The sequence below is a fragment of the Phalacrocorax carbo genome, chromosome 6 (assembly GCF_963921805.1).
Source record: "Phalacrocorax carbo chromosome 6, bPhaCar2.1, whole genome shotgun sequence".
NCBI lineage: Eukaryota > Metazoa > Chordata > Aves > Suliformes > Phalacrocoracidae > Phalacrocorax > Phalacrocorax carbo.
Window position 1 is genome coordinate 42,562,100 of NC_087518.1, and position 119,248 is coordinate 42,681,347.

A 119,248-nucleotide genomic window follows, 5' to 3' on the forward strand; every position below is an offset into this window, starting at 1 on the left:
TAACACTACCATGATAAAATTTTAAAAATCCTGAAGCATGGTTACATGTAGTTACTGGTCCTTTTCAAAACTGAAAAGGAGAGCTGATACACAGAAAGTGGCACATGCATTATATATGTCTTTATATTCCAAGCAAAGATAAAGATTTAAAAATAAAAACCATGTTGCTGTTTGTACTAAACTCATGAAAGACTGTGGCCCCACAATAGTGGGTAATCTGTCAGTGCAGAAGGAAACAGACCTTCTGCCTGCAGAATTTTATGACCTGTTTTAGGAATAATAGTTCTTTAAAGTTTCATCTTTGCTTTTATTCTGAAAGACAAAGATGAATGTGCTTGTCTGTTTGCGTATGGTCTTGAATATTGAGAGCTGAGTAGCTTACGTGGCTTGGATTTGGCTAAATGTTGAACAAAGAATTATTCAGTTGATCAAATGAAATGGCTGTTCCCTTGCCTGAAATTAGTTGCCTGCACCTTCCTGCTCTGAAATTTAATAACCATGCCCTGATTTGATAGGCCACACAATATGCCATCTGGATATACATTGTAAATCCCTCAGGCAATCAGGTTATGAGAATGAAGATATTTATTTTCTGCTTTTCGCATCAGTCAGATCATGCAAAACAAAGCTTTGACTGCAGAATAATTACCATAAATAACTATCTGTAATGAGAGAGTATTCTTCGCATTTACTAATTCCTATTTCTGTAGAAAACATTTGCAGAGGGAGTGGGAGAGAACGTATTGCATTCAACAAACTTGTAACAAATGCCACAGAGTTTATACTTTGAACATCTGAATGGCATAAAGGCCATGCAAACCATCTTTGAGCTCCATTTGTGCTAAATTAATATAGTACTAGTAAGGAAATATTTAAAATCTGTGTTCATGGAAAATATAATTTCTCTCTGCCTTTTTTAATAGGTAAACCAAGCAGGTAACACCAAGAGGCAATGTCAGGAAGATTAAAAATTAGGGAATATTCTCTCAGCTTTATGGATCTTAGAGATAGCATGGTTACACAACATTTACCCACCAAATACTGCAGAAAGCTAACACTGAATTGCTGGGCAGTCACGGGAATGAAGCTTCTACTCCTGTATCTGCCACCAGCCTACGAGATTGCCTCTGGGAAGTCATCTAAGCGTTCATCAATAATCTGCAATATATTTAGAAAAGCCGGTTAAACATTTGGCCGACAGTATGTACTTTCCAAAACACCCGTTTTTTCTGTTGTCTAAATAGAGTAGACCTTGGGTCAAGGAGCTATAGAGAAGGGAATTTTTCCTCATTTATTTTTAGTTTGATTTCCTAGGGAAGTAAGCCATCTGTGATCTGTTTCCCTCTGGAAAGTTTTGAAACTGCTGTGCAATTTAATCAAGTTTGCAGAGCCTCAGAGCTGCTAAATACCTCCAGTTTTTGAGGAAATAGCTGCTGAGGTAAAAAGACACCCTGGAATAGGATAAAGGGAGAACACTGGCTTCCAGGCTGGGTTAATTCTGCTGCTCACAGAACTACTTGTTAAAATAGGTTATGACAATGTTGCTCCCAGCCATTTAAGAACAGAAAACCTCAGACGTGCTTGTGGAAGGGTTGCTTGTGCATAGCAACACTACTGGAAATAGAATGGTTATATAAATGATACAGAGCTTTCTAAAGATGAGAACCATTATTGCTTAAAAACTAAAAGCTATGACAACTATTTTGTCTCTGAAGCAAACCCATTACTCTAAAACATCACGGGTTTCACAAAGAAGTGGGGATCTTCAGGGTTAATAGTCAATGCATGTGCACTGTAAAGCAACTGAGAAGCATGTATGCTTGAGGGATCCTTTCAGGGAACAAAGGATTCTCCCAGGTTGCTTCCTGAGATGTTCCCACCAGCATGCACAGACGCTGACTCTGCTGTCTGCTGAGGGTGGCCCCAAGGTCCTTCTCCAGACTAGACTCACCTATCTACCCAAGTGTGAATCTGCTCACATGTGCCTGGCATGTCAATCTGCCTGTGGAAGCCATTGGGGCAGTAATTTGTGCACCATCCTTTCAGGCAGTAATGCAGGATGAGAGGGACACTCTGAGCATACCCCCCTCCTGGACTGCTGATTGCTTTTGAGGCATTCTGCTTGTACCAGTTGCTCCATCCAAAACCAGGTTTTCTTACTCTATCCCAGGATTAGGCTAGGGAAGAGGAGGCTCCAGTAGGATACCTGTAAGAATCTGTGCCAAGGCTACCCTTAATTTAAGATTGTAGTTAAGTATCTGGAAGAGAAAATAAAGAGCATATTAGTGGCATTTACAGAGTATTAAACTGGGAGAGATTGAAAGCTGCGTTCAGAGTAGAAACATAAACTACCTGAAAATTATAAACATGAGCAGAAATTAATGGAAGCTCAGTTGGGAAGACTGCAAGTACGTATCTGAGGAGACTGACGTTCATGAACACATCTATTAAAATGAAGAAATCTGAAAGCAATAATACCATGAGTCAAAGAAAAAAGGCAAAACTGAAGCAGACATCAAATACTGCCATATGAAGAAGGGTGCAGAAAGGCAAGTGCAGTTGAGGATTCAAATTTCTATTTCTCCCTCAAAACTAACTCTTCCTGCTGTAGGAGTCTGGCCACCATTCCTCCTGCACCGTCTGCTGGTCTCCCCAGCTGCTCCACCTAAAATGGTGGAGGTACATCCAAGGGAAAGGGAGGAACCAGGCGCTGCTACTGCCTCCCCCATCTTCAAATAGCACTGGTGCCTAAGAACTGCTGTGCTCCTCCCTGGGAGAGGAATCACGATCCTTCTGTGGGTCAGGCTCACAGGCTGGGAAATTTTGCTCCAGGTAGAATGTTTTACACACAGCTGTTTTGCTTCATGTGGTACTTGATATCATTTGATTTGGTATCCAGAACTACAAAGTAGCTCCTTTCCTTGCTGTGAGGATCCCTTGTGATCTGCTGATGTCTGGGATGAAGAACACCATAAAAATGGCCTTTGAAACACTGTACTTCGGGCACCTTGGCTTTACTTCCAGCTTAACTGTCATTAGCTTTTGCTACACCTGGCTTAAGCCATCTATAAAAGAAATAACATGGATGTGAGGGATGAAGTGAAGGCTGCAAGCACTTGGAGGGTCATAGTCCCTTCTTTACTCTCTTAGTTTCTCATTCGCCCTGCAGAATCTGGGCACTGGGCAAACAAGGCTGCTCCTTCTTGCTCTGAGAACACCAGCATCTTCACTCCTGCCATACGTGTCTTGAGAAGATAATTGTGCTTTTAGTTTATGTTACCCATGTGTAGTTCCTTATCTTTAAATACATGATTTGCAAAGAGAGGCAGAGAAGATTTGGCCCTTAAAGAATTTGTTTCGCTTAGCTGCCAGCAGATGGCTCTCTGAATTTGCAGTCCTTTATTTACTACCTTGTTTATTCAATTATGTTGGACACATTTTCAGTGGAAAATGTTTTCAGTGTGTTTGCTTTGAGGAAATTTACATAAGAACAAGGAAGCAATGGACTGAGTAAACAGACCACTAACAAGCAAGACACAGGATTGGTTCACTTTTTGCAAAATGTTTTGTGGCTACAATCCAAAAGATTTTTCTTGTGCAGGACCTAATCCTATAATTATCAGGCTCAATGAGTTAAATCTGTGTTCACAAGATGCATTTACCAAATTTGATTATAACTGAGTAAAACTCATTCTCAATAAAAAAGCATTTTAGTTATGTATTTTAAAGGATGCGTGTGGTTTATGGACAGGTACCCTGGTGAATTGATTGAAATGCTTCTTCATTCACATGCCTTCAGTGTGAGAGACGTTTCATGTATACACGTGGGTGAATAGAGTACTGTGTCTAGGCCATGAACTTTAGATGGGTGTTTAGCCCAAATACAGCTCGCAGAGGTAGACTCCGCTGTTCATTCATCACCTTTTTGTTACATTTATCGGAGAAGACTAAAAGGTGACTTTCAACATGACAGTCCATGTTTTGATAAATTGCTGGGCTTCTCCCCCAGCCCCCAAATTAGCAAGCTAACTAGAAGGGAAATGCAGCAGCTGCAGTGGAGACCATCACCTTTCACAGTGTCCCTCAACTCCCAGCGTAGTCTGTGCTCAGTCTTTGTCGTGATGGAGTACTAATGCGCCCAGGACAAGTGAGGATCATTCCCCAGCTTCTCAGAGACTACTTACCCAGAGCAGCAGATGCTTACTGATGGTGGCTGTGTACATAGGATAACTCCTTTTTGGAGGCAGTGATGTCTTTCAAAGGCTGATGCATTCTGTCGGAATAGGTGTAGAACAAGCTGGGTTTCATCTTTGCTTTCTAAAACATGATGAAGAATGTGTTAAGGCAGATTAACTATTCAGTATCCTCATAGTGCTGATAAAGTTGCAGCTTTTGAATTGGTTACTAGAAACATGTAACCTCTATCCAAACATTAATTTAAATTAAGTTGGGCTGTGTGGAGGTATTAATTGCAGTGTACACAGTCCCTCCACTGAAATTAGTTTTGATTTGTCTTCACCCTCATTCTGAAATACCAGTCACCCTTGAAGGCAATACATATGCACAAATAGCTTCATGAAAAATAAGCAGCCTAACACTCCAAATATAGCATACTATATACTATTGCTATACAAATATAGCAAATATAGCATACTATTTCACCCTAACTTAAAAGAAAGTAGCTCTGTTTTCTACTGCAGGTAAAATTGCCACACAACAGTTGTTTTTGAATCAGAGGAAACTGCTAGCTTCTAAAGAGATGCCTGGAGAAATTTTTTTGGCAGACTGAAATTCTGTGTAGCAGGTCTCTGCGTCTGATAGGTCCCATTCTGCTCTTTGCAAAGCATGAGTTTGTTTCTTCAGACAAAACGTTTCCTTCAATTCTCTTCACTTTTAAGATAAGAAAACAAGAGGCAGAAAGGTTATGTGACTTCAATGCCTGTCAGTGGCAACACTCACCTTAGTACTCAAAATAATACAGCAATGCCACAACATCAATCATACTGACTTGCTAGTGACATGGAGGCAGGGTTTGTTGTTACCATGAATTTTAGTGTTTGGCATTATAATGGTAAAGGACTGCATTTTTTCCCCTTATATTTCTTCACTTCTTCCTTGACTTCTTTTAGTTAATGCTCCACACAGACTGCAAAATTTAGTCAGTCTACAGAAGCTCTTGGTTCTCTTTACAAGGTCACGGGCACATTACTACCACCCTCAGTGATCTCTTACTAGTTAAAGTCACTGGCGCCAACTTTGCAGACTTTTGTTGGGTTGTTACTACATGTAATGAGGAATCTTTCTGTTAGTTTTTCTGAATTTCACTTGTTGATGTTGACTTTTAAATGAATTGAGGGGATTTGTTCATATTTAGACCAATTATATGGAGCAAGCCTATTTATCTGCAAAGCAATACCCTCCCATTGAGAACACATAATACATACTGCAGTTGATAGAGATCTATTTTATATATTTTGTATCTTTGCAATGAAAATACATATTTTGTTTTTATTTTTGAACATAGATATTCCACATGAGATAGGATGGAGTTAGGGTTTTTTTTTCATCTTTGTTGATACTTTTTTACACTTATATGCTTCAACAAGACAAATTTTAAAAATCATTCATAAAGAGGTGGGCTCCTGTCCCCTGTTGCATTTGAACTTTGTAGCCAACTGCAGTGATGATCTGCAATTAGTGCAAAGGCCCTTCACTGTCAAGAAGATACTATTGCCTTAATTTAGAGCTTGATTGCTCCCAGTTTTGTCCTGTTCTTCCAGCGAGGCTGTGGCCTCTGTGGCAGAGCAGGACGTGTCCCCCACCTCAGCCAGCAGTTTCAATCTCTGGTACCCATGCACAGTCTTTCCTTCCTCACAGTTTCACATGTCAGAGCACATCTGTCAGGCGCAGCTGAGGTGCAGGCACGTCTCATCCAACGGCTCTTTGTCGGTCACCTGCAGCGCAGAGGTGGGTGGATGGCTGGAATCAAGCCTGACAGAGCTCATCTGGCTAAGCTGTAAGCTGCAGAAAAAGTCAGTGAAATGCAGGGCACTGACGGATGGGCAAAGGTGACATCAAAACTCAGCAACTAGTTACCTCAAGCCCTTGTGCTATAGACTTTGGAGATGCAGGAAGCAGCTGATGTACAGCTTGGATGCCTGTGCTGAGTGAGGCAGGCAGTATGGGTGGCAGTATGGGTGGCTGTTTCAAGCTAAGCCATTCCTGCTCATCAGACCGAGACCTAAAGTCACCCGTGTCATTACTGCATTTTGAAGTGTACCCTTGGTCTTTAAACAGCCCATGCTAACAAACCAGTCGTAGAAGGCTTTTAAATAAGCTATATGTAGCTTTGGGGGATTATACTGAGCCGACTTTGTGTGTCCTACAAATTAATCAAGTTCTTCTGTCAGTTACTAACTGACAGGAGGGGAAATGAAACCTAAAATCCGAGAGGTCTCTTGATCGACCTTAGATACTTTGTGCTCTGTATAGCAGGGTATCTGGCGCTGGACTGCTCTTTGCACCTTCTGGCAACGATAAGGATTTCCCTTTTCAGGAATGCAGGATTCCAGGTTTCGGTATAAAAGAGTTAGGCGGTGATGTTTTCCCTTAAGGCAGGACTAAATTAGCCCTCCAGCATCTCAAACTGATGACAGTTTGGAAAGGAACCTCCATATGGGATGGGGGTTGGGAAAGAGGAAACATTTCTCGTGGTCCCTCATGCTTAGGTCTGTTCTTGTAAGCACACACATGATGTACAAGAATTTATTCAGATCATAGAATTGTAGAATGGTTTGGGTTGGAGGGGACCTTTTAAGGATCACCCAGTCCAACCCCCCTGCCGTGGGCAGGGTCACCTTCCACTAGACCAGGTTGCTCAAAGCCCCATCCAGCCTGGCCTTGAACCCTTCCAGGGATGGGGCAGCCACAACTCACGAGGATGTAGGAAGGTAACTAGCTCATTGGCTTCTCTTGTCCGCTCTGCATGATGGTCTTATCCTATGTGCAATTCTACACGCAGGCAGTAGTTCAAGAGCAAAATTGTCTTTGCGTGTTTGCGGGATATTTTCCCTCCTCCCCTTCGAGAAAAGCAGCCCTTTCTCAGTGGTATACAATAGGTCTTTGCTTTGCAGTATCTCCATCTGTGCGCACGTGTGTGCGTGCATCTGTGTAACGCATGACAGCACATTTCTGTAGTAGGCCACAATCTTACCCACATGGGATTGGCTTTATATATGCACAGAGTCTGATTAACTCCAGTGGGATTACTTACATATGTATATATTTGCAGATTTTGGGGCCTGACATTCCCTGTGTAAACACATACAAACAGAAATCCAGAATAATTATATGCAGCTGGGAATCAGTGGCTTCTGCTAGTGGAAAAATTGGTATACTCAGATTGCAGTCGCAATGTGCTGGAAACATTCACACAATGCAAACAGATGGAATCGGGTGAATTAACACTCGCTACTTTTGGACACTTCCTGGATTACTATTAATAGTTCCCTGGTTTAGATTAATGCACAGCATATGTCGTGTAACATTGACTTTGAATTATCTGCTAGAATGTGTCCTGGGCTCAATCTTTGTTTGAAGTCCCAAAATAGTTTCTGGGTTTTTTTTTTACTCCCCAGCCTCTCTACCTTTTCTTCCCGGTAGGATGACCACCTCAAAGACAACACATTTATGGAGGGACTGGTAGTAATGACCTGTTGGGATGGAAAGATGGTTGTTACACTATTCCAGCCATCTTCTAAACCACCATTAGGGAGGATTTTTAGCCCTTCTGAAGGAAAAGTTGGTACCATAGCAGGTACGATAGAGCCGAGAGCCCAGTCCCGTCCATGCAAGCAGACGCAGCGGACGGGAGCATGGCGATCAGTGGTGTCCGTCAGTGCCATGCTGGGTGGGGGTACGGGTGGCCAGGGGACCCGGCCACACCACGCAGACCCGTGACAGCTCAGAGCTGCGGGTCAGCCCCAGCCAAGGGTTAGCGTGTACCAGACCCTGGCAGCGGTTCTGCGCCGTGGCCTCTGCCGCCCACACTCTCCAGCTGGACTCTGCAGGTCTTGCGTGACACCGGGGTGAGATGCCGGGTGAGGAGCCATTTTCCCTAACCATGAGTGGATCTTCATTATTGCAACTGAAAACCCCAACCCACTGCGTTTCTAAAACGGAATAAAGCGCCACGGCGGGAGGGAGGGCGAGCTGAACCGGAGGCGTCTTCTCTGCTCCACGGCAGTGAGAGGTCTGTCCGAGCCCTGGGAACGGAGGCCGAATCGCTGCCGGCGGCCGGTGCGGGTCCCGGCCCGGCCGCCTCGGCCCGCCCCGAGGGCCCGGCACCGGGGGCGGGCAGGGGAGCGGCGAGGGCCGCTCCCCGCCGTATGTCTGCGAGGAGCCTCCCCTCCCCGGGAAAGGGGAGGAGGCGGGCGGGCGCGGCCAGCGCCGAGGGTGGGAGCGGGGCTGGCTGCGCCGCGCGGGTGCGCGCCTCCGCGGAGCATTACGGCGCCCGTCCCCGGCTCCCCGGCTCCGCCAGCGCTGAGGAGCGGCCGCGCGGAGCCCCGCAGCGCGGCCATGGCCGAGCGCCGCGCCTTCGCCCAGAAGATCAGCAGGTAGCGCTGCCGCGGGGCTCAGCGGCGCGGGGGGAAGCGGCCAGTCCCGGCCCCCGGCGTGGGGAGGGGCGGCTGCCGGGCCCGGCCGGCGCGGAGGAGGGGGCCCGCCGCCGCGCCCCGGGGGGCGAACGGGCCCGGCGCGGCCTTCGGACTGTTGACAGGGCGGCCGCGCGGCTGCGGGCCGGGCCGAGCCGGGCCGGGCCGTCGCGCTGGGCCTGCGGCCAGCAGCCCCCGGCCCGGCAGGGTCCGCCCAGGCCGGCGCCGCGGGGCTGCGGCTCCCCCCGTCCGCAACAAAGGGGCGGGGGACGCGGCCGTGGCCGTGCGCGCGCGGGGACCGCCTCGCGCCGCGCCGCTTCCCCGGGGACGGGGGTGGGGGGAAGGAAAATAAAGGAGGATAAGGGCCGTTTAATTCGCCTCCCTGCGAACAAAGGTCGGCCGGGCGCGTCGTGCAGCCCCCTCTCGCCGCACAATGGGCGGCCCAGCGCGCCCGGCGGCGCGGCGGGGGTTTTGCTGCTGGTGTGGGGGTGCCGGAGCCGGCCGCGGCCCCGCGCCGAGCTCGCCTTCCCTGTGCCCGCGGCCGGGAGCGCCCGGGGCCGTACCTGGGAGCAGCCAACCTGCCTGCTCGCTTCCTTGCTGCCCGCAAGATGGAGAGAATAGTTCCCTTCCTTTTGTGCGTGATAAACTGCTGTTTCGTGTTAGCACTGCTCCTTCGGCATGCAAAGCTATTTGATGTTTGAAGAGTTAAACGCCCCTGTATTTTTCGAAGTTTTTTTGTTGGTTTGGTTTTTTTTAAAGAGGAATGTTTATAGGAAATTACCTGCTCATACCAAATTTCTTCAGATTTGTATTCCAAGTTAGGCATGCGGTTCCAGGTGGGAACCAGTTTTTTTTGTTTGCAGGTCTGATGGGATAGCCTTTGGTGTCCATGGTACCTCTCCTAGCTGTAACTAGCAGCAGAGTGAAAGTGGGGAACCATCAGTTTCACTGGTGCTATTCAAGAGGCTGAGAAAAGTAGCGTTAGTTTCATACCACAGAATGAGAAAAGTGTAGGTACAAATAGTTGTTGTTATGGAAGCTATGACTGAGAAGGGTCACGGACAAAGAACAAGGAGGTCAAAGGATAAGGCTAGGTAGGAGGTAGACAAGTGGCATCAATCCTACCCTACTCAGAATATGAAGACAGGGTGAAAACTTTGCTCCCCTCTCTTGGTTCTCTGTAGACTTTGGTGGGTACCAGCCAGGGGTTAATGTGACAGATCAGGGTTTTGGGAAAAGAGAGAGCTGGATTTGCTGCCAGACCATTTTTCCTGGTTCTTGAGTGTAGTCATAGAAATAGTCACATGCGAGACAAGTACTAGAAGTAAGAGCATTAGAGTTCTGCAGCCCTGGCAGGAAGTTAAATTAAATGGCCCTGGGGTGACCACTGTGGGTGCTTGTGTTTCTGCCTGCGTCAAGCACTAGCTCAGTGCAATAAGTTCATCAGGCAGCAGCACGGATGTGCCACCTTTGCGTACCTTTTGATCTAATATGCCCGATGTGTTTTCAAACCAGCCAAATGGCAGCAGTGTATGTGTGTGCAGGCCAAGGTGGTCTTTTCGACATGTCACATTCATTTGTGGAATTTACTATTCGTGCAGCCTGTGCCAGCAGAAGGACCCAGGTGGTCTGCAGTGAGCAGGGCTGTTGCCTCTCCAGCTCTTTCTTTCATGCTTGTTTGTAAGACTGCTCTGTTTCTCTCTGGGATTTCCTGTATTGTAGTGTTGGCTTGGAGAAATCTAAAGTTCCTGGTTCATGGCCTGCACATCCAGTGCCTGTGAAGGCAAAAACTTGTGGGCAGAAGAGATGTTGTTCCCAGAGGTGCCCAGACTGAGCTGTAGCCCTTCTTGTGCCGACACAGAATATGCGGCTGGGAATGTTACTATTGCAGAGGATGAGAGATTGAAGCAAGCAGCATACGGAAGTCCCACAAGCTGTGTTGGTGGCTGCTGGAAGCCCTCCCCAGTTCCATTGTTTAAAGAAGAATAGATCCATCACATTTTCACACTCTGCCCTCCGGTTTGGCTTACTGGTTGAGGTAGACGTAGCATTTGTCTTACTCACAGGAAATAGCCATGCTGCGCTTGGTTTGCCTGATAGCGTGCAATTCGAATGGGATGTAATTCAGATTCACGAAGGTAAATTACTTTAAGAGCTACCTACCAAACAGGTGCATGCTTCTGAGTTTGTTATTATAGTAGTGGTAGACAAAGAAATGTGAGAACGGCTGTTCTGTTTCTTAGAAAGACCACAGATGTGGTCTGCACAGCCCTGATTTACTGCCTGTGCTTTCTTCAACCAGTGCGGTGCACCTCAAGGGTATACGCAGAACTTCAGTGGCATGCGGTGTCTATTTATTACTGCTGGACACTTTAAATATTGGGAGTAGCAGCTATCAGTGACTGCTACAGCAGTTTCAAAATAGCATTTTAAGACTGTCTGTTACAAGGTATCTTTCTGACCAGGTCATGGGGCATTTTTGTTGGAAGGCTTCAAACTAGAACAGATTTTTGACCTGAACTTCAGACATTGCGTGTACTTACTAATTCTTCTTGACTCCATCAGAAGAAATTCCTGAGTTAAACTTGTGATAGTGGGTTAATAATACCTGAAATCTTGCCTGCAATTGTTAATTTTTAATTGGAAATATATTGGTAATAAATTTTTACTCAAACTGTATTGGAACATGTCCTTCTGCAGCATCCTAATACTTCTGTAACTGCTTGTATGCTATTGTTTCCACCTCAGTGTAAGAACAGATGTACTTCTATTTAGTACCCCATTCAGCTCGTACGGTGGTTGGGGGACTAAAGGAGAGTTAGCAGAAGGCAGGATCCACACCGGCAGAGATGAAGTTCAGACATTAAGATGTCTCAATAAAAACTAGTCAATACGTTATTCTGGAGGAACCAGCTAAGCTGCCTGTTCACTCTCAGCAGGGCTGGGTGTTCAGTACGGACCAAGCTGAGTGCTGCGCCTGGCCCCTCTGGGGTTGTGATGCACCCTCCCCACCAAGCACTCGCCCCCTCACCTGTGTGCGCCTCAGATTCCCAGTTGCATTATCCCAGTACGTTTTTTGGGTATGGGGCTGCTCGGCAAAAAAAATGGGATGTGGAAGCTCCATCACCAAAAGGGTCGGTTCTGAGTTCCCAAATATCCCAGTAATTGAAGCATATTGTATCCCAGCACTCCAGTCTTTCCAGGGGCAGGCAGAAGAAAAAGTGCAAGTTTTGTAGAGTTCAAATACTGAAAAAGAAAAAAAAAAACACCCTTTAAACATCACACAACATACATGCTTCAGGTAAACTCATACAGTCTTTCACAAGAGCCCCTGTCTCAGTGCCTTGCCATTGCTCTTGGACCATCCTGAGATTAGGTTATCTAGGGAATCCAGAACTGCTTCTTTGGTCAGGCCATGACCATTTTGAAAGTGCCTTTCCTTGGAAAGATTTTTGCTCTTCCTTTACTACTCCCACAGTTAAAGAGGATCCTTCTGACTTGGAATAACGTACCTGCCTTACCCTCCATTTTGCCATGCCTTTCAGCCTCACACAAAACCCAGAGTGATTTTTACCACTGGTCTTTACTTGTGTGCCAAGAATTTTAGGTTTCCCCTCTTGAAGGAGTCTTGAAGCTCTTGAAGGAGTCTGGGGAAAATTGTTTTCACCCTTGTGGGTCCAGCCCCTTCTTCTGGTGTGTTTCCTTGTGAATGGGAACCTCACAGTGCCATGTGGCACTGGTGGCTGGGGCGGTCTTCAGCAGAGCCCTGGCCGAGGGGGAGTGACCTTGCTCTTGGACATTCAGTGATTTGGAAATTCCCCATCATCCAGGACTCTTACGTTGTATATGGACAACTTTCTGGAGTAATCACAGCTTGTTGTCTTTATGGTTTTGAATCCAGGGAAAAACACTTCTGTTAACTACATTCAGAACTAGCATCTTATTTCTGCTGAAGCTCCCTTTACACTGATGGGGGACTGTAAATGGTGACTTGGGAAGACTAAATTTGCATTTGTGTTCATTTAGAGCCTTTTTACATTTCCTGAATGATGTGTCAGGGAGACTGACAGCCGCCTTTGCCCTGCCTCAGGGTAAACAGGGATGGTGCGAAGCCTGCACCCACAGAAACCAATAGCAAAGCTGTCACTGGCTTCCACCAGCACTGAATCAGGCCAGAAATGTAGTGGTCACAGCAGGGTATTCATTGCCCTTTATTCTCTTCCCACATCCAGATGCCATTTGCATCGTCAAAACTATCACGGATAATTGAAAGTATTTTTAACAGAAGCTTCAGAGCTGCCTTTTTTGTTCTCCAAAAGTCACATCGTCTGCCCCTGTTCAGTCGTTGTGGATGTCTCGTGCAGGAGTTGGCGCGGCGCTCTGGGAAGCATAAAAAAAACTCTGCTTAAAGCAAGTGAGGAGGCAGGGAGAACAGTTCATCTCTAGGGCTCTGCTACAAAGCTGCTTCTTTGTACAGGGCTTCCTTGTTTGGTTGGGTTTTTTAATGTGAGATTTGACTTTGATCTCTCCTGAAGAATCCAGTCCTGTGGTGATTTTCACAGTAAGGTATCTTGGGAGCTCATTCCCTTTGCTGCAGCCTAGGGGTGATGCTTCAGCCTTAATAATCAAATGTTATCAGAAGAACACCACAGGTAGCATTGTGTGGTGTTTTCTGTTTTAATCAATGTAAGGAAAAAGGGAACATGTTGCTCATCTTCTGTGTTAATTTAAGAACGCACATTTACCCCACAGCAGTCAGGATCAGGCTGGGTATTTCCTCAGCTTCAGGCTGTAACTGAAACCCCTTGCTCTCAAAGGGGAAGGAGTTCACTCCAAAGCAAACAGTACCTCAGGTTTAGGAGGAAGGCTGCGTCCAGGGCACGGTTGAACTGGCAGGGTAGTTCAAGGCCAGAGCTCCCCCTCCAGCTGTTTCCCTCATCCACTGCGACGCATACCTGGTGACTCACGCGGTGGTTCAAGCCTGGATGGAGCCGTCTGTTCTGCAGGCAGAAGAGCCCAGGCAGAGCACACAGGCACAGAGCGACAGGTCACCTCAACTGCAGGAGCAAGATGGATGCGACTGGCCAGTGCCATTCGGCTTTGGGAATTCAAACCCAAACGTGGTGACTAAAGTAGGATAGATGCCTCCAGCCATATGTAGAGTTGTACGCAAGTGAACAAAGAAGGATGCTTTCACTTTAAAAAGTAAACTATGTAAATACAATTTTCTCTGCTGCAGAGGGAGAACAAGCAGCTTTGCTATGGATTGGCGCAGATGCCTCACTGTACTAGGCTGTCTTTCTCAAGAGGCAAAGGCTCGCTGAACATAGAGTCACGGCATGTGACACACAAGATGAAGAACAGGCAGGAGTAACTGTTTTGTAATTAGTGGGATGGCGAGAAACAATTTGCATTGCTCTTGCAAAATGGGGAGGGCTATGGAAAAGAGGGACTTCCTCAAATCACTGCAGCAGAGGATCTAGGTGTATCCTGACCCACCTTTTCTGTGAAAGGGAAGAGTCCTTAACCTTGCTTGGCATAACTGGGGACAGGTCTTGGTGAGCCTTTTCTTGGGAAGACGAAAAGAAGAACTGATATTTCCAGTATGCTACTGAAGCTTAAAAAAAAAAAAAAAAAGAAGAAAAAAGGAACAATTTTTGGTTTTGACCGGGTGGGCTGCATAGAGACAGGAATGATTTCTGTGTGTAGTAGAGCAACGTGGAAGTGCAAACAAATGGTTTCATTTTGTTATTTACAGCTCAGAATGCTCTGAGAATGACCTGTCTTGTTTTGCTTTAGAAGCCAGTTCCAAGGGGATTTTTTTTCCTCTCCTTTGTCTTTTTTTTTTCCCCTGTGTGAACCACATGCACACACAATAATTAACCAGTGTAGAAGGTCAGAAAGGAAGTGACTAGGGAAGATGTACTTTAAATGTAGACATGAGGCCGTGGGTTGTAATTAACTGGAATGTTTGTCTAAGGATCCCAGGTTACATGTTGAATATAAGATAGTTGTTAAAGAGGCAGTTTTTAATTTGCCCTTTTAATTATCAAGAGTTTTAATGGCTCTTCTGTTCTACCAATGGTGGGTTTTGTTTTGTTGTGGTTTTTTGCGGTGTGTTTTTTTTTTCCCTCCATTTGAAGACTATTTTGAGATTTATTTCTCTTTTCTGGTTGGGTTTGGTGTAATACACTTTTTAACCTAAGTTGGTTTAGGAAGCATAGTTTCTCATTAGAAATAGTGTTCACGGTTATAATGAAACATGAACTTGCTAGTCATGAATGGATGGCGTTTGCCATGGACAAAGAGCTTTTGGAAATGGAGGAAGACAAGGCAAGTGTATTATCAGTTTTAGGGAAACTCTGAACCTCTGTGATGGAGCAGTGAGAAAGCAGACCAACAAGTAGTCAGCTGAGGTGTTTTCTTGATAGGAAAATACTAATTTGGCTCTACATAGCCCTGGTCATGCCTTATCTGGCACCATTAGGGCGATCAAGGGAGCAGAAAGCCTGTTGCGGGATCTGACCTTGCTTGGCCTTGCAGAAGGAAGGCTGGGAGGGGATACAACTAATTTTTGTGAATACCCTGCAAGTAGGAAGGAGTGGGAGGAGGGCTGTTGAACCTAACTGATGATGTTGGCACAAAACCAGATGGGTATAGATTACCCATAAATACACTTGGTGATCAGATTACATTAGAAGATTGTTTCTAAATGTCAGACGCATGATGCTTTCCAGTAGGGGGAATGGTGTTCGATACATTTGTGAATGCAGTGCTACCAAAAGGTAGCCAACAAAAGCTATGGATTAGACTGTAGGTTTGAAGTAGTAAGTCCTGTAGACTCCACTCAGGAATTCTGAGGTCTAGACAGCAGCAAACTACTTCATGTGGGGAGAGGTTTGATAGGTAACTGTGAAAACTAGAGAGGTAGGACCACTTAAGACTTGAAAGTAATGATGGTGTCTTGGTCAAACCAACTGGGGGTTGTTCACTTCTGACTTCTGTGATCCTACTTCAGGGGAATTTTTAATATCCATTGAGGTTATTAATGGGGCAGCAACATGGAGTGCCATCAATGTACAGCACATAGTCAGAAGCCATTCTGATCAGTACCACCCTCTGTTTACAATGTTTCTTCCCCAGATGACCTTTTCAGCGGCAATGATGTTGGGCAGTGTGACGGCATCCGTGCAAACTCATAGTGCCCCTAAGTAATGCTGTAATTGCAGCCAAGCTTCCTTTTGCTTCAAGTTGGGGTAAAGTGCAATTGTAGCTGGAGTTCAGGGTGTATTGACAGGCTGTGGTCCAAATACAGCCCAGCTCCCAGCCGCTGCAGAGCCGCCCAGCTAAGGCCAACACGCAGAAGAAGAAAGGACTGAGAACCCATCTGGAGTCTATCACAAAGCATGGCTCAGTTTCATAAGGAGCCACTGCACGCCGGAGGAGCAGCACTGAGTAACGTGGCTAGGCACTGGCTATGGTTTCATAGTTAAGGATGGATTTCCTTCTCTGGCTATACTTTCCATCTGGAAACAATGTATGTCGCTTGAAAATGGGGAAGGATTTTTAGTTTTTCCTGCGTTGTGCTGCATGGCGAAATGTGGATTCTGATTTTTCCTGCCAGCCATGCAAAGGACTCTCTTCTGCGTATTGTCAGGAATTACACAAAACACACACTGAGTAAAAATTGGTATTAAAGCAGAGATTGTCTGCAACCTGGGGACAAGCTCTTAAATCTCATCAGCCACAGGCGCATAGTGTTTTCTGGGCCAAGCAGCCATTTTAACACATTCCAAATTTTCCTATAAATGCTAGCAGCGTGCATGGTTTGTTCTCATGTGTGCGTGTCTGTGAGTGTATGCATGTGCATGGTGGGAGCAGGGAAGATGGTTCTTCTGAGGACAATCAGACAGCCTGAATGTTGTCCATCCCCAGTGGGAGCTGTTTGGTCTGCTTTCAGAAGCCACGCTCCAGAAGTGAAAGCATAGTCTTCTGTGGATAAAGGCAAACATGATGCAAATGACTTCTTGCAGCCAGAATACATAAAACTTTTTTTTTTTTCCTTCTGCAGTCCACTTTGTAAAAAGACAAAATAATGCTTCCCCTAGCTAATCTTACTCTCATCCTCTGGACTGAGGAAACATCTGCTCTCCATGGTAGGCTTGGTTGTCCCAGCTAGTTCCCTTTTAGAGTTCCCTTCTTTTCCATTGACATCAGTTGCCTCCACCTGCCCCCATTCCTGCCCACCAGTGTTCCCTTCCACAGCAGTAGCAAAGCTAGGAGCACACCCTGATGTCAAGGGTTTGCTCAGGGGAGGTTTAACCATCTTTATTTGGTAGGGTTTTAGCAGCCTGTGCACCATGCTGATACACAGCATGTTCCCCTGCGTGAGATCCGGAGGGAGTCTGTTAGCCAGGATGCTGTTCCCACAAAGATTGCTGATACAGCTTCTTCATCTGTCTAGTGTGCTGGTTAGCATCTCTTTGGAGCTGGGACTTTGTTCTGGGAGGCAGAGTGGACTGCAGTGCTTTGGTGCAGTGAATGACAGCTGGGCGTGGGTTTGTCCATAATAAAATGGTCATTGACTCCTGGAGAAGAGTACTCTCATGTTGGTGAGGTCCTGTAGACCAGGGCTAGTCAGCAGCTTTTCAGAAAAATGTTATTTTTGTAGGAAGAATCTGGGCTTTGGGTTTGCTTTTGAAACAAAACCATTTCCACCACACTTGAAAACTTGGCTATCCCAGCTCTTCTGCTGAGGTGAGCTGCAGCTTACTGCTGGGTTACAGAATGGAGCACTGTGGATGGTTGTGTTAGGGCTTGACCCGTGGCTGTTTGTTAAGACAGTCTTTGACTATTGGTATTTCCCTCTCTGTTCCTTCCCTTCCTTTGCTGAGGTGTTCCCGTGGTGGGTTTACCAACTGTTGTGTTTTCAGGCTTACCAGTCACAACGTGGCTTATTGGTGAAAATAGAAAACCCCAGAGGGGCACAGCATGTATTTTACCCTCCAAGCACGGAAGGATTGATCTGTGTTTTCCTTTCCTGTGAGAAAAGTTGTCCAGTGGCGGGATTTCTCTCTGACAGAGACAATGAGGCATTGTGCCCTGCTAGCTAATATGTCATATGTCCCCTCTACTAGTCACCATATTCCCACCGCAACCTTTCCTACGTGAAAGGGGAAATAGTTTTTTGTTCTGACCCAGTCAGTTGTTTCCTGTGTGCCGTTCCCTAAACATTTCAACCCGTCCTGAATGGGACTGCTTTTCTGCCACTGAGCTGCGTGTTGAAGGGGTTGGATATTGGGTGGAAAGTGGCTGCTGGTCTTCATCTCTGTGACTGAAAAAACCAAAAATAGGCAAGAGATGAAAATGAGAGAGCAGAGCAGAGGAGCGGGTGTGTGACCAGGCTTGGAACTGCTGAGAGGTGCGGAGGGCACTGGAAGAGAGCTTTCCTTGGTAGGAACTGGAAAGATCCTGCCGGAAACAAGTTTATTTGTGCCTAGTGTCACATGCATTTTATTGCCATAGATGTACACAAAAGAGCAGTTCACAAAAGGAAAAAAATTGTAATTGCTGTTAAGAATGCAAGAATTTTGTGATTCTCCAGGAATTTGATATACAAAGTTTGTTCTCACCAGGCAGTAATGCTTTTATTCCAACCAGCGTACTAAGTATTTGGTTTCATTCCAACAGCAGGGTAAAGTGTATTTGGTGTATCATCTTCATTGTAATTGTCTCGTTTCAGAACTGTGGCTGCCGAAGTCAGGAAGCAGATCTCAGGGCAGTATGGAGGGTCTCCCCAGCTTCTCAAAAACCTCAATATTGGAGGCAGCGTCTCTCATCATACAACTGTAAGTAATGCTTGGAACATGGAAGACTGAAGGTGGTGTGCCGTTATGTTGATTACCCATTGGAAAGAAATAGCAGTGCTGACAGATTGTTGACCTAAGCGGCCCTGATAACACTGAGGAAAATAATTCCATGCAAAACCCGCTAATTTTGGAGGTGTCTATCTTGTAAACCAGTTGGTGTGGCTGGGAATTTGTGTTTCTGCAGTATCTTTGTAGGACAAGGGGCTCCCTTGACCAGATGTTAGTTTTTTAATCCCAGAACTGCCTGGACTGGGCACTAAATTCCATGCGCACATGTGGTTCTCTCCATGCAGAGCTCTTTGCAAGCTCATGCACTTCAACTAGCAGTTTCCTTGTGTTTTTTGTCACTCTTGAGAGTGGGACCACAGTGGCTCATCTACTCTTCAAAGGTATTTTTAAATGTTATTGTGGAATTTGAATATGGTTATTCTTCAGGAATGTGTGTTTACTTACAAGTTTAAAGTGCACCTCTAAGAGTGGCTGAAATGTAGGCCACGTTGTCAGAATCACCCTTTCTGAAGTTAGATTTTCTTGCATGGCCTACAAGTAACCTTCAGAATTTATTCAGTGTGGTGGTAAATATTTTGAGAGTTCAGCAGACTTTTTCAGGCTAGAACTGTATTTTTGGAAGTGTTCCTTTGATTTGGGTTGTTGCTTTGGGTCATATCAGTTTCTTTTGCAGCAGTCAACTCTTAGAAAACAAATATTATAGAATCATCTTTTCTTCACAGAGGGTTGACTAGGTCAGGCAGTACTGGAAATATGCCCTGAATTTGATAGTCTGTACAAGTGTTCTGAGTTTAGAAGAGTTCTTCTCGTGTTCTGGAGTAGGGTCCTGTAGAGTTTCCTCAGGTCATGTACTGCTCTGTGTCCAATATAATGCATTAAAGCTTTCTCATACAGAGCACAAATGCGTTCTTGGAGCTACTATCATCTCAAAAGGGATCTCTAAGGCAAAGTTGACCCCTAGCTTAGAAGAATGACTTTGCTGCAGGATGAAAGTTCATTTTTAAGGAGACCTGGCAGTGCCACTGTCACTGGGGATTGAAGAGGGCTGGAATTCCTGTCATTTCCCTCTGCATCAGCTGTGTGAGTACCAGGAGACCAGAAGGCTGGCTTTGTCAGATGTGTGCCCAGCCTTAATGGTGAGTGAGCATGAAGGAGGAGGGGTTAATGAGAGTGGTGTGTCCAGGGCTGATGCTTTATCACAGCAATCTCTGTAGGGGTGTGGAATGATAATGCAAAGCCCTGACTTGGCAGTTCTGTATGGTCTTTTGCATAATCCTATGTTAGGCAATAGGGAGGGACCCCTGCTATTAGTGGCGCACAGTGGATGGAACACTCAGGGTTATTTAATCTAATTCCCTGCAGCAATGGATAGCTGAGGAATAGACACCTACTTTTGAAGGACCCATTGGATGTCCATCTCACAAGCTTCTGTGCCTCACTTGTCTCACATGTGGCTTCATCTTGGAACAAGTTGGCTAAATTGCCTTTCTACTCCCCATTGCTGTGTTAAGCAAGATCTCTTCTGCGTACCTCTCCAAGCTGTTCCTCAGCCAGCCATATTTTTGATAATTGTTTTTCCTTGTATCACCTCCTTTTGCTCTGAGTTGTCTCTTCCACTTTTTCTTCCTGTTTCTGAAGTTTTTCCATTCTGCCGTCATCAAAGTGTGCATGCTCAAAGCTTCAGTCCTGTTGATCTTCACATGTAATTCTTAAATGCAGGATCATATTTGTTGGTCACAGTATTGCCAGCCCTGTCTTCAGTTCTGGTACCTCATTATCCTGTTGCTGTTCTGTTTTCTAGTAAATATATGCAAGAGTATAAAAATCCTGGAAAAGATCATGCTAACTGGAAGCAGGCTCTAAGCCTTTCCTATCAAACTGGATTGCATGATGGTTGATGTGATAAGCTCCTAGCTTGTCATATTAAATTCTGTGCTAAGCAGAGATGCTCTTCAGAAGCATGATTAACATGGAGCAATAGTTTGTAGGAAAAGTATATTTAGTTAAGTCATGAGTCTATATCCTGAGGCTGCATAATAGGACAGAGGTTCGCTTGTACTGAATTTTGGGTTAATTTCTCTCCCTTAGGCATCCGTCAGAATCTTCTGTACCTGCCTGTCCCAGTTTGATAAAAAATCTTATGCTGGGAGAAAGCATTACTGCTGTGAAGCTGAAAGAGCTATTTGCTCTGGAAAAGTTCAGAAGTTTGTGTGTTGTTACACTTTTACAGAAGAAATAGAAGGCCCTGAATCTGCATGGCAGTTTTGAGTAGCCATACTGATTTGAAAGCCTAGTGTAGGGCGCATAGTGTGGGTTTAAATATTAAATCTGTGCTAAAATGTATGGATATTTTAATAATGCTGTGTGATTGAATTTCATGTGGGTGTCTCCACACTGGCAGCAAGTTGCGCTGTTGAGTGTACAGCATGGAACTGGAGGTCTTTCAATGTAATGCAGATGTGGTCTCTCCTTCCCAGTGCATCTTGCTCATCATGTTGAGCACTTCCATAGATAGTTATGATCTAGATAAGGTCAGCACTGATTCTCTGTTGGCAGTTGCCAACAATAGCTGCTTATGGTAATTCATCTGAGAGTCTTATCACACACAGTCGAATGGAGATGTTTCTTTGAGAAGTGTTTGCTTTCGGGAATGAAGGGCCCTCAGCACCGTGCTTGGTTGGGCATTTTGCTTCTAGCTGACTGAAGCAGTGCAGGGACTTCTCACACTCAGCAGACTTGTATGTGGTTGAACCTAGGACAAATGCAAAAACCTGTCAGCTGAATTTTAGCAAACCTCTTCCCTTTTCCTTCATGAGCAGCAGGCAAAATGCTGCCAGAATTGTTTCTAATTTAGTATCTGGTAGAGCTGGGGAGAAGACACTGCTTTCAAATGACTGTACAGGAGCTTGTGGTTTATTATTTTCATCCTCCACCCTTCTGCCACTTTAAGAGCAGCTGATTTTAACTGCACATTCCTCAAACCACAGATACAGGTCCAAAGCTTTGAGAGGCTTTTCCTGTATAACCTAATGGGCTGGACTGGGACTCCTTGTGGGATGCAGTCCTTGCAGCATAGAGCTTTTATTTTTTAAATCCAGAACAGAAGGCACTGGCAGTATGTTACTGAGAAATGGGAGCTGGTGAGGTCTTAGAGTTAGATGAAGGAGATTTTATTTTTTGAAGTTTCTTTTGCAAGTCTCTCTGGTAAACCGAGTGTGTGTTTGCACCTTGCAGTTCATGTTCTGGGTTGTAAGCCATGTGCTGTGCTCATCTTCAGTGCATTGAGAGGTTCAGTATTCCCTCGTGATAGCTGGGGCTTATCACCACCAAACTCACTGACTGCATGCACTGAAAGCAGAAAGCTTGCACTTCCTTTCAAAGAATTCCTCAGCATCTTGCAGGATGGGGTATTTGCTTTGTTTATTTGATGAACCGGACTGTTTACTATGGGCTATTATGATCCCTCATGACTAACCACTTTCTTTTCTTTCCAAGTTTATTTTTCTCTTGAGCAACTCCTTGTGCTATGGTTCTTGTTAACTCTGTCTGCTCACCCTCTGTTGCACTGGTCATTTCTTCTCGTTCACTCACATGCTGCAATGTGGCAGAGGCCTGATTCCTCGCTCTGGATTTCTGTGGTAGTTTTACCTGGATGAAGCTGGATTGTGGATTGTCAGAGATTAGCACAAGTTACTGTTGAAGTGAACCAAAGCTTTCTCTGAATCTTGGTGTACATGCTTCGGTTTAGTGCTCAGTGGCTTCTTGTTATGCTGCTTTGATGTAGGAAGAGTAGAGTTTTGGTTTGCATTTGCAAATGGACTCGAGGTCTGGTTTATTTCCCCAAGTGTGCTGTCCTTTTATGAGGGCAGATAATGGTACCAAAGGACAGAAAATAATCACTATGTATCTGGATCTCTCTTCAGTTGTAGCCCAGCTGTTTTGGTGTCTTGTTCTACCTTCAGCAACCTTTGTTGCTTAATGATATTTATATTTTTCAAATCAGATAAAGACTTATAAAATCTTGGATTTCTGAATACTTCACTTTTGAATGCCAAATATAGTTGTTGAAATATTTTTGGTTGTTGTCCAAAACTTTTTTTTTCCCCTAAGAAAATAAAATTTTTAAAATTTTTTTTTTAATCTTTAGAGGTATATTTTAATTAGAAGAGCCGCATTTCACAGAACTTGCAAATAGCAGAATGAATGTATACTTAGTTGTTTTACAGAAAAATCACAGCTGTTTCCAAAGGATTAGGGTTAATATCTCCTGTCTGTTGGTGTATGTTATGGCATAATTGAATGTTAATATGAGGAGGAACACTGTTTAAGAAATGCTAATTAGTCTGGGAATAAAGGGGTCTGGATTGTTGGATGTGATGTGATCTGGCCATGTCTGCTCTCAGTGCTCCATTTTCTCCATGTAAAATAAAGGTGCTGACATTTACTATCTTTGTAAAGCACTGCCAGGTTTATGCACGTTATCTGGGCTAACTGAAGCTTTGTCTTGGATTTATTGGATGTAAGACTGGTTGTGTATTCAAAGATAGTATCTAATTATTCAATACGAGAATATAGGTTCTTTTGTATATTTTCATTGTTTGTTTTAGGATCATTTAAAATAAAAGATAATTTGTGCAAATTAATGGAAAACACTGCAAGGGAAAACATGACAGTATCCTATGTGGCATAGAAAAGGATGTTTTGAAGTGTGCAGAGCCAAGTAATTTTATCACCAAAATCACAAAAAGGAAAGTGAGCCAAGTTTTAATGCTCTCTCAAAGCTGATTAGGGCTTAATAGTGATTCCCATTATATGTATTTCCTGGAGGTTTTGCCCTGCCTTGCTGAATGGTCTATCCTCATCAGACAGGGGAGGATGGGAGAGGCATCCACATCCTCTTCCCTGACTCCTCCCATTGGGGATTACTCACAGTTAACTCTGCTCTGGTGCAGGTGCTTTCTTTAGTAAATTAGAACTGTTACATACTATTTTTAAAATCAATAGTGAGTCCTGTTGCAGAAGTCATGAAAATTTTATATGTTAAGTTGGTGAGTCTCATTTATCTGCAATAACTTAAGCAGTTTATATGTTAGCAGAGATAACTAATCTTAACTAAATGTTATTATACCAAGTAAATTCAGTTACTTAAATGAAGCATTCATGACAGGCCTGTTAATAAATACTCAGAATCTAAAAATGCCATTAAATCCTAGTCTTTGTTTATTAAAGTTAGTTGTAACACATTCTTTTCAGGAATAATATGCATAAACAAACTGATGTTTAGTGGAAATACGCTAATACCCTAACCTGCAAAAAAATTTCTTAATATTGGATTCAAATTGCAATATAAAAACTTTCAGGTTAAGTCACTGTTGGTCTGCTTGCAGTCTTTCATGCTAATGCTGCCATGGTCCCAGCAAGCAGCAGTGGATTGGAAGACCACTGCTTCATGATGCTAAATTACAGCTGCTTTCTCCTCAGCTGCCTTGCTCCTGCTTGGCTGTGAAGGCTCAGGAGAGCAGGTGGAGCATGCTTTAGTACTGGCTGTGAGAGTGCATGAAAGAGTAAGTCTATGTCAGAGGATATGTGAGCATGTAAGGTGTAGATGCGCTACTGCAACAGTTCCTTTGTGTATACGCACTTGCAGTCTTTTGCAGTCATAAGGCAGCTTAAATGCATTCTTAGCCTTTTTAGCGTTAAGCTGATTTGAATGAGACCAATCTTTATGATCCGGGCTAGCAGGGTTGGGTGGATGCACTCAGGTTTTGCACATACCTGGCCAATGCTGTCATTGTACAGGGACACTGGTGGCTCTTCAGAGCCAGCTCTGAACAGCAGGCAAGGGGATTCAAAGCTGGGGGTCCACTGTGGTTCCCAGAGCTTTGGTTGGTGGGCTGAGCCTTACTCTGTGATGTCTCTGCTGCTGTTAGCTGGGTGCTGGGGCTTATTGCTGGCATCTCCAGGCAGGGCTGCTTAGGTGCACAGAGCTGAGACATTGGGACTGTCTGTGCCCAAAGCTGCCTCAGACTTGCGTGGTTTGTTAGGTGAAGCATTGCTCCCTGTGAATGTGGCAGACACAGTAATTTTTTCAGCTGGGCACGTACATAAACTACTTCAGCAGTACTCTAGTGCTGCTCCTGAGCTAATAGCATAGGCAGCTCCACATGGCGCCAGCTCTGGTGTCTTTGTGTGTCTCCTGGTTAATCCATACCCTGAATAAATTGCCTACTGATAATTGAGACGTGACTCTGCCAAGTATTTTCCACTCAGAAGAGCATGCACTTTGTGGTTACCACGGTTCAGCTTGCACAGTTCAGAGCTACCATGGTTTGCCTGTGTGAACCCGAAGGGTCCAGAGGGATCCATCTCAGCTAGCTGATGTAGTGTTTCTGCCAAAAGTGGGAAGTCTGTGATTTTTCTAGAGTCTGTGGTCAAACTGCTTTGCTTTTTCATTTCTTTAATAATGAAGTTTTGATGTTTTCTTTGTCTTAGTCTCTGCGCTCTTGGTTTTGGCACAGTTTACCAGAGAGTAGCTCTTTCAGATTGGTCTCGGCACTTATGTTTTCCATATCGAAGTCTTTGTGTTCTTGAAATATTCTCTTGGTGAAATTACATGATTCTTAGTCATCAAAGATGACACTGTCATTCTTCCTACCCATCCTTGGCGGCATAACTCTCACCTTTCTGGGTTTGGTAAGATATTGCTTTAGTATTCCCAGATAACTAATTAATCTCTGATTAACATTAGTATTTCTATACCCAAATGGCTTCTTAACATTACCAACCAGTTATTTGCTATTATAACTTAGCAATATTTGTACATAAAACATCTCACTGTTTTTGTGACTGGCTGTTCCTTGTTATATATAAGAACCTTCTTTAGGTAGGTATATTTACAAACATTTCCTTTCCTTAGAGGCTTTTTCTATCTCAAGCATTGTGATATTACATGAATTTGACACAATCATTGGGCTTGTCTGTAAAAAGAATCCAGAACTTAATACTAAATATTCTCAGATCTTACAAATGGAGGCCTCAGACTATTTCTAAAACATTTTCTGTCTGAACAGAGAATGCTTATAGAAATTTTTGAGGCACATTTACAATTTGAAATGAAGGACTTTTATCAGCTTTTCTCTATAGTAGCTACATCTTTCAAAACGCTCCGCAAAAGAAATAATAAGAGCTAGAGCAAAGCAGGAGATACAGAGCTACATTCCAGAGGCAATATGCATATATGTGGAGATAATGACTGCACTTTATGGCTGGGGAGGTGTCATCCTAGTTGAGGGTTGGTAGCTGCCAGTGGTTGATGAAAAGCAGAGATTGCCTAGGAATCTCCTCGATTCATTTAAATATTTCCATGTATTATAAATGCAGCCAGAAAATTAAATGGAGGAGTTCTCTGTGCTCACCAGTCATTAGACGTATGAAATTAGGGGTATGGGTTTTCTGGTATGCAGTAGTGGTAGTATAGGAATATGTGATTCTTAGAATTTGGATCCAGTGATGACTGTTTCTGGAGTAAGTGTTGAAGTGAAAGAAAATGTAATTTATGTGAGTAAAATATTTTTTAATAGTTGAGCATTGTCAGTGATCAATATTGCACTGCTCATGTTTCAAAACGTCTTAGAATGACTATGGCCTGTAGTTCACACTTCAAAATAAATGTGCTGCCTCTGTTTAGCAAATATATTTCTTTAAACTATTACCTTCTTTAACTTGCCTGCAGATTTTTTTTTTTTTTAGTGTGTTACATTTCCTGTAGTCTCAGATTACGGTGAGTCCGTCCTACGGTACATCAGATTTGACTCCTTTTGCTGTTCCCTCAGATACTGGTATCCCTTTAAGGGTGACGGGATTTTGCCAGAACAAGAACACGCCATCTGCATTCCTGAACGCTCAACAAGGGAAGTGACTGTTTGCCCTGGAGACCTAGCGATAGCTAAGAGAAGGCTAAGGCTCAGCTTTGAAATGTTAATCTGCTTCTTCTGTCCTTCCAAGATTTTGCCCAGGGAGGCAGTGGGTGGGAAGTTGGTATTAATTTAGAATTTGAAGCTTTGGTGCAATCTGTTACAATTTTAGCACATTATAAATTGTTTAATATTTAAGGAGGTATTGAAGTTAAGATGGAACTTTGTCCTACTTTCAAAATTGGCAAGAAATAGCACCCTGATTTTGAAGAAGTGCCTAGCTGCCAAGTAAAAATAGTAGTCAGGATCCTCCCTGTGATGAGGTGCTCTGCAAGGTTAATTTTTCAAGGTCCCTTATCATATCCTCGCAGGGAATTTTACTCCCACACAGGAGGCAGGAAGTATAACCTTCTAGTCTTTGCCACTGTCATTTTTACAGGGCCCCAAATTGTACTGTGATCCTCTCAGAGACTGGGTCTCAGCCTTTGGGAATTATGTATTTAATTTTAGATAACAGGAAAATTGGCCTTGGGTTGGGCCACAGGCAACTTGGGTTCAAATCCCTGTTCTGCCAGATGCATCCTGCTAAACCATCACATGATAACCATTCAAAATGCCATTGTGTGTGTCCTCCTCCCCACATGAGAGTGTCTTGGGTGGCAGAGGTGAGGGAGGGAGAAGGAAATGCAAGGGTGCTTTTCATGGCTGTGCTGACATAAACTGGCTGGAAGGGTCTGCAAAACCATAGCTGGGATCAGTGTATGGCTTATGGCACATCTCACAAGACTACTTGTGATGGTCAGTACAACACGTGTGAGTTAGGCAACAAAATTCTGGAACGGGATCTAGAAATATCCCCTCTGCCCTGCGGTTTGTGTAGTGAAAGCATAGGTTAAAGTCCTTCAGGCAAAAATCTGAATGCCTGTAGACACCAGAGCACACAGCAATGATCTACACAGGATTTCTGTGCTTCAACCAGTATCTGTGAGATAGATATAATAATTGTCCCTTTTTCTTTCCTAGTTGCTACTGTGATCCCTTAATGACCTTCTGTGCAGTGCCCAGGAGAGCAGGCCTTTAGTCTTTAGGTATTAGTATAGGTGTAATTCGTTCAGTAAGGCAGCAGACTGGATGGGGAGGCTGTTCTGGCAAAGGCACATAATGATGGCTAATTAAATGGCATGCTAGTTAAGCATTTATCCTTTGGTCATTTCTTAAGCATAATGGAAAAGTGCATCTATGGCAAGTATCCCCATTGCCTTTGTTAGTGAGGCATCCCTGATGCTTTTTGAATCACCTTGCCTTGCGCACTTCTGCTTGCTGAGCTCCCTCTGAGCATGTTGGCTGCTGCCTTCCCTGTCAGTGGTACACAGCCAATGCCACCGGTCGCTGGGGCACGTGGCAAGTCCTGCTTGTGAGAGGGGTCTGCTCTGTGCACAAGGGAGCTGATTGCAGTCATCTGTTCTCAGGAATGCCACAACAGAGCAGATCTAATAAAAATCTGCCCATTGCGTTTTGTTTTTTGCTTCCTTGGTGGGGTGGAATAAGACATGAGGTCTGCAGTGTGGTGCCCTGGGTTTAGCTTTCCCCCCATGTTAGCCCTCTGCTCCTGTAGTCCTTGGGTGAGATGCTTGGCTGAAGTAAATGGAGGTTTGTGTTACCCTCCATGGGGTTATGCCACATCCCCTGCCAGAGGCTTCTGCCCCTGTTGCCAGATTTGTGCAGATGCTTCTTTTGTAACTGATGATGATGATACAGGTTAGGTGCTCAAAAGAAGGAAATAAATAGGAGAGAGACATGTTTTGGCTAGCGGTGCACTAAAACTACAGCAAAATACAATGTTTGCTGTCTAGAGAAGGACAAAGTCGATAGGAAACGAAATTTTATTTTCAAGCTTTTAAGGGGATATAACAGTGAAGAATAACACAGCCTTAAAGAAGAAAGCTTGACTGTCCCTGCTGCAGGAGAGTTGTAAACCTCTGAAACAGAGTTTCGTAATGCAACTGCTGAGAGCTATAACTGCAACAACACAGATGCACCTATGGAATGTGTGTGTTAAACAGTTTATATCAACCAAATCAATCAGGCTGCTGTCTTAGTTAAGCTGACAGAGCATGTGTCTATGGTCAGGTTAAGGACATATACATGCAGAATTGTTACTTGCAAGTGATGTGTTTGATTCAGGGTAACTGGGCTGTGTGAGTCTGAAAAGAGAGTCCCGATTGATTTCTTCTGTACTTTCAGTTTATCAGTACATTGTATTTGGTGTTTACGTTGGCAGGGAGTAGGTTATGCCCCTCTTACCGCACCAAGCAGCCCCTTTCCCCCTGCATAGTCCTATTCATTTTAATAGCACCAGAATAGCGCTTACCCTGAGTGATGTGGCAGTGTCTGATCCTGGGATAAAGACTGAGTGAAAACTGTGTTAAGGAATTGTTTGACAGGTTGTCCAAAATTTGATCTGTAATTACAGCTCGCACAAAATCAAAGAGTATTTTTAAAAAGAGCAGCAATCATGATTCTGGGAGCAGGCTTTCCTTTGCATATTATTAGCACGTATTTGCCATTAATTTAGACTATTCCATAGCCCCGGTTGGGGAGATGGTCAGAGCCTCTGTACAGCTTCGGTTTCTGGAGGGCCTTAATAAACTCTCCTTGGAAGAAACGGATGCTCTGTCAATGATTTCTTACAGTAACATTCCAGTATTCCCCCATTAGGTTTATTAGCCAGTTGGTAGAAGGACTGCACATTTGGTCATACTTGACTGAAATTGTCGCTCTGCCTTTGGAAGTCAGATGAAGAAAAATCAGCTGCATTTCATGGAGGAGGCACCTACTGTTGCTTCCTAGGAGCTGTCGGGAGGAATCAGAAAGGCTTTTCCTGTAAGCGGGATGAAGATTGTGTTGAAGATTGCTGCCTGCAGCCTGTCAGCAAGCAGGGCTGTGCGAGAAGACAGCTTTATAGCTCCTCAGCTGTTCCCCCATTTCTGCCGCAACAGATTTCAAAACCTTTTAATACGCAGCTCAAAGCGGGACTTGCTATTCTTGTGATAATCTGGAGATCAGCCTTATGCTAGAGTGGTGCACAAGGATAAGGGTGAAACTTCTGTAAACTGTGAAAGTATCACAATCCTAATGGGCCGGGGGAGTCAGCTGTTGGGTGCCGTGTTATTTTTCGTGGTGCCAGGAAGAGGTAAACTGGGCCTGGACATTCGGAGGTGAGATGATTGAGCAGGTTCTGCTTCTCAGTCAGCGGTGAGGCTGGGATGATGAGGTTGGATAACCTGGTCTTTATGTGAACTCGTTCAATTCTTTCGCTGTGCACGTTCGATCTGATGGGTTCGTATGACAATTTCAGGCGACTTTAGCTTAGCCACATTGCAGATAGCACAGGAATAGCCCCTTGTGTACTGTCTGTTCTTGGTCTCATCCACAACTTCAAAGAAATGCAGGATGGAGGAAAAGTTAAAGCATCAGCAGTGAGAGCCATGAGAGGAGCTGTCATGGCTCAGTTCAGACACTGAGATACCATTTGGGTTCATTTTCCTTTTGGTGCATTTATTCATCCTTATTTCTTCCTCCTCCTCTTTCATCACTTCTTCCCCCACAAATATCTAGAGCTTAAAATAATGTGCTTGCCTTTTATCTGCCAATAGTCTGACACGAAGTAGTTCCTCTTCATAACCATGAATTTATGTTTGGCCTGTTTACTCAGGTGCTAGACAGTATTTCTGGCTTCACAGATGGTGAGTCTAATACAAGCTTCTGGGTTTGACTTTTATGTTTGTTTACATCTTCATGGTACAATAGTTATCTGAAGACAAACTGGAAGATTGTGAAGTGCAACCTTGGGCCTAGTCTGAGATATACAAAGGGTTTGGAAACCTCCGGAGCACAGATGCCAGACCTGGTGTTGGATAGCCTGCTAAGCACTGCCTGCCTTTCTGGATTAGGTGTTTTTTGACTAGCATAGCCAGTTTATTCATCTTTTGTCCAATATGTTACAATGCTCTTGTTGGACAAGTGAAATTTGAGATATAAAATGCCAGGAATGGGGAAACATGATGTGTTTGGAGAAGTGACAATGTCTGCCCTGTGTCTGGTTTATCTTGCATGTCCCCATCAACTGTTTTTTCCGTGTCTGTTTGTAGTTTTCTTCTTTATGAGGATGAGTGGATTAGAAAGATTGGAGGGAATGAGGAGAAGGTTTGTCTTTGTTAGCCTGGGGAGATGCATAGGTAAATGAGTTTGTGCAGATTGAAACACAAGACTCGCATGGTCAGCTCAGTTTTGCTGAGCCAGTGCACTGGAAGGTGCCTCAGCTTTGAAGCTGCCAGTGTGGAAGGGAGATCAACAGGAGGAGTAAAAGTCAAGTCTTAAAATGTTGGGGCTTAAAAACAGGGTGAGTTAAGCAGCTGTAAGTCACCCTCCAAGGCTATCTTAACCCTCTTGCCTTCTTCCCACGGCAGTGCTTTCAGTGTCCAGCACAGAGCTGCATCAGTGCATGGATGGGGCTCTGGACTGGCAACAAGAGGACCTGAGGGAAGGCCTTTTCCCAGTGTCTGTGGCTTTTGCCCAGTGATTTTGGTATTTTTATCTTCATTTGCAAGGAGTCTCCATTTCTGGGTTCTTACTCTTCTTTGGGTTTGAGGTTTATCAGTGGAAAGCATTATATGCACACGAAGTAACAGTACTATTACACAGCAGCTCTTCTGAAAAAACATGTACTTTTAGCAATTCCTCAACAATAAACTGTCACACTTCACTGCTGTATGTTTTGTCAGTTATCTAGTGCCAAATGGAGCTGGTCTATCTGTATGTAAGAAACTGATAGAGTGAGGTGATGACATGTTAACTGTAATGTGGGAAAGAGCAATGACAAGTTCTGCTCATTGTGAGTTTGGCCGTGAGGAGAGCACTGAAAAGTATCTGTTTTTTATTTTCAGAAGTTCTCCAAATCACATACTTTAAGTTTATTTCCAGAGTTCAAGATTAGAAGGGGAAAAAAAGTAGTGGGGTGAGAGATAAATATATGATGATGATGGTACATGACTTTACACAGAAATTAATGTCTTTTACCTAAATGGCAAAACTTAACACTGAGTTTCTAGACACCATATTTTTTGTGGACTAGATTCTTATCTGGCAATGAAGTCATCTGGTCCAACTCACCTGACTTTATTGGAGTCATGCCATTTTTCTGCTGAAGGGTTTGCCTTCTGTATTTTAAGAAAATTACAGTATTCATTGAAGTTGGCTGGGTAGAAGAGATTCTTTCAATACCCTCTGTGTTAGCCAGCTCTTTTTCCTTGAATAAAAAGTGGATTAATTTCACAACTTTTTGGAAATAAAAGTTAAAAAACTGGAATTTGAGATTGGTATAGCAGTTTTTCTGAGAAGCACATTTAAAACTTAAGTACTAAGTGTTCTTTTTGAAGTCACCCCCAACAGAAGACAAGCTACAGGATAGTTCCCTGTCCCACAGAAATTGTCTGGATGACAGGAAAGAGGAAGTACTAGAGAAAAATTGCTGAATTTTGTATGTTTTTGTGACTCTCATTAAACCACTCAGCCTCACTGGGATGTGCCAGGGAATTCCAGGAAAACTGGCAATGGCTGTAGAAACAAGTTCCTTAAAACTTGTTTTCAGTGTTTCATTTTCTTAATGAATGTCTGTGTTTATGTACAGCCTCATAGGACAATGATCTCATATCAGAATATATATATGTATTAATATAATATACATATGTAAAAATACACAATGCAGTGTATCTATCCAGTTTATGCAATTTTTTTTATGAACTGAAAAAAGCTCACTTTTTTCAGTATGTTAAGATCAGTACTGCCAGTGAAATCTACTGTTTTCCTGCATGTGTGTTTGTTCAGTCATTCTTTGTGCTTCAGGTGCAAGCTTTGTGTCCGGTAAAAATGCTTTTTAAGCATCCATTTTATTTAAAGCAGTGTCCCTCCCTGGCATGGGCAGAGTCATCATGGCTCCGAAGGTTCCAATATCAGGGAGAAAAGGTGGTTAAACTGGTACCTGTGGTGGACAAACATTGTGTTTTGTGTTCACCAGAGAAGTGATTTAATTCAAGATAATGTTAGTCTTTAGAGTTCTGTGGCTTTGTGAATCCCTGGTAAATCGGCCCATGCTCTGGATTCCTGTCTGGGGGCGGTGCCTGAGGGTGAAAGTGCTCTTTGCATCTTGCATCAGGGTGAAGGTTCCCTTTGTGATGAGAGCAGCAGCATGGTAAAAAGAAAACCAAAGTCATATGCATGGGAAATAAATTGTAAATTTTTTTAAATGCAAACTGATTAATTTCTTGAAAGTAGATGAGAATGGCTCTTTTTTTTTTTTTTTTTTAGGTGATCTTGGTATGTATCATAGAAATATTCCGATAAATACCAGATAAAAGGCATGAAAAATTGCTCTAAGATGTGTGTGAGCTAAGGCTAACACCACTAGGGTTAATTCTCAGCTGATGTTAGATGAAGTTTCCTCAACAAGGCAGAAAAGCTGGTTTAAAAACCGAAGTGGAATATGTGCGTGTGATTTTTTTTTTTTTTCCTTTCTCTCTGTTCTAAGACCCTTCTGTCGCTTGTCTTTTCCCAGGTCCCACTTACAGAAGCAGTGGACCCGGTTGAATTGGAGGACTACCTTATTACACATCCGATTGTAGTGGAGTCCGGACCCCTGAGAGACTTGCTTGAGTTTCCTCCCGATGACATCGAGGTTGTGTACACTCCCCGAGAATGTCGAACGCTTGTGTCGGCTGTGCCTGAAGAGAGGTACGAGGTGACAGGGTGACACCTGCCTCAAGGGAATTAATTGTTCTGGATTAGAGTATTTGCAAGGCTGAAGCCTGGAATTTTTGTCTGTAAATGCCTGAAAAAGTAAATACAAACCTGTTTTTAAGAAGTCATTATCATGTCTGTGATTTTGAACATGTTTGTTTTTATTCTTTTAACAGTGAGATGGACCCTCACGTAAGGGACTGTGTAAGAAGTTACACGGAAGACTGGGCAATTGTGAACAGAAAGTGAGTTCCCCTGTGGTATTTGTCAGCTTGATTTCAATTTAAATTTTTGCAGGATGGCTAGCTGGTATGAGGAGGCTCAAAAGTTATTGTCCTGGCTACTGATTCCATGTGTCCTGCTTTTAGTTGCCCAGCTCAGCTGAACTGATGCTTTGTGTTTAGCTGAAATGATGCTTTGTGTTTTGAAAAGTACATCTCACACATCAAAACCCTTTGGGGCGTATGTTAGAATCTAGGGCATTTTAGTAAATAGTTGCTCCTTTAGAATGACAGAGAAATTAGAGAATGTGAACAAGTAAAATTACTTTCAGCATTTATTTCTTTCTTTGTTCCATATGTTTTTAGCTCTTTTTAGAGAGAAGTTGCATTAATTTTGTAATGATGTAAGATTTATGTGCCCGCACAACTACCTAATAGATAATCTGCTCTCTGCAGCATTCATTTGTTCCCAAAGGGACTTTGAGAAAGTACATAATTTAAACAAATAATTGTTAATATTTGAACTATCACAGTATTTATCTAATGAGCTAACAGTTTAGAGGATGTGCAAATGTGTGTGCATTGATTAATTTATGCAAATTAGCAGGAAGGTTTCTGAGTAGCTTTACTTGGAACATACACTCTCTTGGATGATTGAAAGTCTGATAACTTCAAGAGCTACTTTCAAGAAGTAAGTGATCCGTGTGATGTGCATCACCTACAAATGACGTGACTACAGCTGCAGCTCTGCCCTCATGGTGGTTGCTACAATCCACTGGTTTAATGTTGTCCAGAGAACCACTTTAGGGGTGCTGAAGGTATGCTTTGCAGTGCTTAGATGACCTAATGAAAATGTGGTTTGTAATCTCATACCAAAAAAACCAAAACCCCAGAAAGAAACCCGAGAGAGTGACACATGCTTTATTAACTCCCAGCCTTTGTGGGCAGGGTCTAGAAGGCACAGCGTGACCCACCCAGCCAGCACACCTCTTGGTTTCTCAGCAATTTTCACTGGTATCTGGAATACCTGGCTGTGGTTCCTGCACTGAGGAGGTTTAGTTGGCGGTCGTAGAACTTTTTGTCCTGTGCAGATCAGCTGAAGGTCGCATTCTGTGTCAGGGAAGGCATGAAGCTGAAGACATCAAAGTTGCCTAAGTGGGTTGAAGGTGTGCTGAGTGACTGTTGAACTACAGTCAAAGGTTTTCTTGCCCCTACAGAGGAGGACAGGCACTATCATAAACATTCATGGCAGTTTTTACTTGGATAAAATCATGGCAGTGGACTGGGTAGAAACAGAAGGGTTACTGCTGGTGCAGGAGAAGAGCTGGAAAGCCTGGCTGGGAAGGACTGGATTGTTTTTCAAGTAACGGTGGTAACAAGTTTCTCTCAATCCACCCTATTGGATGGTTACAAGTGCCTTGGCTAGCTCTGGGGGCACAAAATCCAGCTCTTTTGGCTTTAGAAGATCATGACTCTATGACATGTGCCATCCTTCTCTCTCCCCCATCCAAATGGAAATAATCTTTATTTCAGTCTCTGTCTACAGTTCTTTGTAACCAAAATGGTTTTGGCAGCAGACAAATCCATCCATTCAGTGATTATTTTAATGGTATTTTCTTCACTGGCCTGAAAAAAACCAATAGCATATTCTTATTTCAATTTTATGGCATAATTTCTGTATGCTAGACCGATGGTGGCAATGATCACAGACATCTCTGAAGTCAGTATAATTTAGAATGAATTTACACTTGTTGGTGGGGCTATGATTGAAATGCAGACATCCAGGTGAGGATTATCCAGATAGTTCAGCTCTTGGAAATTATAACCTAGTGAGGAAAATGCTTTCGTCCTTTTTCTCCTCCCTTTCATTATTCACTGCTAGCACATCCATGGTTTTCGCATGTCTGTACATCCTTCTGTGGTAACTTTAGTAACAGGGCAGGATAAGAACAATTAATTCTACGCATGGCCCCAGCACTACTTCAGGAACTGACTTAGAGGGCGTATTGTAAGAAGACTGTGGCTCTGGCCATATGTGTGTGTAAATGTAGACATAGTGCAGTTTGGTATCCAAAAATTTGTTAGTCAAAGAGATCTGATCTTGTCAGCAACAGCAGACAGACTGTTTATTAGCAAGCACTCTTACAGCCTGGAAAGCTCTGAAGGACCCAGTTCTGCTTATAAAGATGCCATGGGAAGAGGCTCATTTTAGCTGGGGTCAGAAAGTCATACGTTTTCCAGACGTGTTCAGGAGTTCTGCACTTCATGCAGTCCTGCCTGAAGTTGGTGTTTTGGTTTTAAAGGTATTAATATTGTCTGCTCTAAGTCAGTTCTTGCTCTAGCAGAACCGCTGGCCTTCCATCCCCATGTTCTTGGCCTGTTTTAAGCTTGGCATCACAATCACACATTTTATGATGACCTTAATAGGCCCTTGATAATACTTCTTTTGACATCACCCAGGGTTGCTTAATAGTTGAACAGAGTCACATTGTAGTACTGGAATACTGGTTGTTGTATTATTACCCAGCTACAGTGGAGGGTGACTGGAAATACTGTTTGCAGAGAGCAATTTATGTTTTGAGAGGACCCATAGTGATAATACTGGGTTTGTTCTGTAATTCTGCTTCTGGGTTTGGGGTCAAAAAGGATGCTAAAAATACATTTGAAATACTTTTGTTTTCAGATATCACAAGCTGGGAACTGGGTTTAATCCCAACACCTTAGACAAACAGAAGGAGAGGCAAAAGGGGCTCCCCAAACAGATCTTTGAGTCTGACGAAGCTCCAGATGGCAACAGTTACCAGGATGAACAAGTAACGTACCTTTAAAACCTTGCTGCATAAAACCTAATTTATAGTCACGTTTTAAAAGTGCAGTCCCTTTCCCATTGTAAGTTGCTTTTAATTTGTTGAATCTCAGGATGACCTTAAACGACGTTCAATGTCGATTGATGACACTCCACGGGGCAGCTGGGCATGCAGTATTTTTGATCTGAAGAACTCCCTTCCAGATGCCCTTCTCCCAAACCTACTGGACCGAACCCCAAATGAAGAGATTGACCATCACAATGAAGATCAGAGGAAGTCCAGTAGGCATAAGGAGCTTTTTGCGCTACATCCTGCACCAGATGAGGTATTTGTATATACCTGTGGGTGAGACAAAAAAAGTGAAGGATATAGGGAACATGAGAATTGTCAGTCTGCCGTGGATTTAAAGGATTTAAGATCACCTATGTTTAATATCCATGAGAACCTTAGGTATTTTGGGGGTCGCATGTATTTTAGCACATTGTCTTGCCATAGATATTACTTTCTGAAGATTGGCTTTCCTTTATGGTTATGCAATCTTCTATAATGTAGAAATATTAAAAGGATTTAATTTAGCATATTTATAGCTGCTGATGAATGCAACATACTGGTAAACGTTCGATTAAATTGGTGCTAGTGTCTTAGAAAAAGAAGTGATACATATGTTCACTTCGTAATGGTATTAGTGGTTTGTACAGTGTTGTGTCTCTAATTTGCTGTTCCTGTGACAAATTTCAGGAGGAGCCTATAGAACGACTTAGTGTTCCTGAAGTACCCAAAGAACACTTTGGCCAAAGACTCCTGGTGAAGTGTTTGTCTCTTAAGTAAGTATCACTCCACCAGACAGCTGCATGACAGAAATTGAGAATTTAAATCTGCTGTCGTATCCACATGCATCTGGAATAACTCTGCTGCCTTTATTACCCTTGAGGGGATGTAACATTGTTTGATTGGTTATAGGCTTAGAGGTTAGTTCTATAAAGGATAAGTTACGCAGTACTGTGCGTCAGACAGTTTTATCTTTAGTGGTGTGATACAGAAAGTATTCACCTTCCTTAGCTTTTCTCTGCATTGCTTTTCAGCCATTCTGTAGCTATACCTGTTCCATGTTACTAGCACGCATGCTTCATTGTGCTTGTTCAGGGCTCTGAAGTTGGCTAGTCATTGGTGTTCAGCTCTGTAACTAGGATGTTTAAGTGGGGGGAAAAAAAAATTTAAAATGCTTAAGCCTTAAAACATAAAGCAACCAAAGATTTGCTGAAGTTTAGGCTCAACAACCTTGACTGTGTCCCTTTAAGAGTGAAGACTTTATATACTTAGCAAGCATTAACTGGAGGAATAGAAACCTGTTAAACAAGTTTAATGAAGTGGAGCTCCTGAATATAGGGTTACCTGCAGCTGGTTCATTGCCTATAACTCTTCTCTAATAACACAAGGTAAAATTTTACTGTTATTCCCTTGGAGAAATAAAGTACAAAACTGATTTTCCACACTGCTGTATTCATCTTCTGTGTCCTCAGTTAGGTCAACCCTTCTTATTAGAGAGCTCCAGTTAGACTACATTGCCGCTCATAACTGAGATATATGTGTGGGACATATCTCCTCCTTGTAGGGTACTCCAGGACCTAATACAGCCATAGCGATGAACTGATTTTGCAGCCTTTTATGAGCTGGAACATCATAATATGCTGTAGCAGTGGAGCTTCCTCTCCAAAGGATGGTGTCTTTAGCATAAATAAGTTAGATGCTGGAAATTAACAATTTCTGCTATTTAAGCATCTCTTACTGACTGTAAATCTACAGCAAATCTGCCCAAGTACATGCTTATTTGTGTACCACAGTAATCTCTGAAGCTGTACTTACAGGTGTAATAGCAAGCATCCAAGATCATGGTATCTTAGTGGCACAAAAAGAAGTACATAGCCTCTTCTCCAGTGAGAATGCTAAGATGACCTAAGCACAGTCATTTTCAGGTTAAATCTCACCTTTGTGCAAAACTAGAGAAAATACCTGTTTGATGATGCAGCCCCGTATGTTATTTTCCCTGTTGGCAGAAAGAGTTCCAGGCTGAAAAGCTGAGAGCTCTGTGCAAGGACTGAGTGCATGGGGGTATCCCACCGTGGATTTGGCATTAATTTCATGGGGAGGCTGTACAGACATGAGGATGGCATTTCAGCCCCTGTTAATTTTGGTGTAGGGACAGGTTTTGAATGTTTTTTAATTTCTTTAACTTCCCAGGTGATTTAACTATAAGCTTAGCTTTATTTAGTAGGTTAGTGTTTTCGTTGGAAGTGTTTCAGTTAGCACAAATACTTGATAACAGTTACTCTGAAAAACTAACACCTTTCTGAGAGAGTATTTGAGATATTGGTATTTTCTGACAAAAGTTAAATGTTGTAAATTGCCAAAATAGCTGGGCCTGACACTCTCGAGCAAGGACCTTTCTGGTCAGTAATGTTCAGTAATGAGAGGAGCGGTTGGCAATTTAGCCATATCAACAGGTCAGCAGAATAAATTGCAGCTTCTCAAGGTAATCAGAGAAGCTTAGTGGTCCGGCTATCCCAATTAATAATTTCTCTGCCTTTAAGGAAGCTATTACGTTGCTTTGCTTAGCTTTCAAATGACATTTCAAGAAGCTAAAAGCATTTATAGAAGTATGCTTTATGTCCTGCCACCCTAGTCCTAACCTTTCCTTTGGGTCAATGAGTTGAAATGGTTTTTAGAAGGTCCAGGGAGTACCATGGTGTGTCCTGGTGGAAGGGAGCAGGGGTGATGCAGAGGAAGCAGGACAGGAGAGGAGTGGGGGGGAAATTGGGGAGCAATACCTCCCTTTCCAGCAGGAGCAAGCTCATAGGTTGGCTCAGCTGTTCCTGACATCTCAGCTTAAGAGTGCTCAACCATCGCCTTACCCAGGAAGGATTTGGGGAGGGGTAGATCAGTCTTTCTTAGAAAATGCAAGTCAACTGATTTTATGTGTTTCTTTCTTTCAAGATTTGAAATAGAAATTGAGCCCATATTTGCAAGTTTGGCTTTGTATGATGTTAAAGAAAAGAAAAAGGTAGGTTTTAATTACTTGAGTGATGACATTTCCACCGAAGCATTACAAACCTGTATTTAAAAAAAAATACATGGAGGAATTAATTCTGGAAACAAACCTTTATGCAGACAGTGACATAGTAGTGGTTGAAAGAATTATGAAAGCATTTCATGAACCATCTTGTGTTTTCTTCTGCTTAATAAAACAGTTGAGTATAACCACTTTTCTAAAAATATTATCTAATATGTGAGTGCCTGAAATCAGAATACGTATATTGTCCAATCTTGGCTTTCAAAAGTCTCTTCCCCAGAGAGAACTTAAGTAACTGAAACCTTTTATTTAGATTAAGTTTTTATGACTTTCTTAATCTCTTTCCGTGATTCAGCATGGTATGTGTCCAAGTAACACTTTAATAACGCACAAGAAAGCCATACATGCCAAAATTGCTAAAATCAAAACTGAGGAGTCATTTCAAGATTTAAGTTGTAGGAAATGCAAAATACATTTATTCCCCTATTTATGTTCTGTATTTAATATTTGAAGAGTCTCTCAGTTTTTCTAATTCAAGATATTAGCAGTAGTAGAGAGAAAAATGTTAAAAATATACATTTTGACATTTATCTCTTTAAGACTTGAATTTAATGCATTGAGTTTTAAGTTATGTAGATGAGAGTATGTGGAATATTATGTGAACTTTGTTTAATATTTAAATCACATTTCATAAGCCAATTTTATCATCTCATTACCTCATTTTTTTTCTCTAACGTAGTAAGTTCTTTAGTGACCTCTGGTGTTGATAACCAGTTCACATTCATTTTGGTGTTGAAGCCTTCATACAGTTGAGGATTTGGTGTTTCAGTGTAGGAAGATTACTCTCTGTCTTTCAAGACATGTTATTTTTTCTTTTTGTGTGAATGATCTTACAGATCATTTCCAATTTTGATACTTAGATATTTTCAGTTCAGATAGCAGTTGTAATTCCTTGTCCTGTGATGGAAGCCGGAGGAGCTGGAGGAAATTTTGTAGGTAGTGTGTATTGTTTGCTCCATTTCTTTTCTCCTTTCCCACTATCCTGCCTTGATTCTCTAATGAAGAAGCCTTTTTGTTTTTCTTTTTATACATGGTTTGAAAGGAGACACTGTTGGTATTTTTTTTACTTGTGTTTGAAATTGTATTTGTGTTTATGAAGAGTTCACCAAAAATAAAAAGTATAACTAATGCTTGAAGCCACCCAACTTTTTCCATAGATTTCAGAAAATTTCTACTTTGATTTAAACTCTGAACAAATGAAGGGAATGCTTCGTCCACATGTACCCCCTGCTGCTATATCCACGCTGGCCAGATCTGCCATCTTTTCTATCACTTATCCCTCTCAAGATGTCTTTCTGGTAATAAAGGTAAGAAACGCCAGAGAAATTTAAATTGTCTCTTGTTTTCTATTTGAAATAAAATATAAACAATTCTGTCTGACTAGTTGACTTTTTATTTACATTTGGAGAGCAGAATTCTGTTCTCAAAAGCATAAACACCAGCACCACAGAATTCTGTTTAATTTCAAATATTCTCACTTAGTATGTTAAGTTCCTATGTAAAAGAAACAGTTCAGTGGTGATATGCGTTGTATTATTGAAAAACTGAAAAGAGCACAAAGGTTTGCTTGATACAGAGCAGCTTTCTGGAGCTTGACCTTGGTTTTCATATAAAACAATGTGCTGACTCCTTAAGATGATAGGTGAGTGAGTGATTTAAAAATATATATTGATCTGAATCTCATTTCAAAAATGATATATGCCCTTAAGCCAGATTTTCAAATGTCTTTAAGAATTGAAACTGCTAAGAGAGTGAGATCCATAATTGACATAAAATGCCACATTGGTCACTCCTGGAATAAAGTACACAAAGATAAAAGTTACTTTCTGTTCTTTCATTTGATTCAATGAGTGCACAAATGTTACTAGTTCAGATTGGCATTTGAATCAGGATTTTTTTGGGCTGGTCTCTGCATAAAAATCATCCTGTTGTAAAAAGGGGAGTTCAATACATTCTTTCAGTTCACAGGCCGTGGTTACATTGCTTGCTAGCTAAGTGCTGTGCATTGAGAACCCTGTTGACTGAGGTTTGTGCAAGTTCTTCATGGACTGCTACTTACATGAGGAGTAAGCTTTCGAAAATGAATTAAGGCTTTGTGGCATGACAAAACAGCCCCAGGTGAGAATAAGGCTCTCAGTAGTGTTGGAGCATATTCTGATCTCCAGTTTTTTGTATGATTCTCTGAATTCCTTCTGAAAATCATATTCTGCCTGTGCAGTCATATTCACTCTTCTGATTTTTACAAGGTATGAGGAAGAGAGAACCCCATTTTTATGAGATGGAGTTCTGTCTGAAAGACCTGCACATTAGTGCCTGTAAAACCAGTGATCCAAGAGGACCTGGTGGCTTAGGTGCTTGTTTTGATTTGATGATGAAAAGGATATAGTCAGGGATAAATAAGACAGATGCATACCGTGTCTTACCAGGTGAATTTTCACATGGGTCTTATTCACTGGGAAACCGCTTTTCAGACAGCTGGTATTGTTAGCATAAACTCACCAGGGAGTGCAAGATTTGATGGAAAGTAGCTTTGGTCTTTATAGTGTGGTAGCCTTTTGGAGTTCTACTAATAGACAAGTATGAATGGCACTTTATAAGCATGGGAGAAGTTTAAAGATATTCTAACCTAGTAACAGCATGTGCACAGTAGCAGGCGTGGGAGGGAGGCCCGGGATGCTTCTGAAAGAAACAGTCTTCATGCACGTGATAGGGAAGATACTTCTGTTCCTGGAAACTGAGTGTTAAGCAGTTTTGTGTTCAAGAGGCATTGACTTACGTGGAGACTTCAGAAGCAAACACCTATTCTTTGGCTAATATTAATTATTTGATTATTTCATTCTTTGATTTGAAAACATTGATTTAAAATAGTGCTTGTTTTAGCTGAGTGCATCTGAGTCACCTTTTTGTGCTGCTGCAATAGGTCCTTAATATGGATAATAGAAATAAGAATAGAATTCTGAAAATGGTGATACTGAAGACAGTGTAAGTTGTCTTTAAGATCTTAAAAATGAGCTGAAAGTCACTGTAGAACAGATCAAACCAAAATGAAGTGTTGTGTGCTCCCTTTGAACCTATATTTTACATGTGTGATTCAGTTATAGCTGGAGATGTGGGAACTTAATGGCTCTAACAACTTGAGTGCAGTGCTTGTTCCCTGACTCACAAAGGAAAATCGAGCTTTAACTCTTTTGAAAGAATGTTTTTGCTTCCTAATGTTTGTTTAATTTAACAATCCTTACTGGGTACATGTCCTTATAATGGTTCATTTTCCCTTCTCAGCTGGAAAAAGTATTACAGCAGGGAGATATTGGGGAGTGTGCAGAACCTTATATGATTTTTAAAGAATCTGATGCAGCAAAGGTAAGAATTTTTTTGACGTTTAGATTGAATTTGACTATAAGCGCTTTAAGGCATTTTGTTATTAGCAAAATAAACATAGGTTATTTTCTTTTACCTTGGCCGTAACAGCCATTGATACTGTTCCTGTTGTTAAAAGGATTAATTTTTAATTAAGAATCTAGTCAACTTCTGAAGGCCAAAGAAGAGTCAAAGACCCTTGAATCTTGATGCCTTATTGGGGTAGTTAAAAGGTCATCAGGTTTTGTAGCTGACAGGGGAGATGTGTAGTTACCATCAAGCTCAGTCATCTGTGATTACCTGTCCCAAAGGATCAGCTGCATGCTTATAGCCAGGTCAAGTGAAGGCAGCCTTTGATGTGAATTTGGAGTAAAATTTCAACTTTTCCATTGCTTCTGCAGCTTAACCCCATCACAGTACCTCTGCCTTCCTCTAGAAGGGTTATAAAGTATATGAAGTGTGTTAACAGGAGATTTTCTACCAGGCCTGCTTTTGAATTGCAGTGCATTTCCGGTTCTTTCTTTCCGCTATTTTCTGCTGATTTTCCTTTTTCCTAATATTGTAAAGAAGGGCCACACTCAACAGCAGGATAAAGCTGTCCTTTTTACATAAAGGGTAGATTTAAAATTTTATACTGTAGTGTTTGGCTTTTCCATTAACAATGTCCTTTTTAATTCCTGCCTTCAATTTGGGCATTTTCCTGTAAAGTACAGTGGATGGCATGGACCTGCCCCAGTTTGACTGGTTCTTTGTCTTTGCCACACGTGTTTAAATGCAGCTTGTCTCCTTGCTGTGGAAGCCCTTTGCTCAGGACTAAAACCAGAGGTTTTCCCACAGAGAAGAATTGCAGGTTTGGTGGGCTGAAGAACAAACAAGGTTGCTGGTGGCACCGGCAGAATTCAGTGGCACCGGCAGAATTCAGTGGCACCTGGACTATGACCTTTCCTCAGTCTTTTCTCCCACAAGCTACTATTTGTTTTTCTCCAACACAACATGGCTATAGAATAGCACATCACAGATTTTATTGTTACTTGATCTAAGTATGTTATTTTACAGATCCAGTTTGTAAGATGTACAGGAGAGCTTGAAAAGGAAACCTTGTGTACGTAGAATGTGAAACAGCGCTTTTGAGCCTCAGAAATGTTTCTAATTTAATGTGCAATTGGGTTGAGCCAGATGAACGTTAGAGGGTAATAGTGAGGACTGAATGAAGGAAATAACCCAAGAGATGCTGGCCCTTCCTATGACTGAGAGGCTTTCCATGATGCGTTTTTCAAAGGAGCTGGGATGTTAATTTGTTAGTTTTGATCAAACTCTAACAAAGTTTTGCCTTCCTAAAATCTAATATATTTTTAGCTGAAGTAGTTCACATTTTTTGTCTACCTCTGTCTTTATATCACTGCACCACACTATGAAAAATGGATGTCTTTCACCTCAGGTATATAGATAACAAAAGCAAAAAACTACATTTCCTGTGATCAATAAGTTGACATGTGCCTAAGTGAAATTTTGGAATTGGATTTGCAGAATGCTTGGGAATGTAGGTGAATAGGTGATTTTTCAAGGTCTCCTTCCCAGCAAGGTGCATAAGCACGTCCTGAACTAGAAGAATGTGAGCAACAGTGTGCTCTCTGTTGTTATCCAGGCCCCTGGCCAGGGACTTCTTAAAGGCCTGTAGATAACAATCTTCTGAAAGCAAAAAATTGCTCTTTAATATGCAGATTTCTGGAAAAGTCCTCTCTTATTCATTTTTTTCCTCAATAAAATGGGTATGATACTGCTTATTTGAGGACTGTTTTCAGTTTCCCATGCAACTGCAGATGATCTGAGCACCTGCTGCATAAAATCACATTAAGAAAGGCCATTTCAGGCTTTATAGAGTAAAATTCAACTTTTCCTGGAAAGGCAGTGGGTCGATGAGCTCACTTGGATTTGACAGGGTATTCAGGAGGCTTAAGAGCACAAAGCCAGGTGTTCTGACTATCAGTCTGTCCTGTGTCTGGTACTTCTGGCCTGGTGGCAGTTTTGTGAAGCAGAAGTCTGATTGCCTAGCACTTAGTGATTCTCCTCTAGGAGGTGCTATTGAAGCACAAAGTCATTGAAAGTTAGAAAAGATACTGTTGTTAGTTACTGATTTTTTGAAATGAACCTGTCTTCCTGTTCTTCTTCTTTTAATCTCCTGGATTGAATATTTTCTTCACAGAATAAGGAAAAGTTGGAAAAACTGAAATGCCAGGCAGAACAGTTTTGCCAAAGACTAGGCAAGTATCGAATGCCTTTTGCCTGGACAGCCATTCATTTAATGAACATTGTGAGCAGCGCTGGAAGTTTGGAAAGAGATTCCACAGAAGTAGAAGTTGGCACAGGAGGTACAGTATCTGGCATCTGCATGATGGAAAGTGAACAAATCCAGAGTTTACTGAAGTCTTGATTCATGCCCTGTATCTGCCATTGCTCCTTTTATTGCTTTCCTCCCCTTGCCCTAGGCCTTCTGATAGTCTTGGGTCATGGTTGAAATAAAACAGAAAATTCCGTGATAACAAATGGATTTATCTTTCAAGGATTTTACAAGCAAACCATCTGTTATATTATTTAAAACCAGGCTTCTAAGACTGAGAGAGTGTTACAGGCTGGTGAACATTTTCCAAAGGAGTGGATTAATCTTTGTGAACCACACAGCTCATCTGAAACTGCTCTTCAGCATCCCCAAAACTGCCAGCTTCATCATCTTTCAGAGCAAGAGAAATACATAAATCTCCACACGATAAAGACTTCTGTAATAGCAGTAAGGCACTGGGGTGAGGTTCTGTGAGAGAAGCAGAAGTAGTCAGCTGTGCTTCATAGCCTCCTGATGCCTCAGGAGTGTGATTGTCTTAGCATAACCACCTCTTCTATCACACTTATTGCATAATTTCCAAAAGCAGCAGCTATCTTCTTGTGTAGAAAATCCTTGTTGGAACAAAAGTAGGCTCTTGGACAATTGTTTTTCTTCTTTTTTTTAATTCCCCCCCCTTGTTTTTTGTTTTTTTTTTTTTTTTTTTTGTTTTTTGTTTAGAACGTAAAGGATCATGGTCAGAGAGGCGGAATTCCAGTATTGTTGGGAGGCGTTCATTAGAGAGAACCACAAGTGGGGATGAGGCTTGCAATTTGACCAGTTTTAGACCAGCTACTCTGACAGTGACAAACTTCTTTAAACAGGTATTGTATGAAGCTATCTAAGGAATTGCTCCTTGGACAGAGTAATTTGGTCAGGTGAAGTTAGTTTATACTCCAGTGATTAATTTGTGATGCTTTCAATGCATGTAATGTCTGTTCCCTGATGACAGGATATCTTTGAGCAGCATGCAGTGGGTTTATTGTATCATGTGCTTAATTCTACCAGCAGTGGGTCCACAGTTGATTGGTGGATTCTTTCAATAAGTTTACTGTGAATAATTAAATTATGGAATTTTAGATTTTTAGCTGGTTTTGACTTGAATGATAACGTGTTGTTATGGCATAGTGACTTAACTATTCTAACTAATAGAGCTGGGTCTCCCCAAGAAAATATAAATTTATTTTGTTCCAGATTTTTCTAACATGCATTGGAAAAATCATGGGTCAACTTATTTAGAAAAATGCTCATTATAAGCAAGTTCACAAAAACTGATGATAACTTGTTTGGGTTAGTATGTGCCAAAAAGTATTTGAGATATTTGTCCTAGTCTAGAATTTGCATAGCCTTTATCATGATGATCAGTTGACTCCTTTGGTTTCATTGGGCGATAGAGAATCCTGTTGAAACATCAGCAGGCTCAAAAACAGGTTCATTGATGTGAGTTGAGGTTGGCGTTAGTTCCCTGGACGCAGCCAGGGATGCCTGAGAAAACAAAGCATTTAACTTCAGATGCTGCTTTACTGAGTGGCAGCTCTTTTAGGCAGAGCTTGGGATTTTCCTGAGAAGCAGTAGAAAACATAATTAAATGGAATAAAATTTTTAGTTAAGCTTAGAAAATGGTTTCAGTTCATTAGTTTTTGCTAAGATTTGCTTAATGTCACATCTGGCTCAGGGAAATTGTTACTTGAATATCACCTTTGTGTATAAAAAGGGATTTAATAGTGAGCAACCAGGTATTTTTTGAACTGATTTCTTGATTATTGGGAATAAAAAGATTTAGATACTATATGTATTGGAAGTTGGTTAAGCTCTTTATTTTTTTTCCTGGTTGTTTTGGTTGCATTCCACTTTCACTATGGGTTGCCATCCAAAGTCTGCTTTTAAATACAGTAGGGTAAATAGGAGAAATGTCATCAAGGACACGAAGTTACAGTGCAAACCATGTAAGTGGAGGGTGACTCATGCTGCTGGTGCTCTGTTCTGTTATGAAAACCAGTACAACTGTAACTGGGCTCTGAGAATAGTATCTCTGGGGTCCATGTGACACAGAGCAGCACAGGAAGTTCTTACTTGGGGTGTTAATAAAATCCAGTTCTGTAATGTATTCACACAAGATGTAGAAAGTAAGAAAAAAAATGTATTACAGCACCACTAATGCAGCCATTCCACTGGCCATGTTCTACAGCCCTTTTTGTAATGTACACCAGTTCACTGTTGGTAATGTTTACAAAAGCATATATTTATTTACTTTGTTGAGGTTGTTTTCACTTGACAACTTTGAAACAGCTTCTTTTATTAATTTATCCTTTAAAAATTGCCAAACATTGATTTAAGATTTTAAGTTTCTCATTCTCCTGGTCTTTCATTTTTTATCTTCCCTTCCTTTTCTCCCACTGAGTACAATTAATTGAATACTACCCAGCATTTTTGTCCTTCCACTTGCTTGTTCTTTCATATTGTGATGTATTACCTTTATTATCATGTATCTTCTGCTTTTGGTTAGTTAGAGGGTGGCAGAGTCACATTTTCTATAATGTTTCCAAAATGAAGAAATATCTGAGGTACTAGGATGTGGCACAAGGAAGACTGACAACAGACCCCTTCCACTTCCCACCGTTTCTTAACACTTCTGAAAAGTAAAACTCTTTTAGACTCAGACCAAAGAAAAGGCAGAGGAGAAGGAATGAGGATCACTACCTGAATGATGGATACTTTTTCAAACTATTATACTTGGTAAAGATTGGATATTTTTGGGAAATCTTTTAACAGCCATTCTCAGTTTTGAAAAAGATAATATTGATGGGGAGAGAAAAGGTTTTCAATGAGAAGTTCCTGCAGCTGTCATGATGATTAATAAGGAAAAAAGGAAGGAAAAAGGATGGAGGAATGAACTGTAATTTAGCATGTTAATCTTGATTAACACCTTGATCTGGGGAGGTACATTTGATACCAGAGGAAAGAGACTATGGTATTAGATGGTTTATTAATTCTCTTGCAATCTTGAAAGGGTGTGCAGATAACCATTTTCTTCAAAACATCCAACAGGAGGGTGATCGCCTCAGCGATGAAGATTTGTACAAGTTCCTTGCTGACATGAGACGGCCATCATCAGTGTTACGGAGATTGAGACCTATCACAGGTATTGAATGAGATCTTTTTGGCTTACATCTGTTAAAGAATTTGGTTAGTCCTTCCAAATTGCCACCCAGTTCTTACAAGCAAGCAGATGAAAAAACCCTAAGGAGTCATTGACAGCATTTCCCTGGTAGACCACGAGTGCTAAAAATGGCATTTTGGCAGGTTTTTCACTGGCACATGTGCACATGCAGCTCCTGTCACACTGTGAGAAGACGATGCAAATCCCAAAGCCCTAAACCCAGCAGGGGCTGAGGAACCTCTTTTCCTGAGTAAAATACCTCTCACTACCTAAAAGGAGATTGCTCTCCTGGCTCCACTTGGTTAATAGGAGCAGACTCCACCTCTGTTTGAGAAAGGGAAATAAAAATGCTGGCACACCAGCAGTGAAACATCAGTGGTCCCTGACCTGTGCTATTTCTGACAATATTTACTTAACCTGTTCCTAAAAATCTCCAGCAACAGCGATCTTAGTGCTTCCTTAGATGATCTCTGCTAGCACTCAGCTGTCTTTGTAGTGAGGTTAGGTATTAAGAAAACTTTGCAAAATTATCTTGCTGCAAATTAATCTGATTATGGTCTGTCATGCCCTCAGGGCAGTTATCATAACCTTTCAAGAACTTGAATACTGTTATTAGTTCACTCTCATTCACCTCTGTTCTGTAGCCTAACCTAAGGGTTTCTTTCAACCCTTCCTCAAAGGCTGTGATTTTAAAATTGCCTGTTACTCTCTGCTAGAGTTTCTTTAATCTGTCCATGCTTTTCTTCAAGCACTGTTCTCTAAACTGTGTATGCTGCTCCTCCTAAGACCATGAGGTGTTGCCAAGCAAAGCAGATGGATTTGTCTCCAGTGTTTTACACATGCACTGCCTGTCTTAGAATGGTTGTAGCTTTCTTCTGGACAGTGGCTTATTGTCACTGCTGTTACCCAGCCCTTTTCTACAGAATTGATCCATGCCAATTCTGTTTTTTTGATGTTTATATATTTGGCTTCTCCTTCTTAATGTAGGTCAGTCCTTTGCTCTTTCTTATGTTTCACTGTAGTCATTTGATGCCATTTCTCCAACTCTCCCCTTTTCCAGATATTTACAATCATTCCAGCCCCAGTGCCATCCACCAACAAGAATTGTGCTGTCAGTACCGTCAGCGGACTTGCTAAGGAAAATATTCAATAATCTTGGTGCAGATTAGCTTTCAGCAACTCTTGATGTGTCCTTCTGGTTTGATAGGCAAGATTCCTGATGAGACTTTGAAAATTGTTTTTTAACAGTAGTTGGGCCTCACAGTAGCATTATTATGGTATTTCCCCAACTTGCCTATAACAACAGCATTTGGGACTTGTTAAGATATATCTTTTCTGTTGGTGGTTCTTATCTGGTACCTCAGTTGTCCTAGATGTCAGTTTGATTCAGTCTTATTTGTTTTTAACAATTCCACGTTGGCAGTAATTTCTAATTTATTTATGAAATTACTATATAGGATATTAACCTGAAGAAACAAAGCGTGAATGCGTGTTTTAATTTATATTTAACTTCTATTTATTGTAATAAAACCATTGTCTTCTTACAGCTCAGTTGAAGATAGACATATCTCCAGCTCCAGAGAATCCCCATTACTGCCTAACTCCAGAGTTGCTGCAAGTCAAACTTTACCCAGACAGCAGAGTTAGACCTACAAGAGAAATCCTGGAGTTTCCTGCCAGGGATGTCTACGTTCCAAATACCACATACAGGTTAGAGTTTTGAAATACATTTCACATTTCAAGACCTGAGACTGGCAAATCTAGAAATTCCTACCTTATCATCTGGTTTGTTGCAAAACTTGCTGTATCAATAGATCTGGTGTGCCAGAGGCACAAAAAGGGTCCAGACTGACACAGCAGAAAATACACAGATGTGAATCGACAAACATATTTGCATAAAACTTGGCTGTGAACAGGAACATGAGAGAAGTTTCTCCATTCCCCAAAACTTTCAGTGAAATTTAGTTGAATTCTCTTCAGTTTTATGTAGGTTTTTTTCTTTGTCTGTGTGCTCAAGTCATCATTGTCTTACTGTTTCAACCACTTTGTGATGCTTTTAGTGTTCTTTTTTTCTTTAAAGTAGGGGATAAAAATGAAGAAAATACCTTCATTTCTGTTTCCATTTTTATTTAAAAGCAATTTCTTTGTTTACAATGCTTGAAAAAAATACTCTGAAAATCTGGAAAATAAGAAATTTTTCTAAAGTGTATTGGAAAACAATAACCTTTCTGTAAATAAGCCCAAGCAGGAAGCAGATTTCTTTTCATTGTGTACCTCTATTCATTTAAAGCTTTTTCACAATATCTTTAAAGACATTACACCTCTGAGTGGAATTGTTTTCTCCTGTTGAGTAATTTTGCCAACTTACTCATCAAACCAGTTACTTCTTGCTGTAAAAGTGAGATAAATACAAACCAGGTTTTTATAAAACAAAGCTTACAAGAAAGTTTAGTCAAGTTCCATATCTCATGCCTTTTCAAAAGATGTATTTATTTATTGATTCATTGATTTATTAATTTATTTTTAGAGGTTAGACAGGTAATTAAACATTACAATACATCAGTAGAAATAAGTAACACTCTGTGATCTCTTCTTTGTAATAAATCCATGAGGAACGAAAGTATTTTTGCAGTTTTTTTTGTAATTAGCACATTCTGTAATTTGTCAGAGTGAACCAACTATGAACAACTTAAAACCATTTTCTGAATGGTTGCAAATGTTGGGGTAAAAAATCCATACTGTACAAGGGTTAGGTAGCATATACAAGTCAATATGACTTAATGTAACTGCAGAAATGGGGTCCTTGGCAGTCAGCACTTCCACAGCTGGCCATCCACAAGCATATCAGTAGTCCTTCTGCCTTATAGTATTCTACAGCTGAAGTTAAACAAATGTATGTTCTCAGGAGCAGGACCAACACTGCATTCAGGTTGTTCCTACAGGGTTTGTTGGTTGGTACCATTGACTCTATTGGAGCTGCCCCCCCGCCCGCACCTATTTGAAAGGTGTTTTGTCATGTGCTCACTTATCTTTCATTTAATTTCTTATGTGTACTAAAAGGCTGCAAAGGGATCTCTTATTTCAGTAAGCTTTGAAGCTTAGCTTGTAACTTTCAGTAAGAAAGCATAGTTCTTAAGATATTCTTCAAAGTGTGGTATCTAAAAGATTAGGTTGGTGGTGTGGCTTTCTTGATGCATGTGTGCACATCTATAGCTGCTGAGTACAGTGCTTCAGCGAAGACTGGCCTGAGCTACACTGCTGAAAATTTGTCTGGAAATAGATAGAACCCTAAAATGGGGAATTACCCATCTTTCATTTGCTCATAGAAACGCTCCACAACAATAACATGAACCAAACATCAAATTAATTATTTTATGAAACAAAATTTCTTTTTTTCCCTATAGATTAATACCTAAATGTCTTCTGTAGCATTATGCCAGCCCTTTGTTTCAGTAGAAACACTTTCCGTGTTCCCTACTGCACAACCCAGAAAGAACGCAACAGCCTGAAAACCCATTCCCCCGGGCAATACTATCTAACACATGAGTAGGCATCTGATTCCTAGGCATTAGAGTTTCATCCTGGGGAGGTAAAAGCTCCACATAAGTTACAGCACACTGACATTGGGGCTGGGGCGAATGAGAATACTCACCAAACATACCGTAAGACCATCACAAATGCCTCAGGGTTTATGTGTTGGAGGATACACCATACAGTGTATGGATTTAGACATGCATCTGTATTAAACATAACACAAACTTCTGTGATGTATTAATGTTCAGTGTATACGTTCTGAATTAAAATGCATCAGGTTGAGCATTCAGTCAAAACTTTTTAAATCTGTTGGGTGAATCATTATTTTGGTTGACTTGAGCAAGTAGTATCTTCCTTTCTTAGGCTTCCAGTATAAGCCTTTTCTTCTGTCTAGTCTTCCTCTTGACCTTGGTGCGACGTATTTCCCATTAAGATTGGTTTCCTCACATTCACTGTGCCACCAGCCTCCTAAGGAACAATATTGTAATGTCAGTTGCTGTCAGTTGTACCCTAATATACTGTGCTTAGTTTCTGAGTAGACAGCTCCCGTTTGCAACCCAAGACTTCTTTAGACCAGTACCAGCAGAAGTGACAGTTACCCAGTATACCCAATGCAGGGAAGTTGTGCTTCCTGTTATTGCCTGCTTCACATAAAAGAAGTGGAGCACAGAAAATGGCACACAGGAATGCTGCCACTGAACTGGGACACTTACGAAGTCAGCTCCACACATTCATGTTTCCTGTGACCACCTGCAACTGACTTTCTGATTGGCTGATGTTTTTCTCAGGTACAAATACTTAAATCTCAGCATCTATGGGAGCCTGAAGAGCCTTTAGTAAACAAATTCTCTCTTTTAGTGGTTGGTGTCCTTAACCATGACCTTAAATTTTAAGCCCAGTTCTGCTGGCAAAGGACTGGCAGTGACTCTGTGCCAAAAATGAAAGTTTAGCACTTTGGAAGTCATTTGCCATCTGCTTTATGGTCACTAGAGCTGAGTAACACTCTCAGCATTGTTTCAGACATTAACGATTTTCAAGCCTAGAATGACGTACAAAATGCTTATTGCATAAAGCAGGTGTCTGGAGGGCAATTCTGTATCCTGTGGTTTAATCATTAATTGCTTTTTCAGTTGTTTGCTTTTTCGCTATAAACTGGCAAAACATAAAATCTTCATAAATCAAAGAATTTGGAATCCTTCAACCAGATTACCTTCAAGGAGAAATATGTATTCAGCCTCGCATCTCTCTTGTTCTTTTGCGAATGATTATAGCATGTATGCTTGACAAACAGCTAAAATCTCCCTTTCAATGGAAATGTATTGTCATTCTTAACTTTTGGTTTGTAGTCAAAATAGAGTTAAGAATCAGGTTGTCTTTTTTTTTTTTTTTTTTCTTCAAGGAGGGATTAAACAATCTGGCCTAGGGCTGCCACACCAGAGTAGGCATCAGAGGAAGAACTGTCCTTTACTTCGTAGCTCCGAATATCATCCAGGGGTTTTATTTCAACCTATGCTGTTAGCTCTGTTTCTGATGTTGGTGTTTGCACAGCCTCACTATGCTTTAGTTTTACCTATCTATAAAATAGAAAGGTGATACATCATTGTAGGACCCTGCCATCTGCCAACAGAAAATATCTTCTGCCCTTTCCTGCAAGTGGAAGGATGCTGCTACCCTCTCTTTTCTGTATCGAAAGCCAGGCTAATATCGGTAACTACCCACTAAAGCACACAACTATCCTTCATGTAACAAAGAAACTGCCATGGTAATACACCCAGCATACTGATACCTAGGTAGTTTTCTGGACAGTTGAAGTCATTTATTATGTCCATGTCATGGTCTGCAGTTGAGAACCTCAGTTCTGTCTGCTCTGGCAGTGCATTGGGGATGCTTCCAGAGATCCGTGAAAGCTGGAGAGTGTAGTCTGTTTCGGGGCCTCCCAAGATGAACGCGTACTCAATGTAACGTTTATTATGTTTCCAGTCCTGCAGCTCTATCCGTAAGATGTAGTCCCCTTGTTTAGTAATGGAATAGGTCTTATTCAGGCCTAGCCAGAATTCCTCTGCAAAGTCATAATAAATAGATGCTATTAACATGGAACTAGGCATGAAAACACATATTTTTCAGATCTCTAACCCATACCTCAAATAGTTCATTTACCTTTAAAATATCGGTATTTGAAAATAGGTGTTTAAATAAGCTGCGCAATGTCAGAATAAGAGATGTCAGAGGTGAGGATTAGGGGACAGAAGTCATCAGGCAGAGAGTTAGTGGGGAAGGGGTTATGTGACAAACTTTCCCCAAAACCAAACCGTCTGTTGCTCACCCTGCTACTGAATCTGTTACAGATAAGCTGTGGTAGCATGTGTGAAAATATAGTGTTTCAAAAGATTTATTCATTGCTCTAATTAAATCAATAATATGAGTCTTGGGGACTGTTGATCTTTTCAGAGGTCTCCTGCTACATTCTTTTTGTTTACCTCTTCTTAATTATACACCAGTGATCAATAACAGCAAGAGATATAAATGAACTGGAACTTCTCTCTTAACTTTGCCACCTCTTGTGAAACTCTGAGAGGGAGCTCAAGACATTTAAAACATGCATAATTGGGACTGTGTGACAAATGATGCAAATGACATACATAAAACTTAATTGGAATTGTTGTATTTTTTAAGGAAAGAGCTGCAGAACTAAACTGAGGTTTCGATACCCTTGTGTACAAAGTGAATTTAACTTGAGTGGGGTTTTTGCTAGAATTCTTGATAATTAGTTTAATTAGTTTCATAAATTATGTTCATTAAATAGCTTATTATCAGTGCTGCTGGTATCAGTGCACAATAGGTAATTGCCATATGTAGAAATAGTATAGCTGAATGCTAGTGCCACACATGCAGGTGGCGTTTTAAGCAATAGAAGGCAAGATGGTTGAGTAAAATACTTCTACAATTTACAGATAAGGAGCAGTAGCCTGTTATGTTTTATCATCTTAGAATATGCAGCACAGAACAGAGTAGGACATAGCTGAGAGTGATGCAATTTTCTGCAAAATGTTTCTGACACTGAAAAGATGTGGCTTCATGTTGGTTTAGTATATGGGAATTGGAGACCAATCACAGAACAACTGTAGCACTCAATATGATCAGACAAACTATACAGCTAAAAGTCTACCTCAGTTGTGAGCTACTGTCCCAAAATGCAGGAAGGGTTGAGATACAGCTCTTCATTGTAGAAGAGGTGGAAGTAAGTCAATATTGCTGCCCACATTGATGAGGTTTTGACCTGTGCTGTGCCTAGAAAGTTAAAATAGTTTCTAAACAGAAGTAGAGTCATCTCATTGTATGAGAAAAATAGGGAAAATCTTCTGGATGGGGAGACTGTTGGGCAGCACTGGGTGATACAAATTCTTTGGAGTTGATGATTAACAGGGCAATGTGGGTGTTTCCTCACCCTATCCAGCCATGGAGTGGATTGGCCTCTCTGTGGGGAAGCCAGAGGTGTTTGCGCAGGGGAGCACACGCAGCCTCAGGCTCTCTTGAGGTTGGAAAAATCGGTGTGGTGGTTTTAAGGGAAACATCACTGAGAAAGTTTGAGAGAAACTAGTGACAGCAACCTGGTGAGGGTTTACATTTATATGTAAAGGCTTTTGGGGAGTGCTTTTATGAATAGTAAAATCTCGATAATTAAAATAGCATTGAAAGCATTCTGGCCTTGATTCAGCTAAAGTTTTTAAACACACATTTGAAGGTGTGTCTTTAAGCATTTACTGAGTTACTGAGCACTTTTTGGTGTTCCACTAATTAGGTAAGCTGTTCAGATTTCATTGCAGGTTTTGTCTGCTCTAATGTGAACACCTTTAATTAAGAAGATTCAGCTTCTCAAAGCAGCTGATACAAAGAAAAGACACAACCCCCCCATTTTTTTTACCATTGAGTTCACCAAAACCATTTGCATAGGCATCCCAGGTTTGGTTGAAGTCTAGTGATCCATCCACTCTGTTCTGGATTACAGTCCAAGAACTGCCTGTTAATGCGAAGGAGAAATAAGTCACAAGCCTGGCTTAAGTGTTTAAAGCACTAGAGAGAAGATGGAAAGTAACTGAGACCATCAGCCTCTGACCTAGAGACTGCACTGCTGCCCTTATGTGAGCTCACTCTCCACTGCAGTGAAGAAGAAAATAGGTTTGCATTGAAGGTGGCTTCGTATGAATCCCACTTACTCTTCATTTTGCCACAGACCTGAGTACATGTGTACTAAGCTCGAAAGCCTCTCGGCTGCACAGAGAGCAGATGCTAACTAAGCTCATCTTGGCCTTGTCCTTATTAACTGTCCACAGATGTGCTCTTGGGTACTCCAATTTTGAGGTAGAATGATTAGCCTAAATTTTCATGAAATAAATTCAAGTGAGCAGAGCTGAACAGAATGTGGGGCCATTTGAGTGTCCTCTGCCAGACTTGTGGTGACTCAGCTCACTGGACTTACTTGTTAAGCTGCCTTAACTGGTTTTCATTTGTTTATGAGGGCTGAGAAACACAAACATAGAGAAAATGATAAGAGTTATGAAATGTTCCAGACATTTGATCAGGTTGTCTCCCTCTATTGTTGGACTCCCTCTACTGATAGTGCTTGACTGCTGGCAATGCAATTCCACAGAAGGTATGAAGTGTTGAAGGCCGTGTCTTTGCTGGGGCTGCCGTGGTGTCTTTCTCCTGACCAGGTCATGACACCCTTGTTTCACCGGTTTCAACAAATGTAAGCAAAGGAGGTTTTTGCACAGGGCGACCTCATGCCACTCTGTTTTCACATCCAAACAAATTGCGTGGCCTTGCCGTGATTGCAGCAGTGTGTTACTAGCCTCTCCAGGTAGCTATGGCAAAGGGACCCTGTGGGGAAGCTCAGCAGGACACGCACAGAGCAGCACTGCAGGATGATGCATTGCAGGGTGAAAAAAACAGTGAACAGTAAACTGGCCAAACAAAGTGTGATCTCTGGGTAGTGACAAAAGGAACAGATGAATGGGTTTCTTGCAAAGACAGAGCTTGGGTAGGTGCTGTGCATTCTGATCCGTAACGGTTCTGGACCTATATGATACATCGCTACTGACTCACCCAAATATGATACAGGAATCCTGTCTCCATGACTCACCTCTTTGGGATAGTTTGGTATATCTAAGCCTCAAGCAGTAACCTTGCTAATGAAACAAAATTCTACTAAGGTATTTACTGTTTGCTTTTATTTGGAAAACCTATTCATAGTTGCAATATAATGGCATTTGTATTCAACATTTTCATTATCTATAGCTAAAGGAGGTTTGTTTTTTTTTTAAATATACTTAAATTATGTCACATGATTGAAAGTTCTTTCCTTGGTATAAACAAGAGGTGAGTAAAGAATGAAAGCAGTGTTAAGGAGACTTCAGGATATTGGAAACCTGAGTTCAGAGCACAGACAGGCCAGTAAGAGAAGTCAAGAGCAAACAGAAATTGTGGTAAGTTTTTGTATGCTTTTGGATGAGACACAGTTTTTTTGCTTATAAGAAACTGCTTATGTGAAAACTAGACTGTTGCTAGCATAGTTGTCTTACCAAATTTCATTTCACAGTAGACATCAAAAGCTTCTGAGCCGTTGGGCTTAATAGTGTAAACACCACTGGACTGCATGCCGCTGCTATAAAGAGCAGTGCAGTCAGGAGCAGCACCTAGGAAAGAGAACAGCAGACAATTACAAATCCTGTTTTGGATGTGATAAGTTTTAATCCAGCTTTGTGACTTGAATTTCTATATAGGATAGAGCCAAAACAATAACTATCTTTCTGGTTGTTGTATTTTACAGTAAATGTCAAGAAATGGACAGACTGCTTTGGGCTTGGTAGTACAGCTGCCAAGCTGTATGTAGGTTGGATCGCCTATATTTTTTAAGTTAGGCAAGGTTTCAGTTTAGATAATTTTGGAAAATTTGTAAGGCCTAAGACCAAACTCTGGGAAATGAATTTTCCTACGCCTTGTAAAGTTCCCAATAAATACTGTTCCCATTACTGCAGTTCGAAAATGCCTCTCAGCTTTAAAAGAAGCTCTTCCAAATCTTAGAATTAGCCAACGTGAAGTAAATTAGTTCTCTGTTCATACTCTACAAGACAGGCATCAGCAGTGTCAGTAGTGTCAATAAAAGGATGGTCACAGCACGTGTTTACAAGGGGTGAATGGAGGCTGAAGCTTGAGTACAGAATTGTTGTGTTATTGGACATTGTTCCTGTATGTCACCCTAGTGACAAGTACACGTGGAGTGGGGCTAAGTAGATGATGACATTTTTTCCAAACCACAAAATTTAGCTTCTTGCCACAGTGCTGTATATACCATGAGTCTTTTGCTTTTAGTCTTTGACTGTTAAAAACCAATGCACAATTCTCTTTCACAGAGAATACTGTGAATGCAATGTAGTGTGTAGTTACGTCTAAGAGACAAGGTCTCACCATCAGATTTGTATGTTACAGCTGTGGTGTTGCGCACAGGAAAGGGGCTGGCCTCTGGTTCTGTTTGCTCCCCTGTGAAGGAGTTCTCTGTGAGTTCGTGGAGCTCTATGTGATTTAGCTGAAAGAACCATAATTACAAACTGTTAATTTCCCAAGGCTCTGAACTGATGAGATTCATGTATCAAGCTGAACAATGTCATTCAGAGAATAATTTTTCCTGTGAATGTAATCCTTCAGAATACCCAATTTACAACATAAAAATAACTTTAGAACCACACTGGTGGATTTCAGTTGCATGAATGTCAGCAGTGCCATTGCTCAAGCAAGGTAGGATTCATGAGGCGAATAAATGACCCGTTCTCATGAGGTGCACCTTAATGGGCAAACAGATTTAACTTATTTCCTCAGGTGACATCACTTAGACAAATACCAACATCTAAAGAGCACAGAACCCACAGTTCCTTAGGCAGAAATGCATTTGCCTTTTATAGCCTCCTCTTAGGAATAAATTAAATATGAGCATGCCAGTTATACCCAGTGTTACGGTGACACATGCTGAATTGCAGAACATGATTCCCTATTGGAGTGAATATTGGAAAAACAGAAGGAGATAGGAAGTAAGGATACTTAGAAGACCAGTGGAAGAACAATAATGAGATAGATAATAAGAGTAAAAAAAATACAAAATTAGCAGTCAGAAAATACAGCAGGCTGGTGTTGATAGACAGTATGTCAAAGCTGTGTTCTTGGTCATTGTGTGCCCTGGCTATAGCCTTCTCTCTCACCCAAAAAAGTACCTCTTTTCAAAATTGTTTATACCCTCCTCTACAGCCCCAAACTGTGAATAGGAGGCATGAGACCCAAATGAATGGGACGTTGACTCCTTCAATGAGATAACAAATTCTGGAGAGAGAAATAGGGATGGTTCCTGTACCTTGTCTTCTAGCTCCATAATTTGATTGTGCTGTCTGTCGAGTTGCACATGCTGGTCCTCTACAATTTTGAGAAGTTGCTTGATGTGGTTGTCCTGCTGCTCCACGAAAGCCTGAGGACAGAAGGGAGGAAGGAAGGTTGTGGTTTGAAGCAGCAGAAGACCTTCACAGTGGCACTGCCTCCATAACTCCTGTCATGGGACCAGTTTTGAGAGGCACAAAGCATTTAACATTGCCTTTCCTTTTCCAAAGGGTTGCCTGCCTTGCCTCTGAAGGGGCAAATTTCTTTGCCTCTGAAGCGAATACCTGGGTTTTTTAAAGACAAACTGCTGGCACCTTTGTAGACCTTTTATGTTGTTGCTATTTTCCTTCCATGTTCATGTCCAGAACAATTATGTTCTGTGAAGTTGGCCCTTGATACAAAGTAGATGTATGCCACTGATCAAAAAAGGGGACAATTCCCAGCATTTAGGTTATTAGCATGGGATTTGAGAGATCTGGATTCATCTTTCTGCTTTGACATAAACATCCAGTATTTTCTTACAGAAGTTGCTTAGCCTTTTTATGCTTCTGCAAAATACAGTTAATACGTCTTTTTCCATAGGAAACCTTATACCCACCTAAATACTTGCATGTAGTGACATTAATTCTGTTTAAACTTCCTGTTTTTCATACTGAGCAGGCAGTTCCTAGCACATTGATGTGTAATGAGATGATGACATAAAACCTATGGGCTTGGTAAGCACATAATTTTACTGATTGCAATAATTTTTTATCATTATTATTACAGAATTTCTTGAAACTGATTTGCAAAAATATACTGAAAAAGGTAGAGAGCCTTATAATTTCACAATTTTCTCACTGATCTCGCTGGGAAATTTTACTGCAAAATAAACAATATGTCAGATTAAGACACTGATTCTTTTAAGATTATTGCAGTGATTTATTTCTCAATATATGCAATAGTACTACAGTGAAGAGGAAGGGAAAACATGAGCTTCTATTGCATAACTAACAATAATAGCATTACAGTTTACTTTGGCTTTGTGTGTCAGGGGCTTTCACAAGTCTACTTACTTTGAGTGAAGAAATTTCTTCTGTCTCATGCATTGAAGGCTGGGTAATGGTCAGTTTAGTGACTTTGTCTTCCAGACCCCATACTTTCTCTTGCAGCTGAATTTTGTTTTGTATGAGGTCTTCAATCTTCGAGTTCATCTCCTGTGAGAGATTCTTTATCTCTTCATTGTTGATTTGCAGCCTGGCTGTAGTTTGTCTGAGCTGTTCTTCTTCTTCTTTGATTTCACTAGTTTGCAGTGAGAGCTCATAAAAGGACCTATCAAAAATGTAAAGTTTTTGAAAGATGTCATTCATCTGCCCCTTCGTCTTATGGACAAAGTCCTTAAGACCATGCCCAAGCTGGAGCAGTCCATTGGCTAAGATTCGTACATCGTCTAACATGGCAAATCTTGATTTTGTCTCAGGAGGTGCACCAGAATCAAAGGAAGAATAATCCTTCTCAACTGTAGCTGAATGAGCAAGTGGGGCAATGAATAGAAAGACTAGAATGATTTTCATGGTCTCTGCTCTCTGATACTCTTTGTTGTTCAGGGTGCAGATACTTTTCCTACTAGCAGTTTTTGCTGTGTGGCTGTTCTGTGTTGAAGAATTTGATCTATTTATACTCCTCTTCATTTTAGAAGAGGCAGACCAACGAGTTGATCATTAAACCGTGTGTATTTGAACGAATGTAACCCCCCTCGAATGTAGGTTGATATCTGGGAAGATAAAACTGAGAGACGGGCACATTGCTGATTAAACTGGTTCTGAACTTTTCCATCTGCCAGACTTTCTGCTTTAAAATGTTCTTGATGACATAGTGTCTTTCACACAATAGTTTTTAATAGATTAATTTTGGGTCATGATGATGATAAGGGCCTAAATTGCTTCCTGTTTGTGTTGTATGATTCCTTTTATTGCCTCAGGAGTACAAAAAGGTTTACCATACTTAAAAGCACTGGATGCTGTACTTCAGGTTGTGCAGCTCCTTGGCAAACAATGGAAGGGCAAAATATTCCCAGATGATTCACACAACTTGATTCTCATCTTGTACCTTTTCTGATGTAACTCATTGTGCTGCAGTGGATTTACTTGTCATCTAGTTCAGATTAAGTGAGAGGGAGGGAGTTAGGTCCAGAGATTGCCTGGATGTGATTCTACTATGTTAAGGTTTGTGCAGTAATTTACACCATATAAAACTTACTTTTTAAGAGCTGCTTTCCAGAAGTGGGTGAGATAAATAATACCTTGCTTACATTTCTCACCTTACCATTCTTCTTGCTGTTTAAGATTCACACTACATAAAGCAAGTGTACAAGTACTCTGAAATAAATGTCCTGTTCTGCAGTGGGTTTCTGCCTAGAAGCTTGTATGTTTTTCGAGTAGTAGTGCAATATGAATGAAAGGTATTTTTCTTTCTGGAATCACTCATAGCAATCCAAGAAATTAAAATCAATCCATGCATAATATAGTCTGTACTATGGAGAGTTTTCAGGTTTTTGCTAGATTCTTGTATGTTTAGTAATTCTCCCCTGGACTTTTTGTTGTTGTTGTTGCTGAAGTACATACACATGTATGATATGAAGCATCAATAGAAAAAATATTTTAAAAATGAAGTTGTTATTTCATATGTTGAGCTGCCTGTGTGGTGAAGGGTTGATAATATGCAGGTAACCTCTCTACCCATAATTAAATAATATGAAAGTATTTTAGATCTCCATTGAACTGATGGAGAGTATTTTGTACCAGTATGATCTGGATCAGACTTACTGGAGTATCTGTATGAAGTATAGAAAAACAGTAGGAGCATGTAGATCATCAGGCCTGGCACTGGGAAGAGTGGGGATTCATTCAAAGAGAATCTGTTGGCATAAAGTGGAATCAAATATAGGATTTATCCTTAAATGCAAACAATAATCACTATTTTATACCAGGAAGCAGTACTGCATTTTCACAAACCAAAGGTGGAGTTCTGTCCCATAAAAACTCAACCCAGCAATTTCTTGTCTTGCAACATGTCCCACTGCAGCAGACAGTCTTGAAGGTCCTCATCCTTGTACACTGCTGAGACCAAGTACCAAGAATTGTCTCATAGGGAGGAAACCTGTGAAGGCAAAGGGATAAGTAAGATTTTCTTTTTTCTGCTCTGCTTCAGATATTGGTGAATTTGGAGCACCACAGGGCCTGTGACCAATCAGGAACTGTCTCTCAAGCATAATTTTAAAACACTTGAGCAAAGCAGCGAAGTAATGATTTAAAAATCCCTGAACACTGAGAGTTTTGAGGATTCTGTCCTGAGGTCTCAGCTCTGGCAGTCAGGGAATGGGAGGGCAATGACAGCTCTGCGCCCTGGCATGTGGTGCTGCCAAGGGTCAGAGCGGCCTTTACTTCATTTGAATTGCAGCTTGTTGTTAACTGGGTCTTCAGATACTTTAGCTGGACAGTCCTTTTGCCTTTCAGGACAGACTGAAGAGCTAAGAAGAGGCCTGAGATATGTGCAGGCCCATGCAGATACCACTGTGATGCTCACCTAGTTCTGTTCAAGTCTCTGTAGCTTGCATTAAATCAGGTCAGAGATGCACATGTGTAAGATGCAGAAAGAATGGTTCTTACCAACTAATTACCTGTCTGGTTCTCTGTTGATGACTTTTATAAAGCCACAGTTAGCTAAGCCTGGCCAGCTGAGACTGGGCTGTATCTGCTTACTGTTGGCAGATGTAACACATGGTGGAGAAGAGTTATTTGCTTAATTACTCATTTGAGCCTGGAAGACTATAGGCAAGCAAGGAATTTTGTTATGGGCTGTTCATTATTGCTTCTGTGTGTCCATTCACATGCTGATCGTTTATTTTGCACTGAATATTTGGTGCCTTGATGAAAACATGATGGCCCCTTCACTTCTAAAGTAACACAAGTCACTCATTGGAGACTGACTGGTTGAACAAATCCAGGGTGTAAACATGCAGCCAAGAGGTGAGCAAAGTACTAAGACTTCTTGCTGTGTCACAGAGGTCATGCCACTGTCAGATCTCCAGGTGAGCAGTGGAAGTAAAGTTGTTTTGTGCAGAGAAATGAGAGGGAGTTAGAACAGTGCGTTTGTTTCTTTTCTGATGCTTAGAAATACAGCAGTCCACAAACCAAGACCACCAGTGACTCCACTGGAGCATCTCACAGGTTGAAAGTTACACGCATATGTGTTATTCTGGGAGTTTAGAGTCAGGTTTATTATGGTTGGTACTGCTTATTCAATGGATAAGTATTACATTGGCTTTGGCCAGGGGGAAGTCTGCTGTATTCCTAAATCAGGTGCTTCTCAGCAGTATTGCACTTGGGCTGGGTAGGTATGTCATCAGAGGGAGCAATGTCAAAATATTCTAGTGATGAAGTTGGGAAGCTCAGTCTGCATAGAGACACAGAATTGAACAGGGACTTTTGCTAAAATGAAACATTAATCTTTCTGCTTCTGCCTTTTTATCAGCACTTCATTTTAAGTCCACATGTAAACCCCTAGTAAGTAGGGGTCAAATGGTAGTCATTACAGTAATTCTTAATTTTATTGTGATGAGTGTTTATCATGACTAATTCTTTGATCTGCATGGTACAGGGCTTTATTCCAGAGATCTAGCTTTGACAATTTTGATTGGTTTCACAAGGGATGTCCATGAGGTTCTAGTTTATGAGAAGCTGTTCAGTGGAACGCTATCATGTCCTATGAAAATCTGCAGGTTTTTTCAGATGAGTTTCTAAAGAAACTCATCAAATCAGTATTTATTCCACCCTACTAAAAATCTGTTCAAAAAAGTGTTAGAACAATTAGCGTTATTCACAGGACAGCGATCAACCTGGAGTGTTTTCATTGAGTCATCATTCCTGCAGCATTTTCTTATTTGTTAATATCAATGGAAATGTATGAAGAGCTGTTCAAATGAGTGGGGGGGGGGAAAAAAGCACATGCATGATCTGGACAGCACTTACGGCCCTTAAGTTCTACCCTTCTGGAAAGTTGTTAGTGTGTAGGTTTTGCTTTGAAAGGTAGACCAAGATACATCGTACCTGATAACCCTATTAAACACTTCTGATGTTTAAAAACATGTGCTTTTGAAGGATTTGTATTTTCTGTAGGGAAGCTCATGGGAGTTTTGCTTGTGTAGATGAAGTTTAGGTATGGTTTATACCTGGGCCTCACAGTGCTCTGTAAGAGGGAACAAAGTCCAGCCTCTGGCATCTGACACAGGGATTTTAGGCTGCAAAACTTGGAGAACTGGTTGCAAAATTTTTTAAAAAAAAGAAGAGCATAGACTTTCTGCAGTCCACTTCAGAGTACTTGAGTGGCTTTGGTTTTACAGAGTTTCAAATGAATATTTTCTGTTGTTTTAGCTATTTCTTACAACGTCTTTCTTTTAAATAGTTTTGAATTCTTCCTAACTCCATCACCCCCAATAATCTTTATTCTTGGCTTAAACTTCAGAAAAATATAGGAAGTTACTCAAGAAATAGCAATAAGCAAGCAACTGGAGACCAGACATTTTACCAGGTTTCTGCAGCTTGAGAATTTCCTGTGTGTCGCCATGCGCTGCCCATTCCTGCACCACAGCTGTTGTGGCTCAGCTGATGCACGGTATCTCAGCAAGCTACGGGAGCTTGCTTGTGCTGGGATGCTGCTCAGACATGACACTACCATTTAGAAAGGTTTGTTTTCTGAATGGGAAAGGCAGTCAAAATGCTCTGATGTCAAATATTAAAAATGCAGAAGTGGCTGCCAAGCACGTTTCCATATTAGTGCCAATGCCAATAAAGTCAAGCAGTGATAAGCTCACTACAAAATACCAACCTTAGATGTCACAGCAGCCACAGGGTCCATAAGAAAAAGCAGGACACAGGAAAGCAGAGGGGAGAAAAATTTCTGGTATGATTAAATTGTAAGATTCAGGGGCTGTAGAAACCCTAAGGGGGAATCCTGCCTCTAAGAGCTGTTAGCCCAGTCAAGAAAAAATGTATATAACAAACATGATCTTGAAGATCTTTCACACACCTGGGTGACCCGTAATAAATGGGCTTTAAATGACTTTTATAGTAGGAATAAAGCAAAGAAAAAGGTCTCTGGGTTTTACTGAAAAGGGAAATTTTCCTAATAGCTAGACATTCCCTCTAAGACTTAGGATCAGCTCTTAATGTTTTAATACTTTTGTGAAGAATTTTGCAAAATGTCTGCAATCACATTATATAAATATTTAGAGGAGTGCTTGGTGCCATTATTTCCATGGCTTGGGAAGCATTTGCGCTTTAGCAGTTCATTTTATAGAGGTAAAAGTACTTTTGAGATCTGTTTGAGATAATAGTGTAAGCTTGGCACACATTTTGTATAGCATTTTAATAAAAGATCCAGACACAAGTCCTTGGATTTAAAGCTTCTAGCTGAAACTTCTATTGCTAGAAATCTGTGAATAGTGTCATCAAGAAGTAGCTGTTACCTGGAAGCATAAGGACTAGCGGTCCTTTTGTTTAATCAGTGTATGCTTAGCATGGTTGTTGGTGTTGCAGTGTTATTTTCATGGTCAATCCCTTCCTCCTCCCTTTGTCCCTTCTATAGAGAATTGAACACTGATGTGAGACCTCCCCATGATGTCTCGTCCACCAGAAAGTTGCTCTCTCCTCTTGCTTTCCTCTGCTTCTCTGTAATACAGAGCTGGGGTTGTGGGGTTGTCCTCTCTTGATTTCTGAAGACTACGTTCAGTGCCATGCCACTTACTTTGCCTTTAAAAGCCCAGAAACTCCGATGCCTATCATCTCACATGTGCAGTAAGGCAGCTTCTACAACCACTTTGCACAGAGGTCTTGTTTAGCTTTTTTCAGAGTGCAGTGGCTACACCTCTGGTGTCCTACAGAGTCTACTCAGCCCAGGTGTTTGTGCAGGAAAGTAATACAATGAGAACTCAATATGGAATGAAACAAAGGAAAGATGGTAACAGAGGAGAAACTGAGAAGTCAGCCCCTCAGGTTGACTGTTAGAAAGGGGCTTCAAGATATTTATATTGTTCCTATTGGTTTTTCAGCCATGAGTGCGTCTCTTTCCATGGCTCCTGTAACTGTGCTTATGGCAGACAGGAAGATCTGCAGCTTTTACCTATGTAGGGTAAGGTAAAATAGGATTTTTCATTTGACGTCACATTCTGATGTGTGAGTGGGGGAATTTTTTCTCCTCTCTATATGTAAATTCTCAACAAAAGGATGATGCCTGTAAAGGAAACCGTCTGGAGAGAAGCTGCCTGAACAGGAGCAAGCTTCCAACTATCCCGTCTTACAGTGGGATCTGTACATCTGAACTCCCCTAAGCAACATGAGCTTCTTACTAATGAAATGCAGGATAATTTCCCTCTGAGCCTTTCACATGACAAGGGCTTGAAAGGCAATGAAGAGGGGAACAACCTGTACATTTCCTCCAGTACTTGTTTTTAGGAATGCTGCTAAAGCCCTGCCTGACATGTAACATTACCTGTAACATCTGCTTGTAGATCTCTAGCACCCTCTTTCTAGAGTGGCATCAAATTGGTGAAATGTCTCCTTTGCTCCCAGCAGGCCAAGCCCTAACAGAAGAGGTGGTAGGAGAACTGCAAGCTTGGTTTAGGCTCATCTCTGCTATTCAGCATAAATCAGTCCTAAGCATAAGACTGCCTTTAATATAGGGATCCTGTAGCCTGGCTTCACAAATACAATAAATCCTTCTCTTAAGCACTAATAATACTTAATAAAAGTTTTATGAGCAATGTACATTTTGGAGTAAATTTTCATATCCATTTTCATTTTTAAAAGAACATCAAGGAGCAAATGTATTCGTGCCAGAACAAAGTAATTTAGTAGAGTCACAAAAATGACACAGGCCCCCTCTGAAATAGTGAGAGAGAGTTGATTAGACAAAGCAACCAATGGGGATGGGATTCAAAAGCTTAATTCACCATGAAGGACTTGAAAGGGAAGAAATTCCCATGTGCCAGTTAAGCATATTCCTCTTCCTAGAGGGGCAAAAAAGAGCCTAGCTTCGTAATGCTGCCCCATATAGCTTCTGGAGCTTTACAGCTAGACTGCCCTATACTGACCTGGAGGAATCTTTTTCTTCAGAGACTCTTGGAATTCCTTAGGACCGGCATTAACCCATATCTGTATAGATGGGAGTACCCATGGGTATTGGGGAGAAAAGGTAATTGCCATCAGAACAAAATCCTTGGGTGGGATTCATTTGCCAAAACGTTGACATCTAGCGCAATTTCAGCCAGCCTAGGGCAGCCCACCTTTCCAGATGCTCCTTCAGGAGAGTGACCCGTTGCCAGCCCAGGGCAGGTGATTTGGATACCCATGGCATCTAAAAAGGCAGCAGGTGCCTTCACTGAGTAACCAAATCACTGCACTACTGACAACAGAAAAAGAGTCTTTTTGTTTCCAATCTGCTGTTGCCAGCACTCTGTAGTGGCTGCATTATTATGCTTAAAATGTTGTCCTTTGTCTTGTACCCATCTGTTGTCTCTTGTCTGTCTGGGACAAGGAAGAGTTGGAAACTGTTCCAAGTGTTCAGATTCACTGAATAGTTCCCGGAGGGTGACAGAGGGGAAGGCAACCTCTTTTACCTCCTGCCTTACAAGACAGGGCTTGTTACCGCATTGGTTGATTCAGTGTTTGGGCAAAATGTAACATGCCAATCGTTTATCCCAAGCAGGTGCAAGGTAGCAACATGAACCTCTCACCTAACTGTCACGCTGCCAAGTAGCCTGTGGTGAGCATTCCTCTCGGTCCCTCTTGTTGGAGCCATAGGAACAAGGGTGTCCAGGGGGGTGTGATGCTGGTCTGGCGAGCAGGACTGTGGGGATGATAGATAGCGGATTTCCAGCCTGACTTTTTAAAGACGTATAATAAATCATACACTTGTTTGGGGGCAAAAGAAGGTATATTTCCTTTGGATAATTGAGTATGCTGAGTGGAATGATTCAGGGGCTGTTGTCTTTTTTGTCTTTATAGGAACATGCAGGGGACTTTCTGTGGTATAAATTACTTGCTCATAGGTCAGGTGGGGGCTTGCAGTAGACAGCTTTGCTAACGTTGTGTGAATCCAACTTGCACTTTGTTGGCAGGGGCTCAGCAGGGCTAAGAGGATGGAAAATATCGCAGAATTTTGCATCTGATCACTGTTGTGGTTAAAGTAATCATAGACTTGGAGAAATGGACCTGGAAGAGGCCTCCAAAATGTCCCCCCCAGTGAAGGTTGGGGGTTGTCTATCAACTGATCTGGACAGGTGCCTCAAAGGCTACCAAAAAATGGAGATTTCACGTTCTCCCCAGGCAATTTGTTCTACTGCTTAACTAGCTTTGCAGACAGAACGTTTTTCCTCACATCTAACCTAAATCTCCTGTGCTGCAATTTCAGCCCAGTATGTCCTGTCATATTCCCCGTGGATGTGATGATCACTTTATTGCTTCAGTCTTTGCAGCAGTTCTTTAGATACCTGGGAGTGTTGTCATTACCTGTGGCCCCCGCCATTCCCTCAACACTAAACACACCTGGTTCAGTCTGGCCATCCCCACTGTTTTCTAAAATTGTGACTTTTGATGTCTAAAATAAGGAGTCATTATAAAATCGCTTGTATGGGTGTGCACTTATGTTGAAGAGAAGACCATCTGGCTAATGGAAAATGTCAAACCCTTCACTTTGACTCTCTGAGTGTTTTCATAGAGGTTTAAATAATAGCATTAATAAAGGTGTGGACTGTCTCATTCTTACATGGAGATGCTCACTTCATGGCTTTGTCTGTTCCAGGAATCTTCTTTATGTCTATCCTCAGAGCCTTAATTTCGCCAACCGCCAAGGATCTGCCAGGAATATCACTGTAAAAGTCCAGTTCATGTATGGAGAGGACGCAAGCAATGCTATGCCGGTGAGGGAAGTAATTTGTGCTCCACGTGAATGCTGTGTGCCGATAAGGCAGAAGACAGAGTACACATTGCAGTTGTAAAATCCCTGTGTTAAAGAAAACCTTGCTGAAACACATTTCAAAATAACAAGTTCAGGGGAATATAAAATTGCTATATTTCAGAACAAAGAGTATGTTTGTGCAGAGTTTGCAAATTAACATGTAGTAGCTACTATTTTAACCCGAGATGTTTGCAGTGTTTGGAATAGCATCTCTGTTTCCATGCCAAAAAAATTAGAGGTGATAGTTATACTTGTGTTCAGGACCAGAACTGATGAGCACTTGGTATAGCTCTGCATAGGGGTGGTTACATTCATCAGTTCTTCAGCCATATCTGTGTGCATGTGTAACTGGGATTATTAAAATTGTGAACTCCTCAGTGACTAAGTACAACATTGTATGTAAGTGAAGGGACATGTAACAAGCAGATGTAACTGTACACAGCTGCGCAGACTTGTGAATGGACTTGTGAATGTCTCTGCAGGATTATGGAACAAATTCTTGGTACAGTTTCATAGAGGGATTTCTGTGGGTTTTTTTTCTATTTTGCAGGTCATCTTTGGCAAATCTAGCTGTCCTGAATTTTCCAAAGAAGCATACACAGCTGTAGTATATCACAACAGGTAAAACACATGACATCTTGTGAAAGGACATGGGCCCATATGGGTAGTATGATTCCACCCAAAAGAAGTTTTACCGGTGTGAAAGTGGAGTAACTCACCAGTGCCTCTGTCTCAGGGTTAATTATTTATCAATGACTATCTGCATAGCATTTACAACAACTGCTGTGTCAGTCGACACTGTAGAGTTTTGCGATGCCTAGAAGCCAAAGTCTTTGCTCTGGTACACATCAAGAGCATTGTGTCAGGGGCTGTGATCCTGAGCATGTAGCCCAACTCAGCAGATGCCCTAAGTACAATCTTCAAGTTAGTAGGCATGAAGATCTACATTATAAACTCATGTTAGCATGTGCTTCATGATTTTGCTGGAGCCTTTCAGACTTTAGTAACAGATTGGAAGTATTTAATCTTGAAAATAATTTCATTGCAGCTGGGGTAAGGAGTGCTGAATCTGTCCTTAACGTGTTGATAGTCTTTGTAGCTGTACCAGGGAGAGAATCCTGTCCTGCAGGTTGGGAGTTATGGTAGTCTCCACCTTGACACAAGAGTTTATTGTTCATGGGGAGCAGCGCTGTTCAGTGTGCCTGTGTGAGGAGGGGGCTGCCACTTTCATCTTATGTGGACTGTAACTGATACACAAAGTTTTTCTAGTCCTTGGTGATCAGAAAGTGAAGCTTTAATCCCTTGGGATAGTCCTTATACTTCCTTCCCTCCAGACACTGTAACTCAAAGGATTCAGACTTGAGCATAAGATACTAAACCACACTGTTTGTATTGATGACTCAGTTGAGGGTCTGGTCTCTGCACAGATCACCTGATTTTCATGAGGAAATCAAGATTAAGCTTCCAGCCACTTTAACCGATCACCACCACCTGCTTTTTACTTTCTACCATGTCAGTTGCCAACAAAAACAAAACACTCCCCTGGAGACCCCAGTCGGATACACCGTGAGTGTCTTTCAGTCTTTATGTTTTTCAGTACAGAATATATTCATAATGCATTTATTTGCAATTTGTGTAGCATCACTGTCAACTCATACATCATTGTAGAATTTGAGAGTTTGACAGTCAAGCCTGCAAAATGCAAGATATCTTTAAGAAATGTGTGGGTTTGTTTTTTCTTTTGTTAATTCTTTCTCCTCAAAGTGGATACCGATGCTTCAAAATGGACGGTTAAAGACTGGTCAGTTCTGCCTGCCTGTTTCATTGGAAAAACCACCACAGGCTTATTCAGTGCTTTCTCCAGAGGTGAGTTGTTCTTCATGCTGAAAATTAGCAAGAGAGTACTTCTGTTAAAAAGTGAAAGAATGTATTGGTGCATACATGCGTATTTTTACTCTTAGGTTATTTATTTCTTCAATACTGTTAAGTTTAGATAAGTGTGTGTGTTTGTGTGTGGATATGTGTGTGTGACCTGAGAATAAAATGAAAAAAAAATGGCAATTGTAATGAGAAGTGCCTTAGCTCTGCTTTCTGTCACATCGTCACTCGTATTTCTGTTAACCTGCAGGTTCCACTCCCTGGAATGAAGTGGGTGGATAACCACAAAGGGGTTTTCAACGTAGAAGTTGTTGCTGTATCATCCCTTCACACTCAGGTAGATGTTAAGAGCAGTCATTGTAATAAAAAGTGTTTGATAATCTTTTGACAGTTGAAACACTGTCAGAGTTGATACTGTGAAGAGTATAACAATTACTTGTAGTGAAATTACAATTTCATTTTCAGTTCTGAGCCAGCAGACCTGTTATTCCACATTCTGCTGTGAGTATATTTGAGAAGTTCTGCTTAAAATTGTGAGCAGTTTGGCCTTTATTCACAGGGGGTGAATGGCCAACAGTGTTTTCAGACCTCAGACTGTTGTGTTTAATACAACAGGTCTAACATACAGTCCAGGCGTATGGTTTTTCCTTTTCCCCTCTGCCTCTTTCGTTTCTCCATGTATTTTTCATCTGTCTTTCTTTGATCTGAAAAGAAAGATTACAATCATTTTGACTAACCATTTCAACTTTTGTTTTATTAATTGACAGTATATCATTTGACACTTTTGTGTATTTTATTTGTGTTGTAAATAGTACCATGATTTTAGTGCATTTTTTGTCTGTTTTTTCTAAGAATACAGAGTCTGTGGGTCCTCTAGTTTTGCCCTGACAACTTTTGAACATTGGCTGATTTCAGTTTGATTAGACATAGGAGCAGAGCTCTCAAAGATGTTGAGTTTCTGCTAATTTTGTGAGATTAAATGGTCAGATAGAAGAATGAGGAAGAGAATCCATCCATGAGGTACAAATCCATAGAAAGTGGAGTTACTTTTGGAGCTTCTTGCTGATTTTTTTTTTTTTTTTACTTCTGTGTAGGACCCTTATCTTGACAAGTTCTTTGCACTTGTGCATGCTCTGGATGAGCACATGTTTCCTGTGCGAATAGGAGACATGAGAATTATGGAAAACAACTTGGAAAATGAACTGAAGAGCAGCATTTCAGCTTTAAATTCCTCTCAACTGGAGCCGGTAGTGCGATTTCTTCATCTCCTGCTTGACAAACTGATTCTTCTGGTAGTAAGACCTCCTGTCATTGCAGGCCAAATAGGTATTCTATTTAAATTTTATAAAGAATTACATAGCTGAAAGTTTGACACTTCCAATTTTATCATATTTATGTAGAAATAAAAAAGTCCATTTTCATGCTTTATTTTAGTGCCACTAATATACCATGTATCTTCAAAATAAAACATGCTGGCATCCAGATCAGTGGTGATATACACGGGAGCAATATTTAATACAAAGGTTTCCAAGAATGACTAGTAATTTGGTGTCCAAGTTGAGACACCAGAAAGGGGCCTGACCTTCATGAGTTGGATACTCAGCATTTTCTTAGCACTGGAGCCTGTTAGGGTGGCTCCATACTGACATTCAGAAACCAAGAATTTCAACCTTACTAGTCACCTTGGAAAATCTCGAAGTAGATAAGTTAGGAAGGTATAGCTGTTGTATGTTCCTCTAGCTATTGTGGATCTGATACTGTCAGCATGAATAATCTTTCCTTTTGCTCCCTGTTATGGGCTATGTTCTGGCAGTACAAAATACCTCAAGTGGAAGTCAGGATTAGCTCCTTACTATTTAAAACAGCAGTTGGGATTTTTGTAGGAAACTTGAGTTGGGACATGATGGAATGTAGGTATTTAAGGCTGCTTTAAGAAGAGCAAATATTTATTTTAGAAAGGCTGTCTTCTGGGGAAGCATTTTCCTTGAATTTTTATCTTATATTTTAAAGCTCTTTGCGTTCTGTATTGGTTAGTTTGTCCGTATGGAGCATTGAGGACATTAGTGTCTGGTTTTTAAAAAACTAAGATTTACAGTCTCCAGCTGCCGCTAGCTTCATCCCTAATTTGTTTAGAATATCTGCCTTATACTGTGTGTAGATTACTCTGCTCATTTTTAGGACAGAGTTTTTTCCCAAACTGAATGGAATTGTTATTTTTGATACAGTTTATATTTTGGCTAAGGCTTAAATGGAGGAAATAATTAACTGAGTATGATAAATATCCAAAGGATATTATCCATCAGTTAAACAAGGGCTTGATCTTGTTACCATTGCAGCTGATGACCAAAGTTGGTCTGATTCCAGGAATCAGACCTAAATTCATTAAATTTTTTATTAATAAAAGTGGAAGCTTATCACTGCAACACCTGGCTTCTTGTCAAGCTGTTTATTAGACCTAGTTCAAATACCAGGTTCAGTTTTTCATGAGAAACGCTTGCTATACTCTTAATAAGCTTCACCATTTAGCCTTTAGAAGGTGGATGAAATGCACTTTTAGGATTTGCTCATGGGCACTGCTACAGTCTAAAACAAACTCCTCACTTATTACTTTCAGTTAACCTGGGCCAAGCATCTTTTGAAGCAATGGCATCAATCATAAACAGACTTCACAAGAACTTGGATGGAAACCAGGACCAGCATGGCAGGAACAGTCTTCTTGCGTCCTATATATATTACGTTTTTCGTCTACCAAATACCTATCCCAACTCACCATCACCAGGTAGTTATTTTTTTTTATTTTATTTCCAAGTCACTGTTTGTTAAAAGCAAGGAGAAATTGATTGCTGGCAGGTGCTCTTGAGCTCCAACTGCATGGCTGGTTCCCTGCCAAGCCCCGTTATTAACTTTCTCTGTGATCCAGTGTAGCCATTTACAAGAAGAGTTTAATTACAGTTAGCCATGTCAGAGTTTTAACTCTTTGATGATCTTAAATATCAGTGTCACCACTGAAAATGCATGAAGCTAAATTATGGCAAATACTGTTTTTTTAGTTTTGTTTTCTGTAGCAATTTAGACAGCTGTGGTACACTCTTGGCCTGTCATGTTTCCCAGCCTCCTTCACTAGTACTTTTGTACTTTTATCCAGTTCCAGCAGAGTTGAAACACTGGCAAAGGAATGTGAAATACTTGAAAACGCATGTCTGGGTACAGGAGGGAAACAAATTAATTCCACCCCTGCTGAGAACAAGGGATATATCTGCATGGGGGAAGAGTCGTTGTGAATGACAGCCACAGAAAACTAGGCTTTGGAAGAACTGTTGTGCACAGCACTTGATTCTTGTATGGAGTGGAAAACCTCTGAGAGGGGTTGGGCAGGTTGTGTACTTAAAACTCTGTCCAGTTCTTCAGTGGTTTTCGAGTCTGAGGTCTGGAAAGTATCCCTTTAGCTAAAGACGTACCTCACACTGGCTGCCTAAATCTGCAGGGAGCTTCCTGCTCCCCACAGATCAGTGGATAAAATAGCTTTTTAGTCCCATCCCTTCTCCCTGCTGCTTGCCTTGGAGAACCAGGCAGGGGACACCACAGGGAAGATTTCATTAAGGGCCAGACCTACTGGTTATACAGAGGGTTTGCTGCATGAGGCTGATGTAAAGCAGCATGAGATCAAGACTCTGACTGATGGTCTAACAGGATGTTCTTTCAAACACCACCTTAGGTCCTGGTGGCTTAGGGGGGTCAGTGCATTATGCCACCATGGCTCGATCTGCTGTCCGACCAGCAAGCCTTAACTTGAACCGCTCACGAAGCCTCAGCAACAGCAACCCAGATATATCTGGGACTCCCACCTCGCCGGACGATGAAGTTCGCTCAATCATTGGCAGTAAGGTACACATGCACTGCTGAGGGTCTTACAGGAACTTCAGCATCTTTTTTTTATTCTTTAAGGAAATAACAGGGAAGTTTTTGTGATTTTCCCCCCCACCCCCCCCCCCGCGAAAAGATGTCTTTACTAATGGCCCCTTCTCAGACTTCTTCTGGCAGTTGCTGATAAAACACTACTGAAACTCCACTCCTTGAAAATAGTTGCCAGTTTCTCTGACTTGTTGGAGACCATCCTGGCAGTGTTACTTCCACAAATGTGGTGGCTAGGGGCAAGGGTCCTTCTGGACTTGTCTTTTCAAGACTAGTAGGACAAGAATGGTTTTACTACCTCACTTTTCACATGGCCAGCAGCCATATCCTCTGACCAGCTCTGTTACGTCTCCCCAAACCTTGCATCCCCTACCTTGCCTCTTTGTGATCCCACTATTACCTCCCAAACCAAAACTCTCTCTTCTCCTCTGCATTCAGCACTAATGGCTGCTCAGACGCTTTCTCTACTACTTATGTCCAGAACAGGTATCTTGCACACAGCAGGAATATTCCTAGTCCCTGCATGGGCCAGAGAGTATTCTGGATGGTTAGTGAGTGAGCCATAGTCTGGCCAGCTGAGCTGCAGTGTGGATGTGTGGTGTGCTAACTCTGCACCCACACTGACCCCCCCCTCACCTAAAAGTGACTTTCCAGTATGGGCACATTAGTGCAGAGCATCTGGCATGGTCTTACTTTGGCTTTTAAGGGCTCAGTACATGCATCTCCTGCAGAGGGCCTGTCCCTCTCTGAGACTTCCAAGTACATAGGACTGCTACAGTCCCAGTTTGAGCACTTCAGTTTTGTGCCTAAAATAGGTGTTATGAGCCAGGGCAAATCTGCTGTGTTGGTACTTGCCTTCCCCGAGAGGAATGCCTTAGCTTGTTTGGGGTTCTCTTTTTTTTAATCTTCTAACTATGATAACATACACCAAAATGAGATGCTCTCCCACCTGTGACCCTACACTCTTCCAGCACAGATGAATTCCTGAGCCCTTTCAGAGAGCTGTTATGTTTGATACTTTGGAAGATCAGTGAGCAAGTTTTTTAATAAAGCCATCAGCTTGACCAGACAGGCTTGACACTGGTTGGTCCTGGGTTTTATAAGAGCAAGAAAAACACAGTTTCAGAGAGAGGTTGGCAATTTAAAATGAATAACATGATTTGCTGACCAAAGAAGAGGCTGAAGAAGTGTGGGCAGGCAAATAATTATTTCTTACATCAAAGTTTGGACTTAGAAGTCTTAAAATATTTTAAAGACCACTTCAATATCTTGCTAATTAAACAACCCTGACCTTTTGTGAAATGCCATAGGCACTAATGTGCATATGGAATTTACACAGGCTATCAGAAGTTTAGCTCATGCTGGCTTAGTGAATAATGTCACAATACAAAATGAAGAGATATTTTTTTCTAGAGGTGTACTCCAGGCTTTAAAGAAAACCTATTCTGTGAATAATTGTTGAGGGAGAAGATTCCTTTAGGGTAGCCTGAGCATCAGAAATGAAGCTCAGTCTGACTGTACTGACTTTTGGTTGAATATAATGATTTCTGCTTGTTAGTATCAATAGACAAAAATAAGACACTTCTTCAGATGTTGAAATGAATAAAAGGGTGCAAGAATTCTTATTCTGTTTCTTCAAGTAATGGCTTAAGCCCATATACCTAAATAGGGAACCTGCCCTTCAAATTAGAATCTATCGTGGGAGGCTTTCTGCTTTAAAAAAAAACCCAGAAAGTATTTTGTTGTATGATGGAAGTCTTCAGAGTCCAGTCCTGCATTGTTTTTTACTGTAGTATAAGATATTTATAGGTTTGGTAAATATGCTTTAAGTCTCATATCAGCTCCTTACTTAGTTTTGTAAATTAAAATAGTCATCCCCCTTTTTTGGGGAAGATTCCTGTTTGTTTTCATAACAAAGGATGTTTTAGGTCTGTCACTTATTTTACCTTCATGTTTTGAATAGAGACCATGTAAATTTTATTCCCTACTAAAGCAAATTTACTAAATGTCTACAAAAGACCTATGATGAGATTTTACACCTTAAGTGTTCCTGAAATGTTGGAAATGTGCTGGGAAAAAACAGAAAATATTGTGGAGTTTCATTGCTCTGACAGCGGATTTTCGCAAATGCGTGTTATGTTCCTGCACAGATCCAGCTGCAGGTTGAACCCAGAGAACGGAATTTAATAGCAGCTTTGTGAGCTTTTGAGTGACTCTGCCAAGCAATAAGAAGCTCTTGTATTCTTATTTTCCAAAGAGGGAAGAATCTTTTTTCAGATTTTTACAAAATGACTTCTGCTTCTGCAAACACAGTACACGTTTAACTTTACCCTCAGAGTGGCATGATTAGAAAGCTTGTGAGCAGAAATGTGAATGTGGTAAAGGCATTTTCAAAATTAAACCTGATGTTACAAAACATGAGCTTAGTTCAGCATTCTGCGAAGTCCTTTTGACTTTAATTCACCGTGAGCAAAATAAAGCATGTTTATGGGTCTGAGCAGGGCAAAGAGCTTTGATTTATTTCTTCCAAAACGTAATTGAGATTAAAACACTCTTCTTATGTGTGTTCAGTATTTTTTTTATTGGACATCTTAAGCAAAATTACAGCATTGCTGTACTCTGCATAGAGGGTAGCTCAGTGGATTAATGGTTCGAATCCCAGGTTACAGCTCTCCCACTGGGTTCAACCTTGAGGTGGATTTTTCTTTGTTGAGAGAAATAGATTGTTAGGCTTGGTGGACTTTGCAGCTGGTGATAATCGCTGTGATGAAAGGGCTGCACCTTTGCTTAATGTATTGGGAAAAAGTCCTAAATTGGCACAGAAACTAGGATGAAAGCTCTCTCTGAGGTGAGGGTTGAAATCGATGTGTGGAATTTATAAGGTATTGCTATTAGGTTGTGGCATTGCAAAACTGCCTCAATTAGAGCTGATTCCTGGGACCCAGGAAAGTCTGCTTCTTGCCACTGAATGTTCCTGACTTGGGAGCAGCCTGGGTGACAAACACACATTTAAATTTTTCTTTTTCTTCTTTCTGAGTGTCTTGAGAGGAAAAGGGAGCAGAGCAAGAGGAGGAATCCACAGTAATTTTGCCCATATGATCCATTGCAGGACTAGAATTTGGAGTACAAATTAGATTGAGCTATTAAAAAGCAGGATGATTTTTCATATATTTTGCTTGGCAAAGCAGGTTGATTCCAGAAAAGGTATGTGCTCTTTCCTCTTTTTGCCACTCTGCTCAGAGATAATACCCAAATGTCCATGTGAAGCCCTGTTCACAGGGTTACTCTACCAGTGGTGCTGGATTTTTATTCCATGAATAGGAAACCCTGTGAGAGGTGACAGTCAGTCATTTCAAAGTTTCTCAGCATTTCCATTAGAGCTGTAGAGCTTATAAACGGTGGACTAACAAGCAGTCTACCCCTAACAGTGCCGGAAACCTCAGAGAGCATCCTTTGTGGTTTTCATATCTGTGCACCAGTTTTCCTCTCTTACACTGTAAATCTGGGCTGGCTCCATCTGCTGAAGTGAGTGGGTTTCAACTGATCAAAGTAAGAGTGGAATTTTTCAGGAGGATGGTAGTTTTTGAATGTGAAGCATTACAGATATGACAGGTTGGACCAGTGCTGTTGGCAGTGTTAATGTGGTATATGTGTGTGATGAGAGATAAAATAATCATCTGGACTCAAATGTCTCAACAGACACCTGAGAGTTCAGGCTGTTTTAACAGTGCTAACTGGTGATGTGTTTGCAGTGTACCCAGTTTGATTGCTTTTAAGGACTAAACTGTGACTACTGTATGGCATGCAACATGTAATATTTCTTTCCTTTCCCAACTGCTTTCTATTACATGCCCAGGGTTTAGACCGCTCCAATTCCTGGGTAAACACTGGTGGTCCAAAAGCAGCCCCATGGGGATCCAACCCCAGCCCAAGTGCAGAGTCAACACAGGTGGTGTCTTCGGTAGAGGTTTTTCTGGCTTTGTTTTCTCTGATGTTTCCCTGTAGAATATCTTCCTTTCAGTGTATACTCCGATTTTGGTGGTTTGGTTTTTTTTTTTTAATTTATTTATCGTTGAAAACTTGGAGTTTTATTTTATAAATTACCATCATCTCCCCTTCTACCTCACCACACTGCATGAAAAACCTCAAAATGCGTGAACGTGTCCCCTTCTTTCATTTCAGTGGTTGCTGGTCTGTGAAATGTAAATGCTGTGACTGCTTTTCTTTTCTTTTTTTTTCTTCTAACACTAGTTTCAGCTTCAAGTGGAGTACATTTCTAAGTGGGAACATTAATCACAGCTTCATAGTTTTGTCCATGTTTGCCATTTCTTTTGATGTTGTGAACCATTTTGCCGTTTTCATCAAGCATTTAGTATTCATCACCAAGTAATCCTTCATGACTGTTTGAGTGGAATATTGTTAAACCAAAATTGGTACACATGTAAAATTCTCTCTTAAAACATGTAAATTGAGTGCTGGAGGCAGCAGTGACTTGCTAGGGCCAATTGTATCTGTTCTGTGTTGCAAAGTATGAAAACTTTATAGCAGCTTCAGTCAGAAAGTCTTAACTTATTCAGCCCCTATTGCCTGCTGCTTTCCACTGCATGGTTGCCTTGAACGTACCTCTCAACTGTACCTCCTTTCAAGTTTATTAGTCTTCCAGAAATATTTAGTCTGAGTTCACTTGCACTCAAGGCAAATTATTTCCATCAGAAACAGAACTTCAGTAATTTTCTCATTCCCTGTGCTAGTAGCAGTGTTGCTGTGGGGTACATCCCCACATACTTGGTTTCTGGTAGATTGAGAGGTATGGACTGAAATTGTAAGTATTACCTCCTTGGCATATGCATGTTGATAAAATACAACAATGAAAAAGTTTCATGCTTTGCAGCATTAAGTGTGCGTAAGAACATGCAGTTATTTAAATAGCCTGTATGTCTTAAAACAATTAAAAGTACTGTCATTTTGTTTAAAACAAATCTGTAAATGAGTAAGAGTTTGAGAATGCATAAAAAGGTGTAAAGGCAGTGAAAGCCTACAGTTGGAACAGTTATTTTTGTAAACTTACATTGTCCTTGAGCTGCAAAACCCATCCACAGCAAACTTTAATGTCCTGTCATCATTCATTCATCTCCACTCCGTAGGCTACGGATCGAAGTTGTAATCGTATGTCTTCGCACACTGAGACGTCAAGTTTCTTACAAACATTAACAGGACGATTACCAACTAAAAAGGTAGATTTCAGTGAAGACAATTCATATTGTGGGGCAGGGAGGTCAAGTCATTCTGAAAACATGATGCAATCTATTCTTTTATTTATAGCCTGATTTTTTCCAAGGTCATTAGGAACTACTGTTGGTTAACACCTCAATATCCAGGCTGTAGTGAATATGAAGTATTCTGACAGAGTTGAATTGGGACGAATAAAATGATCAGGAGTAGCTTGTCTGATTTCATGTCCATTCTGCTTGGAGCCAGTTTATTACTGGCTTTCAAAAATATGAATAGCACTGTCTAGACATGTAACTGATACATTCTTGTGTTCAAAATTATAATGTGTTAGATGGCTAGCATTACGTATGTGTGCTGAACTCAGTTATATAGGTGTTAATCCAAAGTGACTCCAGAAAGTGAATGGGAGTCCCTTTGAAGTGCACTCCCTTAGGAGAGATGAGATCCTACTAAACAAGTCAGAAAGGCAAAATGCCTGACTTTCTGTGTAATGAAAATGTGATCACTGACAACATCCAGGCTGTGGGTTGGTCCTCCTGAGAAAAGAAGGCAAAAAGCTGTTCGTTAGTCCCACATTTCTTTCTTACTGTTTTAAGTTCTTTCTCATAGTAAATATACATCTTTGTACAAATTGCTTTATATGTCCACTTTTTACTCCTTTTTCCTGCAAAAATCAGACCAGGCAGAAAGGTAGACTTTTAAACTAAACTAATTTGAGCACCAAACTTTTTTTTGGGTGGGTGATAAATTCTTTTGACACTTGAAATTCAATTTTGGAGCAAGACGCTGTGAAACGTTTCTCACGTCACATATCATAACATCATCCTTCATTGTTAGTTGGGGTTTTCTTTAAGGGATGCCGCCACTGCTGTCATGTTCCCAATTATTTATTTTGCTTAACCTCATTGTTTGCCATACTTTCCGTGGACCGTGCTGCCATTTCTCATGTGGACTGTTTCGTGAGCTGATCTTGAGGCTCGGGCTAACTCTGAATTTGAATCTGTAGCTTTTTCATGAAGAGCTGGCCTTACAGTGGGTTGTGTGCAGCGGGAGTGTGCGGGAAGCAGCCCTGCAGCAGGCCTGGTTCTTCTTCGAGCTAATGGTGAGCAAACTGGATGCACCTGGCTTATTGTCTTACAGTTTATAGTTTAAAACACGAATGGCAACAACTGCAAGTGACTTTGTTGTAATTTATATTCCTGTAGGTGAAGAGCATGGTGCATCATTTGTATTTTGCTGACAAACTGGATGCGCCAAGAAAGAATCGTTTTCCTGAGCGTTTCATGGATGATGTAACTGCTTTGGTCAGCACGATTGCTGGTGATATAGTCTCTCGGTTTCAGAAGGTAATGGCAAACAGTTAAACTGAACCCCAGTCAGAGCTCAGGCACCAGATCTCCTGCATGTTTGCTGGTGCCTAGACCAGGAGCTGTTGTTTAAAAACATGCAGTGTGCTCTTCATTTTCTTTCCTGTTTTTCTCTTCCTTCTCTCTAGGATACAGAAATGGTTGAAAGGCTCAACACCAGTCTTGCATTTTTCCTCAACGACCTGTTGTCTATCATGGACAGAGGATTTGTTTTTGCTCTTATTAAAACCTGCTACAAACAGGTGAATGCAGATAAATATTATGACTTAACTGTGAACTATAGCATAGCCTATTACTCTTATTTTCTTTAGACAGACAGTAAAGTATAGACACAGAATTCTGCTATTCAGGTCTTCTTAGAGCAAGCGAGTCATTCTCAGTGGTGATTTAGAGTTTATAGCCTTCTGATTACAGTCTTAAATGTGATTTGGGAGTAATTCCCTTGAGTGAATGGACATGCAGCAGGAAGGAAGAATTATTCCCTCTGCTCACCACGTTCAGAGTTATTGAACCAAAAATCAGTAGGAGGTTTTGTGAGGGAGCTCAGACTATTATGGTTTGTCAGTGGGTCTCTCAAGGGCACGTTGACCCTGTATGATATTGATCACCAAGCTCCCCTTTCATCCTTCTGAGGATGCAAGGTCTCCTCCCCCATAAGGAGGGGTCCTGTGTTATGCATTGGGAAGCTTATTTACAGTGTTGTGGCAGGGAAATCACCTCAAACCATAAAGTTTTTGTTTGACTACAAACATCCGTGCTGACACTGTGTACAAAGGAGATGACGAGCTATCAGGAGCTTAGGCTTAGGCTTGTTTTTGCTGCAGAGTCTAATACGTTTTATATATGGGGCAAGAACATGAACAGCATTTGAGCTTTGTCTACTGTATATTAGCCAACCTGCATCTTTGACCTGTTAATGCCTTGCACTGTGTGGTCCTGCTTCTCACAACTCCCTGCTGAAATCAATACACTGTGGCTATCATATGTGAAGCACATAGTTGTTCATTTGCTTATGTAAATATGGCTGGTATGTATACATGTTGTATTGATTATGTGCCCTTGGCTAGGATGTGTATGGCAACCTGCATATCAGAAGTTTAATCTGTAGCACAAAGAAGTGATGTGGATGTGACCACTTAATATCAAGCTCTTCAGTCCTTGCATTGGGAGTGTTTTCGGGAAGCAGTTCTGGGGCAGGGGGGCTGGTGCTGCATTTGTACTCTCTTTTGGTGCTAACTGCAATTGTATGGGCTAAACTTGCCAGGTGTCTTCAAAGCTGTATTCCTTAACAAACCCAAGTAACCTGGTATCTTTGAGGCTGGACTTCCTTCGCATCATTTGCAGCCATGAACACTATGTCACCTTGAATTTACCCTGCAGCTTGCTCACACCGCCTGCATCTCCATCACCATCTGTGTCCTCAGCAACTTCTCAGGTACACTGTGACGAGGACCCTTTGTGGAAGTGCAAGCTGAGCTTTGTTTTGAGGCTTAAATCATATGAGGCAGTTGTATCACCTGTATTTTCAGTCTCTGCTTGCTAGCATTTTTTGGAAGTGTTTATTTAGAAATTAGTTTTTCCTGCCACATAGGTTTTGACTTCTTTTGATCTCTTATTATTGAAAAAAGGATGTCCATATCCCTATCCTCATAGTGACCACGCATATTTCTGCCCTTAGGCACCTAGTCCTCCGCTCCTATCTTGGACAAACGTTGAATGTAAATGAGCCATTAAAGAAAATGCTTTGTCCAATGTTACCCTTTTCTTACAAAATAAGGGTCTTTCTAGCATGCTGTAGCTTAGCCTGAGCCTGATGAGAAAAAGTAATTTGAATTAGCAAGTGTGTCGTTCAAGTGGATTGATTAGTTGCAAAATTACATAAACTAAATCAAATTAAAGCCGTCTTAAGCCCGAATAAGACCATCCATACCTGAGTTAAAAGTTTAACTAATCCACTTTTAAAGGTTATTTGGCTTGACTTCCCTAAGGCCTGTCCTGGAGCTGGGAAGGCAATAACAACAAACAGAATTAATAGAAGAATTAGTGAGCTTGCATGTAATGTAAGTAGATATGCCTAGATCCAAACAAAAAAGGGAAAACGTGGTTTATGTGAGACTGTCTTTAATTCTGAAAACTCCTTCTAGTGTATTTCCTAAGCTTTGACTCTGTGTTCCAAGGGGCCTCATTATGCAACTTCTGAAACTTGATTTCTTTCACAGAGTTCTGGGTTCTCCACAAATGTCCAAGACCAGAAGATTGCAAATATGTTTGAATTGTCTGTGCCTTTCCGTCAACAGCATTACTTGGCTGGGCTTGTGTTAACAGAACTGGCTGTCATTTTAGATCCTGATGCAGAAGGGTAAATCTTTAAATTTTTTTTTCCTAAGTTGTCGTGGTTTAACCCCAGCTGGCAACTAAGCATCACACAACTACTCAGTCACTCCCTGCTTGGTGAGTTCGGGGAGAGTATTGGAAGGGTGAAAGTGAGAAAACTCGTGGGTTGAGATAAAGACAGTTTAACAGGTAAAGCAAAAGCTGCGCACGCAAGCAAAGCAAAACAAGGAATTCATTCACTACTTCCCATGGGCAGGCAGGCGCTCAGCTGTCTCCAGGAAAGCAGGGCTCTGTCACACGTAATGGTTACTTGGGAAGACAAAACACCATCACTCCGAAAATCCTCCCCTTCCTTCTTTTTCCCCCAGCTTTATATGGTGAACATGAATATCTTACGGTATGGAATATCCCTTGGGTCAGTTGGGATCAGCTGTCCCAGCTGTGTCTCCTCCCAGCTTCTTCTGCACCCCCAGCCTGCTCACTGGTGGGCTGGGGTGAGAGGCAGAAAAGGCCTTGACTCTGTGTAAGCACTGCTCAGCAGTAACAAAAATATCCCTGTGTTATCAACATTATTCTCAGCACAAATCCAAAACATAGCCCCATACTAGCTTCTGTTTAGAAAATTCACTCTATCCCAGCCAAAACCAGCACACAAGAGTTTTCTGTAATTCCAAGCAAATGGTGGATGCAAAACAAATTCTGGCATGGCCAGAATTGGTGTAAATTTGTGAGCCGAAGAGTTAAGAAAAGAGTTTTTTAAGAATCCTCTTCTTTCTCCCTGCCCTTCGTATTTCTTACTTTCTCAGCCCTGACTCTGTAAACATGATTTCAGTCACATTTTTCCAGCTGAGAAGAAAGGAAAAAGATTTCCTGCCGGAGCCGCCAGCTGCCACAGGGGCACTACTGGAGCTCTAAGAGGAAAATAGCTTTTCTCAATTGTAACAAGAAAATAATTTTCAACATTTAGGAATTCTCTGTTGCTGGTGGTTTTAAATGTTAAAAGATATTTTGCCTGTGGTCCTCCCAGCTTTTTTTAAACATAAATGATGCATTGATGAGGACCCTGCAGGTTAGATAAATAAACAGTCAAGCATGCAGAGTTTGTTGGTAACTTGCCTGGCTTGTGCAGCAAATAATTTTCTGAAGTAGGAGTGTAAGCTGTAGCCCTGACATTGAGTCTGTTACTTGTGTTATTTAGGGCTGTATTCTGACTTCCCTCTTTAAAATGGGTTTCAATGAAAATTATTGATTGCTTCCACAGTCCTAAGTTCTCTCGCAGGCATTTTTCTCAAGGTGGACTCAGAAATATCAGCCGAGTCAACAAATGCTGATGATTCATAGTTAATTCTGCCCCTTTACCAAGAGGTCTTAGGAGTTGAACATTCATTCTGTTTCCTGTTGGAGAAGAAAGTGATGCCATAAATTAGAATATTTTCTTGTATATGTACATAAGACACTGCAGTCCCATTTGTTTGGCCTGAAATGGAAAAAGCAGCAAATCTTTACCCATATACAGTGTCTGCAGAAATCCTTTTTGTAGCATAGGAACATCCTGCTCACTGGTTAGAAATCAGGTCCTGTCTCTGACCATATTTGCCCTTGTTCTTCACAAACTTTCTGTTCTCACCTACCTGCCTCTTGAGCTATCTCATGTTGCTTATTCTCAGCACTTAAGCTTGGGCCAGCATGGTAATCTTTGCCCAGCTGCACAAAGGACAATTCAGCATGATGTTGCTGGTGTCCACTGGGGAGACAGCTCCTCTCTCAAACCATGTCTAGACAGAAAAAGCCCACTGATACCAGGTCAGCTCTGGAGATGCTTTTTGATCAAAGCTCCTGAATTTTGGTGGAGTTGTATACCAGTAATGCATTTGCTTTATTGTTTTCCAGAACAGCTTGTAGCTTGCAATTTGTTAGCTGTTCTCAGGCTTCAGTCTTCTGCATTTGCCCTGGTAGATCCACCATTAAAGTAAACCTGTCTGTTCAGATCTGCTCTTCCCTTGCCCTTGAAGGCTTTTAACAGTCATACAGTATCATCAGCAGGTCATTAGTAAAGGGTTCAGACATGCCTGCCATTAAAATGTTTGGCTCCCACTTGCAGTATCCTGCAGCAGGGGTGGAGAGGGATGTCCATCTACTTGCTTATTGTGTTAGAACTTTGCCTTAGGTCTTGATAGGTGATATAGAGTCATAAATGTATTCTGTCCTTGCTCTTTTTGCTCCATTAGCAAAATAGGTTGAATTTTAGCTCACCCATTTTATAAGAGCTCTTTGGATTGAGTCGGACAGAAAAGACTACAGTACCCTGGTGCCTGAAGGTGGTGCCTTAGATAGATCCCTCTGTGCTAGGTGCTGTACAGTAACACAGTACATTACAGTCCTCCTTGAGCACTTGCAGTCTAAAAGACAAGACAACATGTGGATGAAATAAGCCAACTGAATGTGACGTTTGCAGAAGTGGAGAACAGAGAGTGAGTCCAAGCAGCTAGACCCTGAACAGATTGTCTCTGCAAGCAATGCTGTAGTGCTTTGGTTATTAACTCAGAATAATTATTGTTGCTCATTTCATAGTGCCCATGTTGCCCATATTGACTGATGTTACAGGATAGAAGTGAGAAAATCAGAATTTGGCCCTCAGTATTCAGTTTTCCAGAAGTGTGCAGTGTTGACACAAATTCAGACCAGGGCTGAGATAACAGAGGGGACAGTTGGAGGGCGGAAAGATCAATTCTTCATTGCATTAGCAGCTGGAGAATTAGTGGGCCGTATTTCCTCCTCTTCGCTGTGGATTGATCCAGCACAGTACCTGCTCTGTTCTGGAAAAGTGAAAAAGAAATCCATGTAGCCCTAGGCTTGAATTATGCTGCTTTGTTTGGATGTGTTTTCCCTATGTGCAATTCTATGGCCTGCAGTATAGCTTCCCTTGAACTGTTAGAAACACAACTCGGGTGCCACTCCTTCAAAATAATACAAAGACTTTTCTTTAAGCTAAATCTGAAGGAACCAGTCACTTAAATCAGCTTTCCTTCCAAGTTGTTAAGGATCTCGCTAATTACACAAACAAGCAATTGTAGGACCTCATTATGGCTTGATTAAAAAATACAGGAAAGAAGTGTAGCTACAATTAGCGAATGTCCTCCTAACCTGTACTGGTGTCCTTTAAATAATTTTAAACCCTCAACAATCTAGTGGCTTAAAAAGGCTTCTTGTCTTTTTTAACCAGAATTCAACTCTACTTTTCAGGTAAAGTGGATACTATCTGAAATTCAGCACTTGTTTTAATACCTCAGGTCTGAACATTGAAGCTTATGTTTTGCTAATGCATAATGTATGAGCTTCCTTGGCTGCTTCATGCATGGGGTAAAGTTTTCTTCTTGGCCTGGTTTGCCTGCAGAAGCAAATAGCTATTGAGATACCTGCTATTTGCTCTGAGAGAGTTTTGCCTCTGTGTGGTGGCTGAGGGAATTGAAAGGAGCAGAGCGAGTTCTTGAGAGATTCAGGGGAGTTTGTGTTTTCAAGGCACGAGCACTGAGTAGGCTTACGCAGGGTGCCCTTCAAAAGGGGATGGTGCTTGGGCCCTGCCGTTGTTTGCATCTTAGTAATGAGGAAGGACATTTTTTGCTGTTTTCCCTTCTACCCCTCCATTTCTTTGACAGTTTTTATTCAGAATTATGGCTCTGTAGTCTACTGTTTTGCTTGAGTAATTGCATGGGGGGTTGGGGAACTGAAGCAGAAACTTCCTGATCATTTGATAAAAGCAATGATCTGTCTTAGGATGACTTTTCTCTCTGTAAATGTCATTAAACGGAAACAAAAAAGAACACAACAAATAATTTTACTAAACTCACTGTCCTCTCAAGTTTCTCTCCCTGTTTTCCATATTCTCCTAATTCTCCTAATGGTCTTTAGTCAACTTAATACTTTAGCATAGCAGTAGCTGGGGCTTTGTTCTTGTATGGAAAATATGAGAGTGTTCACATTATATTGGGTGTGCACCTCCACAAGATATTTTGGTACATTTTGTATGGCATAATGAAAAGCCTGCCATTTGTAAAATCCTCGGGAGATTAAAAAATATGTGTAATGGCAGTTTATGTGAAGTTAAAAATAAAAACCAGGGTGTTTTTTTAAGCCACTTAGTTACAAAGTATAGTTTGCTTTGAAGATATGAACTAATCTGCATGACCCAACTCTCTTTTAACAGTTTATTTGGATTGCATAAGAAGGTCATCAATATGGTACACAATTTACTGTCCAGTCATGACTCAGATCCGCGGTACGCTGACCCACAGGTAAAGGCCCGGGTGGCAATGCTGTATCTACCTCTGATTGGCGTGATCATGGAAACCGTGCCTCAGCTTTATGACTTTACAGGTATGTTATATTCTGTGCTTCGAGTTGATCTGCTCACAAGATTTGAGTGTTGAATTAAACAACAAAACTCTTTACTGTTGGATGAGATTGTTTCTATTTCTCAGTTATAACTTTGACATGTTTTCACATCTATTTCCTAAGCTACACTTGCAAAATATATCCTCAATGACGGTTAATACTCAAAAGCTGCATTTGCCTACTTGTTTGCTTGAAGTGAGAAAACTAGTGATGCATTTTAGTGTACATCTGGCTGGTGACTGTATATGCATAGCCAGCCTACCTCTGCGTCTCTGGTCTGCTTAAAAAGCCCCATGTACTGTACAATTCTCACAACAATTCCAAAGGATAAGCAGAGTTCCTTTTGTTCCTTTTAGTATGTGCTCTGTCAGTTCATTTCAGACGTGCTTTGCGCAGTGTCCTGAAGAGCAGCAGAGGTGGATTATTTCAGATTAAGGCAAGGAGTCCAATCTGGAATAGTTTGGAATTTGGAGTTGTCTTCTACATACTTTGAGTTTTAATGACACAGTAAAACTATAAGTAAGAATTTGGAGTGAAGTGTTCAAAGGGATGTGGTCTGTTTTCAGAAGGGTTCTAGATACTGAGGTTGTGTAGGTTGCATTTGAAAATTGTTTGCTTTGCTTTGCATGACCTCAAATAATAGTCCTGTTTACTTGCAGGACCCCATGAATGTGATGATTTTCAGTTTGCATTCTCAGACAGTTCAATGAAACCAGCACTGTGGAGGGAGGCTGGGAAAGAAACTTCGAATTTGGGAATTAATGAGATGCATGTGTTTCTCGGCAGAGAGTCACAATCAGCGAGGGAGGCCAAGCTGCGTCGCTGTTGATGATTATGAAAGTGAGGGAGGAAGCATGATAAGCCAGACAGTTGCCATGGCCATTGCAGGAACATCAGTCCCTCAGCTCACCCGGCCCAGCAGTTTTCTACTCACCTCATCGGTACAAAGCCATCTCTCCCTATTCCTTGACCCTCAATCTGTGTCAACAAGCAAATATTTACACGTGCAAGTCCTGTGGGGCTGATCAGTGAGTGGTAGGGACTCATATCAGTTTGCAGCTGGGTGTTACACAGGGAAGCAGAGGGTGAAAGATGAGGGGGAACAAATCACATTTGCATGTTGTTGTGCCTGTCTCAGGGTAGAATAAAATGCCAAGCAGGCGCAAAAATCAACAAACCTCAGAAAATGGAAGAATTCTGTTTTTCTGAAACAATCTGATAAAAGCTCTGTGAAGTGCAATGGTCATTATGAGCTCTAAGCCCTAAGTAAAAATTCCTACCACATCTAAATCCCACCTAGCTGAAGACATTTGTGGGCCATTTCCCCTGTTCTCTGCACAGGGAGGGAATCCTGATTCCAGTAGCAGGCAGGCCCTTCCATTTCTCCCTCCTCCTTTTACTCCTGCATGAGGACCCCATTCTGCTGGATTTTACCTGCACTCAAAGTGAAACACTGATACATACATGAGTTAATGAATGGAGCCCCTCTGCTTATCTGTTAACCTGCTGAACGTTATTAAAGGCATCTTGAGGGAAGTGGGTACTTGATGCCTGAACAGAAACTCATTCATATAATGTGATTCTTTTGGTTCAAATTGCTGCTTCGCTTTGTGGCTTGACTGTCTGTGGGCTCCACTGAGCCGTTGGGTTGAGAAAGACAAATGTGTATCTCCTGCTTGTTAGTGAAAAAAGTCTATTCACCTTCAGTTCCTATTTGGTAATTATTTAGGCTGAGGTGGTAGTTGGTGCAGATCCTTTCAGTGATGACTGAAGTGTTTGGATGTGAAATACAGTGTGGCAAATGTCTTGACCTGTCTATTTTAGAGTGGCAGGCAGCACTCCACCTTCTCAACAGAATCCAGCCGCAGCCTTCTGATCTGTCTCTTGTGGGTGCTCAAGAACGCAGATGAAAGTGTCTTGCAGAAATGGTTCACAGACCTGTCAGTGTTACAGCTCAATCGCCTGCTGGATTTGCTTTATCTTTGCGTATCCTGCTTTGAATACAAGGTACTGCTATATTGTTTAAACCTCCTGAAGTTCCTTCTAGGGCTTGCTGAGGAACTTTACATTCCTATCCTTTATATGACTCCAGAAAGGCATTTCCTGCTCTCTCCTAAGTAGTTCCTGCATTCAAAATCCCAAGGCTAAGCACTTCTCTGTGCAGCCTCTAGCCTTTTTCCGTGTTTACTTTTCAGCCATGCAAGTGTCTGTGGCTTGCTTCACTTCTCACATAGTTTGTGCTGCTTGCCATTCATCTGGGAATTGCTGCAGGGACAGGGGATATCTCTTGGCCATTTTGCTTACTATCAACAAGAAGGGTTGTCTGTAGTGGTGCTGGTGTCTGGGTAAATTACATAGCTAGCAACTAAACCGGTATTTCTTTCTTGCTGTATTTCTTTAGACAGGAAAGATATTTCGAGTTGTTAATGCTTAGAAAATATACCAGATTGCAAGAATCTTCCCCTCATGGTCTCATTTCAAACTTGCAGGGCAAGAAAGTATTTGAAAGAATGAACAGTCTGACATTCAAGAAGTCAAAAGACATGAGAGCCAAACTTGAAGAAGCTATTTTGGGAAGTATAGGGGCAAGGCAGGAAATGGTCCGAAGAAGCAGAGGACAGCTAGGTAAGTAAAGATATCTTCTGTGCTGTCCTTTTTTTCCAAAAACTGCTACTGCCGTCCCCAGCAGCCATCTGTGGTGTGGGATACTACCCATCAAGATCTTCAGACAAAGAGGCCCATAGAAAAAGCTTTTTGCAGTTTGCAGCATGCTTCACTGGGTGTGCAAAATCTCTAACTTTTCCTAAGTTCCATCTACAGGCAGTTTATCTGTTACTTGATTGCTTTTGTGTACATGTGATCATGTCTCATTTATGGAATGTTCTTGCTTGAACTTCTTCCAGAGTAGCATCCATTGGTCCACCTTCTAGTATGTCCCGTACAAAGATCAGAGTGGAAAACAAACTGCCTGATCTTGCATTGATAGCTCTGAAAATGCCTGGATGTTTCTGCTAACTTAATGAGGCTTGAAATAGCCAGTAGTTTGGGTAACAAGCACCGTCTGATGATTTTTTACTGTTTATGTTGTTTGGGTAGAAGGACAGCCCAGAGGTTAGGACAAGAATCAGAACTGCAGTTTTGTTTCCTACTCTACCACAGGCATCCTGGTACATGTGAGCCAGTTATTGTGGGCTAAGTTGAAGAAATACTTAATTTAATAAATATAATATAAAAATAATTATATAATATACAATAATATACAATAAAAATTTATTTAATATTTAGTATTTATAAATTATATTATATATTAATTATAATTATAATTATATAAATGTATTAGAATTAATTATATATAATAAATAAAAATAATAAATACATAATTAATCATTTCAGAGAGATGGGGACCTTTGGTGTTTTTTTTTTCTTAATCTGGCTTGATTGTCTTTATTACTTGAAGTTCCCCTGCCCTCCCAGCAGTGAGAATAAAGACATAAAAGACTGTGAGGTGGGAAAGGGGGACTTGGCACCATCCTGAGAACATTACTCTGTGCTAGTTGAGGACAGCAATATCAGACTGCTGAGCATTGCCACACATAGGCTCCTTATGTAGTCCAAGGAAGGTGCTTCTCTTAGCAGCCCTGGTAGCTACCTCCCTGATTTGAGCATCTCGGGTGCCTCTCTCCATTAGCTCTATAGTGAGCTGGTGTGTGGAAGCGCACAAAGTGGTCTGCGTTGCTCATTGCTCAGCATAAAAAACCATTGCAAGTGATGTTGCCTCTCATGCCACTCAGCATTGACAGAATTAGGGGTCATGTAAACATCTTGGATGAGTGCCACAGCCTTGGGCTCTAAGAAGTCATAGTTTGCTGTCACCTGTCACTTGTGAACAGATCTAGAGTTGTTACCTATGCAAAAAAAATTAGCACTAGGTGACTGCTATTGTTTTAATATCCTGCAGAAAGAAGTCCTTCTGGGAGCGCATTTGGAAGTCAAGAGAATTTGAGATGGAGAAAGGATATGACTCACTGGCGTCAAAACACAGAAAAGCTTGACAAGTAATTCTATCTTATCCTTCTACATTAACAATGTTAGAGTGCCTTTGAGAACACAGGGATTCTCTCCCTGTAGGTCAATTCCAGCAGTCCAGTTAGCTCTCATGCGAGCAGGTTTGGGCCTTCAGCTGGAACAGGGCTGGCAGTGTGCAAATAGCTTTTAGTCCAACACTGCCCTATCTAACTCTGCTTTTCCACTGTCCCTTGCTTTCTTAGATTTTAAAACGAGATTTAAACAGACTGATAATTCATTACCTTCTTAAAACCCTGCAGTAAGCTGTAATTTAAAGATAAGATCCATTAACAGTATTCACAGATAGCATATATATCTCATGTCATATTTCCTTTATTCCATAAGAGCATTCTGGAGTTGTCAAAGCTCGCTTTCCTTTCCTGTCCTAATCCATCACTTTGTTTTTCCACATGTGCTGTGCTTTTAGAAGCCACAAACCAGCCAGGTACTGTAGCATTGGTGTGCAGTTCTTATAAATTGACATTTTGTACATCTGCAGACTCAGTCATCACAGCATTGTTTGTGATGCTTGGCAGAAGTTTTCAGTGTGTGTGCGCAACTGATTGGAATGAGCTCTTTTTGCTTTTTACACCCATTTCCTTTAAAATTCCCTCTCTTGGTGTGGTTTAATCCAGAGGGCTCAGGACTTGTCTTTAAGCTTTGCTGTGCGTGTTTTCTGTTTCCTCAATTTGCAACCTGCAGTCTCCATCCTCCCAGCAAAAGAATTGTTCCTAATCCTAGGAGAGCAATCTCAGCCCAAGTGAAGCTCTGAAGAAACTGGGGAGTGGGGTCCTCAGAGCCTGGATGGAGAGCAGGCCAAATTTTACCCTTGAAGATATTGACGCTTCCTGGAGTTGAAAGGCCATCTTCACAGCTTCTAATTGTCAAGTAGTGGCTTTTTGTATAAGACTCCACTCCTGTTGAGGCATTGGGAAAGCCAAATAACCATTGTGTTTCAACCTCCTAATGAAGTGATGTAGGTATAAATTTCACCTTGGCACAACTCCAGAGCTGTGAACAAAGTTACACCTCATTAAAATTTGGCCTGAAGAACTCATCAGTTCACTGCTGGCACTGGGTATGAGCCCTCTCCTCTTCCCAGGAGGACCTCATGTACGTGTTAAACTGCTGTGGAATACCTTGATGGTCAAATGATGGTATCTCACCCCACAAAATAGTCTGCTTAGATAACTCCACAAATGTGTTTTTTAACCTATACTGCTAACTGTGGTCTGGGTCCATTACACTCTACTTCTGGCACTACAAGCATGTCCTGCATGTGTAGGTAGTCTGGCCCTTTGAAACATAATAAGCAAGACTTTTCACGCTGAGAATCGTGCACAGCTAATTGCAGGTGGCATTATTTTATGCAGATGGTATTATATAGGGCCAGGCCCCAAGCCTTCTTATTCTTGAGCCTGAAAAGTAGAAAATGAGTGTATGACCCAGCTCCCAGAGGAAGCAGAGTGTGGTAGGGGAGGGTTGCTGCAATACCTGTCCCAGAGCCGAGTCACCTGCTCTCCCCCTTGGTATGTATTTTGCTTTGATTTTGTCAGTTCCCAAGGGTCACACTGCCTCTGAGATTTGGCCTGGCATGAATCTGTTGGAGAAGGTACCTGTGGTAGCGCAAGCCACAGTTGGGGTGTTTAAAGATACTATTGGATCTTTGCCAAATGCAGTTTGTGCCACTGAAATTAGGTGGTTGCTGCTGAATTCTGGGGCCACTGGTGTAAGTAAATGGATGAACTTTGCAGGAAAGTGAGTGCCTGTCATATAACAGCAAAATTGTGTAGTTTTTCTTGGAGAGGAAGATATTCTTCAAGAACTGTAATATCATGTAGCTTAAATGGACAAAAATTGCACCCTCACAGTATGCACTCCATGCTACAACTAGTCTAGCTGCCAGGACGAACAGTACAAATACAGTAGCTCGTGTAGCACCACCTTGTGTCCATAGCCTATAACATAAAACCATATGTTCTGTTCCTGGTTGTGCTGTTGCATGCCTAATGATGCTACTGAACCAGTTTTGAGTTGGACTTTGATTCTAAACTGTTGTTGTGTTCCCGGGAGAGTAATGAAATGTCAGAAAGTAGTGTGATCTCTCCTGAGCATGATTAACGTAAATCCTGTGTAAGTTTGTATGTGTAAAAAAAAAAACCCAAGTCTTTCTTCCTGTCCTCTTAATGGATGCATTGAATATCCTTGTAGTGTTGTCATGTAATAAATACATGCATTGTGACTGGGGTTTTTCTGCTAATGTGAAAATATTTTTGACTGGAAAATATGTAGGTCTACTTCTTAAACAGAAAATAATTTTATTGCTTTCTTTTCTCTGATTAGATCAAGGGCAGAGATAGAACATGAGGCACTTATCGATGGAAATCTTGCAACAGAAGCGAATCTGATTATTTTGGATACACTAGAGATAGTTGTGCAGGTAAGGATGATAAGAAAATAGAGATGTAATAGCATTACGATACTTGGCCAGGCAGCAGCAGTATGTTAAAAAAATCTTCCTGCTGCTCTTAACTGCCTGAATGCTGACAAAACTGTTCAACTCCTCTGCTAGAGTAGATAGGGTGGTAATGCCTCTCCTAATCTTCAGCCTATAACAATCTGGTTTAAAATGTCAATACCTTCCTTCAGACTTCTTGAAAGTTTTTCATTATTGTAGGATAAGACCTGGTTGTTGATAAAACTCAATAATGAACTATAAGAATTTCCGAAGTCTGCCCTATTCTAATTGATTCCTCTAGTTCCTTCCCAAATCTGCCTCAAGTCATCAGGTTCCAGGTTGGCTTCCTGAATCCATACTTAATTTGCACAATGCAGGGAAGTTTCCATGCTCTTTGGTCTGTGTGCACAGCCAGCTGTTTCCTCACTCACCACAGGTGAGCATGGACACATGGCAGTTTTGTCTCCTGCTTTCTGTACAAATGAAACATGGGCACAGGCTGGAAGTAGGCAATAGTAGGCTTACCAGCTCTGCCTCTGAGCTGCAGGGAGAGCCAAGAGTCCCAAGGGTTGCACCTTGCATCTGAATAATCCATCTAGAGCCCAGCTACAGGCTTTCCCTCTAGTAGAACATGGTCCCAAAAGGTCAGAGCCTTATCAGGTGGAAAGCACCATCACTCCACTGGCTTTAGCACATGGGTCAGGTTTTCATTACCTCAGGGTTGATTCAGAAATGTGACTGTTATGCAGGGTAGTTTCTCCATGCCAAAGGGCTTTTCAGCAGTTATTCTCCCTGCCACACATACACGTGGGATGTTCATTTTTGCTTATGCAACTCTTGGTTTACTTTTGACTGCAGACTGTTTCTGTGACGGAGTCCAAAGAGAGTATCCTCGGCGGGGTGCTGAAAGTGCTTCTGCACAGCATGGCCTGCAACCAAAGTGCACTTTATCTCCAACACTGCTTCGCCACACAGAGGGCTTTGGTTTCAAAGGTGAATTCTTTGCAGATGCTATAATATATCCTGAGCAGCACTGATGGAGGATGGGGCTGTTTTCTTCCTTTGCATTGCAGTCACTTCACCAAGCATTTATTATTTCATGCAGTATTGATTTTCAGAAAGTATGGTCTGGGGGTTGATAAATCCTGACTAGTTCTTATGATCAGTATCTGTATTCATGCATTTTGGGTTTGATGGCTGTATGCAAAGGTACAGTTCACACAGCCCAAGTGTGATGTGGGTTCCTGCTGGCCAGTGGTAAGCAGGCAGAGGCACCTAGACAGTAGGGAGCACAAAGCACAGGTGGAATTTAAGCTATATGAATCTCACTTAAACTGGATTTATTTTACTGGGCCCATAATTTAAACAATTTCCCAGTTTCTGAATAGCTCAAAGTTTTAAGCCTGAGTTTTTGGCACTGATATAGAACAGTCTAAGGTGTAGATGTAGGAACAAGTTGTGGGGGTAGGTAAAATGTGTTGCCTTCCAGTGCTGCCAATTAGTCTGCTTTTGCCTTACTGTAAAAGTGAAGTGATTAAAATTGGCATCGTTCCTTTCAAAACAGATGGGATTGGACTTCCTCTAACACCAGTGCATGCTCACTGCTGGGGATTGCCCTGGCCTTTTTGTCCAAGTGCTTGTTTCTGTCCATCCAAGCACTAATTTTCTCGTGTGCTGTTTTTTCAGTTCCCTGAGCTGCTCTTTGAGGAAGAGACTGAGCAGTGTGCAGATCTGTGCCTGAGGCTCCTGAGACACTGTAGCAGCAGTATCAGCACGATACGGTCGCATGCAAGTGCCTCTCTTTACCTTCTGATGAGGCAAAACTTTGAGATTGGGAATGTGAGTATCATGCTGCACTTCATTAGGTTATTACATGTAAACGAGTGGGGACTGTTGGATGGAGCTCTGTGTATTCCTGTGAAAGAAAGGCTGTCAGAGGACTTACCATTGAAACAAGCTTGATGTGCAAAGGGAAGAGAGGTGTGCACCAGTGATGTGACTTTGCCTAACTCTTGATCTTGCAGTACCTCACACTGCTGGTCAGTGCATAGCAGGAGTGTCAGTCTTCAGTGTCAGAGTCCGAGCTGTATGTCCAGAATCTCTTTGTAGGCAAGCTGCCTTTCCTGTCAGTTTACAGAGAGATGCAGAGCCCTTCGTGGAACATCCACCGCAAGAGGTTCGGAACCTGTCAGTTTGGAATGTTTGCATACTCTTCAGATTGGACAGTGTGTGCTTGAGGGGCTGTTTGGAGGAACTCCCCTCTGCCTTGCCTTCATGCACCTCTAGCTGAGAGCAGAAACAGCCACACAGCCTTTTCTGTGGCACAGAAAAGTATATGTGTTTCCTTTCTGAAAGGGCTATGTTAGTCCAAGTGAGTTAGCAATGCTGGGATTTTGTTTCCATTCAGATCTTACCTCTAATTACATCTCAGCTTGATGCACCCATGTGCACTTTAAATTGTTAGGAGAATTCCCAGCCTTAACTCTTCCAGCTGATATTTTGTAGGCCCCCATGTAGCTATGTATCACAAAGTGCTCCCCCAGATGTCTTTGTTTACACTGCTTTGGTCACAGTCCAGGTAAGTAGCAGAACTAGAGGGACCCACTGTTTCTGGGCCCAGGGAGTGTTAGTGGACTGATAGCAGTGAGTTAACAGTGACTCCAGTCTTTAGGCTGGACCAAACCAAAAGCGAGTGTCTAGAATAAAGCATCATCCTGTTCAGGGTGCTTGAGAGGAGAGCAGGGAGAAGGAGAGAAAACGAAAACTTTTGCAGGATAATTTTCACCTGGAACTAAATAGTGCAGTCATCAGATTATGAAGTCAGCAGCACCAGAGGTTTATTGTAACCACTGCTCTGTGACAGTCCTTTTCACAAAATGTGTGTTTTCTTTTTTGTATCAGGTGTCTGTCAGGAGGAGGGTGCAATGACAAGAGCGCTGATGTTGCAGCAGACTGCTGCAGTATCTCCAGGCTGTTGAAATACAATAACAATTTCCCTGTTGCAGAACTTTGCCAGAGTGAAAATGCAGGTGACCATGTCTCTCTCATCCCTGGTGGGGACATCCCAGAACTTCAATGAGGAATTCTTGCGACGTTCCCTGAAGACTATTTTGACGTATGCTGAAGAGGATCTGGAACTTAGGGAGACAACATTTCCTGATCAGGTAGAAGAAATACCACCAGAGAAGTAATACGTAGTTCACTAACAGGTTGTTTTTAAACCTCCAACTATAGGTGGAATTTGCATATATTCCCTGAAGGAGGTACATACTTTTTTTTAATCACCTATTTACATAAAACTCCGGTTTTTGATTAATTCTGACACCAAGGTGCAAACATACAAAGGTTCAGAGCGACTGTGGTCCAAACAGCAGTATGTAGCTCAAATCCCATTGCCAGTTAATTACAGCACTATATTTTTTTACAGGTCCAGGATCTAGTGTTCAACCTCCATATGATCCTCTCTGACACAGTTAAAATGAAGGAGCACCAGGAAGATCCAGAAATGCTGATTGACCTGATGTACAGGTAGAGTTTATAACCATTACAGTGTAGGGACAGTAGATGTCAGTGCTCCACATGGTGTTTGAACAAAGCTTTGTACCTACTCCACTTCCTGTATTTAGACTGTGAGGTGTTGTATTGCTGTGAACTTCGATTACTTGTTTTTTATTAGCAATTACTTTAAACTTAAAACTGTTCTACACTGCTTGCCATGTTTCACATTTCACCGGAAACCAACACGGCTATTTGGTGTTTGGTTTTGGACTCAGATGTTGCACATTTGAGCCCTTATAGAGCTTGTTTTTGGAGCAGTTCCAGGTCTTAGTGCTCATGGACCAATATGTACCTGTCTGTTGTGTTTGAATGTGGTGTTGATAGGTTTTGTTTGGCATTTATGTAGCTTATCTTGGATAAAAGTAGTTCTGTTCCCCAGCAGTCTCTGACAATCTCATCCTTCACCTGCATGAAGACAACTCCCTGCTTGCATCAGGGAAGACTTAACGATCTTCCAGGACCTGCTTGCACAAAAGGCTTTTTGGTGGTCATATATATGATTGTCTCCATATGCAAAAGATATTCTGGAGCCATGTTAAGATTCCAACTACCAAATTGCATGGTGTTATCTGCACAAATGGTCCTGAAGGCTTGTTAGAAGGTGGCAGAGATTTTGTCGTAAGCAACCAGGCAGGTCTGCTCTGATTGCCCCTCGTGTTTGGCTTACTACCAGTCTCCAAGTGAACTATGACTTTGGTCAAGGGCTTCAGCAGTTACCCATAAAAGCATTCTGCCATCAGAGGGTAGCTGGAGTTGCTTGCCCGCCACTAACTGGCTCAGAAATCTATAAAATAATCTAGTGTAACTTTCCATCTACATAGCTTCTTATCTTGTGTATTTCTAGATAGCCTAACACTGAAGGTGGTTGTTACTTAAGCAGAAGTAACTAAATGCTAATCACAGAGGTTTTCTTTTCAATTAGGATAGCAAAGGGCTATCAGAATTCCCCTGACCTGCGCCTGACATGGCTGCAGAACATGGCTGGAAAGCACTCTGAGAGGAGCAATCACGCCGAATCAGCCCAGTGCCTGGTCCACTCTGCAGCCTTGGTGGCTGAATATCTAAGCATGCTGGAAGACCGAAAATACCTCCCTGTAGGGTGTGTTACATTTCAGGTAGGAATTTTTCTCCGTAATGTATTTTTGGGTTGTGTCATCTGCTGGTGTGATACTGAGTATCTCCATGTGGCTGGTATTACTCTGCCTACATACTCATACTGCACTTAATCTGTTTTGGGGAGAGTCACAGAATCACAGAATCCCAGGTTGAAAGGGACCTCAGGGATCATCTAGTCCAACCTTTCTAGGAAGAGCACAGTCTAGACAAGATGGCCCAGCACCCTGTCCAGCTGAGTCTTAAAAGTGTCCAATGTGGCCAAGTCAACCACTTCCCTGGGGAGATCATTCCAATGGGTGATTGTCCTTGCTGTGAAAAATTTCCCTCTCGTGTCCAATCAGAATCTCCCCAAGAGCAACTTGTGTCCATTCCCCCTTGTCCTCTCCATGTGACTCCGTGTAAAAAGGGAGTCTCCATCTTCTTTGTAGCTACCCCTTAAGTACTGGTACACGGTGATGAGATCCCCTCTGAGCCTCCTTTTCTCAAGGCTGAACAAACCTAGTTCTCCTGGCCTATCCTCGTATGGCAGGCGTCCCAGTCCTCTGATCTTCTTGGTGGCCCTTCTCTGGACCCCTTCCAGCCTGTCCGCAACTGTTCTGAATAGCAGGGACCAGAACTGTACACAGCACTCCAGGTGTGGCCTGGCAAGCACTGAGTAGAGTGGGAGAGTGACTTTATCTCTGCTGGTGATGCCCTTTTGTTACAGCAACTTCTGAAAATGTTTATTATGCCTGAAGACTGTCTTGGTTCCCCTAAGTCTCTATATCCATAGTACTGAGTGAATCCAGTTCTTTTTATTTCTCTGTTTAAGTCATGGGTTTTTTACCCTCTTTGATCTAATCATTTTTTAGTGTGTGCAGTTGATGAAGGTGGTTCCTGTGACTAGTAATGTTAAGCAGGGCATTACTGAGTAGAGCAAACAAGCACATACTTAGCTTTGAACGTGTAGGTGGTCCAGTCCAGTTGGTTTAAGCATGTGCTGAAGTACCCTGCTGGTTCAGAAGGAAATTAAACAAAATGCATGTGAAAGCTGCCTCTTTAAAAATGTTAGGACTTGATTGAAAATCAGCTGCCTTTCAAAGTATTAAGAGTTTTGAATGTTGTTTAAATTCAGTAAAAATATTTTATCTGCATTATATTTCCTTAGAACATATCTTCTAATGTTTTGGAAGAGTCAGCAGTTTCTGATGATGTTGTATCACCAGATGAAGAAGGGATCTGTTCCGGAAAGTATTTTACAGAAGCTGGTCTGGTGGGACTGCTGGAACAGGCTGCAGCATCTTTCTCCATGGTAGAAGACTTTAATTTCTTTATCTTCTTCAGCAGTCTTACACTGCTGGGCATTATGAAGGAAAACGTTTTCTCTGTGTATAACTCTATTGTAACCACTGAATTCGCATGGAGTTTTAGTTGTTCAAGACAGCTTGGTTTGCCCTCCGGTGTAAACTGTGCAAAGGATGGGATCTGGGACCAAGAGGCCTTTGTGTGTTTCCAGTGTCTTTCACTTCAACACTGCACATTTGGGAGTTCACAACAGTAAAGAAAGGCAGTAATGTTTTCCCTCCTCTTCAAAAAGAGTGGGCCGAGAGCTTTATGTGAGCTGCATTAATGAGCTGGTGGTAGTCTATCCATCAGAAACCAAGGAAAGCAAGTGAATTATTTCCCACAACACAATATGAAACATCATTCAATGGGTTTAAGTACAAGCAGTGGTAATTCCAGAGCAAAGACCTAGAACCCCTGCTTGTGATGGGCTGGACCTCCTCCATTACAGACATCCTAAGGAAAGCCCATCTCATGAAGTGCCAAAAGTTGAAGTCACTTAGGTTGAAGATGCACTAAATAAAAGACTATGTACAGTGCCTTTAAGCTTTAATTTTTCATTCCCATGGATTTGGTTAGGATCCTATTTAGCTTGTTGTGCTCTTGTGCGTATATCCATCCAAAATATTACAGTTTTGACTCTGTTTATAATCTCATCTGTTAGTAGCAATGTGTAATACAGTAGGCTCTTGATTCCAAAGGTGACTGGGGATTTTATTCCATTCATGTATGGGTATATTTTAAGAAAAGGTGCTGATTACATCACAGTGCCACCTTTTCATTTTGCAGTTTTATAATTTAAATGCTGGTAGTATGTATTGTTCTTGCTCTTAAATTGATGGAGCGATCTGATGGACCTTATTTTTGTAGGCTGGCATGTATGAAGCAGTTAATGAGGTTTACAAAGTCCTTATTCCTATTCATGAAGCTAATAGAGATGCCAAGAAGCTATCTACTATTCATGGTAAACTCCAAGAAGCATTCAGCAAGATTGTTCACCAGGTAATAATTCTAATTTTCAGCTGCAATATGAACTGTGAAGAAACTTCAAATGCTCAGTGCAAATAAAAACTACCCATTAAGGAAAAAACATTTTAATCAGATTACATAGGAGTTGTCAAATGGTGATCCACAGTAAATGCAAGGATTGCTAACAGGATTTTTTATCTCTGGACATTTTACGTGAGAAACATGAGAGACATCACACACTAAGTTCCACTGTAACTTCAGAAACATCCAAGAGTTAAAACTTCCAATCATCGGTCAGTTTATCCTTTCAGATGTTACTTTCACCTGTATTTTGCATGCTATATTTATTGGAAAAACACTGTATCTTGCCTTTGGCCTGGTGGGTAAAGTTCAGAAATGTTGGGTTGGTTTTATTTGTCTATTCGTATGGTGGATAAATAATTGAAGGAACCTTTCTAAACTTCGATGGTGCAAAACCCACCAGCTTAGGTGCTGAGCATTTGATGAGAGACATCAGAAGTTGTCAACCCTCACAAAGCTCAACTGACCTCAGCTAAGCAGGAAATGAGAGCACTTGGCAACTCTCAAGAAGCACATGTTATCTTCTGGGAGAGGCCGGTTAGGTGCATGCCTTTCTGTCAGGGCAGGCAAGCACTCAACAGACACTCCTCCAGTACATGCCAGAGCTACTCCAAGCCCCTCATCACAACCAGCTTTCTGGTCATGGGCTGATGGGTACATCATTTGTCTGTTGCTGTAGTTACCCTTATGCTGCCATCAGCTGCTCAGCAGATGTTGGTTAGTGCATCAATTTCATAGGATCTAGCTGAGAGTCTGGTGGTTTTCTTCGTGTTCTGGCATTGCCAGATTCCTGAGGTTAAGTGTACCAGTAAAGGACAATCATTGAGTATCCTTCTAGGCCAGAGAAGGCCATTTTGTATGCATGATGACTTATAATCATTGAAACCATTTCAGGTTTATGATACCTTACATTGATGGTCATGTTTTGGCCTTTGAAACTTTTTTTTGGTTTCTGTGACATGCGCTTTTTACTTTTTATTACACAGAGTACTGGCTGGGAGGTAGGTAAATCCATTTTAGTTAGTAAAGAACACTAATAGATTTTTCAGATGACTCACGCCAATGCTTGCCCACATGTGCTAGTTGTGGGTATTTCTGTTGCTGTCTGCTGTTAAAACAATTCATTAACCAAAGAAATACCAATAAACTGATTGTGGTCGTAGTAGGAAATTCTTCATAAGAAGCTGTAGGTAGTGCATGGATGCTGATGTGTTCCACTAATGAGGTTCTTTGGTGAATGAGCCACTGTACCATCACTAGTTCGTTTTTATAATTTATTTATATTCCTTTTCATCAGCATTGACACAGAATATCATCCCTTCATGCCATATTTTCACCCCACCCGCAGGGGTCGATTTAAGCAATAATGCTCAGAGGTACTGAAACACAAAACTGGTTTACTGCATGTGCAGGCCATATCTCAGAGAATAGGCTGCTTCATTCTGTTCATTTAAGAACAATCAATTTGTTATGTAGCTGTTTATCTGGCAGTAAAATAGTTCGGTTGTGTTAACTGGAGTCAGTTTTGCTGCTTTGATTTTTGTACAGGCGCTTTGCTCACATTTCTACAACATACACCACGAGAAGCACGCATTTGGGTTAAAAATAGACAAAGCACTCTCTTTCATCCGCAGTCACACACAGCACAGCAGGTTTGATAACTCAGGCCCTAGTCCAGTCAACACAGTGGGTACACGAGCGTCAAGAGGTCTCAGAAGACATTTTAAATGTTTTGTGAATATGGTGTTACATTATTTGCTTAGCCTTCAGCTGTCCAGTTAATCTCTGCTTTTCTGTGAATCAGGCAACTCAGTATGGGCCCTCTCACTCCATGTTTCCACCACAGGAGAGCATTTAAGCCCACGCTTCCCAAACTGGGGCCAAGAACAAAGTTCTCTTGCATTGTGTGATGCAAATAATTTGGGCTGATGATGTCTGAACGTCAGTTTTAATTCTGGCCTAGCAAGAAATTAAATTCAGTAGCTTAAAAGTAACCCCTGACACTTAGGGGCTGGCCCTGTAAATCGTTTGCTTGTTCCTTTGAAAAGTCCTAGCAGACGAGGCAGCACAGCAATCCAGAGTACATGTCGTAGAAGTGTAAATGATCTGTGTTCAATAGCCAACAAATGTGAAGGCCTGTGAGCATCTATTTTGATTAGTCTGCCCCTAAATCGACCCCTGAAGAAAATCCTGTCATTGGTTATGATTCTAACATCACTCAGTCATGTTTTACTGCATGGTAAAAGACACCCATGGTTTCTGTTCTCGTCTGTCATCGTGCTCCTTCATTGCCACACTTTTTCTGATCTTTGTGCTTTGTAGCTTTCAGGTTTGTTGCATGTTTTGCCCTCTTCCTTTATTTTAAATACTTTAATTGATGCTCACCCTTTTTTATTTTAAAGTTTATTTGCTGCCAATTTGCTGCTTGTTTGTTTTTTGGAATTTCCCTAATTAAATACTTTCTGTTTTCTCCTCTATTGCCCTGGTTGCTGACCCTCCTCCCCACTCTTACTATTGTCTGTTGTGGTAAGTTCCTACTTGTGGAATTTTTCCCCCCACCTTTCTCTCCCCCCTCCCCCTTTTTGTTTTTTTTTTTTTTGTTTTACACTGTGGAAACCCCGATTTCGTTTTACCAAAGAGCTATGCCAACAGCAGGACCCCTTCTCATGTCACAAGGAAAGTAGTATTGCCAACTACAAGCACTGAAGTATCCTGAGTCTGGCACCAATGCATTTCTGAGACCTGCTTAAACATACCAAGTGGTGGGTTTTTCTGCTTGTGTGTTTGTTCATTGAATAAATGTTGAATTAATTCTTTCTGTTTACTTTCCAGTTAGGAAAGTTGTGAGGAAAAATCTTTTCATGCTCTGCCATGAGAATTCAAAAATACTTTTTAAAGTATGAAGGGTGAGGTTGCCATCGACTAGCAGGACTCCAGGAACTGGTACTTACAAAAAATCAGTATTGGAAGACTTGTAATAGTTGGCAACACTGCAAAGGACCTTGGGTTAAAATTGAGCAGGAAAAGGACAGTGCTCAGTTTGGTAAAGTTGGTTGGATTTTGCATTCTGCAGAGTGTGTATGAAGGAGTTACTTTTATTCCTGCATACTTCGGTCTGACTCTGCCCTCAGGCAGCTGCTGCTGTGTTGGTCTTGGTGAAGAAAGCAGATGATCACTCTTGTGTCTGATTTTTCAAATATTGTTGGCAAAGCTTTTTGTGTGCGTGCAAGAGATAACTCTAAAACTTTATTCCCAGCAATTTTGAAAGGTATTTACCATGCATAATAACAAATCATGAACCTTCATAAATCATGATGGCTGTTATCTGCTCTGCCAATTCTGTAATGGCTATTCAGTGTTCACCTTCATTCTCTTCTCCTCCCAAAGACCTATTATTTTTCATAAAATAATAGGAGATAAAATGCTTTTAATAATTTCTCCCTCATATCTGCATTTTTAGCTCTTTTCAGAAACAAGACCATGGAGTATTTTAAGTTATTTGTTTTGTTTTCAGTACTGTGATTAGATAGACTTTGGTATTGGCTAAATTGCAGTTAAAAGATCCTAGTACAGATCCATTCTGTACTCTTAAGGCCAGGCAAGAAATTGATCTCTCCTAATCTCGGGGCTGGTAGCTACTGAATGTTTATGTGAGGTAAGGAATAGCCTGTAGGTGGTCACTCTGCTGGAGAAGTGTGTTTCCAGCCCCTTACTTCCAGCTACAGATCTCCCAACATGAGTCATATGTGTTTTGTGGCTGATGGATGCAGGGCTTTCTGGGGGAGATGCTTCTGTCGCATTAGGAGCTAACCAGTGCTCCTCACTGCTGGCTTTTCTCCTTGGGATCCTTTTCATAACCAAGTTTCAGCAACTGGATTTATCAGGAGAATCCAGTGCAGCTGGTCTTCATGACAATGAAACAAGTACGTAAGTTGGGAGCTGCCTTCGCACAAGGCACTGAATCTCCCCAGGCTTCCTTGCTGCTACTACTGGGATTTCCCAGTGCCCCATTACTCTTATTTTATGCATTTACTAAATGCCACTAGAACTCCTTATTAATTGACGCTGATCAACAGAGGGCATTTTCTACCTCACTCACTGTTATTTTTGCAGCAACATAAATGTACACTGTAACAAATAGGTGTCTGGGCAGATGTCCACATGGCAGATACGTTGTCGGGGCCAGGTTCTGCAAACACTTCATAGCCTGAAAGTGACTTGCCACATAGGTAGGAAAAAACACATGAGTTAGAAGAGCAGCAGCGTGTCCTCCATCGCTAGGGCCTGCCCTGTGCCCATGGGTCGGGGCAGAATCCCACCAACTTCCACATGGAGCATGCCAAGGCCCTGTGTAAGATTTGGGGAGATGTTTCGCATGGCAGTTCCCCTTGGGCGGACATGGTGCTACCTCGGGAAGTGCTTTGAGAAAGGAGCTCTAGAATCACAGTCTTCTGCCTATAACATTGAGATTGAATTGGAAAAAAACAGCACAGGAAGCTGGAAATGCTGGGTGTTGAGGGATTTTAGCAATGTCCAAAACTGTGGCTTTGAAAAGGTAGTGATGAGTAAATTAAGGGTTCAGTAGGCTGCTCATTCCCGTATGGGTCCAGAGGGATGGGCACCAGAGAAAGACAGGGAGTCCAGGGAAATACCTCCCAGATGTTGCCAGATATTACTTCCAGTAAAACAGTAATAGTTTTGCAGCTGAGTGTCATACCCTAGGAGGTGCTTCTGGAGATGGCTGTGGTGTGACAAAACCCTGTAGTCTATGCTGGCATGTGGGGCTGAATAAAAGCCCCTCTCTGGAATAGGGGTGCTTGGAGGGATGGGCTAGTGCAGGGGTCCAAGGAGCCGCCCACGCCACATTAAGCATATGAGCAGCTCTCGGTGCAACTCCATGTTTTTTTAAATTGGAGCATGTGTCTACGCACTTGCTGGAGCAGAGCCAGTGAATTTGTGTCTGCCAATGTCCCATAGTAAAGCCAAGATGTGGCTTGTGTGTATTAAGAAAGGCTGCTGCTGGCTCTGGTCACTTCAGGTTTCACTTCCACTTCAGAGCTGTGCATTGGTGAGCTTTGCCATCTTGAAGGTGCTTGGGATGGGCAGCAGCCCTCGCCCCAAAATGGTAATGCCATATCCTCCTGGCTGTGCCTCTGGCGAAAGGAGCTGAGCTGTGCCTGGGCAGCTCCAGCATGACACCCCAGTTTCCTTCAGGCCAGGAGAAGGCAGTGGCTTGTCGTGACAGTGCTTTTTCCAGTCTCGAGTTTGCCTGAGGGTTTTTTTAATTTTACTTTGGCTTATTTATCCCCATTGCCTTCCATAGATCATGTTCACCATCACCACAAAAGATAAGTTTTGCCATAGCAAAATACTAAAAAAAAACCCAAAAAACCAAAACGTATGTGGCAGCCGGGACGTCTGTAAGTGCTGTTTGAAAACAAACACTAGCCCAGATTCAGAAACATTGAGCGTTGTGTACTACATCACACTTTCTCATGAGAGTAAAGGTGAACATTTTAGAGTTTCTTGCTGAAAGGCATTTCTGGTTTGTGCATGCAGCGTGTTTTTGGTTTTTTTGTTTGTTTGTTTTTTTCTTTTTTTTTTTAACAAAATCAAATGTGTGATTTATTTTTAAAGCATTTTTCTTCTCTCTGTCTCTTAATCAGATTTTCTTTGTTACTTTTGCAGTAAAAAACTTTGTTTCTCTACTTTTGTTGCATTTCTGGGCCAAATTCACCACTGGCTCAAATGGAAGCAGGTACATGATACAGTTGATTGCATCTGCTTTCACCAGGAGTGACTTTGGCCCTCTGTACTAGACATTAGTTACTAGAAGGGAATGTAACACCTTCCAGTTGACATGCTATTTAAAAAGCACTTGTGTGTGTGAGTGAACTGGACATTGACTTCGGCCCAATCCTGCAATTACTTGAGAGTGGGTTATGGGGGCTCTGGTGTGGGTAATTTTCAGGGTGTCTGCGTGCAATATCCTCCCTGCGTGCCGCAGGCTGTCAGCAACTGGACTTCCCCATACCTCCTGTGCCTGCAGTCTCTGGACCAGGCTAAGGAGTGTATGCATAGGATTTGGAGAGCCTGAAATAATGACCCAAATGAAGGGACTTGCCTTTGACTGTTCCTCAGAGACATCCAACACCTCCAGACTCCTCCTGGGGTGGGAAAAGTCATTGCAGGGTTGGGCTAATGGTCGTAACTGATCCATATAATTCCATGTTAGTTTATAATTTCATTGTGGTGTTTGCTGCTAAATGCATTCATGCTGAGTTCCAGGTGTGTTTTTCTTTCCCTTCTTTCTTTCTATTTTATACCTTGTTTTTTAATTTCTTTTTTATTTTGCATAAATTCAGGAGCCTGTCTGCAGCCATGCTTGAGGGTATGCATGTCTCCACACTGAAATAACCTTTTGTTTCTCCAAACCTAGGATGGAAAGAGGATGTTTGGCACCTACTTCCGGGTTGGTTTTTATGGAACTAAATTTGGAGACCTGGATGAGCAAGAGTTTGTTTACAAGGAACCTGCGATAACAAAGTTAGCTGAAATTTCCCATAGGCTCGAGGTGAGATGATTGTGGCTGACCTCAGATTCTGTCTGTGAGTTGCAGTTTAATTATTTTGCGTAAGTTATTTAAGAGCTGTGTTGCCAAATTACAGGAAGTGGCGGAAATGAAAATAGTTGGGCAAAACCAGCACTGTGCCTCTTGGAGCCTGATGCAAGGCTGAGCTTAGACAGTCACTTGGCAAAACAGTTTGCAGAGCCCCATGCAGTGACCCAGAGTTGGGCCTGATATCTCCTGTCCTCTTGCTGGTGCCACCTCTGCAGGAGGCAGGAGGAATGCAGGGAGAGGAGTCCCACGGGTTTTCCCTGATCTTGCAGCAAGAGCTGCAGACCTGCTATGATCATTCGAGTTTGTGGCATATCGTACTGTGTTTGTGTTTCTCTTCATCTGCCTGGTGTAAATGGGCTTGAAAAAAGGTTGAGATGCCTTTCAGGATCTGACTTTCAGAAAGTATTGCATTTTTCTGTCATTTTGTTGCCTTTACATCGTGTTCCTCTCTCCTAGAGATTGAGCCCTCTTAAGGTGGCTGAATTTCAGAGCCCCTGAAGTGGGACATCACAGGTCTGAAGTTTGTTTCAGCCGTGAACGAGCAAAGGCAACTCTGATTAATCTAACCAGGGCTTGAGTGCAGCTCCAGGTACCACCCAGTGATCATCTGTACTGTGTAATGGTTAGTCTGGCCTGGTTTTGTGCCAACTAACTTGTGTCTAGATAATGTCTTAGCACAGTTTGGGGGACAATATGGGTCAAGAGACTGTTCCCAGTAAGCACTGTGGACAGATGAGGCCATCCCCAGTGGGAGAGCAAGAGCATTTAGCAGCATGGCTCTAGGCTGTGCCATGGTACTTGTTCATAGGGCCAGCGGGCAGACCTGGCCCTATTTTATTTGCTAGAATAAATCTGATGTCATGTTGCTCTCAACAATTCAGCTGCTGTCACGTTGCGCTGAAAGCAGCAGCGTTGTTTGAGTTGTAAGCGCATGAAACTGAGTTCACCCATTCACCCAGCCCAGCAAAGCTGTGGTCTGATGTGGCACCTGATTTCCAGGCAGATCCCATATTGACCCCAGTTTTCAGTTGAGCTCACAGACACACAGCAAGCTCAAATGGCTTGTTCAGAGCCGTACAGTGTGTGTGCATGCAATTGGAAGGCTCCCAAGTTCTCCTGCCTTCCAGGGCATTAGGCTTGTTTTTTTCCTGTTGCCACTGGAATGCAACTGATTTAATTCTCCTAGGTTCAGCAGATCACATTCGGCCCTGGCACAGCTACTGTTGAAGGCATGTGGAGCTTCACCTCCCCAGAATATGCCTTTGTCTCTCCAATCCCTATCTCTGATGGCTGCATTTGATGGTTTCTTTCAATGCATTTGCTCTTGATTGTAGGGATTTTATGGAGAACGGTTTGGTGAAGATGTGCTTGAAGTGATTAAGGACTCAAACCCTGTGGACAAATGTAAACTAGATCCTAACAAGGTAAGAACACAAGTACAGGTTTAGAAGTAGAACTGGCCCTGAGTGTATGCAAACACAGTGGAACAAATCCAGGCCTGAATTTCACCAAGCAAGCAATGAAATCCACATACAGAGCATCTCGTGACTGCTTAGGATGAGAGTTGGGAAGAATCATCCCAGCAAAGGAATGCAGAATTAGCCATTTTATTCCTTGTCCTTGTAGTGTTTGGTGGGAAGGTAGGAGACAAGAGGACAGCAGAGGCCCAGGCTGCATTTGCCTTTCTCTGTAGTCTCCACTGAGTGCAAGGAAGGGAGTTTGCCATTCTCTGGCCTCTGGCTTTTTTGCAGCTGCAGCATTTTGTCATTCTTGTGCCAAGTCCTTTAAACGTAGCAGAAATAACAGGAGCATGCCCAAGGAGACAAGACTGCAGCTTAGGGCAGGGCATCATCTGCAAGGAAAGGACAGAAACGCTTCACGTGAATAGCATGAGAGGAGAGGGGCAGTGAGCTGTATTTTATCCAGTCCAGAAGCTGCTGAGCAGCTACCAGCACCCGTAGCCCGTGTCAGTGAGAGTGTGATTTTCCTGAGTAAAGGCAAAAAACAGTCCTAGTTCTTCCAGAGGTGGCTTGAGGAGGAAAGAAAGCAAGCTGGGTTATTGCACTGCTAAAAAGCAGGGCGTAGGAGTCAGCTCTTCTCCTCTGGCGCTGTACCTCACTGTGCACACCTGGGTTCTTTCCTGCAGGCTTACATTCAGATAACCTACGTGGAGCCATACTTTGACACTTACGAGATGAAGGACAGGATAACTTACTTCGACAAAAACTACAACTTGCGGCGTTTCATGTACTGCACGCCCTTCACGCTGGATGGCCGAGCTCATGGGGAGCTGCATGAGCAGTTCAAGCGCAAAACAATCCTGACGACATCCCATGCTTTCCCTTACATTAAAACTAGGATAAATGTCATCCACAAAGAGGAGGTGAGGCCTGCAGTCTCAGGGGCTTCCTGTGTTTGCAGGGAAATATTGTACAAGACTAAGGGAAGCGGATGTTGCCAAAACTCATGCGTAATGTACTATTGTATGTGTAGTTTGATAGCACAGCCACGTCCCTTCGCACCGTCACATTAACACAGATGCACCCTCCAGGCCATCGCTAGTCTACTTTCCCGCCCTCTGCTAAAGATGCAGAATTTCAGCAGAGAGCAAGAGCAGACGATGCCGTTGTGAGCTGCCCTGTCTGTTCACTGCAGGGACTGTGCACGAGACCCCTTTATTTTGATTATAAGAATGCCTTCTTTCTATTGAACTTTTCCTGGTGTCTATTCAACCTAAACTAAAAGCACACCAATTGAGAAATGTGGTATATCCTGCCACCTCTTTCACCAGTGTATGCAGCTCACAGCAGCTGGTATACACAAGGGCCCTTGGTGAGCTTTGTAGTAATACAGGTTGCTGCCTTCCGTTCTGCTTGAAAAATGTGTCCTGTTGTTCTGTGTTACAGCTCACTTGCATGGCCTCAACGGACTCAGGCCAGTGGGGTCCTCAGGCCTTACAGAGAGGTTTATCCCAAAGCTATGTTAATTTTTCAGGGGTAGGTGGGAACTGATGTGATGCCTGGGACACAGTGAAAAATGCATTTACATGCAAGGCAGAGAATCTACAGGTGTTTTGGCACTGATGTAGTGCTGTAACTCTGGGTAGCTGGTTGCAGTGACCACAAAGGACACAAGTCTGCCTCCTCAGAAGCAATCTCGGAAAACTCTTTGAGTACCCAGATGTAGAAATGCATTTAAAAATCAAATATTTTCTTGATGTTCCTAAACCAAGACTAAGAGGATGCATTTCTAAAGTGCTTGTGTCTGGACTGTCGGTCCTGTTGGTGTCTTCCATCACTTCAGTACGCTACCCTAAAGCGACCTTGGTGTTTCTGAAAGCATGTGTCTGGTTGACAGTCTCAGCCATAACAAGCATCCTCTATTTTGGCTACTTGCTTAGATCATTTTGACGCCCATTGAAGTTGCCATAGAGGACATGCAGAAGAAAACACAGGAATTAGCTTTTGCAACACACCAAGATCCTGCGGACCCAAAGATGCTGCAGATGGTGCTACAAGGATCAGTAGGTACCACAGTAAATCAGGTGAGGATCGCTGTCCAAGATGGAGACACTGGAGTAGTGCTTGTTGCTCAGCACAGTGGATGCTAAGCGTTGGGCCTTATTTCTAAATTGCCTTGGATTTTTCCCCCATTCAGTCTGTGGAATGTGTTTAAGGTCACTAGTGGGTCTAGACCAGCTGCTCTCAGTGACTGCTATTTGAGTAAGAGTCCTGAAAATGCAGTTAGGTCTGGAAAGTGGCTGAGAAAAGACAGCTCTCCTCTCCCAGTTACCGACTTCTTCCTGGCATTTGCAGTTGTTTCTGCCTGCTTCTCCTCCCTTTAAAAAAAAAAAAAAAAAGTATTAAGTATTACTTTCCCTTTGGCTAGCCAGGCTCTGGTGGGTGGAAGTGGTATTGTGTCCTGCAGTGGATTTTGGACAAAAAGGAAAGCAAAACTAGTGAATGGAATAAAACTGAGTGAGTATGAGTAAAGCTCTTCTAATGCACAAGCTGGAAAAAAAAATCAGCTGGACTTTCAAGTTCTGGGTTGAGTTTGCAGTGCTGGCAAACACTTCCTTGGTTCCATTTGCATTGTTTAAACTTTGTCTTAGTTGTGAGTTGAGCAAACTTTGTCAAGTCTTTATAAGAGAAAACAAATGTACAATCTGCATTTACTCACACTGTTTTCCAAAAGCAGAGTTTTATTTAAAAAAAAACCTAAACCTAAAACAGATTCAGTTGTCGCGATGTTTGGTGATTTATGCCAGATTTATCAGCTGCAATTCTTCCAGATGCATTCTGTAATGAAATGCTACATTTTACAAATGTTTATGTGTGCATGAAGTGTCTCCAGCAATTAGATATGACAGATGGTTCCAAGAAACTTACTTTTTCTCTTCTGCTCCTAAAGGGACCATTAGAAGTTGCCCAAGTTTTCTTGTCTGAAATACCCAATGATCCAAAGCTCTTCAGACATCATAACAAACTACGGCTCTGTTTCAAAGACTTCACAAAAAGGTATGGAGTATTGTCTTCAAACTGCCTGACAGATGCAGTTGTTACTACCACACCGGACAGGAGCATGTACAGTAACACAGGGGGTACTGGGAGAGATGAGTATTCATGTTGTAACTCCATCTGTCCAGTTTTCATATGCATCTGTATTCCTCGGTTGCCCAGTTGGTTCCCTGTTTTTCTGGTGGCGCAGGTCCATGACTTAAGTCAGATCAAATGGCTGAAGTTATTTAGCTTTGCTCTTTATCAGGAATGAATTAGTGATCACAGTTCAGTTGTGAGCAAGTGTTCCTGTTTCAGAAAACACAACTAGCCACGCCGGCACAAATTAACTCACAGCTTGGCAGGGTCAGGAGAAACTGCTGAATTGGCCAGGAGGTTTAATTTCCTTCTGAAGTGAGTTTCTCCAAACGGAGTGGAAACATGCTGGCAGAATTCTGTCAAGAAATGTGCTGGCTGCTCTGCTTTCCTCTTGAGTAATGCGAACTGCAGTCTCAGTCCAGCATCATTTGCAAGCACCAAGGAATTAAAAAAAAATAATTGAAATAAAAATGTTCTATTGCCACTGGATCTACAGTGGCAATGTAATATTCCCATATGTAATAAGTAGCATTGATGATACAGTTCTTTTCATACCCTTTGTTAAAATGACATCTTTCCAAATAGAAGAGTTCCTGATAAACATCTTATAGCCTGCTATTTAGTAATCTTCCCTGGCGAAAGCAGTAGATCGATCCGTCTTTAAATCCTCTTGGACTGGAAGTGGCTATGTGGAGATCAGCTTTTCATTTCTCTTCAGAGAAAGTAAACATAACTGGAGAGTAAATTAAAATTAAAAAGGAGTTGCCACTCTGGAAGTGAAATGGAAATTGGAAATGTGACACCCTCTCCTTTCCCCATGGACACCAACTGGTTTAGCTGAGTCTTTATTACCCAAAAGACAAGATAGAGGAGGATATTTTGTGTCATCCCGGAATAATAGAATTTTTTTTTTGTACTATTAGATTAATAAGTCTCTATAAAGCAGGTCCTTTTTTATGTGCCCAAGTTTTACAGGCTTTTGTTTTCTAGATGCGAAGATGCTCTGCGAAAGAACAAGAGCCTGATTGGTCCAGACCAAAAGGAGTATCAGCGAGAACTTGAAAGGAATTATCACCGATTAAAGGAAGCACTCCAACCTTTGATAAATAGAAAGATTCCACAGTTGTATAAAGCAGTGCTGCCGGTCACTTGCCACAGGTGGATATTTGATTTTACTCTTTCAGCAGAGATAAGGAGGATATAGAACCGGGTTGTCTGATCTTCCTGGTGAACCTGTGACATCTGTTTGTTTTCAATTATGGCTTTTTTGGCCGAGTCCATGCCTTTTCCCTTCTGTCCTGACCTCAGAGCACATCCCCTTCCCAGCAGTTGTGGTAGGTGGTGTTTGCAATGGTTCCTTTTGTTCCCAATCAGTAAGAAATTTTTTTCATCCTGCATCCCATTTAGATTCAAAACCACTCTCAGTGTGGCAGGACTTTGACACATTTGTTCCCAGTGGAAATGGAATGAGGAGTTCCAGGGACAGGCAGGGTTGAAAAACAGTCAGTGTCTTTGATGCTGGAAGACCAGTCACCTGGAGTGTGGGCTTTTTGTTTGTCTGCAATGAGACTGAATATAAAAGCCCCACTAGGAATGTATGAAGCAGGTCAGAGCCCATAGTGCTGTAAGTTGATGGCACCAGCTGTGGCTGAGCAAGGGGGACTTTGGGTGCATTAAGTTTCTAACAAGGCTCTGGCTCCCAGAATAGGGGCAGGAGTGTTTCCCAGCAGGTACCACCCGTGTAATCTTTGGCTTGACAACCCCTGGTGTGTCCCCTGACGGCAAGGTGGGCTAGCACAATCCAGCAAGACTGCCCTGGTATCGTGGTCTCACACCAGTGAGTGGGGTGGGGATTATTTTTTGGAAGGAGCATCGTTAGCGCCGAGCAGGACAGTGATGGTGCTTTTAATGACAGACCCTTTAAGAGATATTTGTGAATGTGGACTTCAGCTTATGTCCATGCCATTGGTTTAGGAGAACACAGCTCTGGTTTTGAACCTCTCCTCATGTAAGTGTTTTTCAGAGGTAAAGAGCAATGGAGAACATAAAAAAAAAAAGTTGTGAAAAGAGAAACTTGGCAAAATTACATTATAAAAAGAGCAAGATTTAGTGCTGGATGAAGAAGGAAATGAGCGTTCCTAGCTCACACAGCAGTGCTTAGCGCTGTTTCTGTAGCTGAATTTGATCTGTTTTTCTGTCTGCTGAATACTGCAGAAAGGCGGCCTTTCTTCATTACCCAGGTTCATGACTACTTAAGCTCTCCCCAGATTGCATACCATGTTCTAACTGCTCTCTGCTGGAGTCAGTTTTCACTGGCTGGGCATGGGTGGGGGGAACACTGCTTCCCTTCCCACCCAGCTGGAAACCTCACAAGCAGTTTTGTCATGGTACTGATTTTCTAATCTTGTGAAATTCAGCCTGTGCAGGGAGTCTAATACAGGTATTGCAGGCAAATTCCACGGAGAGAGTTATTTGAAAGACTTAAATAAGATTTCAGTAGTGCAGGTGGTTTGTGCTGCTTCCCTACGTACACATGAATTAAACTTCCTGTAGCTTTCATGTCAGTAAACCGTGGGCAGTTAAATGATCCCAGTTACAGGCCCAAAACCAATTCATCTGAAAAGCAATGAGTTAATATAAGTGGACTTAATTTTTGTAGTAGCTAGCTGTAGAAAATACAAGTACAGGATCATTCATCTGACAAGGCTTCTTATTTCATCGTGGAAAATATGAGCTCATCATTGTATTTTCTCTCCCTCAGAGACTCCTTCAGCAGGATGAGCCTTCGCAAAATGGATATCTAAACGAGTTAAAAACCAAAATAAAAAAGCACTTAAAATTAAGGTTTTGAAAAGAAAGAGCCTTGTTATCAGCGCTGGGAATCAAAGAAGTTTTATTGTGAAATAAAACTTGGACTTCATCCTGGACATCCCACACACCTCTTCCTCCATCAAAGTGTTCAGTGGCCAAAAATCATTCTGAATTGTCAAATGTAGACTTATCAATGTTTGAAAGAAATCATGACAGTGGTATCCAGAGTATTGGTGACAAGCTGTAAACTTACCTGTTTTTTAAGGCATTTTTATGACTCAAAGGTACACTAAACGCATTTACCTTTATTTATAGCATTGCCTAATGTTAAATTTATTTACTTCTAGTTCATATATTTAATTTATATTAGGACCATATACAAATGCATTTTTGAAGTTTTTAATGTAGTGATGATGGTTATTTTGATGGTACTATTAAATATGTGAATGTTTACACTTTAATTCCCTGTGCATTGGACTTCAGAGCTCACCATCCTTGGGAAAAAGGTTCAGAAAAGGTAAGTCTTACAGTAACATTTCTTAACCCAGTGGTGATTTTTTTTACTATCCCTATCCTTTTTCCTTTGTAACTCTGAATACGAATTGCTGCAAAGAAAAATAATTCCAGCTGTAACCATCAGAAGAATGGAGGCACATCTTGTTACTACTTTATCTCCTTCAGTACCAGTGAAGGGGAGTTTCAGCATGACAGCTGTGTGTACATGGTCATTTCCAGCAGCTAGGCAGTCCAAACAGCAGAGTAATCTCATCGTGACCTTAAAAGTACAATTCAGCGTAGCAGTGTTCACGCAGCTAGACTCCTTTTTTGTGTCCCTTTTTCAATTTAAAAACTAATTTAATGGGGAAGAACCACCAGAAAATGATATCACAGTTTAAGTTAAAAGCTTACCTAGAAAACATTCTTTGCGATGTTATTTACGTAAAGAAAAACATTTCTTTTACAGCACTTATTTTAGTGGCTAATGCAGCACTTCAAGGAAACATGAGAACTGGAGCTGAGCACACAACTCTTAAATTTACTCCTTTATATTTTGCCCCTCTGTATTGAACAAGGTCCTTTGAAAGAGGTGGTATGTGATTAAACACAAGCTTATTCTTTCTATATATGAATACCTAAATATGCATACATGCGCATAGATAAACCCAAATTTGATAAACATATTTTTATAGATATAAAAGTAAGACAAAAAATTGGTTTTACACGTGAGCTTTTAAGATAGCAACCGACGCTACATCATCACTTCCAATTTGTGAGCATTTGACTTTTGACACCTGAATAGTTTTTACCTTCACTTCTAACATACACACATTCCTGTATGTTGGAAGATGCTGGGGGGGGAGTGTTTCTTTGGGGTTCGGCACCTTCTGTTTTAGCACCTGTAGCTGCAGCAAGTGCCCACCCTTCTGCATCAGCAGGGAGGCTTTAGGGTGGTGAGAGTCTTTTTTATTCCTGATACTTATTTATTTCAAGTTAGTAGCGGCTGCCTGACACTGTGCTCGTAGCAGGATGATTGTACTCTTCCTGCTGAGCAGGGCTGGAAAGGCACCATGTCTCAGAGCCACTGTGGGCTGTAGGTGCATGGTCTGCCCTGGCAGGATGGTGCAGGCCACGGCGTGTGTTGGGGAAGGGAGAGCGGTGCTGCCTATTTTCACTCCTCCCATGCTCTTTTGTTCCAAAAACAACATAGCGGTGGTGCTGTTCTCGGGGTGCTGGTCGCTGACCAATTCCCTTGAACACAAGTAATCCTGAACTAGTTCCATGTTACGAGTTATAACACAGGAAAGCCTGCATGGAGTTCCTTGCATAAAGAAAAACTACTCTGAGACTTTCCCCCCACCCTCTGAGACATTTGAAAAGCCTATTGCAAAGGCTGGGAATGTTAACGAGGCTGTGGAAGCTGTATGGGAATTGGGAACTCTCATTAAGGAAGGAGGGGTTAGGTTTGCCAGAGATTTATATGAAGAGGCACGCAAAAATATTTACAAAGTGAAAAAGGGAAAACAAATCCCAATAGCAATGAAAGAATGAAACAGCAATTTACAGTAGTGCTTGTATATTGTTTCTTCAGCTGGGAAAGCATCTACTTGAAGCCAAACCGCTTATAAATATCCTTTGATTTTACTGAATGGCCCCATGTCAGTGTAAATCTGACTGGTTTATCAGTTCATATAGCTTGACAATTGTGTAGCACGCCAGTGTAGTATCTTGGAACACTAAGATGGGGCAGCCATGTTTTGTTTTCCATTGCAGCAAACTACAGGCCATGCACAATCCAGGACATTAGCTATTGTGGCAAGTGCTTTACTTAAGTAAGTCTCAAAAAAAGGCCACCCCGTACTATCTGTCTGTATGCAACCAGAGGAGTGTGTTTTCATTCAGTATATTCCAGCTGATTATGTGTTCTGTTCAGCTGCCTACAAAGAATGTTTCTCAAGCTGTATAGCACGATGGACAACAGCTGGGTCTTCCTTTGATTACACTGTAGCCAATATTTTTTTGAATATTACAGTGTTGTTTCCTTGGAACATTTCCTGTTCCTGCAGTTAAGTCTTGGATCAAGTGTGGAAAAATAAACTTTCATTTGCAGGCTGAAATTCAGCAAACCCCATAATGCAGGCAGTAAAAAATAGCACTCTAATGTGATTTGGCTACCCTTGCAAGGTAAGATGACAGTTTGCTTGGGGTTTTAATATAGCTGTTTCTTGGTTTAGAGTATGAAATTATTTATTATGGTGACAATGCTTTGGAAAAGGGAAAAGTCTCAAGTGTATTTGTAATTCCAGATTTTTCTCTCCTGCAGAAGATAATGACTATAGACATCTATTCATGAATTTACAAGCAACTCTAGATTTAGCCCAGCCTTTCTTACACTGTTTTCTGTTGACAGTACAAGCTATCTAGACTGAAACATATTTTAGTAATTCATCATCTAGGATATACTGCAAAAGATCAAGGCCTGTACAAAAATGAAAGGTCCACCGTAACATGGAAAATACACTAAAGATTTGAGTTACCTCAGTATTTATAATACATTATAATAAAAGATTGTAAAAAATTAAGTATTGCAGAATAAACTAGGTAGAGGTTTCTAGGGCTCTTCCTGTAAAGAAATTAATTTGTATTTGAAAAGTGTAAACATATCCAGAAAACTAGGGCATACTCACATCTTGAGTATCTTTCCTTGCACTTCATGCCATTCAATCCATCCTACAACAGCAGAAGTAAACACTCATCCTATTTTGTGTCATATTTTTAAGTTTTTAATTATCTGCAGTTTATAGAATT

The 119,248-nt window shown here is 41.7% G+C and overlaps 2 protein-coding genes across 10 annotated transcripts; one reads left to right on the top strand and one right to left on the bottom strand.

Moving 5' to 3' along the window:
* The first annotated feature begins 8,435 nt into the window (after positions 1-8,435).
* Positions 8,436-116,403, top strand: DOCK7 (dedicator of cytokinesis 7). Of its 8 annotated transcripts, XM_064454915.1 has the most exons (50): positions 8,436-8,615; positions 18,394-18,499; positions 33,056-33,231; positions 33,414-33,482; positions 36,142-36,271; positions 36,378-36,590; positions 37,004-37,089; positions 39,257-39,323; positions 40,550-40,699; positions 42,672-42,752; positions 44,953-45,118; positions 45,805-45,947; positions 48,172-48,265; positions 49,831-49,993; positions 69,074-69,191; positions 69,780-69,850; positions 70,657-70,795; positions 70,994-71,095; positions 71,358-71,444; positions 72,202-72,433; positions 73,722-73,886; positions 74,823-74,992; positions 78,876-78,968; positions 80,164-80,253; positions 81,258-81,353; positions 81,457-81,597; positions 81,747-81,860; positions 82,883-83,053; positions 83,838-83,977; positions 88,157-88,326; positions 89,131-89,285; positions 90,169-90,351; positions 90,834-90,969; positions 92,303-92,399; positions 94,753-94,849; positions 95,726-95,860; positions 96,554-96,706; positions 97,873-98,031; positions 98,295-98,395; positions 99,348-99,540; positions 100,689-100,832; positions 101,735-101,866; positions 102,901-102,915; positions 108,363-108,488; positions 109,871-109,960; positions 110,683-110,919; positions 111,937-112,080; positions 112,947-113,053; positions 114,122-114,289; positions 115,893-116,403. In XM_064454915.1, exons 1-50 carry the CDS (start codon positions 8,578-8,580, stop codon positions 115,933-115,935), a joined length of 6,396 nt encoding a protein of 2,131 aa, XP_064310985.1. In that variant the 5' UTR covers positions 8,436-8,577; the 3' UTR covers positions 115,936-116,403. The 8 variants fall into 8 exon arrangements, with proteins under 8 accessions (XP_064310985.1, XP_064310986.1, XP_064310988.1 ...); XM_064454916.1 differs by lacking the exon at positions 102,901-102,915 and having other exon boundaries at positions 108,354-108,488; XM_064454918.1 differs by lacking the exon at positions 102,901-102,915.
* Positions 50,750-60,877, bottom strand: ANGPTL3 (angiopoietin like 3). Of its 2 annotated transcripts, XM_009510583.2 has the most exons (7): positions 60,292-60,876; positions 59,217-59,327; positions 58,283-58,400; positions 57,397-57,510; positions 55,740-55,835; positions 53,604-53,876; positions 50,750-52,285 (listed from the first exon to the last, which is right to left on the bottom strand). In XM_009510583.2, the coding sequence occupies exons 1-7, from the start codon at positions 60,787-60,789 to the stop codon at positions 52,104-52,106; spliced, it is 1,392 nt and encodes a 463-aa protein (XP_009508878.1). In that variant the 5' UTR covers positions 60,790-60,876; the 3' UTR covers positions 50,750-52,103. The 2 variants fall into 2 exon arrangements, with proteins under 2 accessions (XP_009508878.1, XP_064310995.1); XM_064454925.1 differs by lacking the exon at positions 55,740-55,835 and having other exon boundaries at positions 60,292-60,877.
* Positions 116,404-119,248: the final 2,845 nt, after the last annotated feature.

Coding starts and splice junctions, on each gene's coding strand:
- DOCK7 (XM_064454915.1), top strand. CDS start 8,578: ATGGCCGAGCGCCGCGCCTTCGCCCAGAAGATCAGCAG. Junction 89,286..90,168: donor GTTTTCTACTCACCTCATCG/GTACAAAGCCAT, acceptor TGTCTATTTTAG/AGTGGCAGGCAGCACTCCAC. Junction 92,400..94,752: donor AACACAGAAAAGCTTGACAA/GTAATTCTATCT, acceptor TTCTCTGATTAG/ATCAAGGGCAGAGATAGAAC.
- ANGPTL3 (XM_009510583.2), bottom strand. CDS start 60,789: ATGAAAATCATTCTAGTCTTTCTATTCATTGCCCCACTTGCTCATTCA. Junction 59,328..60,291: donor AAGAAATTTCTTCACTCAAA/GTAAGTAGACTT, acceptor TTCTGTCCTCAG/GCTTTCGTGGAGCAGCAGGA. Junction 58,401..59,216: donor TTATGGAGCTAGAAGACAAG/GTACAGGAACCA, acceptor TGGTTCTTTCAG/CTAAATCACATAGAGCTCCA.